The 123,567-nt window shown below is 41.9% G+C and overlaps 7 protein-coding genes across 13 annotated transcripts in view; 1 reads left to right on the forward strand and 6 right to left on the reverse strand.

Moving 5' to 3' along the window:
• The first annotated feature begins 7,103 nt into the window (after positions 1-7,103).
• On the forward strand, positions 7,104-36,818 carry map3k10 (mitogen-activated protein kinase kinase kinase 10). The gene is made up of 11 exons (XM_044031994.1): positions 7,104-9,903; positions 28,881-29,061; positions 30,025-30,173; positions 31,517-31,692; positions 31,771-32,017; positions 32,560-32,682; positions 33,007-33,145; positions 33,442-33,554; positions 33,651-33,955; positions 34,142-34,676; positions 34,860-36,818. The coding sequence occupies exons 1-11, from the start codon at positions 8,907-8,909 to the stop codon at positions 35,258-35,260; spliced, it is 3,366 nt and encodes a 1,121-aa protein (XP_043887929.1). The 5' UTR covers positions 7,104-8,906; the 3' UTR covers positions 35,261-36,818.
• Positions 36,819-39,313: 2,495 nt separating this feature from the next.
• On the reverse strand, positions 39,314-61,305 carry ttc9b (tetratricopeptide repeat domain 9B). The gene is made up of 3 exons (XM_044032814.1): positions 60,536-61,305; positions 43,523-43,705; positions 39,314-42,640 (listed from the first exon to the last, which is right to left on the reverse strand). The coding sequence occupies exons 1-3, from the start codon at positions 61,017-61,019 to the stop codon at positions 42,546-42,548; spliced, it is 762 nt and encodes a 253-aa protein (XP_043888749.1). The 5' UTR covers positions 61,020-61,305; the 3' UTR covers positions 39,314-42,545.
• A 1,801-nt stretch (positions 61,306-63,106) lies between these two features.
• On the reverse strand, positions 63,107-69,510 carry lg8h19orf47 (linkage group 8 C19orf47 homolog). 2 transcript variants are annotated; one of them, XM_044032965.1, is made up of 8 exons: positions 69,454-69,510; positions 67,685-67,772; positions 67,030-67,144; positions 66,652-66,733; positions 66,306-66,431; positions 66,113-66,187; positions 65,341-65,414; positions 63,107-65,135 (listed from the first exon to the last, which is right to left on the reverse strand). In XM_044032965.1, the coding sequence occupies exons 1-8, from the start codon at positions 69,470-69,472 to the stop codon at positions 64,572-64,574; spliced, it is 1,143 nt and encodes a 380-aa protein (XP_043888900.1). In that variant the 5' UTR covers positions 69,473-69,510; the 3' UTR covers positions 63,107-64,571. The 2 variants fall into 2 exon arrangements, with proteins under 2 accessions (XP_043888900.1, XP_043888899.1); XM_044032964.1 differs by having other exon boundaries at positions 66,038-66,187.
• Positions 69,511-74,146: 4,636 nt separating this feature from the next.
• On the reverse strand, positions 74,147-79,839 carry fosb (FBJ murine osteosarcoma viral oncogene homolog B). 3 transcript variants are annotated; one of them, XM_044031280.1, is made up of 6 exons: positions 79,377-79,839; positions 78,982-79,172; positions 77,356-77,736; positions 76,985-77,092; positions 75,250-75,621; positions 74,147-75,095 (listed from the first exon to the last, which is right to left on the reverse strand). In XM_044031280.1, the coding sequence occupies exons 1-6, from the start codon at positions 79,435-79,437 to the stop codon at positions 75,030-75,032; spliced, it is 1,179 nt and encodes a 392-aa protein (XP_043887215.1). In that variant the 5' UTR covers positions 79,438-79,839; the 3' UTR covers positions 74,147-75,029. The 3 variants fall into 3 exon arrangements, with proteins under 3 accessions (XP_043887215.1, XP_043887213.1, XP_043887212.1); XM_044031278.1 differs by having other exon boundaries at positions 74,147-75,621; positions 77,386-77,736; XM_044031277.1 differs by having other exon boundaries at positions 74,147-75,621; positions 79,377-79,838.
• Positions 79,840-89,209: 9,370 nt separating this feature from the next.
• capn12 (calpain 12) lies at positions 89,210-101,210 on the reverse strand. Its single transcript, XM_044033077.1, has 23 exons — positions 101,090-101,210; positions 100,794-101,004; positions 99,000-99,069; positions 97,985-98,103; positions 95,545-95,678; positions 95,253-95,424; positions 95,084-95,167; positions 94,696-94,781; positions 94,536-94,613; positions 94,274-94,464; positions 93,935-94,179; positions 93,825-93,836; positions 93,159-93,238; positions 92,609-92,731; positions 91,883-91,919; positions 91,719-91,790; positions 91,581-91,626; positions 91,233-91,294; positions 90,864-90,932; positions 90,701-90,779; positions 90,130-90,246; positions 89,953-90,005; positions 89,210-89,856 (listed from the first exon to the last, which is right to left on the reverse strand). The coding sequence occupies exons 1-23, from the start codon at positions 101,104-101,106 to the stop codon at positions 89,830-89,832; spliced, it is 2,184 nt and encodes a 727-aa protein (XP_043889012.1). The 5' UTR covers positions 101,107-101,210; the 3' UTR covers positions 89,210-89,829.
• An 8,535-nt stretch (positions 101,211-109,745) lies between these two features.
• znf296 (zinc finger protein 296) lies at positions 109,746-119,820 on the reverse strand. Of its 2 annotated transcripts, none has more exons than XM_044032782.1 (3): positions 119,536-119,820; positions 116,708-117,064; positions 109,746-113,471 (listed from the first exon to the last, which is right to left on the reverse strand). In XM_044032782.1, the coding sequence occupies exons 1-3, from the start codon at positions 119,585-119,587 to the stop codon at positions 111,724-111,726; spliced, it is 2,157 nt and encodes a 718-aa protein (XP_043888717.1). In that variant the 5' UTR covers positions 119,588-119,820; the 3' UTR covers positions 109,746-111,723. The 2 variants fall into 2 exon arrangements, with proteins under 2 accessions (XP_043888717.1, XP_043888718.1); XM_044032783.1 differs by lacking the exon at positions 119,536-119,820 and adding an exon at positions 118,320-118,499.
• A 1,191-nt stretch (positions 119,821-121,011) lies between these two features.
• LOC122773510 (CLK4-associating serine/arginine rich protein) overlaps positions 121,012-123,567 on the reverse strand; it is an 11,346-nt gene continuing 8,790 nt past the window's right edge. For 2 of the 3 annotated variants that reach the window (XM_044032267.1, XM_044032266.1), the window contains exons 16-21: positions 123,043-123,103; positions 122,823-122,881; positions 122,704-122,750; positions 122,537-122,622; positions 122,307-122,331; positions 121,012-121,672 (exon numbers count right to left, since the gene is read on the reverse strand). In XM_044032267.1, the coding sequence (XP_043888202.1) occupies positions 121,630-121,672; positions 122,307-122,331; positions 122,537-122,622; positions 122,704-122,750; positions 122,823-122,881; positions 123,043-123,103 (321 nt within the window). In that variant the 3' untranslated portion in view covers positions 121,012-121,629. Of the gene's footprint in view, positions 121,673-122,306; positions 122,332-122,536; positions 122,623-122,703; positions 122,751-122,822; positions 122,882-123,042; positions 123,104-123,567 lie in introns of those variants that run through there. The other variant, XM_044032268.1, reaches the window with a different exon arrangement.

Raw genomic sequence — 123,567 nt, forward strand, 5'->3', positions numbered from 1 at the left:
CGGCTCATGAGTCACCTCCAACAAGATATGACACACTGATTCAACAATGCTGTATGTTTACAGGTGAAATTACTCAGGTGGCTCATATTCAGCTCTCTTTCAAGACCGGATCTTTTGTCCCCACTGATGTCTGCACTAAACTACAAGATAAGCAGAAGAAAAAATGAGCTGTCCCTCAACATCACTAACTATACGCAATTGTTGTCTGGTACCCAGTCGAACTAAACTCCAAGCTGACTGCTGGTGGGGTTTCACATGTGACATGGCACCAAAGCTATGAAATTGGAGTGGATAAGCATGGTTAATGTGTTAATATTATTTATAAGTGTGTGAAAATACCACTAGAGACATGGTCATTACATCCAGATGACATGGACATGGTAATATTGGCCAAAACTGCATACTGTTGGCAGCAGAAAATATTCTAGACAAAATCTGTGGTGAAGCAGGGTTATACAGCCAAAATATCAGTATTCAAATAATGTAATTAGAAACATTTCTCACAAATCACAGAATATTCATCCTCCACATGAGAGTCGGGGGGGCTGCTGGTGACAATCCCAGCTGACATGGGGTGAAAGGCGAGGTACACCCTGGACAGGTCGCCAGTCAATTCCAGGACAAACAACCATCTCACATTCACACCAACGGGCAATTTAGAGTGTCCAACTTCTGCATGTTTTTGGACGTGTGGGAGGAAGCTAGATAACCTGGAAAAAACCCATATGGAAAGGCCCAGGCCTGGACATGAACCAGCAATCTTCTTGCTGTGTAAAATTGAAAATGAGTCGTGACCTAAACAGTACAACCTGAAGTACAATAGTAATATGAACCTTTAAATGTTTCATAGACAACAAAACAAGAGAGTACAACAAAATCAAACAAGAACAGAACAGTCTTATTGTCCACCCAAAAACCATGGAAACACCACCAACTAAATCCTATGGGGCCACATGGAGTGTAAAAATGCAAAGCACTGATTCATTCTTCAAGTTACTGTTGACCCTTTGCCTGGCACAACACCAAGATGAATGAAAAATTTCAGACACCTTCAATAAAACAGAGCAGGGTCACACCATAGTGAATTAAGAGTGATAGTGTTATAAATGTTTAATTGCAATCAATGCAATTTCTGATTGTATCTGATTCATGTAGAATTGAACAGACATACTACAATTCATACTCAATAACTAACATGGTTAGTTCTTTCTGCTGACAACAAAGTCTGTAAACGGCACATAAATTGCTGCAGTGGTTATTTGTGTAGTTGTTGTGTGACAAGCAAAGGATGTGAATGTCTTCATCCAATGAGACAGTTTTGTCTTACTGAGTCTCTCAGTCTGCTTCCCAGCCTTTGATTAAATGAAAGATTACAACTGGATATAATGTTGTGAATATGGCGAACCACGTCCTTACTATTCAGCATAAATGGTACTGTTTTCTATCTATTTTGCTTTCAAACAGAAGATCAAGTGCAGGATTTCCCCCACAGTAAACAGTGGACAGTGCCATCCTCAGCACATGCTGTTAGAGGCACTGACAGATTACTGATTGGTCCATCGCCATACTGGACACAGGCCCAGTGTGGTGATGGACCACAGCCCCAGTAAGGAGTCCCTTAATATTTCTTGTTTGTAGTCAATCAAGTCACGATGGGGAGATTAAGAAGGATTTTAAAGAGATGCAAATCAAGCACAAAGTAATGACACAAGACAACACAGAGATGCAAATTAAGCTAAGAAAGACTAGATGCAGCAGAAAAAAAGAGATGCAAAATGACAAAAAAAAACTAAGGAAAAATGTACACTATAAAATGACAACAAAAAGACTCAAAACAACAATAGATAGACCAGAAACAAACAAATGGAGACCACAACCATTGAGGAGATAGCAAACAGCCATATAGACAGAACACAGCCAGAAAGACACACAAAACAACCACAAGGAGACACTAAACAAAGCAAAATGACCACAAAGAGACACATCACCTCAACCGTTGGCAGTCAGACAGTTGATGAACATCCATAGCCCAGAACAAGGCAGTGTGTATGTGGCACTGCTGGCTTTTGTCAGCATCGTCAGTAGACCTGCTGATGGCTTTAACGCCAATTCAGCATGTTAAATCGAAGTTGGTGTCTGTCCAAGGACAAGGAGAGACATGGAAAGGATGAAGCAAGCAAGTGACTTTTAAGTGGGCACACAATGAGGAATATTTATCAACCTTCTTCCATTTATCTGCTTACCTACAGGTAAGGTCAGTCATTTCCTATGAAGCAGGCACAGAATGTATGAGCTGGTTGCTCAGCGACTGTAATTGATGTGGCGTTTGAGTGACACTGAATTGAATATAGCCTGGTTTACTTCTCACTTGATCTATAACATTAATAAAACTTCTTCTGAGGAGTTAATGGTCTCGATCACTAGTATCAGGTCTTCTCCAATAGAACACGACTTCTGTTCCTATTTAGAGGAAATATAACAATAAAGCATGACAAATATGGGTTGTGTGATTGACAGCAGTCTGTCTAATGGGTGCGTCAGTGAATTTCCCGTTTCAAAAACAGACATTTATTCACAATGGGACCTTGTTTTGCAACTGCAGGACTACATCCAGTTCATATACATTTCGTATTGCGAGTGTCATTGTTATTTGGTGTATGGATGCATGTCCACATGCTGGGAGTGAGGGCTCTTTTACACGTCAGTGCCCGAAGCCCAAACGTCTCCTAATCTAACCAGACTAAGAGGCTTGATCATTCTCACATTTTCCCTGTTAATAATCATCCCATTAGTTCCAGGAGGGAAACAACCAGAGTAAATGGTGTGCAGTGCTGCCATGCTCTGTTGCTCTTGCAGGAGAGAATGGCAGAGCCATCATCCTGATCCTCGACGTGTCATTTCCTGAGGGCAGGGGAATAAAGCAGCAGCAGCAGCAGTCATTATCATCACCCCCACCCAATTCAACACACCTACATTGTACTTGCAAATCCTACACACCGTCTACGCCTACGTCTTTTGACAGCTGATCATAGTCTGCATGTCCAAACAGGCAGAAGCACTGATCAATCCTCCTCCTCCGTAATCGCCACAACTAAAACATGTTGCACAATCATTCACGCCAAACAATGCAGATAACTACTGCAAACTCCTCACGAAATGAATTGGGTGCGTAAACAAATGTTACCCCCATGCAGCCCATTGTGAAACAAATCCTCAGCCAACTTCCGACTGCAGCAGCACAACTACTCGACATTCAAAGCTCGTCCACAGGCTAACTAGCTGGCTAGCTGCGCCCCCAACAAAGCTCCTATTGTCTGGAACTTGTAGTTTTACGGTTTTCTCTCGGCCCTCGCAAGTGTGATTAACTCGGGTACGAAAGACTACAAATCCGAAGTCTGCAGAACATTAAAGGCATGCGCACAGACGCCTCGACGACGAGGAAGGTTGGAGAGTAATTCGTAGCTAATAAACGTTTGCGGGCAGCAACGCTGTACCCGAGGCAGGGACTGTACTTCGCTGAATGGACGGGGGAGGAAGCGGGGCACGGAGCCGGTGTGAGAAGCTCCAGGTGGAGGAGAGACTTACCGACTGAGCCGCGGTTACGAGGCTGCTGCTCCCTGCATTTAGTTAAGTTGGAAGGCTCGGTGTCTCTCACATTCGATCGCTAACGTTTACTTCACTGTTGACTTTTCCTCAGCGCTTTTGAATCGCCCGCACTGTCTAAAGTAAAAGTGTTCACAGAAAGCATAAAAAAGAGCACTTGCCTCGTTCGACGCCGCTCCGGTGTTTCATTCGACTCCTAATCCGTTAAAACAATTAGACACTGTGGAAACACACTCGTTCTTCCACGACGGTCGACTGGTTGTTCACCGAGCGAGACGCTGCCAGGAATTCTCAACCAGTCAACCGACACCACAGCGGAGCTGCGCCCGCACTCGCTGCGCATGCGCGGCTCCGCCGCGATGCTGCAACATGCTAATAGTAACACACAGGGGGCAGCACCAGCACCAGCACTACTACTACTACTACTACTATGAACTGAACATACAGTACACGGTACAGTATGCACTCAAGTGGAAGTTACATCAAGCACTACTACAACTAATACTACCACTGAAGTTTTGCACAGTACAGTTATAGTGCTTAACAAATTTGTTATCAAAATCATTTTTTATGTTTCTGTCATGGTTAATACACCAGTATACAAAAACTCTATAACCAAAATGGCATTTTAATGCTAAAACATAATAATAATTATTGTTTTCAATGTTGAGTAAATTATTAATGTTTTATTTATTTTAACTTTGAATTTTAGATTGCCATTATATATGTATATACATATACTACTCTACATTGCTGTAATATATCTATGTTCCACATGGTACTAGTATAGTACATTGTGCTGTACATACAGCATACACTCTGGTGAAAGTTAATTTGTATAAAATATAAGGAGCCCTCATTTAAGATATTATTGATTCTTACATATAGGCCAACAGCACAACCCTGTGGTCAGTAAAGATAACCATTACTCTCCTGCCATCTGGTATCACAGAAATAAATCCATCCATTGTCTACTGTTTTATCCTCCACATTAGGGTCACAGGTCACTGGAGCCAATCCCAGCTGACACAGGCTGTAAGGCCGGGTCACACCTTGGACAAGTCCCCAGTGTAGGAGCCAGTATTGAGTTCATTTAGTTTAAATGATTAATGCATGGTTTACTGGTTACAGTGTTATTTGTGAACAGGGGACTTATAAATCAATAGAAACTACTGCAGTGACTGCATTGTTTGGTATATCTCCATCCACAGTATCAATATCCTCCTCAGATGCTTCTTTTATAGCCTTTGTTACTTTATTAACGAGACGTTTCATTTTGGAAATCCCCAACTCCTCTCTCGCACACATTGTGGATAAGAAAAGTCCTCAATTTCGTTAGACTTGAAAAGATCAGGTGTGTTCTGAAGGGCTCCCTTAGAAAATTTTATAAGTTTATGTTCGAGAGCCAGTGTTTCCTGATATCCCTGAGTGACTGACTGGTGTTTTATTGGTGTTATTGGTGTAGTGGCACAGCAGATCTCGGGCCGGCCCACAGCTGATGATTCATGCCTTAATATTTAACTTTTTGGTTTGTTTTTAGTATTATGTTGTATTGTTGTTGTTGTTTTTGTACCTCTGTAATTGTTTGTTGTTGATCTGAAATCAGAAATAAATGTGCAAACCCTTTACATGACTCTTCCTTGCCTGGTGATGGTGAATGAAAAATTGAAACAGTACTCACGCCCATAGGAACCTGCCTACAGCTAACGACTTCGGATGGCTTTGGAATACACACACACACACACGCACACACACGCACACACACACACACACACACACACACACACACACACACACACACACAAGAAAGTGAAGTGATGCCTCCAGACAGACATAAACAAAAACAAACAGAATTCACAACTAAGTAAAAAGGAGAAAAAATATTTGAAACAGATTGCTAGTGTCGGTAAAGACTTTGTATTTCTCTAAATAGACACCAGGGGTCAGCACAGCTTAAACATTGATGGTATAATGGTGGACTAATACACTACGTTATGGAGTCAATCCAAGCAATCCTACTCTTGTGGACATAAGTGAAAAGCAGAAGAATAACTACAGAATCAGGGGGGAGTTATTACTCCTGATACTCCATGTGATCTCCATATGATTTCCCCCCTATTTGGCTTTAAGTACTGGCATAATCATATAGTAAATTGTAAAGTGTTGGCAAAATTGTATGTCTGTGTCTGCAGTGTACACATAACCCTCTACCATGTCATGTAATATTCTCAGGAAGCCCACTCGTATGCAATGTGGAAATGATATGTCTCTCTACTTTTTGTTGTCTTTGCATAACAGAAACCTTGACAGCACATTTTGCAGGTTTGTGCTAATTCTAGCTCCTTTCTGAGTAAAGATATTAGGTTTACTGTTCTTCATCAAAATGAGGCTCAGTCGAATACATGTAGCCACTGACCATGTGGAGAGTATAAAAAAGCTGCAGTGCAAATATAAAAAAAAGGTAAAATATAGGTTTGAAGCCTGAAATTAACATGAAGCATAATTATAGATGATTTAATGTATTGTTGGGTTTCTCTTCTCTCTATAATAGTGTAAAGATTTCTGCCTGACTATGTGCAGTGTGTTGAAATACTGTATGTTGGGATTTGGTGCTATACAAATACAATTGTATTGAATTGAATATTGCAGCTAGTAAATGTGGAGCTAAATACTTTGAATACGATGCACATTACTTATTTGTTTCCTCCTGTGGATCAGTACAGTGTGATCCTTTATATAATAATATATTTATTTTAATGCAGAGGTTTTCAAAGTCAGGGGCTCCAAACTGTTTCAGGCATGGCTTTATTGATCAAAAAGAGATTACATAGAATAATATATTGTGTGTACATAGTGTACACCTTTCATAATTTCAATTACCTCTATTTTAAAAATTGCATATTCTATGAGCTTGTTTCCGTGGTTCTTTCTTGTACAGTCACTGTGCATAACAAATTGAAAGTAAAACCTTGAATCATTAATCTTCTCAAAATTAAACATTAAATAATTTAATTATTTAATGTTTTTATTTATTTATTGACAATTAATCAAGTGGGTCAAACACATTGCAGCACGTGTAGAACAGACAGACGATCAACAGAATAATAAAAAATAAAAAGAATAAATAAAAAAATAAAGTGAATATAAATAAATTATGAGAAAGATAATACATAAGTAAAGAAATAACTCAAATAACAGAAAATAGGGTAAACAAAAACAACATAGGAATATAATATAAATGAAAGGGTAAATTATGACATATTCATACATTGGGGGTATTTGGAGGTCAAATCAATCAAAAATAATTATGTGAGTCTTCTGTAATTGTGTAGTTACATCAGCTGCCAGAATGATGTAGGTCAGCAGAAGAAACATGGCACACTACATTACCCAGAGTGCAGCAGCGCCCTCCTGTCTCCGCCCTGCTCGCACAGCTGCGCACTGATCTGCATCCACGTGCCGGAAGTGAGTGTGCGTATGAGCCTGCGCGCAGCCAACCATCCCTCTGACTTGTGCATTAGCGAAAATGGAAGCACTTGCTCTCTCGTATGTGAACTAAACACCGGCGCATTCGGATGCAAAGTCAGCCTCAGCCCACAGACTTGACAGCCCGGTGTTGGAGGTGTCACGCCTTTTCAGGAGCTAAAGTGTGTTTGTACACTGATGGACGTCCTCACAGCTGGCTGAACGGAGACAACGCGGAGCGGGTTGTCTTTTTTTTTCTCCCTTCACGCTCGGTGCGGCTGTTTGCTGGTTCTTCACTCGGATGTAACCACACGCCCATGCGACGATGTCGGTGGATACCGCTGCCTTCAGCGTCTAGGTTCGGTTAAAGTAAACGTTACGTGTTTACGTATTAAAATAACAGTCTTGCGGTTGTTTTGGAGCGGACGACGCAAGCTTTAACCACAGACCTATAACGTTTTACCCATATATAGAACACACTAACCTTTTAATAATAGTACGTATTATTGTTCTAGTTTTATTTGGAGTAGTATGAAGGATGTAAGTCTGTTGATAAAAAGGCATCAAGGAACCGAAGTGGACCTCACAGTTGCACATGCAAACCGTCGCTGACACTGTTTTCCATCTTATTGCCACCGTGCGATTATTTGTGTCTTCCATAGAGGAGTCGCGGACAATTCACACCTCTGCTTCAAGACTATCGATCGCTGATGTGAAGCTAAGATGCGTCTGGCTGCTGTGAGAGCAACAGGACAATAATGGTCAATGCTGGCACCGCTTCACTCTCTTCTTCTGCGGGTGCGCTCGCACAGTGGACTCGTCTCCATCGCAAATGTAGCCCAGCAGATGCGACTGGTCCAGGCCGCTGCACAGACACCGATGCGGGTCTGTTGAGCCACTTCACAGGCATTGAATACCTGCAGTAATACCTAATTTCTCTGGGCGTTTTTGGCAAACGACTATTCAGGGACGCTGGAGAATTTAGCTGGGAGCGTCTTGTCGGGATGTAGGGAGAAGAGAGAGCAGCCCATATTCATGGAGATGGCAGTCTGGGGAGGTGCGTCTACACTGTGCTGGATGAGAAATAATGAGGACCTCTGCTCAGAGGACTGCACTCAGCTCACACAGAGACAGCTGCTTGTTTTGGCACCATTAACGGTTTATATCCCACACTAAAATTAATCAGACAATCAATTGTGGGTTTATTGTTAGTCTCTGTAGCTCCCAGGGTCAATGTGCTAGTTCTTAATGGGATGATCTTAACTACAGGAGAGGTTATTTAATAGACTAAGTAGGGGCCAGATTTCGTATCATTTTGTCTTATTTATAGATAAAGCAATTTTAGGGCATTCACATGAAGTATGTTTTAGTGATACTGACACCAGAGAGAGAAATAATGTCTGGATTTCATTCACACCTCTCCCTCTGAGCAGGCTGTTGTCAGACTGACGGGACTTTTTCCAGTGGATTTCATCACACCTGCTGCTTCTCGGATAAACACAGACATCTTCTGTCAGGAGTCAGTAGCAGCCTTTTTAAAACACGCCCTTGTGGATACAATCAATTTTGTTTGCAGGCGGGTTTCACTCATAGATCTGCCCTGCTGAGAGTCATTGTTTGACCTGGAGTACATTGTCCCCGAGTGAACTTGCCATTGGGTATACATGTTACTTATACACTGCATAGCAACAGCACAGAAGCAACCAGTGACAGGATTTGGCACAGTTTCAACAGCGAAATGTGGTGATGGGGAGAGCAGTTGCAGCTCTCTGATCCTCTGATCCCCACTCTCACCCACTGGTGGTCGAGGACACCTCGTCTCAGTCAATGGGCCCTGTATGGATTTTGTGCCTGAGTTGACAGAGGACACGGCGACAGTGTCAAAAAGCAGTCAGGCTGCCATGAACCCATACGGCAAAGCGAACAGAACAGCAGCCCCCCTGTCCTGCACCAGCTGTGGGGGCTGCTGCTCCCCGCCTCCCCCTTGCCTAATCCCGCCTGGGCCTCCCTCTTCTAACACCTCCTCCTCCTCCATGCCGCTGAATATGACCCCTCCACCACCAATGCTTCCGGCTCCAGTTGTGCAGGTTGAGAACGGCAGCAGCTGGAACTCCTCCACCATATCTTCTTTTGGCTCTCCAGACTCCCACCCCGGTCACCACTGTGGCACCAGCAACCCGTACTGGACAGCAGTCTTCGACTACGAGGCCACAGCAGATGAGGAATTAACCCTACGGCGTGGGGACCTTCTAGTGGTTCTCTCCAAAGACTCCAAAGTGTCTGGGGATGAGGGTTGGTGGACAGGTAAGATCCAGGACAAGGTGGGTATCTTTCCAAGCAACTACGTCACTAAGGGCGACGCTGCCAACTACCAGCAATTTACTGCAGGAGGGCTGGTGCCAGGCGGGGTGGGTGAATGCCCCTTGGAAATAGACTTCTCAGAATTGCTCCTGGAGGAGGTGATAGGAGCTGGTGGATTTGGGAAAGTATACAAAGGAGTGTGGCGGGGAGAGGAAGTAGCAGTAAAGGCCGCCAGACAAGACCCTGATGAGGACATCAGTGCCACAGCAGAGAGTGTGCGGCAGGAGGCCAGGCTGTTCTGGATGCTACGGCACCCCAACATTATTTCACTTCGGGGAGTTTGTTTGCGGGAGCCTAACTTATGTCTAGTGATGGAGTACGCCAGAGGAGGGGCTTTGAACCGGGCCCTGGCAGGAAAGAAGGTCCCCCCGAGGGTTCTGGTGAACTGGGCTGTCCAGATTGCCACAGGGATGGACTACCTGCACAACCAGGCATTTGTACCCATCATCCACAGAGACCTGAAGTCCAGCAATAGTAAGTACTGCAAATAAGTTATTAATCTCCTCTGTAAACAACAAACGTATCCAATCATTATTGTTGAAGTTTTGCAAAGTCAGTGACACATGATGGACATAGTAAACCAATGTTATAGTCTATGTATAATCTTCTAGTATATGTTTAGCAGCTGTATTATATTAGATGTCCACTACATTGCAGGTCAGTCATCTACTTATCATCACAGCAGCTGTTCAGCTGGAGAAGACAATATATCCATGGAAACAGAAATGCTTATTTACATACAGTAGATAATATGGTTAATAATACTTTCAGCTCAAGCATGAGGATTTAACCTCATGAATTTCAGTACACATAAAGCTCATGAATTAAGGTTTCATGCAGTTTGTTTGAATTACAAAACCCCCAAAAGGGTGTTGGTAGGAGTCAGTGAAGAGATAATCAAAAATGATTACTAAATGTTATTTCACAAAATGTCAGACAAATTAAAACGGCATCTAACCGAAAGCAAATAGCACAAAGTGACTTGTAGCATATAAGAACATAACATAAATCTCAGATGAGAGTAAAAGCTCACATTAGTATCAAAGGTTTTGATAAACAGTCGAAATATGGTGCTGCATTGATTAAATGTCCCACTTCTAGTGTTGACCTGTTTGTGGTCTGATGTGTGGTAGTGGCCATTACTTTCTGTCTATTGCTGTACACACAGACAAATCCACTGGGACAAATCATTGTGAAATTGTTTATGAAATTATAGAAGTGAAACGATCATCATTGAACATACAAATGTGAGTTTTTTTGGAAACCGGACACTAGATGAGAAACTTGAGGTTGATGAGGTTTACATCCTGGGGAACTGGTCTCCCTCTACCTTCTTCTCCCCCAGTCATCCCTCTCTTTGCGCCTCCTCCTGCTTCTCCTCCCTCTCCTCAAGGAGAGAGCAGTCCTGCTCTGCATCTCACTGTGCTATTTTTGGTCCTTTGTGCTACTTGCTGTTTAAAGACGCAGTTGCCGTTGTTGGTGCATCAAAGAAATAATACACAGCGAGCATCTTAAGTGCGCGTGTGTGTGTGTAGGTCAGACTAAGTGTGTGTCTGCAAATATGGGGGGAGTGTGCAGGATGCTGCCTAAAGGCATTTTAATGAAGGAGAGAGCAGAAGTGAGTGTGGCTTAAACACACTCACAGATGATCTGGTGAAATGTCCTCTTGGTCTTCTTGACTCTCCCACTTTTCTGTCATGTCCAACCCTCACACATGCGTAGCCTGTTTCCATCTCTCTACTCTCCCTCCTCTCTGTGTGTGTCAGACACTAACAATGAGGATTCAGATGAGCATTGGACGGCAGAGCCTTGGCAACAACACCACAACGCTGCCTTTCCATGGTGACATGGGCACTGCTTCTGTGTCACTGAGTCATACGTGCTCTCAGCTGCTGCGCAAAATGTCAGTTCCCCAATTTAGCGTATTGTCTGTGTGAGAACAGCAACTGAAGAAATGCAGGGACGTAGCAGGAAGGGCTTAGACCCTGTCTACCCCCCGAAGGATGAATCTTTTTGAAAATGTGTGGTTGCTAATCATTAAGTGTGTGATTATGTGACTCATAGTGAGGGACGTTTGCATGTGCTCCACAGTGCCCAGAAGGAGAACGCATCAGCAGGAAGTGAGACAAAGACCGAGTAGAGAGGTTGTGAGTCAAAAGATTGGGAGAATAACAGGGTGGAACAGATCTGGCTGTGGAGAGCAAATGAGCTTGGGGAAAAGAGAGAGAGAGGGAGAGAGAGTGGGGATGTAAGAAGCAAGAGAAGAGACTGATGGGAAAGAACAAGAGAAGGGGAGCGTGGGGGATAAACAGCAGTTCATCTCAGTTTAGGATTACACCTCGGCTCATTGTCCAGGTGCGCTGGTCTCAGGTGTCCTCTTCAAACTGCCGACCACTTGGCATCACTGCGGTTACCGAGCAGCTCAGGCCCCGGAGCTTCTGCTCTGTCTTCCGTCAGCCAGCTCCTGCACTCAGTCAACTATCTTCCTTCTCCCCATTCCCACTGGTCAAAGAAGAACAGTTTTCATGTATGATGGCTTAATGTTTTAGTTGAGATGTCTTGAGTGATGGCCTGACCGGTGGGGATGTGTTTACCAAGCATTCACTCCTGGGTCAAATGAGTGTTTTATCATCTGTGGCTCAAAACAGCATTAGTGGGAAAAGACCTGGGTGAATGCACTCATTTCTTATTTGCCTGCTTCATCTTTGGCAGCAAAGCATATTCCCGAGTCATTTCCCTTGCAACACTAAGATGTGTATTTATATTCCAGCCTAGATTCTAGATCCTTACTTTATACAAGTCGTTATCATCTTGTTCAATTTCATTAGGTTGTTAAAATCATTCATTTGCAGCTGTAAAAGAAAGCAAAATATGCAAAACTTTAACGACCGTAACATTGTCACACTGTTCCCAGAGTGCTCCTGACGTCACATTTGACACGCGGGCGACGCAGTGGTGGAAAAAAACATCACAGAGCAGAGCCACCACCGGCAGTTCAAATGTCCTGGGGATACCTGCTAATTTCAGTGTGAAATTTCATGTCTTATTTCATGGCAACACATGAAACTGATGCTCACAGAGAGGATGTGTGTGCTTGATGCCTTGTGTACATTGTAATCACGCTGTCATTTTTGTACTCGCTCAGCCGCTTTCTCCTCCAATGAGCTCATCCCTCGCCGACATTCGTCAAAGCGTTTCTGTGTTTTAACCTGCCGAGTGTTGCTGTCGGTCAGACTCAGTGGTGAGTGAGTGAGGGAGTGAGGGAGTTTGTGCCGGGGAATAATCTGATTACCATGACCTCCTTAGAGTGATGTCACGACATGTTTGTGGGTTGGCAGGTCATTGCCCCGGAGGACACGCCTTACCTCTCACTCTGAACCTGGATCACACTCTAGTTCACCAAAGCATGGGGCGTCAGTCCTCATCAGTGGCTCATTTGATATGTGGTGAGATTAAGAGTGTGTTTGATCACTGCAGGCGTAGGATATGGTGCACTGATGTGAGTATGACATTTTCACAATTGAGGGGACGGCAAGGAGGGACAACTTTTGTCCTTCTCTTGATGCATTGTTATTTGGTCTTGGTTGTAAAATGCAGCGGTACAGAGACGCTGCTAAGTCTGAAACAGTTGCCTACTTCAGTCTTAATTGTGAGTTATCATGAGTAGGTCTCAACTCAAGGTACCTACAATTCTACGTTTTGGTTCCTCTTTGTGTTTGCTCTTAACAGGAAGAGTAGACATGATCCATTAGTGACAAATGCACAAAGTAAAATAAATGAACAATCAAAACAGCCACACTGGCCAATTAGTTTTTAGTGAATATTGCTTTCCTCACTCTGATGTTTCATAGGACAGGATTTCTCAATCCGGTTTCCCTGCTTCAACACACCTGATTCAAATGAATGAGTCATTATCAGGCTTTTGAGGAGTGTTGAAGCAGAGAAACATGTAAAACATGCAGGGCACTGGGCCCTGAGGAGGATGGAGAAGCCCTGGCTTGGGGGTTTAAAGTGGATGACAAAATGAAAAGTCGACCACAATGAAACGGAAAGTGTTTGGATATTGTAGATACATGACGCAACAAATTTACATATTATTATTATTTACACATTTATATTATTAACAAGTTTTTTTACACAGAGCATTTAGGATGCTTTATATATATATTTTTTTTTACATTACTATGTTTAAACGTACAGTATATACTATATATACACACACATATATATACATAGAAAGAATGTGCAATATAGAGTCTTCTATCCTTTCTTTCAGCACAACCTGTAGGCAATCTGATGACATGATTTTTGTTTCCATTTTCACCAACTTTATAATTTTCACCAAAAAATACTCCACATTTTTAAAAATTGGATTGAATTTATGAAATTTGGAAATTTGTCACATTTAAAAGTTCGGCTGGCTCATTTTGTTGAACAAAAATAGAAATGAAAAGTGGTCTATTTTGTGACTTCTGCATAATTATCACTACTCCACTTACGTAACATTAATCATAATTTTGTCTCAAGCGTGCGTGAGCACTAAGGGTAAATGCAGAATTGTTACATATCCAGGAGCTTCATGGCAGCTGTGAAAAACACAGTCTGCTCACTGTTGCTCCGCGTGTTGCATTTGAGACGCGCTCAAGAATCAGTGAGTGGATCTTAAGTGGACATGTTTAATGTCAACATATTTGTTTAATATCCACTGCCAGGATACCAAGACTGAGTCACTGATAGTAATTGACACCTCGTGCAGAGCTGTGTGGAGGCTGTGTATCAGCTGCAGGTAAGACAATACAGCTGAGCTGATCACTCGTTGCTAACAACAGCTACACACACACACACACACACACACATCAGCCTGTTTCTGTACCTGCAGCCAGTTGTTACTGTACAAACACACTGTGTATACATTTACAATGTATACACACACCACTTTTGTCCAATATTTGTTTTTCCCACTGAACAGGCGTTACATAACACATCTCCTTATTTATTTCAGCAAATATGGAAAAACAAGGCTTTTGTGAAGTTAAATGTGAACACAGAGACTCAAAGATTCACCCAATAAAGACTGAGGGTTGACATGATCTGCTGTTTTGACCGCTGCAGCTTCAAATGGAAGTCATGTTTACACTGTCAACAATCACCTGAATAGTGGGAGCTGTGTGTGTGTTTAAGTGGGCTTGCCAAGTATCCTATATGCTCCTATATCAGTATATAACTTAGACCGGAAGAGACATTTAATTAAAACTGTTTTTTTGGGGAGGAGGTTCCTTTTTTCCTATTAGTCACCATGACATCAGTAATAATAATAATAATAATAATAACAGTGTAATAACTAATAGTCGCTGCCATCGTACATTATAAACTGCAATATTAGTATCTTCACTATAAATTTACCCAAGGTATTGAAATGTTTATGCATTAACACACTTTCAGAGACACATAATAAACATTGAAATGTTTTATTTTTATGGTAAAATAAGTATCACTATTGTTGTTTGATTTGGACGTTTTTCATCATAATAATGGCTTGTTTCTAGGTGTGAACAACCATACAGAAAAATACGATTTTTTTTGGCATTGGCTTAAGGCAGTGATAAATACAAACCATGTATGCATTTAAATTTAAAAAAAAAAAATTAAATTCTACATTTAGAATGTTATAGTCAGTAATGTTATATATATATATAATATATAGATAAAGTAACACATTGTGTCAACATGACTGATATAGGGCCATAATTTTACAATGAATCAAATATTTACTGATTCTAAAATAAATAGTATTAATACTGATAAAGTTTGTAGCACATCAGTGACATCAACATCTGGGAGGTGAATTTTGTTGCACTCACTGTGCAATGTTGATAGTGAGTTACATTATTGTTGAATTATTATTGAATATATTTTTAGGACCAGAGACAAATTTGGATCATGAGGTAAACAACTAGTATAGTGGTGATGAGCTCAGCCATCGTCTGTCACACAGATTCATGGGAGGTCCTGTTTCTAAATAGTCCTAGCTTTGTGGGACTAAATGTCACATTTTTAATCTAATTAACTGATAACAAACACTTCATTTACTGGTTAAGTTTTATTGACAGTGTTTCAAGTTCAAGTAAATGTGCAGTGAGTATGTGCAGCAGGCCTGTGTGCGAATCGAGGTTAGACAGCAGAACATGCAGGGACTCACACTATCACACTATCGCACACACATACAAACACAAAGTCATGTAAATGCTGCAGCAGAGCAACAATGACCCCATTCTCACACAGCAGCCCAAGACAGAGCAAGACCGCGACTCACAATGGCAGGAGTCACTGCAGGGGGTGGGGGTGGCGGATAAATGCAGCGAGGGACGACTGTAGGCTGTGAATGACAGAGCGATGGATAGAGGCAAGGCAGGATGGGTAATGCAGTAGCTGTAGCTGACTGTGGAGAAAGCCCCGGAGGCTTAGTTTGAAAAGTAGCAAAGAGATGGATGAAACAGCAAAGGGATAACACGGTGGAACAAATCAAACCCCATATACAAATCATGTCCTTGAACAATCGTTATTCTGAGAGCAGACAAAATATGAAAGATTAGGATTACAGATGAGAATTCAGTGCTGCCTTTAAACACATATACAGTACGACATAACATTATATGACTTGAGGTCTGATTTGGCAGTTTCTTAACTTCTCTTTTCTTTCGATATCTGCTATCACCTTTTACTTAGTAGTCATTGATTATTCATTGATTACTGTCAACTATTAAATAAATGAAGTGAATTATTCTGGTCTGGTTTCTTTGCTCCATGTAACAAAGAAGTCATTTAAACGGAATCATTTATTTACAGTATGTTGTGGACGAACCAAGACATTTTACCACGCCATAATTTTCAACAGTTTTATGAACCAAACAATTGACTGTTGAATCTGTAGATTAATCTATGATGAAAATATTTGGTTATTCATTATTCATTCATTGAGGTCTGTTTTTTGTTGTATTGGCTTTCCATCCGTACAGAACCCGCCATTTGCTGTCACTATATTTGTTGTCTTCTTGTGTTTGGAGATTGTTTAGGTCTGCTCACTTTATGAGAACTTTAATTTTCTCTCCGTATAATGGCCCTGGCTTTCTTCATTCTGTGATATGGTATAGGGTTATAGTTGTGTTTGTGTGTGGATGAGGCCTCAGCAAACGCTATACTAACAAATGTTTGAATCACCTCACTGTCAGAGGAAAACACTGCTGAGTTTCAGTGAGTGAGAGAAGGAGCGAGAGCGACAGTGACACAACAAAGCCACGCAGTGATACCAGTCGAAGGCTGCATGATTAATAATCAATACACACACACACACACACACACTCACAATTGTTGTCTCCACTGTTTAATAAATGTTGATTTAACAGAATAATGACTCCTGGCTGTTTCTCTGTGGACCTGCCAAGCACAATGACACACATTTACACGTCCTCCGGCTTTATGTTGTTGTATGCGATGAATTAAATCATATAGCATTTTTAGTTATAAACACAAAACATTGTCATGAAATGGAAAAACTATTGGCTGTTGGTCAACTTATGGCTCCAGTGTTTCTGTTTATGGCTGAATGTAATGATATTTGTACATACATTAATGGTTAGCAAACCTTAACATTTCAGTCACAAGGTGACACGACCTGGGCTTCTGTATGTTTAGTGGTTGTTAGCGGTGTCAAAGGTCATTCAGTCAGATAACTGACAGCACACTGCATGCTTACAGTGGCTGTGCACCGATGAGTTGATCCTAGAATCGAATACTTTTAACCACTGTTGTAGAAATTTGACATATAAACATGTTGTTATTAAGGACACCTCACCCTCTATGAAACCATGAATGTGAGATGAAAGACAACTGCTTCCTTTCGTGATGTTTACCAGGTTTTATCAGTCAGTTGGTTTTCTGTCTCTAAACGGTACCCCATTCCCACTGGACCAACAACAAACAAACAAACATTGGGAATGTGTTTAATCAGCATTGACTCCTGGGTCAAATGACTCCGCAATGCACATGAGATTTTATCAATTTCATCTCCAATCAGCATAAATAGGAACACATAACCCGGGTGAACCCATTCATTTACTCTTTGTTTGCTTCGTCTTTGACAGCGATGCAATCTTCTAGCCATTATCACAGCCATTAGTGATGGACCTTTTTTTTCTTTTTCTTTTTTTTTACAACTCGGGGAAAATGCTCATTATATTGTGTTTATTTAATCAGCTGAATCAACTGAAAGATTGATTGGTCATCACCGGCAATGAGAATGGTATTAATCACCTATTTATGTATAATAAAATGTGTAATAAATGTGTAATAAAACGTATTTTGAGATTCGACTTGCCTCAGAAACTACACATCGTTACAATAATTGGATTTATTATGGAAAGTTAAACAATGTTGTTTTTCATCCTATTTCAAAAGAAGTTTGTATCAAAATGTGTTTCTAATAACATACAGCAAGCAATATTATTCTGTGCACAAAAACAACTCTCGTCAAACTCCAGAAGCTGTGAAATTCCCACACTGTAATACCACACAGACACACACACTCCTGACAAATAAAAGCGGCTTCATCTAACACCAGCGTCTCCTCTGAGAGAGACGCTGCCCGGTCACACGAATCTGGCAGCTGCGTTTCTGCCGAGACAAAGTGAATGGCTGCAGGGTGAAACTGTGCCACTGTGCGGCTCAGGATTAGAGCCCCAATGGCCTGTGGTTGTACAAGCAGAGCCAAGCTGGGGTATCGATAACATGGGAGCACAGTCGCTACAACCTCTGTATCAAAATGCGGGGGAGTGGGAAGAAACCCAGTGATTGCATTGTGATTTTGTTTTGCTTTTAATTGAGTGTTGTTTATGAAGTGAGGGGCCTTAAATGCAGTGCATGAGTCACTTACGTCTTATTTGCAGTGTTATTGTCAAGCATTAAGCAAAAGCTATGATATTTTCTTAAGATTGTGTTATAGCTAAGTTATGGGTCAGTTAAGTTTTCATCCACTTGTTATTAACCTCTTTATCATGTTTCTGCCTCTTCTCCTCCATCTTGCTCTGTGTTGTTTTGCCTTTTCCTCTCTTCCTGTACCACCTCTCCCCTTTTTTACTGCCCTGTTTTTCCCAATATTTCGTTCTCCTCCTGATTTCAGCAGCTCTCATCTTTCCCTCTCTTGCCTTTTTCCCTCTTCTCTCTTCTTCTGTCTCCCCTCCCCCCTGCTGCTCATCCTCAGCCCACTACACCACCTCTCACATCACATAATCTCAGTTACTCTGTTTTTTTTTTTCTTTCTTCTTTCTGACTTCCCTCCACCCTCATGCTTTACTCTGGGTTTCTTCTTCTATTTCTTGTCCCCGGTGTGTTGTGATCACAGCCAGGCTGACGACAGCTGCAACAGCAGACAGGCAGTCAGACAGTGAGTGAGTGGTGGAGAGAGGGAGGAAAAGAGGGGATGACAATGGAGAAAACCAGGGTCTTCAAGGATGATGAGGCAGTACGGTTGTTCCCTGTTTGTTGGCACTGTCTCAACTCTTAGCAGATGAATATGTTGGGGCGTGCAGGGTGGGCACTGGCTGTGTTGATGCACCATCAGCTCGCTGTCACGCCAGTAAAGTTCACCAGCAGAGACAGACAGCAGGAAACTGCTCTGAGGTGATGGTGTTGTACCTAAACAGGCAGCAGCTCCAAGAGTGCAGACGGTATAAAGCAGGGTGATGTTGCTGGGAATTGTTGGGGGAGGTGACAGCAGCGTCTGACTAAGATTTGTTGGAACACTGGTCCTGAGTTGCTGACTTGGTGCCATGGCAACAGCTGTTCCACCCTGCTGGCTACACCTGTTTTTGGATGAAGGGCAGGAGGAGGAGCAAAAAGATTCCTATAAGAGGAGAGGAGAAGAAGAACAGGCGTATAACGTTCATTTAATCATCCTTACTTCATGATGGAAAGTGGAATCAACTAATTATTTCGTTTAATGCACAAGTCCAGTCAATCCAGACTTAAACTTCACCTAAACTGGCCCTACCAAACCCACGGGTGGAAACAGTCTTGTAAAAACTACCTTAAAGTATATGACATTTACTGTACTTAAGTATCAAAAGTCATTTTCTGGTAGCAAATATACTTAAGTTTTAGAAAGTAAAAATATTTTTTAAAAAGTGAGGAATAAGGGTTAAGCCATGGTCACTCAGTGGTCGGGGGCGTTGTCTGTCAACTGGAAGGTTGTGGGTTCAATTCCTGGTTCTGCTAGTCTATATGTGTCCTTGAGCAACACTTAACCCCATGTTGAAATGGATGAATGTCAAAACTATAGTAAAGCAGCTGATCAAGACTGGAAAAGCTCTATATAAACACAGACCATTACCGACTCTTCTTTTTCTGATTTTATTTGGTAGTAACGAGTAACAGAGATAGTTAGAGGAAATGTAGTGGAGTAAAAGTATAAGTTGCTAGAAATACAAATAAAAGAATGTACACATACTTGAATTGTGTACTTAAGTACGGGAACAAAGTATTTGTTTCATTAGAACACTGCATGGACATGAATAGAAGACATTACACACCTGGCTTCACAGTATGAGAAGCACTGTAAAATAAAGAGTGTGGAAAGCAGATCCTCATAGGGGCATGAAGGCTTGTCTTGTCAGAGTCATCGCCTCTTTTTTTCCTGCATTGTAGTCCCAGTCTACGACCTCTGCCCTTGTTATCATAACAACAAGTTAATGACACAGCAGAGCGAACTGGTCTTTGCTCAAATAACACAAACAGTGGAAGGGAACTGGTCAGGCTTCATATTCAGAACGTCCCTCTCTGTCCATGGTAAAACTGAATAGCTGATAGAGTTGTACTATAGTAGGTCAAGTTTCCCATTTCTCTATGTGCTGACCCTTTGTGTTTGTAAAAACCCTTATATTGTATGTATTGAGAAATCACAGCGTCTACGAGGTTGTGTACTGTCACAGATATAGTGTCATTAAAATGTACTTAACATTCTGTTCTGATGACTTGAGAATTAGATTGTCCTCATAGGTCACTGTAAGCCTGTTTTGTCTGCAAATAAAATCTTACTTCAGATTAGACCCTGAGCCCCAAACCTACACAAACACTTCAAATAGGCTACGTTCTGGAATTGACCCACATTATTTCACCATCCGTCTCTCAGCCACATGACAGACATCCTGAAAGGAAAAATGAAAGCCCTGACAGGTGGAACCATGGACAGACCTGTGATCAGCTGATCAAACCAGATAGACCGGCTGCAGATAGACTGCTCAGGTGATCGAGCACAAAGCTCCAGCAGCTGATTGCGTGCTCTGTCATTACACAGTGTAGTTTACTTAAGGAAATGCAGCACAGTGAGACAGCATTCAGCTAAGCTGACTGGTCACAGACACGCCTTATTGACACAATCATCTAGAGTTTGGTTTTCACATTTTGTCAACCTAATTTGACAGCTTTTATGACAACAACAGACTGGTATGACCACCTCCCACCATATTTATTGTAGTTTTCTTTAAATAGATAAAGATTAACAACTAATGGTATGAGATCATCATAAAAGATGAGCATTTGCCAACTACCCCTTTTCACCAATGTACAATTTATTGATATTAACATGTTATTTTTTTATTGTTAATTTGGGGAGACAGAAATACAGTAGTTTTCAAAATAATCCACAATGATAATCGTATTAATGCTATAGTGTATGACATTTAAATATAAACGTGTCTGTTACATTCAAGTCATTATAAAATGTGTTGATGTGATAGGTGGAACACATTTTGCTGCTGTTCGAGGCTGCATCCACTCCCCTCGTATGTCAGCAGCCTGACATGAATACATTTACCAGAACTTTGAGGTGCAGTAGAAACGGAAACCACAGATTATCGGGAATTCTTTTGCCCAGGTAAATAAGTTCCTGGAAATCTTGGCGTAAAAAGGAGCTAAAACTGATTAAAGCGTAAATTTGCAAAAATTTCACCTTTTTTCTCCACGGAGCTCACTCTACTGTCTACAACTTTATCCTGACTGTCGTATAAAACTCAACACTGATGCTTACTCCCTCACTTCCCCTCTCCTGGCCATGTGCATTTATTTTCAACGGACCTGGCTAAACATCATAAACAACAATTATTTGTGTTTCACAGTATAGCAGTTTTTTGTGTGTCTGTGGTGACATTCCTGTGCTGCACAGAATGATGCATTTTAAGACACAACTGCACAGGCGAGGCAGAAGAAGCTCACAGCGTGAATAAAGTGAGACAGCGTCATACAGTAGCACTATCGTATGAAAATATCATACGATATTGAAATTGTGTTCCACGTTTCTTTAATACTTAAAAAAAATGGTGATTCTGGTGATTGTTATCACCTAGGTCCACATCAGATTTTCTATTGTCATGTCAGATATCTAAAGGTCCAGTGTGTGAGAATCAGTGACATCTAAAGGTGAGACTGCAGATCGTAATAATCAGGATGACTCGTTTAACCCTTCAATCCCAAGCAAACCAAGGTGGCCTTTGCATACCAGCAAGGATGTTTGCATAGTAAGCTTCTGCTGCAAAAAGCAAAATGCACTGGCTGGTTTGTCCATTCAGGCTGCTGTAGAAACATACATTGGTTGCCTCATTAAAGTAAGACCCTTGCCAACACTACATATAAGATATGATTATAGACTTGTACAAACACACGTATGTGTAGTATGTTCATTTTCTGCCAACAAACCCTCTTAAATAACACACACTGTAAGTTAAGGTGTCAACTTTGTTCTTAAGACTGCAGATTATGTTTTTTTTTGTTGCACTTCTTCTTTCTGGTTTCACTTTTCTGTATGTTAGTCTGACACACAACATCTGAGTACATTCCTCTGCTGTGAAATGTCTGTGCACAGGTTAATATGTCACCTGTGATAAGCGCTCTGAGAGCCTTGCTTGCTCAATTATTTCTTTGTAAAGTGTTTAAATAGTGACTCAGCACTCACTGGGGTCAGGGTCCAGGGCTGGAGGAATGAACAGCAGGAGGTTAACAAATCAACCTCATCATAAAAAAAACTGCTTTTTGACTGAATTTCCTTTTGTGAAAAACCACACCTCAGTAGGCAGGTGTTTTTGGCAGCTGATCAGTAGGCTCTGATGATAGTTTCCAAACTTGCAACATGCTATAAACCTCCACGCTGTGCCCTGTCCTAAAAAAGATCACAAATCCACATCTCCCTCTGAGTTTATTTACACATTACAACAAACTTGAGCTTGAATTATTATTCTTAGACTTTCATGGGGCATCACAACAGAAACCATCTTATATCTGTGTAGCGCTCCCCTTAATAGTATCGCTAAAAAGGGCAGGGCTCTTGGGTTCCTTAACTGTATTATCTAATGTTTAACCCTGATTATAAGTACTTTTTAATATTATCTTGGATTTCTTTTATTATAGTGCACACACACAGGTCAGAACCCAAACTGTATGTCTCTTTAACTATGAACTAATATGAAATGATCACTCCTTAGTGAGATAAGTGCAAATGAAATCACCCAACTCCAGTCTATAGAAAAATAACTCTCAATTATTTACTTAGTAAAATAACAAATGTTGATTTTACCATAAAGACAAAAAAATTAAAGTGACTTATTTCATAGGCATATGCTTTTGTGCAATATTATACAATACAGTAAAAATATCACTCAAATGTCCGTAATAAACTCACCAAACACACCGATGGTTCGAGAGAAGTTTGAAACCATGTCAACATGTTCAAATTTAACATGTTTCTTGCTACTGCACGAGTAAGTGCAGTGCCCGTTTGACATTGTCAGGATAAGTAATGCAAAAGATATAGTTAAATATTAAGATTTAGATTGCTAAGAGAAGCACACATTGGCTTTCACTGCTCTACTGCCCCTCTCACTCACACAGCTCTGTGGGCTACCTGAGAGGATAAGCATCTGCAGGTAAAAAGTTAAGTTGCAACAACATGCCAACAAACACAGGTATGCAGTGGAACGTCTGTGTGTCTGTCTGTTATTTGCATTTCTCTCAAACACACACAAAAAAACTTAACACTCAACTTATGAAAACAAAACATAAAGTTGCAGGCCTGGTGCATGGCTCGGGTGCGTGGTGGTCCAAAACAAAATGACGATTTCGCTCCGGCTGAGCAAAATAAACGGTGGTTGGTACCTTATTATTCCTGGTGGTCAGTGTATGCAACCAACAGCTACAGGTGCGTCCCGTCTAGCAGCATCTCCCACTCACGTCCGTCAGAGTGATGACACGCACTGCTCCCGTCTCACGTCGAAACACCGCACACGCGTCGTGTCGGAACCAAGCGGGTCTTCTTAGTGTTAGCACACAGTGCAAGCCTCGTACTGAAGTGACACAGAACCGTATTGCACTGGTCACTGTCCCGACTGTTGTGATAACATCCACAGTCACAAATACACACGGTGTCACTTATTTAAACTCAATCTACTTTTCACTGTTTACACACTTTTTTTTGCCTTTGCCTGTCTTCGTTTCTCCCGTGTTATTGTCCCACACCTGTCGTCCGTGAGCAACACCTGCATGTCGGACGTTCCGGCCACCTATTCATTGTCAGTACAGACAATTATCAGGGCAACATTAGTTCCTAACCACGTAAATCCTCAACGTACAACTAAAATTATTTTAATCATTTTTAGAATATTTTTGAATATTTTTAACCTAAGTACACTACATTTTTTTCTATTTTTTCCCCTTTCTAAATAACCAATTTTTTTTAAACTAGGTTACATCTGCACCATTTGAACTGGTTTCAAGGCCTAGGTCACTTTACTCCACAGTGAACTAAGTCCTGTTCAACTTGTAATGTGATAATTTGATAGTGACCACATGAGCAGCAGAGATGGAGGGATGGAAATGTGATATACCACTTTAATTCAGACTGAAATATTTGCTACGGCGATTTGATGGATTGTGATTGTGTACAAGCATTTTCAGTCATAAATCACAAAATTTTGGCAGTCATCACCTTTTCTGTTGCGTCTGGGCTGGGTTTAGTGATTATCAGTAAGAAGATATTAATGACAAACATTACATGTTGACATTACCATGACAACTACTACCATCAATAACATATTTATCCATATCCTGGTTTAATTTAAAATGGGCATTACAGCCTTACGGAGGTTCATGTTTAGCTGGAAACATTTCATTGATGAGGTGCAGTATAATCGAAGGCCGTAGTCTGACTAAGACAGGCAATTGGACATCTTGCCGAGTCCTAGTATACATGATAAGAAAATCAATTTATTGGCCGTGTACGTGTGCCTCCCGCATCTCTTTCCTGTTGACCTTTACGTCACAGAAAAACAACCAGCGAATGGTGGAATGGAGGGCTGATGGATCGTGCTGTGGTTCCGTATGTTTCATATCTGCTGTACATTTTAATCGTGATACAGGTCGAGCATGGCTCTTGCAGTTGCTGTGTTGTCCCAAGAAATATTCCTCCACTGCTGCCACATTTTGTATGTCATCTCCTTCTACAATTGGGTCAAAGACCCAAAATTAATGTGTTTACATGACATTAAGAAAACAGAATTGTTGTCTTAATCCGGATACAATGGGACTTTTAACATGCATGTAAATGCGCTGAGTTGATCAGCTTTACACGGTAGGACCTCAAAGACTAACACAAATGCAAACTGGATCTGCAGCAGCTGTTACTGTTGATCACTGCCACTGATGAAACGCTGCCATTGTAATGAAGTCTCACGTTGTCATGTTTGTGATATCAGGCAGTGTGAGTATGTGAATGAAGGACACATCCAAGCCTCGGAGTGATGTTTATTGTGAAGCCTGTTGCTATGGGCGACTCTGTCGTAACCAAGGAGTTTTGCAGGGATGATGTCTTGCTTTCTGTTCCCGGTCACGTGTCGTCTATTTTGAGATAACATTTTGAACAGTGCTCGTGTAAAAAGTCAACACTACCCTTCAGGACTTCACATGTGACGAAATGTGCCGTGATGCTTCCCACACCCTTGTCAGGTGTTATTTAACTGCAGGTTTCTCAAACATGTCGGACTACTTTGTGTTTGACACATGAAATGAAATGGTTGGGGGAACGTGAACACATGCAGGTGGTGTTAGGAGGCAGCGTCGAGATGTTCTCAAGGTGTGGAAGTGTCACGGTGTGATTACGTCAGGAAGAGAGAGGCAGAGTGGGAGCAGCTGGAGGTGCTGCTTCGCTCACACGTTCAGTATCTGTAAATGTTTTTTCCATTCAGTTTCTGTCTCCCTCCCTGCTTTGCCATCAGCCTCTGAAACAAAAACAAATGTGGGAAGGTAGAGTGTGAGGGGGACGACACACCTATCTGTTTATGCAAACCTAGTCTGTCCGGCTCCATCAAAACACACACACACACACACTGACAGACAGAGAGAGAGAGACAGAGACACAGAGAGATAGGACCCTGAGGAGACAGTTGTCCCTCACTGAGGCAACAGTTTCAGAAGCGGAGGATTACAGTGGCTTATTTTCACTGTCAGCATCAGCCCGCACTTATGTAGTCACATAGTGGTGGAAAGTCAGAATTACTGCTTTCTGAAGGTATCATTTATCACACAATTTATCTCAATTTAAAAGCTGACTGTCCGAATGTAGTTCTGCAGTGTTGATATTTTACAGCTGTTATTGACAGAGTCTTTGGATGAAACCACAGAGTGGCTCGGGTGCTGGATTACTGACACATTTGAAAATTCATTTTTACAAAGCAGAGATCAATGAGGCTTTCAAAACTCAATAGTTTATAACAATGAACAGCGAATTGGCTTTTTTATCTAGAATGTTCAGAGCTTGATTGGATAATGAACCTGTATGTTTTATTGTAGAAGGAGAAGGAGCTGATTGTGCCCAAACTGCCACGCATCAAATTACCTGTTAATAATGAAATGGTTAATCAACAAATTAAAGTTAAACTTGACCTGATACAGTCAAATACTGCCCGCGGGTTGCTGCATCATACAAATCCATTCATTCTAATTGAATTGAACACTAAAGCACGGGTGTCAAATGTATGGCCTGCAGGCCAGAACCCGGCCCGCCAGAAGGTCCAATCTGGCCCACAAGATGAATTTGTGTCAACTACTGTTGTAAGAATGTTGCGGCTCCTTTAAGAGCAGAGCAAGTGTACGTGCAGGGAGAGAGAGAGAGAGTGAGCAGTGCTGTGAAGTGAGAGAAGCCGGCGTACGGTGTACGGGCATTAGTCACTATGAAGTGGGGTAAATACGTGTTGTGTTCCGAGCCTGTTGAGAGAAATAAACACTCCAGATCACCTGAGTGTCCACCTGTTCTACCTGGATCTGTAGACGTAAGGGTGTTAACCTGGAGTAGCCACAGCTTCAGCCCTGGAGGTTATAATGTGTCCCCTGCGCTTCCTCGACTACTGTCCAGAAGCAGAGCAGTTAAGTTAACACTACATTGAAGATAAATAACTACAATTATGTAGTTATTCAGACAGTAATTCCTAATTTGTCCCCTGGGGTCGTATTTTTATTAGCTCCCATTTTAGTTTCAGGAATACTACGTGTAGTAAAATTATTTCTAGATATTGGCATGTTCTAATCATACGTGAAATACTAGAATTTTTAGTTCCAGAGAACCTGTGACTAAATGTTTTGTACCTTTGTAGACCCACTGTGATGTGTGTGTTGCAACACACATGTGTAAATGGTCAACTTAAGCATAACATTTTCATAATATGTTTTGTGAATGTAAAACGTGTTGTTTATAGGTTATTATGCTATTATTTTACTCGTCCGGCCCACTTGAGATGACACTGCTCTGTGCGTGGGCCCTGACTTACAATGAGTTTGACACTTACTTAAAAAGTAGGACTTCTACTCAAATAAATGCACTTTCGCACTGTCACTTTATTGTTGACTCCAGAAATATCAGCAGACTGACCTGAGACCAGTTCGGTATCAGTGAAACTGTGAGAGTCTGACACAGAGTAGAGCACACAGAGGCACACCTACATCACATGTGTGTGTGTGTGTGTGTGTGTGTGTGTAAACAGAGATGCTGCTGTGTGTGCAGCCTGTCCCCACCACCTTTTGCATACGCCTGTAGATAAGAGACAGAGAGAGAGACACAGAGAGAGAGAGAGAGAGAGAGAGAGAGCTCCCAGAGCCTTTGAACTGTGTACACTATAAACATTTCCATAGCCAGCACTCACACGGAAGTGAAGGAGGAAGTTGCACTTTGTCCATGGATGAAAGAGGGAAAGGGAAAAACAGAGAAAGATTGAGGGATGAAGGTGAAAGTCTATGTGGACATTACTTTTCAGACACACTCACTGCTGGACGTGAAGGGACACTTACACTACAACACACTGTCACACTGGCCACACCTCCATTGTAAACATGTTATTGCACATCGTCACCTTTCTACACTTACTGTAAACGGCCCATATTCATATACAGTGTTTGCCTTGATGTCCACACTACACCACAAAGTCTGACATTCACACACACTCATGCACCACATCTACTGTATATATGTGTATGTACATATATATATACATATATGTATATATACATATATATGTTCTTTTCTGTTACACATAATTTACACTCTTTCACATGCTACAGGCACAGCTGCCAGGAGCAATTTGGTGTCTGTAAATTATAGGAGTCGGGGATCAAACCCCCGTGACCTTCCAGATGGAAGTTGACCCACGCTTCCTACTTAACCACAGTCTCTGTGTATTTACTTATTTTGAAATCAGGTGTAGTTGATTTGAGTATGAAACTGGACTTCATGGTCATATAAAACAGTTATGTAATGCATTTTAATGTGAGTGGTTGTTGATAAGAAAAGCACATTAAATCAGCAAGACCTTGTTGTTTGTATATTCTACACATAATTCAATAATAATATATACTGCGGTATCATTTTCTTCAATAATAGTGGTTCTACATATGTTGATATAATATTTATGCACTATTATTAACACACATTAATGTTTAGCCTCAGATTTGTGGAACAATTCTCTGTTTTTAGTGTTTTCTGTCCATGAAAAAAAGTCTAAAACCACAATTAATGATGTCTTCAGCTTTGTGATCATTATTGCTATTGACTGATGTGAGACTTTTTTGTTTTGGTATTATTTTTGTCCACATTGGCTACCCATAACCTACACATTATAAATGCTTGGTTATCTATGTTCTATTTTTCCTTTAAGGATTTTATCTGTACAGTAAATATGCAAACATATCCCAGTGTCACAAAGTTCATATAGAGGCCTCATTGTTTGCTTGTTTTGTTCTTTCCAACATTGCAAAACTTAAAAATCTTTCACTGTCTTCCATAAGTAAGAAAACCAGCATCTAGTCAGATTCATGAAACAATTGTTTGGTGTATTTATTAACTGTGTGTCATGCCTACCTTTCCTCAGTCCTCATCCTGGAGCCGGTGGAGGGCGACGACCTGAGCAGGGAAATCCTAAAGATCACAGACTTCGGTCTGGCCAGAGAGTGGCACCAGACCACCAAGATGAGCGCAGCAGGAACCTATGCATGGATGGCACCGGAGGTCATCAAGCTCTCCCTTTTCTCCAAGAGCAGCGATGTGTGGAGGTACAGCACTCACATCTGTCCGTCTGTGTGTGTGTGTGTGTCTGTCTATCTGCTTGTTCTGCTCATTTATACAGTGACAAACGTCCTGGCAGGTGATCAGGGGACACTTAGTTCAGTTAAATCCAACATGATCAGATTAAATGATTTTACATGTGGTTAATCAGGTTATGGTTTCATATGTAGTTAACACTGCAATGAAATTAGGGATGGGACGATACCACTTTTTTGTGTCCAATATCGCAAACTCAAGTGTCTAACGATACCGATATTAGTGCGATACAGTCATTTTAGACCATTTATGAAGCTGTTAACATTCCAAAGATATAATTCTCCAGCTGTGTAACAAATATTGTTCTCACAAAAAAAGAAGAAATAAACAGCCCAAACATGACTCAGCTAAAATGCTTTTACTGACTTTTATTTACATGTTTCAGTATGTGCATAGTGAAACATGCGATATATATAGGATTATATTTGATTCTACATTTTTATCTGGCCGATATTCGAGTGATCCAGATTCAGACTGATACAGATTCCCGTCCCTAAATAAAACTCTTTCCCACGTAATTGTGCTACAGAGATGATCTCTCTTTTTGTAGAAATTGATTAAAAGTTTGTAAAAAAAGTAAAAGTAAAATCATATTATAAGTGTTATTATGTTAAACGTAAAACATTTGACATTATATTATACAATATATTACAATAATCCTTTTTTCCTGACACAACAACAAAGCTTGTGTCGCCTTTCATTTTTATTTCAAGCTCATTTTACTCCGGATCCTTTTACTGTGTCTTGTCTCCTTCATCAGTGCTGAGTCTGTCTTAATGCAGTGACCTGCAGTATATTTGGAAGTGCGGTTGCTGAAAGGAGGCGGTGATTATCGTTCTGTGTGAAGGGTTTTTGTTGTCAGAGGTGGAATAAATTCTCTCTCTCTCTCTCTCTCTCTCTCTCGTCTCTTCTAGTTTTGGCGTGTTACTGTGGGAGCTGCTGACCGGCGAGGTTCCTTACCGGGAGATTGACGCCCTCGCCGTGGCGTACGGCGTCGCCATGAACAAGCTCACACTTCCCATCCCGTCAACCTGCCCCGAACCTTTTGCTCAGCTTCTGGGAGGTAAGCCGGTGACCGCTTGGACACACTCATAGATGGTTATGTCATCAGTGGGCGTGTCAGTTTCCACTGTATAGGAAGCAGAAGGAAGGACAACATACTAGTGAAAGTGCTGAAGGAGAGGAAGGAATCATCAGCAGTTAGATAGATAGATAAACACAATTTTCTGAATTCACAGAAAGAAAAACTCCCAGAGGCTTTAACCAATTTGCCGTGTTGCCACTGTTGCTCATGTTGTGCCATAGGGCGGTGGAGCGTTGGTTCTGCTTAAATGGTGTGAGCCGGTTTGCTGAGAGCACTAAGGTTCTAAACGGAACAAAAGCCAGTGTGAAAGCGCTATAAGAGATGATTACATCCAAGATAGCCATATGTATGTATGTCTTTCAATTTGGAGCGTTAGTTACTGTTTTGTCTTACTTTCATAAATAAAGTTTAAAATACTTTGTTACAGCACATACTGTACATTCAAAACTGCTTTTCACTGTACTCCTTGTGCAGTCTCGCACCTGAGGCTGCATTTTTTCACCTTGCAAATAATCCCGGCAGTGCTGTGTTGCCAGTGTTGGAGAATTAAGTGGCTCTTGTTTCTCAGTTCAGGTGTCTTAAATCCACTTTGCCTGAATGTGTTTTCCTGGCTGCTTTTCATGCGAGTGATTAAGCTGCACAGTGGGTAATTAATAAAAGAGGTGGAGTTGTTTCTCTCAAACTGTCGAGCCAACATCAGACTTCACTCACCTCCGTCCACTTCTGCTGCTGCAGCTCTTTTCCTCCTCGCTCCCCTCATCGGTTCATGTGATCCGCGTTCATCCGTTCGTCTCACCGTGGTCACGCCTCGCTGCCTTCCACACTCTTGTTTACTCTTGTCATCGTCTCTCTTTCATCTCCTCTGCCTCCGACTTTATCCGAACACTCTTTATGCTAATTCATCCTGCCTGAAAAGTGCTCCATGTGCACCATGTTTCCACAACACTGTCAGTCAGACTTTGGCTCACAACGGTCGCCATATGCTGTCCCATCTTGCACTCTGTCTCTTCTTCTGTTGTTGTTGTGTCTCCTACCAGAGAGGAAAACAGGAAACATTTACAGAGCATCGTTCAGTCCTCTTTCTGTTCATTTGATGATCTGCAAACTATTGTGAAGGTTTAAGTGTTTCTTTAGTGTATGATCCATCCAGCCAGCCATCTGTAGCTGTATGCTTTACGTGAACTGCCAAACAACTTTAAAATAGAAAACACAAACACTTTTTTCCCCCTTGAATTGACCTGTTTGTGTTTTCCTGTAACATGTGTTCTTCTTCTTCTTCTTCTTCCTGTCCTCCTTCTCCTCCTCATGTGTTTGTCCCTCAGAGTGTTGGAGCCCGAACCCCCGCAGCAGGCCCTCGTTCACCAGCATCCTGAGGCGACTGCTGGCCATCGAGCAGTCGGCCATGTTCCAGATGCCACTGGAGTCGTTCCACTCCTTACAAGAGGACTGGAGGCTGGAGATCCAGCAGATGTTTGACGAGCTCCGGGCCAAAGAGAAGGTGAGAGATCCGACCACATCCAGATCCAGCACTGACTGCTTGTTTATTTATTTTATTCCTCTCCTCTCCTCTCCTCAGGAGCTGAGGTCCTGGGAGGAGGCGTTGGCTCGAGCAGCAGAGGAGCAGCGGGAGCAGGAGGAGCAGCTCAGGAGGAGAGAGCAGGAGCTGGCCGAGAGGGAGATTGACATTGTGGAGCGAGAGCTGAACATCATCATCCACCAGATGTACCAGGAGAAACCCAGCGTGAAGAAGAGGAAAGGCCACTTCAAGAAGAGCAGGTTACTGAAGCTGGGCCGCGACAGCAACTGCATCAGTCTGCCCTCTGGTGAGTGAAGGAGGGAACTACAGCTTGATTCACTGTGCCCAATCTAGGTCGAACAACAACAACAACAACAACAACAACGAAGTAACATCTCTTTATAATATATAAATCGATAAAGAAGAGGTCAAATAAAGGGAAATTGGCTGAAATGGAAACATCAGGGTAATCATGTTATGAGAAGATATGAAAGGTTAATAATAATAACAAATTGAGAGAATTTTTCATGTGTTATTTATTTATTTACTAGTTTGATAAATGTTGGACTATTTAAAGGTAAGTAATTGGATTATATGTCAAACGTACTGTAACAGAATTTTAACACAAGATAAGAGATTTTGTATATCATATCATAATTAGTTCAGATCAGATTAGTATTTATTTATCCTTTATTTAGTCAGGAAGGTCCCATTGAGATGCAACATCTCTTCTTCCTAACACCAGAATATAAAAGTTAAAGGGAGGCAATTAAAGGAGAGACATAATGAGGTAAAGTGCAGAAGAAATGGACAATGACGTGGCACATGTTCTCTCTTTGTGTCCCGCAGGCTTTGAGCATAAGATCACAGTGCAGGCGTCTCCCAGTGTGGACAAGAGGAAGACCCAGGGGAGCGAGAGCACCACTCCACCTGCCAGCCCGGGGGTCATACCACGACTGAGAGCCATTAGATGTGAGCGCTAACACCCAGAAACAAAGCCATCACAGCACTTGTCAAAAAAGATCTTCAATAGTGACTATTTTTTAAGACGTACAATAAAAATGCTAAGTGTTACTTCATCTCCACAGCAGGTTGCAGAATCTTTTAAACTATGTCTAAATGACCTCATTTTGAACTGAATGAACCTTAGTTTTGGTTTTATTCTTGTACTGTTTTCTTAACATTAGGACGCGCTGTGTTTTGCACTCGTCTGTAGACTTTAGGTGATTGTTCTCATGATCCAAACCTGTGTGTCACAGTTAAAGTTATGTGATGTGCTTTGGCTGTTTGTCTCAGTGACGCCTAGCGACGGCAGCAAGACGTGGGGACGCAGCGCCGTGTGCAAGAAGGAAGACCTGACGACGAACAAGAAGAAAGGACGCACCTGGGGACCGAGCTCCACCCACCAGAGAGAGAGGGTCGGCGGGGAGGAGAAGTGCGTTGATGGTTTACTTGTATTATTGTTGTGAATAAAAACTTTGATTATACTGTCAAAAACACACAGACGACAAACTGCTCAGCACAGTCTGCTCTCAGATCATATTATATGTTTATGCTGCTTCCACAGACATAAAAAAACAACATTTGAATCACTTCTAAGGTCAGCTGTGCAGCCAGAATCTGACTTATTATGATATGTTGAAGTTTACTGTTGTGATTGTTGTGCTCACTGTTGTTGTCAATGCCTTGTATTTGAAGAAAAACAATCCTCATGTATGTCTCTGTTTTTAGGCTGAAATCACTTGGTGAGGGAAGCAAAGTTTGGTCCTCCAGTGCCCCAAATCTGGGCAAATCTCCCAAACATGCACCGATGACCGCTGGCTTCTCCAGCCTCAATGAAATGGGTGAGAGCTGATTATTATTATTATGGGCTCTGCATGACTAACTCTGACTTTTACCTAACCCTTGTCTTTTATTTCCGCTGGTCTTTTTTGTAACAGAGGAGTGCTGTGAGTTTGAGGACTCACCCGGGTCCTTGCAGCCCTCGGAGACCAGCAGTAACGGAGCTGCCGAGGACTCGGGGTCTCTGTGGGGCAGCCTGGGACCCAACACCGTGCCTGGCATTGGGGTTCCTAACGTCAGCTCCTGTCAGGGCCCTGGAGGCCTGGGGTCAGGGGTGAGCTACCAGGACTCGCTCCGTCGCTGCAACCAGAGGAAGAAGAGTGACATGTTGTTGCTGGGTTGTGCGTCTCTGCTCGCATCTGTCGCCCTCGGACAAGACCTGCTGCAGCTGGGGAAACTGCAGGTGACACAAACGTAGAAAAAACATGCAGGTGTGAGAGTGGGTTGTTTGTCTCTATGTCTCCCTGCGATGGACTGGCAGTCTGTCCACGGTGTACAACGTTGGTTTGCTCTTTGCTGATGTTCTCACAGTCAGTGTAACCCTTTAGTGGCACCACAGCATGTTAATGTCACATTATGTTGCCGTCAGGTGCTTCAGGATGAGCAGGACCTCAGAGAGGAACAGCGAAAGAAGAAGGAGGGTCTCTTTCAGCGGACGGGACGTTTCCGTCGCAGCACCTCTCCACCCAGCCGAAACCTCTCCCTGTCCCTGTCGAGGCATCATGACTCCGCGCTGCCCAGCATGGACCCTTCTCCCTCTGTAACACTCCTTTCTCTGTCCTCTCTGTCTGACTGCAACTCCACAAAGTCCCTCCTCCCCTCAGACCCAGACGACTACCCCCTGACTCCGATGATGGGGGTCAAAACACCGGCCGCTCTACCGACCCCTGCCCTCAACCCGCTTTTAGACCTGCGGGCAGAGAGCTTTAAGAAGGAGCCCAACCAGTCGCTCACGCCCACTCATGTGTCTGCAGCCATGGCCGTGAACAGAGGACACAGACGCACTCCTTCAGACGGGGCGATACGACCCAGAGCCCAAACCCTGGGACACCGCAGGACGCCGTCGGATGGGAGCATGCCCATGCCTCCTCCACCAGGGGCACAACAAAACAAAACAAACAAAGGTACAATATTAAAGGATTATGTCTGTTCTGAGGATTCATTTTGTCTGCTAACAATTCATCCAATATTTGTTGAATATTTCCCTCATGCGATGTTTTATTTCACCCAAACATTTTAAACATGAGAGGGTGGAACCAGGGAACATTTTCTGATGTGCATTACTCTCTCTCTCCTTCATTATTCAGGCACACAGGACATCGCCCTTGACATCCCCCGTCTCCCTGACCCCGCCACCATTTTCCCAGTCCCCCATCGCCGTAAAGCCCCCGCTCCGCCAATCCCTGACCCAGATCCTCACAGCCTTATCAGCCCCATGGAGAGACCCAAGACTCTGGAGTTTGCCCCCCGGCCGCGGCCCACGCCGGTCCGGATGCGAGCCGACCCGTGGAAGCTGGGCTCTCTCTCCCGGACCCTCAGCTCGTCTCCAGGCAGCAGCTGCGAAAGCCCGCTGGGTTCAGGAGACAGCGGCGCCAGTGCAGCGCGACCCAACCTGATGGACATGGACATGGAGGGCCAGAGTTCGGACCCTACCGTCCCTCTGTGTGGACAGAGGAAGCCTGCCACTCTGTGTGGACAGCAGTACTGATAGTGAAACATTTCAGCATCATCCCAATAGAGAATGCCTTCTGGTGTCTGAGCCGAGCAAAGTGCACTCATAGACGTGTGCAAAAAACTCACACATATATGAAGCCGTCCCCTCTTTAGTGTCCTAATAAGGTGTAAACTCTTGACAGCGACAGAACACTTTAACCTGCATGACTCTGAGGGGCCTTGAAGTGTGCTCACCTACAGTGCCCACTTTACCCGACACCTCTTTTCTTTCCCTCCTCATGGGCCATCTCTACTTTCTCCTTAGTGCCCCGTGATTAGATTGCTTTTCCTTCAAGGCTCACAAACTTCAAAAGCCATTTAAGTGCTTAAGGGGCAACTTTGCTTTTTATCGTCGCTCACTAATCGTTCTCGCTCATCTGCTCGTGCTTTTGCTCGTCTGTTTGCTCGCAGCTTCTCTGCCTTTTTACTCCAAAGACCACAAACGCCGTCTCGTTGCTCACATACACGTCTGTTGTTCCAGGTTGTCTTCTCTCGAGAACAAAATGTCTTCATATAGAGAGTGTCCTTGTTCTTATTTTGCACGTCCCGTACTTCTGCCGGGTTCAATCCTCACATGTCATCTCATCATCTGCATGGAGGAGGGAGGGTCATCGTCTTCTCAACGCACTGGTGGCCCGGCGATATCCTCAGCCTTGTACATTACTTTAAAAAAAAAGAAAAAAGAAATAGAGTTTATTTTCTCAGTGTTTGCACCATTCCTGTTGCAACCTGTTAGCAAAAGTGATTTTCTATTGGTTTGGCAGCCCAGGTGTGAATGTGTGTAAATGACTGTATGTATGGGTCCATATTTGTGTGCCGGTGCACAGTCGCACCTGTTTTTTGTTTGTTCGTTTTTAAAAAAACACCTACTCACGCCACTAAACACGGACGCCAACATTAAGGGAAACAAACTACCTGATTTTAACGTCAACCTCATATTTATGTAGGACCAAGTCGAAGCTTCACATTCTCTCCTCTCTGACCTGCTGTGTTCAACATCAGTGGCACTTTAGGAGCCGCGGCGTGCGACCAGTTCATCTCTGTGGACCGGTGTGGACTCGGCACATTCTGTCTCTCTGTCTCTGGAGTTGTGTTTTTGTATGGGGGGGGCAGTTCAGCGTGGCCGCAGGTTGGTATAGTACGTACTTGACTGTGGACATTTCTCTCGGTGAGTGTGTGAGTGTGATTACGAGTGTGTGTTTTACTATTTGTATGGGATCAGGACAATCCCGTTAGCAGAAGAGTGTGTTTGAACTCATTCTTCCTGTGTGGTTAAGAACTCTTGAGTATTTATTACCTTTATTGTTATTATTGGAAAAGGATTAATTATATTATTATTATTATTATTATTACAATGCTCTTCCTGGGATATCTGTATATATTTGTTAATACAACAGGAAAAAAAACCAAGGAAACCCTAGGAAACTGCTCACTGAAGCGTCCGTGTTGTCTCCAGTCCTAACCTGTGTCATTTCTGGGATTCAACGAGGAATTATGTGGGATCTGTGATGAATGACAAGCAGAAAATAAAAAAGAAAGATGCTTCAGTGTCAGTGCCATGTTTATTTTTGTGCTATGTATGTAATTATCAGATCATGTGACTGAGAAAAACTTTTCTTTATGTTTTCTTTATGTAAAGTCAGTGATAAAAAAAAAGGACTTTATTATAAGCCCTATATATTCAGAATAAATAAAAGTACAGAAGTATAATCAAACTAGAATTTAATGCCTACGTTGATCAACACTTCTCTGGAAGTCAATGTTCCAGAGGCCAAAGACAAATTTTATGAGGCCACCAAAATCTAGTCAGTGCATCATTGAGTCCAAGTTATTGCTTGTGTCAAAGTGGAAAGAATAGCTGAATTATTGTATTTACAAATGCAGATAAAAAAGTGTATAAAATTTATGAAAATATAGAATTATAGTAATCCTTAAAACAATCTCATTTACTCAAATATTTTCACTTTAAGACAATAATACAGCAGACAATATTTGAAGGTTATTAAAAGTAGAAGTAAGTATAAAGTATAAATATAAGAGGAGACCGTTAATATTTCACATCATAAACTTAATTATACACAAAACAGAGTCTAAAAGAGACTAAAATGAGCACAAAGACACAAAGCAACCACAGAGATAAAAATGACTACAAAGACACATACAACCATGGCAGAGGGAGACAAAACGACTACAAAGAGACACGAGACAAACACAGGTGCTTGTTTTATGTCTCTTTGAATCTGAGTGTCCGTCTCTCACTGAGGCTGTGTGAGCGTCTGCAGTATTTTCTTTCAGTGACGTGCCACAAGAGAAAAACACTAGAAAAAGTACAATTACATCAGCATTTGACCTGATTTCACCAGATGAGCATTTATGGTTTGTTTTTGCCTGATGCTTAGTGAGACAAAGACACACGCAGTAACAGTTTAACCCCCCTAGGTGTCACTACTGTGCCCTATGATGTAATTTCCAAGCCTGCTGTTTTTCTCTGTGTAATGTATTCCGACAGCCTCTCTCTCTCTCTGTCTCTCTCTCTCCCTCAGACACTGCAGGCACGATTTTTGGTTTAAATGTGAGGTGTGAGGAAAGGAATCAATTCAATAATATAAACTAAATGTGACATTTTACACAGACACACACACACACACACACACACACACTTCACTGCTCTGTTGTCAGTGTGACCGCCAATCAAACACCCATCAAGACGCCAGCCTGTTGCCCAGCAACCCATCTTCACTTCCATGGCGATGCTATTAAAAGCTACAACAAAGGAAACTGAGCAAAATGGGATGATGGAAATGAAAGTGAGGAAGAGGAGGAGGGAGAGAGAGGTGTTAAAGTGACAGCAGACTGTATTTAGAGGACTGAACATCACATGTCTGGTTTACAGTTCACACAGTTCGCTGACGCTGTATTGGCTACCATTTGTACACCTTAACTTCACCACAGTTCACTTTTTAGCCCTAAACTTAACCAGCTCCAACTGAAATGTGGGATTTTAGAATTCAAGAGGAGATGAGGTGGACAAATAAAGATTCTGTGTGTGTGTGTGAGAGAGAGATTGTGTTACAGTACACTTGTCTCCTCTGTCCTGTAATCTGCAGACAAACTCCCTGTGTCCACCTTCACGAGAGAATATGCGTTGGATAATTGCATTGCTTCATAGTTTTGATGTAAAATATAAATGTTGATGTCTACATTACCCAGAGTTCCACTTGTCTGAAGTCACCATATGTCGCCACAAGCCTCTTCCCAATCTCTCTGTGGTTTCACGACAGGCTCTTGTGCGTGAGTGTGTGTGTCTTTGTGCAGCAGCTTTCCTTAAGATGTGGTAGTGTGGTGTGTGTAAACTTGGCCGAGAGACACAAAATGGTGACCACGCAACATCAACAGTGCTGTTCATTTGAAACTTTATTCATGATCTTCATTTACCAATCAGCAGTGCATTCCCGGGTTAGCAGTTCAGTAAGACCAGCGTTGCAGGCGTGGTGGCTGTTTGGATTTGGAATGGAAAGAAAATGAGGCCCCCTGGGAGCGAAGCAAGGCAAAAGCGCGGCCACAGCCTCAGTGTCCCCAGCTTCACGTTTGTTATTTGTCTCCACCAACACACAGACAGACAGGATGGAGGTGTGTGTGGTACCAGTTCCACAGAGTTCTGGCCTGCTCCTGTGTCACCGGTCACCTTACTGTGCAGAAACAGAGGCATGGGGTCATTCCGATGAAGAAAAGTTCAAAGGGCATTGCACAGACTCTGAGTAGATTGTGGATCGTCAACAGAAATGAGCGACAGATACAGACACAGTCACAAAGCAGCTCTGTGGAGGAGCCGGAGTAAATTCTCTTCTCTATTTCTTGCTTTCTTTTCTGTGGATAAAGTCATTCAGTAAAGCTTTTCACAACCATAAAACTTTCCATTTTTATTTTTTTTGTACATTTCTATCATATATTCACAAAAAACTACTTTTGACATTTGACAAACATTTACATCAAATGACATCAAAGTAAAAAAGAGCAAAAATAAATAACAAAAAAAAAACCAGCCAGTAGTTCTACTTTTCTGTTTCAGTTTTGTTGTGCTTTTTGTTGTTTGTTTTCAAAGCTACTCCAACATAGAGATCCAGGTGTCTCTGTATGTGCGTGTTGCCAGACAACACTCCCACTAACAACAGCCTGTTGTGCACTCAGCTTTCAAAAAAGAATAAAACGCCAATGTTCAGCTAGAAATGAATCTGCGTTTTGTTCTGCTAGACGTCTGGAGATGGTCGTACTGTAGTGCACATGGAGCTAGGATGACGGAGCACAGTGAGACCAAAAACAAGATGGCGGACGGGTGCCATGGAGAGAGGACCATGGGAGGAGACCTGTCCCCGAGGGGCCAGTGTGGGTGAGCAGATTTAACCCAGGCAGCCATGGTGGCCGAGCCTGCAGGTGCCAGGCCTCACTGTTGTTTGTTGATTTTTTCTCTCCTCGGGGGAAAACAAAGCCGGAGAGAGCCGAGGCACGCCACGCTTCTGCATCAGCTGAGTTAAGCCATGTTGCTTTGAGTACAAGTGGCTTTACAGCAGGTAAACTATTACTAGTGGGAATGAACAGATTCTGCTAGTTAGCAAAACTAATGTTGAAATGTTTTTCTCTTGTGCCTCAGTTTCTTTGTACAGATCAAAGTTAGAACACGTTCATTTGCGATCTTTTGACTTCGTTGTGCTGCATCTGCTCAGTCACAGACATATTCTCTCTGCAGTAAAGTGAATTAATGTCATAATCGTCCTTTGAGAACATATACAGCTATGTAATGAGACGCATCTCGTGATAGTGATATATTCTATGGCTTAAAACTATGTGGACAGTCACTGTCACGCTGGCGCCATACAGTGAAATGTATAGCACACATGAACACGGGCGCCAGTGGTGTGTGACTTCATAAACGCACAGTTTAATTAAGGTTGGTGTTGATCAACCTCACCTGATGAACTGATGAACTGCACTGGACCTTTTCACTCAACATCAATCGTGACCCGCGACCCGACCTCGGGTAAGCAGTTCACGGTGGCTGCAGATTAATGGCTCAAGTTTTTGTGGGAATGATGTTTAGTATGTATGTGTATGTGTATGTGTCTGTGTAACACACACATCACACAGCCAGGGTGCACGGGTAAAATCAAAATAAAAGGAACTTAGTGACACTTGAATGAATGAAGTTTTTTTAGAAGTAGAGTAAACTAGTTGTTTTCATAGAGGTTACTAACTTAAGTTGAAAGTAACCCAGTTGTTTCCAATTGAAGTCATTTTTCAACCTGTTTGTGTTCCAGTGAATATAAACTTTTCAATGAGTCTCTACTGCCACAGTGGGAGCTGCGGCTGATGATGGCCTACTTCTTCCTCTGCTAGAGCAATGCCGTATCAAACAGGTCTCTTCAACTCATGGTGCCGTCTCTCCAGAGTCCCATTGACACACTTAGGTCCCTATTTACCTCTTAGCAGGTCACAGCAAAAATCTTTCTTTGATTTTCTCTCCCAGTTTCTTTTTATAGATTTCTTCTTATCGCTCTCCTTGTTCGAGGCCGAGGGCGACGACCCTAATCTATTTAAGATTCCCTCTTCGTCCACATACATTTGATACCGTATTTGTTTTTCATCGCAGCCCGTCGCCACTATCTGTGTTTACAAAAAGGACAGAGTGGAGAAAATAGAGGCATGAGCAAATAGTTTTGTGGCAGCATGCCATGTCAGAAAGCACTACAGCAAATGTGATCGCCTCTTAACGTCAGACGCACCTCTCTGGAGCCAAACGCCACATGCAGGAGGTGGGAAAGAGGTTCATGGCAGGTTCAGGCATCAGAGACAAGGGGGAAAAACCTCAGGTCATGCTTTCACAAATCATCAGTCCAACCCTCTGCAGAACCGTGCAGCTTGCAGTCAAGCCATTCCAAAAGCAATATCTTCATCATCGATGATTTTAGCTTCACAAAATCACGAGAGAAGCGGTGGCAAAAGCCGTGGATATCAAACCACATTGTCAGTGATGTCTAATGCTAACATGGTTTTTCTTTTCCTATAGTGTGGTCCTTACAGCTCAGTGTTGGGAACAATCTTTCAAACAGGTATTTAATCAACATACAGTAAACTAAGATTGGAGGAGGAAATCTCAAATGGCTCACTCTTATTGAAGTGCACTATAGCTGAGTGCTCTGTGTAGGAGGTTTGGACTGTTAGAGCAGGAGTGTGTGATTGTTTTCCCTGCACCGACGCCGGGTTTGTCGATGTCTGGGAAGCTTCAGCATTAGACTTAAGAGGTCGGAGATTGGTTTTGTTTTTTTGTTTGTGAACCTTGAGAGTGGATCTCCATCTAGCAAACTGCGGTAGACGGAACTCCAATTCCGTCGGCTACTATGTGTGACATCATTGAGGGAAAGGGAGATGAGACATAGGAGGGAGGAATGATCCAGGAGGGGCTTCTAAAAACAGATTCAACACACCAGTTCCTTCAGTAACACACCTGACCACTCACTTCTGCGTATGATGGACGACGAAAATAAATTCAACAAACCCCACTTAACAGATTATGAACATTTGAATTAGCCCTTGGATTCAAACAGTCCAGAAACTGAGAGACACATACAGTAGCATCCGGGAAAGACAACGGAGACAAAAAGAGCAATAGATGAAGCACGGAGGCAGGCTATTTCTCTATTTCATGAAAGATTTCTAGTCTGTCTGGGTCAAGGGCCAGTGTACAATCAAACTGGGCTATGGTCTACATATGTGTCCCACACACACACACCTCTCACTATCCCCCTGCTTTTCCTCATGAACTGCCCTCCTCCCAGTGTGGTCCAGCTTCCCAACCCAGCTATTCTCCAAGAGAATAACAGCAGAAACATAACACGTTTTAAAATGTTGAGTAAATCGCGCAAACGTCAAATTTTCATATGTTTTGAAGCTCCTTTTTTCAGTCCTCAGCAACAACGCTTTCCTATTAGTATAATACAGCATTTTCTTTGTTTTTTTTGTCTGCATCTAGGGAGAGGAACCACAGCACCTGAGGGAGAAAGAGGGAGAAGTGGAGGGGAAGAGAGGGATGAGGGAGAAGGGTTGCAGACAGCTCTTGATATGTCTCCCGCTTTTGTCCATCGGTGGCAGGTGATTGGGTCTGTCACTTGTGTCTGTGCTGCTGTCCGGAGTTGATGGAAGAGGTGGAGAGGAGGAGGAGGAGGGTCGATGTGGGACTGCTCGTAGGGTCAAAGGTGAAAGGGTCAGGAGGCGGAAAAGGTCAAGGGTTAGCCCAGGGTCTCCTTGCTGCTCTCTCTTTCCCTCTGTCCACTCTTGCTCATCTTCATCTCTGTCAGCTGGATGTACCGCAGCACGTTGGTGTCTGTGTGAGGAAAGGTCAACTTTAGGTTTAAATGTGAGGCATTAGAGAGAAAGAGAAAATAACACTTTATAAAAATATTAGACTAATGTTATATATTTTGTATTTACATTAGCCAACATGCTTCCAGCTCTCTTAAAATCCATAGAAATCCACATTTCTAGTCTTGGTAACTGATCGTTTAATTTCGATTAATTTTCTGCACATTCTGCCACCAAAGCTCTCCCCAGACAACAATTCCCATGATTCCACAGTGCTTCAGGGCTTCGGAACGCCATTAAACTAGGTCTTCTATTATTGTTTTAATTGAAAAGACCCCTAGCAGCACGAATTACATGCTGTGTGTTTTAATTTAAATGTCTTCCATGTGAAAAAAAGACCCCAATAAAGATAAATGAAGCACACGTGTTATTCATTTTCTCCACGTGTCAGAATACTAATCCTAATGTCATCCTGATATCAGATATTTCTGGTTACACTTACAATATGGACATTTAGCGTAATCAGTAATAAGTCATTTTCTTTTATTTTTATTCAACACTTATTAAAACCTATGACCTGGTGATCCAAGAGAATTAGATTTAGGTTTTATTATGCTGCAGGAGGAGCACTGACACTGCTGGTACCATATAATTTCTATGGTAATTAACAAGTAATAACAATGGAAAATGTGTGTTGAACATGAGGGACTCTGGAAATGACCTGGTATCACTGCAGTAAAATCTATTACCATTGGTCTTAGTGTGGTGGAAATAGCATTAGAAATAAAGACGGTATTCCCATAATATGACCTCCATAACAGAAAATCATCACCATATTATCGCTGTATTGTCACGTAAACTTACCTTTTTCTTTTTCTGTCACTGCATTTATAAATATTCTCACCTGTGGGTTCACGATTCTTGGCATCACGCAGATAACGTAGAGCACATTCGTAGTCACCCAGGTGATAGAAGGCAATGCCGGCTCGGTACATGGCCTTGAAGTGGTCTCTCTGGTGGCTCAGCACCTTCAAACAGTACTCCTTCACCCGCTCGTAGTTGACGAGCTCGGACTGCAACAAACACGCTGCGAGGGAGAGAAAAGCGAGGACGTCAGTGAGTGGAAAACGCCGGCGACAATGATTCATTTCAAACATTTTGCCTCGTTTGTGTCCATGCAAACACCACAAGTCTCATTTAGGAGTTTAAATTAGAACCCGGGAGTGAAAACCAAAGATGGGGATATTTTGCTGACGTCCCACTCTACGCCTTTTAATAGAGCCCCTGTGAAATGGAGCATCCACAGGACATCCTCATAATGGCAGCGAGTCGACTATAAATAGTGTCTCACAGAGTTGAGGACCCAAAAAAAAGAAAGTTGTGCAAAGTGGTACTTTGTCTACATGCTGCTGATGAGCTCTATGTGTAGAAGAGGAGAATAGAGACATAACGAGGTTGGAAATCATTTATTGAATACATCCCTGACTTAGCAGGTGTGTTAAGTACTGAGAGCAGCAGGAAAGAAGAGGGAAAGGAGAGGAGGATGCACGGATGAAAGGAGCATCCGATCCCACACAAGTGCTCTGTGGTGAGAGGAGAGGTGAAGTAAAGAAATGAGACAAACTTTTAACTGTTTGAAAAACTGCCATAAAGTGCAGCATAAAGTGCTTCAGAGTAAGTGTGTCACTGTGGTCATTAATCTGATCCTGGTATCTTGCAGCAGCACTTCACTGAAGCATTTCTCAGCATCTCTGACATCATCTGAAAAAGTGGACACACACACACACACACACACACAGAGCTTTTAAAATGTCCGTCTATGCCTCAGATATCTGATTACTCAGACATGATCACAACCACTCAGAGGTTGTTTTTTTTTGCTTCCACCTTACTTCACGTTGAAATTTTTCTATTTTTTTTTTCAGACGAATCTTCTGCAAACCCATCCTTACTCTGTATCTCTCTCCCTGATCCGACTCCCCCGCCCCACTGTCTGCTCTCTGAATCTGCCCTTGACACACAGACAGCATTTTGAAAAAAAAGAGTCAGGGAGTGTTAGCCACGAGGCAGAGTGAGTCACGAGTGAGAGACACAGAGCAGGAAGGAGAGAAGGGAACAGGAAGGAGGAGCATTTATGGGCAGGGGGTCTGATAAAAACATTTTCCTCACACACACACACACACACACACACAATCTCTCAGCTATTCTTTAAAGTAGTGCTTCTCAAACTTCTTATACCAAGAACCCCCTAATTCTTTGAAACTTTGAAGAGGAACTTTGCAAGTCTGGTCATTTTTTTCACCATATTCTCTACAGAGCGCCCCCTACAGTTTTGCACAACACCACCGTAAACATCCATGCATCGCCTACCACATTATCCTCACTGACATAAAAACTCAGAGCTTTCGCTGCACCCTCCCTTCCCCTCTCCTGGCCATGTGCACTTGTTTTCAACAGAGCCAGAAACACAAGCAGTGGAGCCATGTCCATGCTGGATGGCATCCATTTTGCCAGTCCGATGTTAGAGTGTGACCCCTCACTCAGTCAGACAATCGTTTCCTCCTCTCTACTCCGACAACTGCCTCAGGTATAAAAAAACAAAAACAAACCAAATGCAGTTTAGAAAAATTAAAAAAAAAATCACTCTGCAATTAAAAAAAAAACAGAAAAACCTACAAACACAGTGTGTAGAAACACTAGTGATCAGAAGAAAACACAAAAAGTACAGAAACTGACCTGACGCAAACAAAATGAACCAACAAAGACACTGCACATAATCAGATACAGGGGAGACAAATAGGACACAGGTGAATCACATTAGGCCAGCGCATACAATCAATAGGAAAGACAGGACAGGAAGTCAAACTTACACACGGTATACACACTAGGAGGAAGTACAAAATAAAACAGGAAACCAGACAAATGTGAAGAAAAGAGAAAGAGCAACAAAAAGTCCAAAGACAGCTGTCCAAATCAAGAGTGCCTGGATTAAATCCAGGGGTCGTGACATACAACGGTTTCTTCTGCTTCTTTTTAGCTGGCTCTGCCATGACGAATGTCAAAAATAACGCTATCCTTGCTTTGTTCTTATATGCGTTTAAACCTTGTATGATTTTTACTTTACTGAATATTAGTCATTTGTCAATGAGAGAAGATATTAATTAGTAAGAACAACAGTAGGGCTGTAGAACGCTCCTTGTTTAGTGAGTGAAGCTCATGACTCAGCACAGAGCCACTCTGCCTCGCGTCCTCAGAGATCACGAGTCTGTTGGAGGGAATCACCTCAGACGCCCTCTACCTGTCCTACAGACTGAACTCTATTTGTTTTTACAACCATGCAGCGACAACAACACGGCTGCTCTCCTCCCAACACAACACAACACACACCCTTCCATTATCGCCCTCTGGCAGTGGACGTCAGCCGGGCTTTCAGAGGATTCAGTTACAGTGCATAATGGCCTAATGGCTGACACACTTAGTGAGTTCACTGAAACTCACACGTGAACATGCACAGGACACACCTACAGTGCACAAAGCAGACACAGTGGCAGTCAACGACACACACACACACACACACACACACCGAGGCACAAACACACTCAAACAGGTTTAAACAAACCAGTGAGTGTAAATATGACAGACAGACAGACGCAGAACCACTTTGATGCAAACAATGTCTAAAAGACATGTGACTATTGAAACACACACACACACACACACACACAAGTATTGTGCACAAGTGAGGACCGGGCCGGCCGCACCCTGCTGGCCCATTAGGCAGATGGATAACATGCCAGTGGGAATGTAGAGTGTGGTGAGATGCATTAAGAGTGTGATAATGGTGGGATCATCGAGCAGGCGAGGACACAGACGGAGGAACACTCAAAACATCTCTGGGGCCAAGGTGTCCTCGTCACTGAGGGACAAAGACTTCAGTTTGTGGGGAAGAAAACAGATGATGTGGCTGCAGCGAGTATGGTTTGCACACACCAGTGATGGGACAATGTATGACATAATTATTTGTCGTGACACTTACAATAAGTTCATTGTGGTGTGAATTTCTATTACCGTGATAATCGTGAATTGTGTGCCACAATTAGGGCTGCAGCCTTTCATCATCGATTATTCTGTCCGTCATTTTCTCGATTAATCAATTACTTGTTTGGTCCATTTCTCCCCAAACTCTAAATTATGAAGTTCTCATAAGTCTTATGTTGTCCAAAATTGCCAAAAAACATTTCTGATCATCTTTATAAGACTTTCTAGCTTCTATCCTCCCCTGCACCATGTCTTCATATTTGTTTTCTTTTACATAATGTGCTAACAAACTAAACTAATTATTGTATTTTAATGATTGAAATGTTAAATGGATCAGAACATATTCACATTTAAGAAAGAGGAAAGCTTGTTTTAATTATTAAAACAAACAACTTTGATGATCAAAATAGTGGACGATGAATCGAGTAATCCCTGCAGCCCGAGCCACAATGGGGAGCTGCATCTTTCCTCATGATTTATTACAATTTTATTATCTTATTAATGAAATATGTGTACTCTATTCTTTTTGACCGTCGTAAGTGCAGAGAGAACGCTACGCCTGTTCAAGAAGGTTTAAAATTACAGCCATGACAATAATATTGTGAATCGCAATTATTTTGGTCAGGATCATCGTTAACCTCTCATCTGGTCAACCTCACAATCAATTAACATACGAGTAGCCCTTGCACACTGTCATATATACTATAGACAGTAGGAAACAAGCATGTAGAGACACTTAAATTATTCTGTAATACGTTATAATGTCTGTTATGCAAGTTATCCTGAATTATATGTGTATATAATCCAATAATCTAATATCTATAGACATCAAACAAATCCTTATTAATTAACAGCCTGGGTTTGGGTTATACTGAAAAATAAGAACATGTGTGATACATCCATATTTGAAGTTGAGAAAAGACTGTACGTAGGAATAGTTCAAGAAGCAAAGGCACTGGCTTCAAATCTATTTGAGAATTCATTCGAAAATTCTTTTTACTTAGAAAGCATTGAATGGTCTTGCCCCCATCTTACTTCAGTGATCTTTAACACACTTACTCACCGTCATGATCACTGAGGTTTGAAGAAAGGTCAGTTCTTGTGGTACCTACGTCGAGATTAAACGTCTGGGGAGAAAGAGCCTTTGCTGTGGTGGCTCCTAAATTGTGGAACGAACATTAAACTTGCTCCCACACTGCCTGTTTTTAAATCTCTACTTAAAAAAGCCACTTCTTCTCATTGCCGTTCCCTGACCATGTATTAGAGCTGGCAGTTTTAGTGTTTCAGATATATTCATATTGCTTATTGACTTTGTTTCTGTGTTTTATTGGTTTTACATTCTGTCTTTATGTGTTGTTTTATACTGCTTTTAGGTTACATTGTTTCATATCCTGTCTGTTTTATGGAATGGAGTGGATTGGATTGGAATATTAGTACTGTTGTCTGATGATACAGGCAGTATTTTAGAAAGAATTAAGAAAGAAAGAAATCAAGATTATTTTTGTCCCTGCATTAAAATGAATGGCTCAATAAAATAGGGTCAGTTAAGGACAAAGTCCATCACATCCATTTTGCGTGTGGATGAACAGAACCTGGCCTGCTGAGAGGCTGCCAAGCTTACCTCCAATCTTTCTACGAAAGACAATTTGCTTTGATTAAGAATGCAATATTCACACAGGTCATCCATGTACATGTGAGATGAGAGAGGAGGAATAATGAGGTGTGAAATTGCACAAAAGTAATGCCGACAAGTCATATAGGTTTGTCTTAATGAGGGACTTGAGCACAGGCACCGAAGAATAAGCCGAGGCTTTCCGTCGCCCACTCAAGTCAAGTATCTCTTTCTTCGCTTGAGCAAAATCCAGGAAACCAGAGAAATCAGAGCAGGAAGATTTGAGAATGAGAATGAGAACGAATTTGAATTTTAAAACACAATGTGTGCAAAGGCAGCTGTCAAAGTGTGTGTCCATGTGTGGGTCAGAATGATTGTGGAATGAGAGGTGCAGAGAGTGGGAGTGGTTCTCACGTGCTCAGGAACCCCACTGGTTTGTCTGAAGCATCATATGTGAAGACAGAGAGTCTGCATGGAGACTCGCTTTCACAGCAAAGAAAGCACTGACACCAGTGAGGAAGGAAAAAAGAACGGGGGGGGTGTTACAGAAGAGACACGGGGGTGAGCGAGGACAGGAACGAAACCCAGAAACAGCCGAGGGAAAAATAATGACAGGACAAAATATCTGTGCCAGAGGAAAAGAGGTGAAATTTAAACCAAGGGAAGAAACAGACAGAACAAAAAAATGGGTGTCAAAAATCAACTTTCCCTCTCCGTCTTTCACTTTCCTCCCTTTCTGTTCTTACATCTTTCATTTCAAACTTCCTCGTCACCTCCTCTCTCCTTCACACCAGCACGATGCAGCTAATTTAAAGCTGCTCGTGACCCCGCTGATCACTCTGCTGTCCGTCACCACCATGATTGGTTCTGCAGGAAGATAATGGCAGATGGGGCGACCAATCACTCTGACCGACGATCTCACACAGCGGCGCACACGCGCTCCTCGTTTCCTCACATTTCTACAACGGCATCCATCTTTGTCACTCATCATTCCTCGCTCTGTTTCTTCTCCTGCGTGTACTTGCTCCCCTCATAACAACGACCGTCTTCCCTGCCCTCCTCTCACCTTTCACTGCATCTCTTTTACAAATATCAAAACTGATTTATTTACACAGACAAAATGAGATTTTGAATCTGGTCCAGTAGGACAGTGACCTCATCGGCCCCCACTAAGAATAGCTCCACCTAAGTTGATTTTGGTAATGCCTTGTTGTCGAGAGGGTCAAAGCTTGAGTTCCTCTCTCGCTCTATAACGCAGCATTTACGCCACCTTAATCAGCCACTTTTTATCCTCGTTCTCATCCCGCTTTCAAACCTAGTTTCCTCCTTGCACGTTTTCTATCTTCTGTTGTTCAGGTAGATTTTGTTGCCTCACTTGATTACCTCACATGTGACATAGAACGTGTTTGACAGGGTCTTTTCCCTGAGAGGAAATGAAAGGAGTGGCTACTGTGATTTAACTTGACAGAGAAGTAATAAAAGCTCATCCAGTCATCAAACACCATTTTACTTAAAACTGTGGAGACAATCTTTTTCATTTTGTGTCGCAGTAACAGGAAGATTATTGCAGCTCCACATGGTGTTAAAAAAAACAAAATAATGACTCACTGTAGTGCTTGTAGTGCTCATGTTCGACAATGTGCATCTCGTAGACCTCCACTGACTCCTCTAGAGGATAGCTGGAAGTGTGTAGTACTGAGACTCTGTTGTGGATTACAGGTGAATATAGAGATGTGTGTGTATGTGAACAGGAAATCTCCGTCATGTAACGTCTCAATCTGAATACTGGATGGTGTCAATTTAAGGGGAGAGAAAGATATTTTGTCATTTTTGCTTTCTTTCCAGAAGATGAGATGGTCAATGTCACTCTCATACAATGAGCCTAAGGTTACAGCCAGTAGTTTGCTGACCTCATGCTCCATTTACATCATCTACTACTCTACTGTATAAAAGAGATGCATGATATTATCAGCAGATATTAGCTTTGAAATGTATTATCAGATATCGACAGCACACCAAGATCTGACTAATGACTATAACAGTTGGAGATTTCTATGACTTCTATGCTGGCGCCTTCCACAAATATTGTCGTTCTTTATGTTTATTTATTTCGGTCAAAGAAGAAAATGTATGTCTGCATCTGCTGCAGACAAAATATTATTTTTATTTCACCACAAGAGACGAAATGACGTGGATATATATCGGTCATCGGCTCAAGCACTCCCAATATCTCAGCATATTGGCAAAAGGTCCAAGATCTTGCATCCCTTTATAAAAACCTGATATATGTGTGACTTGGTTAAAGGGGTAAAATAGTTAATAAAATTCAATACTAACATTAATAAAACATAGTTATAATTTAGGTCATGGTATAATTTAGCACATGGCTAACGGCAAAAATAACCATTTGGGGAAAAGTAGGAATAGCAGAATTCTCGCTGATCTGTTAACATAATGAACAGAATGATCAAAAAAAAAAAACACCTCGTTCACACAGCTCATGTTGACTAATTACCATTCTATGTGCTGTTAGTTTAAGTAACAGAACAACCAAAGAAAAGCACATGTTGGTTAATGAGATGTACTGTAGAATTGCTGGTAGCCATATGTTGTTACTCGCAGACTGAGCGTTCCAAGCAAAGCAAGTTCACTGGCTGTTATAAAACTCTAATAAGAAGTTGTACTAATGCTCTCACACTTTTACTATTGCTTCAAAAGCTTTCTGGCTGTTATTCATAACCCTGCCAACAGTGACACTACCCGCAAAACTGCTGGGGCATTCATATTTACATGAATTAGCCAGTGTCCTGGACTGTCGGTCAAGTAACCAGATTATTCTCATATATACTATGTCACAGAGAGTTGAATAAAATCAAATGAATCAACTTTTCTGTCTTGTTTACTGTGAGGTCCAAGGGAAGAATCAGTAAACAAGCAAGAGTGTTTCCACCATTTACCCCAGTGCATCACAATTGTCCTGGCCGAGCCTCTGTCTTCTACCTTACTCCATCAGTTTCCACCCTCCCACTTTGTTCTGCTCTCCTAAAATAGTCGCTGATTCAGGATTAATGCTCATCTACTTAAATATTTATACAAGTGAGGAGGAAGCTATCATCTCTATGACTTCACTGAAGATGAAATCATTTAATGCCCTGCACTGCACTTCACAGTTTCCAGAACTTTGGCTGAGTAATTTCCTCTTGTCCACTGTGTAAGATAAAGTTGGGTCGTTGCGAAGTTGCTTGCGGACTCGACGAGAAATGAGGGGCAGCTTGTGACGCTGCGGACCGTACTCAGCTCATTACAAGTGGTTGATTTTATTTCACATCCCTTAGTGTCTAAAAGCTAAATGAGTGTCCATGATTACTTATGTCTTCCTGTGTAAAAACAGACACTCAAATAATAGATGAGTGCAGTTTAATAAAGCCCCAGAGACATTCTATCATGGTTATATCTGTAGTTGAACTCCATGACAGGGAGATCACTGCAGACTTTCACTACTGTCAAACAAATTGCTTTTGAAATCTGACCACGCACTCTCAAGTCAAATATTGTCGAGAAAAATTAAGGCTGCATTTAGGATTATCGATCCACCTCTCTCTGGATAATCTGCTGTACGGCGTGTAGCTACGGTTTCCTTGAGGAACATGTTCTGTGCGATAGAGCAGTAACAAAATTAATGAGAATGTTTGGAGAGGTCAACAGAGAGCGATGCCAAAAAGGTTTAGAGGAGAATTTCATGGAGTCAGCTGTTAATCTGTGAGGTCGTAGAGCTTTCCTGCTGCTAAGTGGCTGAAGTAACTGAATCGCTAAAGAATAAGATCTCATAACTTTAGAGACCATGTTTAGCATGGTTTAGCACTGGGGAACTGCAGAGGTAAGTCTTTTACACGAGGATTGATTTAATCACCTTTTAACATAGAATTGTTTAGTTCATTCATTCCTTTAAAAGTGGAGTTTGTAACTTTTACATGTAAACAAACGTCCATTAGATTCAACCCATTGTCAAAGAAGCACCCATGAAAGGTGGAGGTAAGAAGTGAATTCTGCTGTTATTTTGTGACTTTTTTAAACGCGATACTGTTAATACTGTGTAAAACTGTCGTGTAAAGCTGCTTTAAATGTTCATCAAGACTCAAAACAGCACTTTATAAATACAGACTATTTGAAAGCAAGTTGTAATCACAGCTAAAGCCAAAAATAATTGGCTTTAGACTATTTTGTCATTGTTTTTTGGTGTACAATACCAACCCAAACTTTGGGATTGACAGGAATACTTCTTGCCCTCACTGCTCCTTTGCTGCCACTGTCTACACACAGACACTCCCTCAGTCAGATCTGATAGTATTGCTTCACAGATGAAGGATACAAATATTCTTACGTCATTTTTGTTCAGGAGGCAGAAATAGCTCAGGGTGTTTTCAGGAAAAACAGGCTCAATGCAACCATTACATTTCACTGCCATTACATACAGGGCATCACAAGGTTGAGTTTTTACTGTCAAGCCCCGGCACTGCATGTAATGAAGCATTCAGTGTCAGGCCAGAGTGGGCCGAGTAGGGGCGGCTCAAGATAGCGAGCGACGTGGGTTTTATCAGCATGGAGCACAACAGATAAATAAAAATACCCAATTGGATTTCTCCGCTCCGTCCACTGGAGCACAGGGTCTTAGATATGCCTTAACATATTTAGCAAATTCTCATTACTGTGAGCTTAGAGAGGTTGAATGTTCTGTATTTTCCGCTATCATGCTTTGGCACTCGCTCTCGCTCTCTCTCTGAGGGTGTCAGGAAAGGGCATCTGTTTCACTTTTCTCTCAGCTGACGCCTTGACTCTCAACGGCAGACTAAAAAAAGCTTTGACAGCCACTTTGAGTTTATTTGTTATTCTCTGTCAGTATCACGAGGAGCTTACTTCATGATGGATTATTTTAAACATCGCACGGAACATTATCACAAATGCAAAACATACATAGAGGAGGAGGAACTAAAGTGTGATAAGTGTACATCAGTTGGGAAATGCATTTGTTTTCATTAATTGATAAACTGTGATTGTAGGTGTTTACCATAAGCACCACTGTATTCTATTTTACTGTATTGTTTGGTATCTTTAGTGTTTGTTTGTACAGTCTTATTCATGTTTTGGAGTTCATGTTTTTGGCCACGTTTGCTTGCTTGTCTTTCTGTCTGTGAGCAGAATGACTCAAATTTGGATGAAAACTTAATCTTGTGAGATAAAGTGTATGGAAACTGGCAGAAGTAAATTCTCTCCAAGTACTTTCTGTAGTATCAGCTATTTGTATTTGTGAATTCTCCATAACGGCAATGAAACATGCACTGATGCTACTTTGGAAACAAGATTGATGCAAATAAAATAATGGATTGTAGTAAAAAAATAATAATAATAATAAGAAAAAGACTGTAGCCCACATTTCCCATATTTTTGCTTTTCATCTCTGTCTTTCTCTCTCCATCTCTCCCCGTCACGTCACCTCCCCTCCTGTGCTTTCTGACAGATGACCGAACCTTATTTACTGTTTTGACAGGCGTCACCTGGGACTGTCGAGATTGTGATATCAATCAGCTTGGTCTGGATTGAATTTCTTGGCCTTGCTCTCTGTACAATGAGGGAAAAACATAATACTGCAGCCATGAGAATCTTAAACTACTGAGAGGTCATAATAGGAAGCGTTTTCTTGCTCCCACCTTGGCACACTGCTTTACTCTCTTCTGCCATGTAATTATCTCATATTTAACAGCCTTTGCATCTTTTGTACTGACTCACCCCTTCCCCCTCCTCTAAATGTCTCTCAGCTGTGAGGTAATTCGGAGTGTTGGTGTAGGAGAGACAGTGCAGTGTGAGTGGTTCAGTAAAGGGAGTGCCAGTCATTCCCATAACAGCAATGCCACACCATCTGCAGCTCTGGCACACAACAGCTCTGCTCTGGCCACTCCTCCAATGGCAGACATACATGCAGGGGAGGAAAAACACCAACCAAACCTCCACCCATTTCCCGACTCACCCTTACGTGGCATCTCCTTCTCCTCCTCACCCCTCCTACACTCGTAATAGTCATTTTCTTTCCTATCAGCACCAGGCAGCTCCTCTGTGAACTGCTTATACAACCCCGCTTTCTCGCCATCTCCTTTCCTCACCACACTCTTCTTCTGTCATTTTTCCTCGTGCCACATCCCCCTGGTGACAGAGCTGGAAGAAGATGAAATAGCTTTTGTGTGCGACTGTACACTAGCCGTGGGTTGGACTGGACTGGTGAAATCACTCCATATGTGGTGTTACACATCACTGATATCATTCTGATGGAGACCCAGGAGGCTTCATCTACAGCAGCTGAGGAAGTGGGGCAACAGCAGCGTGTCTTAAAATAGTAGCACAACAAATGATGGTCTTTTATTTTTGGTCAGGCAAAAAACAGATGCTGATTGCACCAACAGGCTCATTAAAGGCCCATTTAAAGTCTGTAATATCACGTCATGGTTCATAACTTCATTGATGGGTGCAGGTCACAAGAAATGGATTTTAATGATTGTGTTGCTGCATTCAGGCCAAATACAAAACCATGTCAGGACGAAATTTAAGCTTATCATAGTTAAAATGCATGTTTTTGTAGAGCTCTGAATACTGGAATTTGAATTGTTTGCCTCAGTAAACCATCCACTGGGGACCTGTCTGGGGTTCCTCTCTGCTTTATTAACATTTTAGTGTTTTTTAGTTTGTAGTTTTGTGTTTCCAATCCCCAGCTTGACTGCTTTTGAATAGCTGGTGAACACATAGAAACAATAAGCAGCCAAAAAGCTAATTAGGAAGAATATTTATGTGACCGTTGCACTGCAAAATCACACAGTCCAACAGGTTATTGTCTTTAAATATTCACACAGCATTAAATTGGCACACGAGCTGAAAATGAACGGTGGTTTGTGTCCACAATCAAACTTGGGCCTGCGAGTGACAATATTTTCATCATTTAGTCATCAGCTAATTTTCTGTTAAATAATGACTCATATAACAAATATCAGAAAATAATTAAAAAAAACATTACATGATGGGAAATTGTATTGAAGTATTTTTTTTATTCCACCAAATTGTTTAGATGTGAAAAAAGCTGTATGTGATTTAAATTTCAATCATCATATGATGAGTGGGTGGAAATCTCTGGATCATCATCATCGTGACAAACACAGTTGCTGTAACAGCTGCATTAAAAAAGGTGGATGGCGTTACGAAACAAACACTTTTCACTCATCCCTCCTGCTGTAACTCTCCCAAGTCTGTGACTCATGACTCATTCACAGAGTGAGCGAGTGGTGAGGAAGAAAGGCAGGCGAAGATCAAAACAAGCAGGAATTAATGAAAAGTCAGACAGATAGGTCTCACTACAGGAACACACAATCACGCTCCCCGTTTCATTCTCTGTACTGAACTTATTAAAATGTACGACAGCTTACAAACAGCTCGGTCCGTCAAATGTGTTGGGTCAGGAAAACGCTGCTCCTGTTGTCTGAAGTGCTTCCTTGTGATTGATAACGAGGGAAACAAGCTGCAGTCGCATCTTTTAACTCTGCATGTGCCTCTTAGTGTGTTGGTGATGTCAGGTGGACAGATGTGTGAGGCATGAGGCCTCTGCCTCTGGCCACTATGTCGCATCACAGTGAACTGCGGCAGACACAGACAGTGGACAGTGTAACCTATTTAATTTGCAGCCCTGCAGGTACACACAGACTCGGAGTTTCTCCTAAACAAGGCCAACAAATACACAGACATTTATCATCCATTGTCTTTGACACAATCAGGTGACGTTGCTGTTGGTGCTAATATTCTCAAAAATATTTTATTTTACTCTATACAAACACATTTAGTTTTGTGAGAGCAATATAGCATCACCGTAATATTTCTTGTGGATTCAAAGTGGATCTAAGGCCAAGCTGCTCTCGTGGACCTCATGGTACTTCAAAAGGTGTGATGTGCTTCTAGGCTGTATAGTTTGAACTCAGTTTTGAGTTTGAACTTTCCTCGCCAGGTTCAAACAGATATATGAATTTTGGATAAAATGTAAGAGCCCTATTGCCTTAGGTCCATACAAGGTTTATTCTAAAGCTGAGAAAATCTAAATATTTTTATTTGTAACCACACTGCTACAAACATATTTATGTGTAGTATATTTGATTTCTACCAATAAACCGTCCTACATGTTGATGTGACATAATATGTGATGTAATAATGGGACTATACTACTATTTACTATCCACCAATGCCAGTGTTGTGATGTAACAAAGTACAAATACTTTGTTACTGTAGTCAGGTACAAAATTCACGTATCTGTACTTTACTTTGTTATTTATATTTCAAGCAACTTCTACTCTACTACATTTCCCCTAACTACATATTTTTACTCCTTACTACCAAATAAAATCAGAAGAAGAGTTCTTCTACACAGTAATGGTCTGTATTTATGTATTGCTTTTTCTAGTCTTGAGCTGCTTTACACTACAGTTTTGCCATTCAGCCAATTACACACTTAACATGTGGTTAAGTGTCAAGGACACATACAGTATAGAATAGCAGAGCCAGGAATTGAACCCACAATCTTCCAGTTGAAAGACAACACCCTCTACCACTAAGCTACCATGGTTCAAATCTAAGTGCTCACTATTTTAATACTTTTACTTCTAAACCTCAAGTACATGTTTTATTAGAAATTGACTTTTGATACTTCTAGCTGATAGTGAAAGACACAAACACATGTAGCCTTAAAAACATGTGCTCTTGCGTGTGACTGATGCTGCTTGTTGCCGTCTCAACATACGTCAGAGCCACCGACCGCCGACCAATCAAACGGCAGCTGCTCACTAATGAGCGTGGTGCTCTGTGTGCCCATCAGTGCAGTGAGTAACCAGGTGGAACCTCACAACAAAACCTGCACCCGGATTACAACACACCCGATGAGTCACTGCATTATTTCAAACAGTGGGAGAGTCAATGAGATGTTTGTCTTAGGTCTAATGAGCGTCTTTGATCTATCTTTTGAATGTAACTGCTGCTTTGTTTTCTAAAATCAGTGACTTTAGAGAAATAAATAAAGACTGAAAGGCTTCATTTAAAGAGGTTATAGGAAGTCCACACGTTAATACAGTAAATCACATCAACTGATACTGATTTTGTTTTGTTACATCTGTTTACTTTGTGCTGTATGTTATTGAATATTTGAGATTCCTGAATTCATTTCTTTATTATTTATGTGGACACAAATGCTGTGAAAGATATGTCACACACAAAGTTCCTTTGGAGAGTCTGAGGAAACCCATTAAAAGATAAGGCTGTCCATACTTTTTATTGTCTCATGGAAAAAACTAAATGAATTGGAAACAAATTGCCTGAATCGCCAAAGCCTTAAATGTTGTTACTCGTCACCGTAAATGTCCTAAAAAGCTTTAGAAATACATCAGTGAGAGACGTGGTTTCACTGGTTAACATCTTCTTTCACTTCCTATTGGTACTGGATTATTTTGAGTCACTAACACTCGTGTGCTGCTGAAAACATCCTCCATAAATGTGAATTAATTTGCAGCTTCAATTGCTCTTCAATAACTCACGTGTTATATGATTACATCTCCATGGCTGTGTATTTCACAAATGTTGGTGTGTATTCTACTGCAGCGTGCCATCAAAAAACACCCTAAAGAACTCGTCTTCGCTTGTCATGAATCCTAATCTTACAATGAAGTAGATTAAATACATTGTAAATGACTACATGTGTATGGAGTATTGGTGTGGCAATCTGCCAAATGCTCAATTGTAAAATATTGCTCATTAATGAAAGAACATTACGTAGAATTAGCATTATAAATTACAGGGATGACATGTATAGCCACTTGTCATCACTGGCTGTCGAGGTCGAGTTAAAAAAACAATACTTTTATAGAGAACCGGCAAATGGTTTGAGGAAAACCTGGTTTGACTAGAACAGCACTGATTTTTAGAAATTTCCCACACCTCTTTTCTACCCCCATTTTCTTCTTTCACCCCAATCAGCCAAGGCAGATGGTTGAACATATTCTGCCAAAGCTCATTCTGTGAACTGCTGGGGTTCTTCCTTCTCTCTATCATATTGTAAGGTCTCAGTCTTAGCATGCTAAGTGCCTTGTGATAACGTACGTTGTTGTTGTTTGGTGCCATACAAATAAAACAGATTTGATTTAGAGCATTATAAGTGTGGCCCTATTTCCTTCTTCTGTGCTGCAGGTGTCAGTGAGCGGCCATAAGTATTTCACCTGAACCTGAATCAAATATAAAACAACACTGTGAATCACAAGCTGCGGAATAAAGGGAACACTGTTGTCCAGGTAAACGCAGATAATGCAGTTAAAATAAGGTTCAAGTGATGTTTCTTTGTGTGTGTGTGTGTGTGTGCAGGTTCACACACAGATGAAGCAGCAGTGAGGGGAGGGTATGAGCTGCACTAATATACATGGAAAAGGCCCAGTCATGGTTGCCATGGCAAATATGGCCCCCTGTCGCGTGCTAACCGGTCCCTTCCTCCCCTCACCTCCTCCCCCTCTGCTGCTCTCTACTGTTCTTTTCAATGCTTGTTTTTCCCCTCATACTACTCCGACTTCCTTCCTGTGCTTCTCTCATTTTCAACACATCTTACTGCTTCCTCTCCCTTCCCCTAATCCCTCGTTTTTCACACTCCCTTCCTCCTATTTTTTTTTTTTTTTTAGCCTTCCCTCCCCCATCTTTCCTTCATGCCACAGTGGCCTCCCTACAGGCTACAGACAGGCTCCTAAATACAGCAGAGAACAAGACGACCTTCGATGCATCATGGCAGGCTGACCGGACAGACAGCACCTGGAACATGGATGATAAACATCACTAATGAGCACGCCATGTCACGCCCGTGACCTAAAATCTCCACACTCAGTGATTTCTTACGAGTAATTGTTGAAGTGTCTGCGTGAGCCATTTCCATCCTAACCTCCTCTGCTGAATCAATTCTACTGAGTCAATTCATTTGAGGTTTTCTCCAGCCCTGACATTGTTTCCTAACAGCAACTATACAAAATTCAATGTAGAAATAAGAAAAGCAGAAGCCCTGATTTCAGTTACCAATATTATACACCCTGGGAAATGTTGCTGGGCCACTGGGAAATGTTATTTATTTATAAACAATATTGCACAGAAGAGGGAGAAGAAGATATGTGAATAAATGTGCATGTAATACATGAGTAAATGTTAATTTCAGGGGGAAATGTGAAGCGGGATCAAAAAAACAACATATTATCCTATGCTGCTGTTGATGCTTGCTATGATTAAAATGCAACAGTAAATTTAAACAAGAAAATACATAAACAAGTTAAAAAAAAAACCATGATAAAACATAACATACAAATACTAAAACTAAGTCATGACAATGAGATTGGGTATGATACTGAATGTTTAATTTGCTAAATATATTGAATTTCTTCAATGATTTTAGACAGATGGGATTTCTAAACTTAGAAACACCAGTGGAACACAAGCACCTGCAGAAATAGGTTTCATACTGGCTTGTGTGTGAACTCGCTGAACTGGAACAAACAATGTCAGCAGTTCTTGGAGGCAGCACAGAGGTGTGTGTGTGTGTATTTGTACATACATCTCTGTGAAAACCCCAAAAATGTATAACAGGATTTGAGGACATTTTGTGAAAGTGAGGACATTTTGGCTGGTTAGGCTTAGATTGTGGTAGTTGTCATGGTAAAGGTTAAGCTGTGTTATCACTGAGTTTGGTTTGGTACAGTACGTTTCCATTCAGAATAGTACCAAAATAACCATTGTCCTCACTACATGTGTGTGTGTACCTGAATTTGTTACCTCATTAGGACCTTTTCTGGCATAAACACTGACCTTTTCAGGATCAGTAGTCCTCCTAAAGACAGATACCTGTTCCTAATGAGGCAAAACCTAATTTCTGAGGAACAGGTTAAGTTTGAGGCTGGGGTACACAATGGTGTGTCCTAAGAAGAATAGCTGCACAATGGGGACCTAAATGTGTTTTAGCAGTCACATTATGGGTACTTGTCTTCCTTACAGGGACAAAAGAAAGTCCCTATAAGTGAATGATTATATGTGGAGGTGAGGACATGTTGAATGGTTAGGGTTAGACCAGTAGTATTTATGGTTTAGGTTTGAGTAAGTCTCCAGAAAATTAATGTAAGTCAGTGTGATGTCCTCTTAAGTCATGGAAAGCAGACTGTGTGTGTGTGTGTGTACCTGTCAGGCTGTCGTAGCACTCGATCTCGGTGCTCTCCACGGACCTCCGCTGCTCCTCGGTCAGCTTGGCCGCGGCTTGGTTCAGCAGGTTCACCTCGGAGCCCGTGGTTCCGTCGACAACATGAACGCCTTTCAGTTGCAGCAGCGCACGGTGGTACTTGCCTATCGCTTCCCGAAATTTCTTCTCCTTGTAGCAGCGATTTCCCTCCGCTTTGAAGTCGATGGCTTTCTGGATCTTCGCCTCCATCTCCATCTCTGCAGAGCCGGCTCGATGTCCTCCACCACCACCGCCAACTCCTCCTCCTCCGTCTCCTCCGGCGGCTGCTGCCAGACTCCTGCCGCCAGTGTCCGGGAAGCTTTTTAGGCTCTTGATCGGGTGCTGCTTTGCCTCCATGTCTCTTAGTGAAAGCGGCTGGAGTGGCCCATGGCGATCGGACACGGAGGTGTGATTCGACGGGGAGGACTGGAGCAGAGTGCTGTGCATAAAGGATGAATGGAGCGGAGCAGACGGTTTGGAGAGGCGGCGGCAACGGAGAGACGACGTCTCAGTCAGGAACGGCTCTTAAAAACTGGTGTAAAGGGAAAAATAAAGGCTACAAATGAATGAACAAAACGTGAAGAGCGGCGGGTACAAACATCCTGAATTTAACCACCAGTTTTACAACCGCGGTGACTCAATAACCCCTTATTCCTCGCGCTGGTTGTCTCGCGAAAGGAGGATGAATTTCTATGGCAGCAGCATCCGAGGCACGCGCAGCTTCAGCACCACAGACAGCGCGCGCACAGTACACGCACGCACACACGACAACCCCATAACCGCAAAGCATTGTGGGGGATACGAAGAGAAGTCGTGAGGTGTTGATGCGGTCCACATTTGAACAAAGCAAAAAGCCCAACACAAGCAGTACACGAGTACAAAAACATTTCAACATAAGAGCGCAGGTGAAATATGAAATTATAAACGTACTGTGTTTACATAAATAACAGCTTATTTTCATACGTATTGGAGCTAACAGGCGAGAGTGACGCCCTGACAGCGTGTCATCTTATAGTTACCATATTTCACATACATGTGCAGCTATGCTGTTCAGTCAGCGTCTGCTATGAAAAGTTTTTCGATGACGTCAGCCCCCCCAAACAAACAAACAAACAACAAAAGTAAACAAGTACGTTCAAACTCTGGCCATACTCTGATACGCTGATATTCCCTACCAAACATTACATTAGCACCAAAGTGATGACTTCAGCCGCTGTGGGTTTTCAGGGCGATAGAAACAAAAAGCAGGAGAATGCAGACACCAGAGAAACGACAGCGGCAGAAAGAGCAGGCGGAGAGCGACCTCAAGTGGCCGGAGAGTCAATTACAGTCTGGTCATGATGCACTGGGCCAGGGGTCGAAATGTGGTTCTACTTTTTCTTCATTCAATTTCATTAATTTTCGTCAAACAATGGAAGCACTAGGTCTGTATAATTTTGTGCTTTATTCTTTTCTCCACTCTATAAGGGTTTTGGTATAAACAGCATTGAAATGTCAACAGTTTTTTTCTGTAGTTCTTTAATATCATAAAAACTACAAACTATTATAACATTTACTTACAAAAACATTCATGCAATTTTATTTTAATGGCTTAATAGGTTTTGCAGCTCCAGATTAATTTTATCTGGGTCGAGAGGGGACAAAATTGGCTCTCTTCATCCTAAAGGTTGCAGACCCCCACACTAGGCAGAATTATTTTGTCATTATTGATGAAGAAACCCACAATTATCTTTCAACATATAATATATAGGAATGTAAACAGAACAGATACAGATAAAACACAAGAGACAGACACTAAAACCCTTAAAGTAATTTAAAAGGCAGAAATGCTACTGTTCATAAAGCCAATTTAAGTTTGTTCACAGCTACGGAGGCACGGCTGTAAAAATAATATAATTATTCTAATTATTTGAGAGTGAACAACACCCATGCACCTCCATGGTGACATGTTTATAGCCTAACAAATAAAGCTGTAGTATGACAGGAGAATTTACAGGTACATCACAGAGCAGGTGATGGGCAGGAGGAAAAGACGAAGACCCCAGAGAAGGTTCATGGATATTGTGAAGGAGGACATGAGAACAGTTGGTATTACAGAAGAGGACACGGGGTGAGGCAGATGATCCACTGTGGTGACCCCTAAAGGAAGAAGCAGAAAAAGACAGGAAAGAAGCTCACAGGGCAGCTCAGAATGAAAAGCAGGACTTACAAATAGATTTCTTCTTTTTGGAACATGAACATGTGTGCAAAGTGTGCATACATCAAGCCGAATGTTTCATCAGTATGTGTTTAAGTAGTTACTGGAACTGACCTGAGTGACGTATCGACCACGGTGATTGGCTTATCTATCCTTCCAGTCCTATGGAAAATGCAGCATTTAACAGAGTGCATGTACAGTACACAAACATTTTTTCAGAATTTAAATTTAAAATCTGGAGACAAACGTCTCCCGGGCTACAGCATCTTCTGATCAAACATAATTAACATCATACTTACCAATAATGCGTTGCAGCAACAGCCTCATTGCGAGAAGAGAGAATTTACAGAGGTTTATTGATGAATGATCAGCTTAACGTTTCCAGGGGATTACAAATATCGAATCTACTGTCATGTCGTTACTTCGGTGAGTAACAGAGTGTCAAGTGGGTCACTGACAGGACTGTCACAGAAACACAAAAGCAAAAACATTTGGGCTCTTTTCCTCTTTTAATTATTTTTCCAAGCACATTTGATCTAAATTCAGAACTGTCATGTCCTTAAAAAAAGAGTTTATAGTATTTCGTTGTTTGAATATTTTCCTGAAAACAAAGATTCTTCATGATTTAAACATTAAAAAATATGTACAAAGTTCTGGTGTGAAGGTGAAAGACCGAAGCGGTACATGCATGTTGTAGTGACCCATCCTGGGTTGGGTGTACTATCACTACTATAGGACGACAGTGCAGTGGCCCCAACACCAGGCTTCATAGCATCTCTGAGTTTCATCACATGGACACATGACACAAAAACAGAACATCTTTACGGAGTGAAATCAACATGCCCTAACAAATCTATACACTGCAATTAGGAAAAAACTATATTCTATTGATATAGCTGTCAGGTGGGTGGTTTTGAAAACACTCAAGACTACAGTAGAAAAGCTGACTTAAGTGTCTTAAGCACTAAGGTTCTAACTTCTACTCCAGAAAGTGCAGTAGAGGACGATGAGGTGTGAAGCTATGCATCTTCTCGATTCAAGTATTTGCAGAGGTCGTTCTTTGTAACCCTTTGGAATTCTTTTCTGCTCCAAGTCCAACACTTAGAGGCCTAAGTTTACTACTGTGAAAGCATGATGTTGGAGGTAATTCTGAGTTGAAGGTAATGAGAAGAGCAAGATTCCACCATCACCTTGTGGCTAATATTTCTAACTGCCATTGTGTATTTTAACCTGTGTAAAAAATAAACCTATCTGGACCTTAAAAGTAAATGTTTTTTCTCTCAAAATAGTTAACCTTCAGGCAAATGCAGGTATAAACACAGTGATCATAGCATTAATCTTGAGAAACAAGCATAATTTTCAACTTCTCAAATATATTAATTCAAGACGAATCTCCAAACAGGAAAGTTTTGGCAGCAGCATCCTTATAAATGGAGTTGCGGGGAAAATTAAAGACTTGGTTGAGGTCATGCACACGCTTTCAGTTCACACGTGGGTAAATACATTAAAAAGTGACCGATGATCTGAATGAGCAACATATTACATACAAAAAACACTTTGAGTGTTTAAAAGCCTGCACAGTAAACAAATGTGGACTTCTACTGGCAAGGACAACTAAAATGTAAAATCAAAATCCATATGTTCTTTAAGAATAACCATAAAGCCATTAAAATTGTCCACTCAGACTCAACAACTGTTAACAAAATTCCAGTCCTGTGTGTAGCCAGGATCAATGCAGACGGTGGTGATACAAATTCTATAAAGGAAGTATATAAAGAGTCTGAATACTATTTTAAGTTTTGTTAGGTTTGCTTATTGCCCAGTCTCTTAAAAACACTGATGGCCCCAATGTCCATCTGTGCCCCCAAAGACTCTCCCCCTGCCGCTACTGCTGCCCCTGCTGCTCCTGCTGCCCCTGTCGCTCCTGCTCCCCCAACCCCAGTGCTGCTGCTGACCTTAGAGCTTGCTATGGTAAGTCTCGCCAGGGTTCTGGACCTGGTGCTGGTCACTCTGTTGTCCTGTGTGTCAGCCACTGTGGGTAACACAGCCGTATTTGAGGCAGAAGGCTTTCCCAGTCTCTGCAGAACACTGATCTTGGGAGGTGGGAGGCCATTCAGGGTGGACAAGGAGGAAGTGGGGTCAACAGGGGGGGGTAGTTTGAATTTCCCTCCCAGTCGCCGTAGGGTGGTCGAGGCAGGTTTCGTGGCTGGCTCCTTTTTCTGGGAGGGAGGCAGTTTCTTGAGGACACCAGCATACTGGAGAACGGAGCCCTCTCCATCACTGTCACCCTGCTCATCGACATCCATATTTCCTGCCCTCGGCCCATCTACGTGTGCCTGGTCTAGACGACTGAACACACCAGTGGGCTGCAGAAAAATGAACATGTAGAACTTAGTTTTATAGTACACAGACTGTATATAAAATCTTCCACACCATGTTTTTTAAACCTGATATCCACTCATATGTGGCATGCTTCTACCCATCCTACATTCCAGGCTACACTCTTCAAACCGGAAGACTTTGTCTATTTTTATACCGAGCCCATGAGCAAAGTACAGTGATAGGTCTCACCTTGTTATTGCTTGTTGTTGTGTCCGCCTTTGATTCTGACCCAAGTCTGGCAAAGACAGAGGTGCGTTTCAAACCTGTGTTGAGAGTAGAACAAAATGTGTTTAGCCAATTCAAAAATGACTGCTAAATCAATGCTTTCATGGCACACAGCTATATTTTTATGCATGAGTGAGTGCTCCAGTGAGAGAGACGCACAGTCGAGAATGTGTTTTTGCTGGTATTGCTCAGGTGGACGAGCAGGAGAGAGGGAGCCATGCAGCTGAGGGTGCGTGTCTGTTAACGTAACTACATACAGCACATTCTTGGTACTCTCAGATGTGTTTTCTGCTATGGTGGTGGAGTGAAGTGCACATTGTTGCAGTTACTACCACAGTGACTTCTTAAACTACGCCCGAAGCATGTGTGGTGCAGCAGTGAAAAGAGCACCCCATCGCTGTGCCACGCTCCATTTTTCATATACCGGTCTTGCGGTGTATGAAAAATTCATATAATTAAAAAAGAAATACCAGTTTTCAATATGAACCAAGATACGGTATGATGGAAATTAATGAAGGTTATGGAGGTTCTGCAAGCCAATTCAAGTCACCTGATTTTGTTTTAGTAGGAGAAGTCCACACAGGTTTTAGCATTGATAAGCTGTAGGGAGAAACAGCCCAGTATGAGAGAGCCGTCGGCAGGGCCACTGGATCAGGCCTACCTTTCTTGGACTGCTGCGCCAGGATGCGGCGTGTACGAGGCGTGGTGCCTTTGGGCATGTTGACGATGTACTTGCCTTCCATCTCAGCTGTTACTCGCCGTCGCTTCACTGCTGGCAAACCCGTCCCCTCATCAGCTGGCTGGCTTAAAACTGAGAAACAAAGTTATGAGTACACAGGGATTAAACAGAGACAAAAAAAGAAGGAAAAAACACGTGGGTGAAGAGGGACAAAAAAACATGAGTTTGATGGGCAAGGCTTAGTATCTACCTGCTTTGTTACTCTTGTTTGCCTGCATGTTGGACACAGTGACGGAGAGGCGGTTGTCGGGTCGACGGGCTGGGGTTGCTGGAGGGGAGTCATGACTCAAAGCATTGGCAATCATACGAGTGGCAGCTGAGGAAAGGGGGCAACATTATAATCAGCCGTGAGTTAGTATCCTACTAAACTCAGCACCCAATGTGGGATTGAACACGGTGATTACAGGTAAACGTTCCCGTTGTCCCAGGCAAGATTTAAAAAAATCTCACAATAGCAAATCTTTAATTTGAACATAGATCTGTATATAAAACAGGATTATTCACAGTTCATGGGATATTGTCAAACTTGTACTTACGCGTATTGGCAGTTCTTCTGAGCTCAGCTTTAACACTCGTCTGTCCTGAGGAGATGGCTTCTGTGGCCATTTTGCACATGTCCTAAAAAACAAAGGCCACAAACACATTACATGTGAATTTAGTCTTACACCAGACAGTAGCAAACACAATCTCTGTCTGTTACTACATTCATCTGCTGAAAACACTAATGAAGAAATTCCCCATCATTGTTGGGATTGATGACAATTATTTCCCCCTGATTTTTAAATCTGCACATTCATGGGACACAAACGAAAGCATTATAATGTTTAAGTAATCTGACAGTCATTGCAGACAACATTTGACAGCAAAGCATTTTTTAACATTTCATTACATCAAAAAAGTATGTCTCATCTCACTTGTCTGTACACTTGCTTGGCATGTTTGAGGATGGCAATGATATCACCAATGACCGTAATACCGAGGTCCATCATGATATCTTTACTGAGGTCCATTAGCATGTTCTTCTGGATTCTGTAATGACACAATGGGATGACTAAGACTGAGTATGAATGCTCAGACAGAGCTCAAGTGTCAGGGTTTCTGTGCCTTCAAGTCCAATGTATTGATTTTGAAGAACCTTTAAAAATTCCATTCGTGACCAGTGAGAAAGATATGAAGAGATAGCATCAAACAGTGTTTTATATCTACCTGACATATAGCCTCTGGATGACATAGCTAAATAATATAACAATGAATACAACTATTTACAACATCCAGATTATTAAGTGTTCTGAGAAGGCTGGCAAAATGAGGGATCTAAGTAATAGTAGTCTTGTTTTGTTCTTTTGCTGTTGGTTCATGTTCACCTTTCCTCTTGTTCTCTCCCTTTGATCCTATTTAATTTTTACATACTTGTATTATTTGTGATATGTTATGTTCTGTTTCTCACCTCTCCTTGTTACTCCTTTTTTCCCCTCACCCCCCTCTCTTCTGACCCCTGTTTCCCTCTCACCTCAATTGGTCAAGGCAGACAGGAAAGTGCTACATAAAAAAGTATTATGATTTAATTACCTATTGTCCACAAAGGAGACAGCATAAGTGACAGCGAGACCAGCTGGGATCCCTGCATCCTTAAAAAACTGGATCCACTCTGAGGTGGCTTGAAAGGAGAAAAAAGGGGACAGTTTTAACACTTTTAACAAACGAACTGGAAAATACTCAACAAAAACCACTGGATTGATTAATTACAGTTAACAAAAAAAAGGCTTGCAACGATCATCATGCCACCTGTCAAATGCTGGACAATATGTATTTCTGGTGTTTATTTTGACCAATCTCTGATGAGATGAAAAACTGTACATGTTAAATTCATAATATAAAACAGCGAAGAGCAGAAAATATACATGTGAGGCTGAAGAAAGTAAACAAACAGCCCTTATAATATGACACACCTAAACAAGCAATTAAGTTGAACATTTTCTGATTGACTGATCAGATACTAGTTTCGAAGTTATAGTTTTGATGACTGTCCTTAACACCACAGAAGACAGTGCCTAACAAACAGCTAGTGGAGAATGTAAACCTGAGTAGAGAGCAGAATGATGAAGTCAAACACATGCTGACCACAGCCAGCTGGAGGTTATTTATAACACCAATTATGACACGTCTTATACAGGATGAACTGATAGAACACAACAGCTGCCACAACAATGGCCTTATGATAAACTCAGTTACAAAGAGAAACCACACAAATACTAAGTGATTAGGACTGCATGTGAGAATATTTTTCACTGCTAAAAATGCACCCTTTAATCAGTAAACAGTGAAATGTATACCCTAACAGCACTGGCTCCAGGTGTCTGGTGTTTTGTCCTGGAACATTCAGTTTCAGTACAAGTTAGATATGAAAAGGATAAAAGTGGACAATAAGTGTCTCCTGTGCACCAAAATAGCAACTGTAATGACCTGGAAAAATACTGCCAAGTCAACTGCTGCATATGCATGTGAGGCAAATGCTGATAACCTTTCCTTTATAGAGAATGAATATATTCAAAGTGGGAAGCAAGACACATTTGAAATGACATGGGTCACTTAAAAGAAATGTATAGAATTAGCAGAAGACATTTATTGATGCAAACCTTGCCTGAGCCTATCATTCAAGCACAAATTGTTGGAGACAATGTGATTGTTGGAGAGAAGTGACTCTTCGTGACTGTTCTTTGAATGTACTTTGGTTGAAGAGGCATTCATCAACGTGTTTAACATACGTGTAAGCTTATATTCAAAATGGAGGAAAACATCTATTTGACATGAATATATTTAACGGATAAATAAGTAGTGGTTAAGCTGAACCGACAAACATGCTCTTATTTCGTTTAGGATTTCGATCATTAGTATAGCTGTTAAAGGCAGCAACATTTACAAACTACAGGAGACAACATTGTGAACAATGAGTGTGAATGAATTAAGAATGTGCTGCGCACACCGCCGGTCAGCCCGAGTTAGCACGAGGTAATTCGTCTACGAATTAGCTCATTAAATGCGTACACGCACGGCTGAGCATACAATTGTTCAATTATTGCTATTTTTTACTGGAAATATCCATAGACAATGATGCCTTCTAGTGCCATTTATGTTAGCATTTAGCATTAGCATCGTCTTAGTCGGCGCTAGAGCATGTATTACGAGGCGACAACGGTAGACGGCGGTGTTTGATGTAAAATAACACGGTTTTAGATCACCCAAATAACACTGCAGATGTGTGCAAAAACAACATCCAAATAGACATCAGTGGAATTATTAAGGTGGTAAGATCGGTTAGCCGGGCCTTTCTGTCTCACCTGTTGTCTCGGACGCCATGTTGGAAACAAACAGTAACTTCCGCCTCCGTGACGAGACTTCCGCCAGAACCGGCGCAGTGACGTTTTTCCATGTATTTTTCAGTCATGGATGCTAGAGGGCGACAGTGACCATTGACGTACAGTGTGACAAGCACTTCTAAAACGTGATGTATACTAAATTATATAGTAAATATATATATATATATATATGAAGTTATATTAGCTATATTTATCTGCACCTGCTTACACAAGATATGCCGAGTATCCTAAAACAACATACGTGTGTGAGATAAAAACTATAAATAAAAATGTCTTTACAATCAGTTTGGCAAGGTTACTTAAGCTTTTATTTATTCATTGTTGTTTTTTAGGTCTTGTTGTATATACCAAGTAGAACGGAATGGTGTCCTTTCACCATGTGTGTTTGTCTCTGTCTGTCTCTTATCTAATGTTTTTGTTACCTTTTTGGGACCCTTTCAGCCATATTGACCCTAAATATGTGTGTGTGTGTGTGTGTGTGTGTGTGTGTGTGAGAGAGAGAGAGTGACCTTTTTGTCTGTCTGTGTATTTCCATGTGTTTGCATGTGTGTATGCATATGTATCCATTATAGTTAGCTGTTAATGAATTACACCTGCCAATTCACTGCCAAATATATGTCAACTACAGGAAACTCCTAACTTAGCATTAAAGAGTTTAGCATTTACACATAAATATATCCATATGAAATATTGGTACTATGAGCACCACAAGGGTTTAGATATGCCAAACATGTATTGTTTGTACTATGAAAAATGACTGTAAATACAGTTTACACTCACAAAAACACTATGACAAAGAAAGGCTGGCATCAGTGCTCTTTAGGGGAAACAAATGTTACATCTGACAACTAAAAGCACATGGGGTGAAAGAGGACAAATCTGGCTAAATAATAAGCTATAAAATTGTGTAATTGTAATGAAAGATGTGTGAGCTGGACAAGATGATGAATGAATACTCTTGCTGTTGTCTTTGAACTCTTAATTTATTTCCCATGAGAGAAAAACGAAGTGAATCCTACAATAAAAAATTTGTCAACTATGTTGTTTTCTTGTTAGGGTTATATTATTGAATCAAATTGACTCAATAACATCACATGAATTCCCAGAGAACTGTTATTATTCTCTGATATTTCTGAGTTTCTTTTATTGACCACTACTCAAAAAAATAACGTTTTAAACCACACATGCGTTAAATTATGCACAAAAGACACGTGCCTGATAATATGTTTATTGATATAATTTCTTCACAAATCGGAAATGAATAGCATTTGGTCAGACCACATTGAAGGACACAGTTCACCCAGCTTTTGCAATCTCGAAACTGAGAAATTCATTATCACTGTAAACCTCTGTAGGACATCAAATGGTGCAGAAAAATGAAATTTGGACACATCAGAGGGCAGAAAGTGCAAAAGTGATACGACAAATATGTCACATACGCGAAGGAACGTATAAAAAGAATCAGAAAGTGTTTTAAAGTAAACTGCTGAAAGATAGCAATGTTAGATTTAAGCATTAACAACAAATAAAGGAATGGATATCTGCATCTTATTGATGTCTGCCATCTGACAATGCCACATAAAGGATATGTTTTTCACATCTTTCCATTTTAAACATGTATCAAATCATGACCTCATCTCCCAACAAAGTGTAAATGTTTGCAAACACTGATAAAAAATAATGGCTTATTAAAACAATAATAATAATAATGACCTTTTGTATTGGAGAAAAGGTTAATTGAAACATTTTTAATTAAAATGTAACATCGTTTCTTAATTGATATTGTTTCAGAATTAATGTTACAATACTTTTTCAGGATTACTTTTGATATTGCAACAATGTTATTAAGCAATACGTCATCACACTTGACATGTAGTAGCAGTCAGTTTGAGCACTGTACAATTTGCTACAATATGTTAAATCCAAGAGGATAATAGGTATTGCATGTCATACCAGGGAAATATGAAATCAGACCATATATGTGACCTGTGGAAAAATAGAAATACATTGCAACGTTCACCTTATCATAGAAAAATAGGAAAGCTCTTGTTCAGTTAACACTAATTTAGCCATTATACAGTACAGGTACAGGCAGTTTCTCTCATATTGGATATCAAAACACCTCTCCCTTTTCTCTGTATCATTCTTTCCAGTTCATGAACCACGGGGTTGTAACCTTATAGAAAGAAATATTCACAACATTTTGAGACACTTTCAATGATATCCAAGGTAAAGGAATTAAATGAAATAATGATTTTCATATCTTGAGCGGTCCGGGGTGTGGTGTGGGGAGTGCAGACGCAGCATAAACACCCTATAAGATCTTAATATCACACTTAAAGATGTTGCAATCAATCAATAAGGAAACTATGATGACATCACAGAGTATTTCCTGAGCTCTCAGAGCATCAGTGGCTTCTTTTTTAGAATACGATGTCCTGCCGAGACAAGCAGCATGTCCATTTGTTCATTTGTCAAAGAGCCTTTGCAACAGGAATGTATATCCTTCCATCACACAATGAGAAACTGCCTCTTTATAGTATAGTATAAGTAGCACCACAAAAACCTATGTACATGAGAACTATTGAATATGTTTTATGCTTATTGTCACACCAGAACATATTCTCATCACATTTGCATTTGGAGAGAAGTCAACATCTACATAAACACAGTCTTTAAAAAAATAAAAATAAAGAAGTCTGCCACCAAGAGCCACCTTTCATACCATTAATCTTGTCATTGCTTTAAATAAACATGTTTATTTATTGAAAATAAAGCTTCTTATACAGTAAATACAACTACAATATGTTTTTCTTTTGTAAATCAACTTACAAAACAACACATTTAGCTGAGTACAAGAATGGGAAAACAACCTTTAACATGATAATGCTCACATCCAGACTAAAGCTGCATTTCTCCTTCAAAAGACACATTACAGTTGGGAAATAATATTATTGAGTGATATGTTGATACTGGATAGAAATGCATACTGAGTAGGAAATACTTTGTCCCCTACATGAAACAGATTAGTCATCAAATGTTAGCATAAGCACTTTTAATATGTTTATTGACCTTCAATCACACTATCTTTTTTCTCTCATTTTGTATTTGCAAAGTGGCATTTAGGTGTCAGTAGCTTTGGGACAGACCTCACAGAGAAAGAGTATAAACAAAAACAAAAAACCCAACAAAAACAAAGGTGTTACCACAACCTTCAAACATCGTTATTATAAACATACATTTACTGTAACTAGATAGTGCTTTATATTGTTTATAAAACATAAATACATATTGACAGAGGCAGTGAGATATTGGTTTTACTTAAAGGACAGGGTCAATCTTTAAATGTTATATATTTTTTCTTGTTTGTTCCCTTACAAAAATATTTTTTTTTTCAAAACTAAACCTCAATAAAGTTTTATCTCATTCTTTAATGACAAAAATATCCCATTTAAATTCTGCAGACATTCATACGTTACAATCATGGTACATACACTTATATATACATGTTACCTGTATATATGTATATGCATATAGACTTATAATTAGATTATTTTTGTAGTGCACAACATGCCTCCAAAATTGCCAAATAATAATACAATAACATAATGAAACAATAGTTACAATGCAATCATAATAGTAACAGTTATCAGGAAATCTCCTAATAAAACATAAAAACAAAACAAAAAGGTAAAAAGAACAAGGAATGGCAACAGTCGGCCTACATAAGAAAGCAGAGGCAAAACAATTACACACACAAACAAACATACATTAAAATATACAACAATTCTCACTCTAACATACAGAAAAAACAACAACAAAATTGTACAAATTCACAGGCAAAGAAAGGACGCTCATTCCACAGCATCAGCCCACGTTTTCTCCTCTTTTGTTTTCAGGTCATGCTTTGTGCTCTTTCACCACGTCAACCTCAATAAAGAAAGAAATAAACAGGCCAGGTGCCTCAGAGTGGACACACTCACAATAAATGCACCCCCAGCTCATGTCCACTGAGCGAACAGGGGAGGTACAGAGACCACTGAACCCAGTGCGTAGAGGTTGTCTCAAACACTACAAAAAAGCTCTCTCCTCTAAATAAAGGCATCGGTTCACATATGATGGGTTCTGAGCAACGCACGCAGCTGGTGCGATGCCACAAAACGCCTGTATCTTTAGTTCAGAGACTTGAAAGTGATGGCATGAATATGCACTTGTAGGCCCAGGGTGATGAGGCTTTGTGTTATGGAGGTGTTCTTACTGAGGTCACCCTCCCACACAGTTGGCAAGAGCAAGGGTTCTTTTCTTTCTTCTTTTTTTTGGCTTTTTTTTTTAAGAATCTGGCTCTTGCTTTTGGTAAAAAGTAAAAAAAAAAAAAGGATGCTTATCCATCACATCTACATTTGAGTCTGTCGAGCTTGCTTGCTTCTCCTTCCTGCTAAATTTGCTCTCACTTTCTTCCTGCCTCAGAGCAGATAAGTCTTATCTTCATCTTTTGAACAACATAAAAATGGCTCAGCAGAAGACAGTGGCATCCGTCTTGCATTTTGGGTTCATCAATTATTAGTCTATGTGCATTTTGTGTATTTAGCTGCTGCACTGTAAGGATCCTCTTTGAGCAATGCACTCCAAGATAAAGGTTCATCTGTATGGGGTTCATCCATGTCCTTGCATGAGAGGTTGCAAAAGGGCGCGTTAGTTTGGCCGGTAATCACTCAAGGTCCCAAGGGTTGGTGGGGGTCTTCGGGCTCTCAAGGGTTGAAGACTTCAGAGACAGGGAGAAACACAGAGAAAGAAGAGGAGAAACAAAGGAGATGGGTAGAGATGGTTCGCATTGCAGGTAGGCACACGTCAGAAGAATTTTAAAAAACAAAGTGAGAAAGCACAGGATTGAGTGGAGGCTGTGACAGTCAGATCCCCGACTTGTCAAGTCCAAGCAGCAAATGAAGAAGCAGAGGAGAAGTCGAGCAGATGAGGGGTTAGAGGTAAGCGGTCAGCAGTCTCCCACATGAAAAGACCCTGAACAAGGTGTCCTTCATCCCTCTTTTGGATTTGGACAAATACATTCAGCAAGAGGAAGAGGGGAGAAAGGGATGGAAAAGGATGAGAGCAAGAGCACTGGAAAACGGGGCACCCGACAGAGGGAACAAGATGGGGGCTCTGGTGCTTGTTGGAGTGTGAAGTGAGTTGACAGAATCTTACTCAACGAACTGTACACGTTGGAGATTGAGGGTATGAATTAATTTGTTAATCCAGAGCACTTCAAATTGGCAACTTGAGTTTCTACTCACTTCTTCCCAGTAATGCAAAATCAGACTGTACTGATTGTTCGAGCTAACTGGAAGAATGCATTTCAGAATGTGTGAACTTAAACCCAATCAGATACAATTTCTTAATCAATCTGTGAGGCTGATTGGCACTGCACTATACAGTATATTTTTGCCTCAGCTTCTACTTCCAGCATGTATATTCTATATGTTTGTTGATATGTGTGCGCATGTGTCTGTCGGTTAGTCAGAGCGCCAGCAGCGAAGGCGAGTTCAGGGAATCAGATGACTGCTCGCTACTGCTGTTCCTCTGGTTGGCACTGACCCCGCAGGCTCCCTCTGGGTAGGTGAACACAAATGAAGATGTGTATGAGGTGTTGTAGCTGCCAATGGCCGCACCGTCATGGTTACCACCACCACTGTCGCTGGCCATAAGGCATGGCCCACCAGGTGCTGGCTCACTTGAGCCATAGAAAGAACTAGAAAACTCTACCTCCTGCATTATGCCTGGCTGAGGCTGCTGCTGGACCTGCTGCTGGACCTGCTGCTGCTGCTGCTGCTGCTGCTGAACTGGAGGCTGGGACTGTGTAGCAGCTTGGTGTGCTGTGTAGGCAGGAGGCAGAAAGAAAGTGTCTTCCTTCACAGCCAGGCCAACAATGGAAACTGGAGGATGTAAAGTCTGGTGAGGCAGCTGGGACTGGACGGGAGGGAGCTGCGCTGAGGCCTGCGGGGGCTGGTCCTGGTATGGGATCTTACAGTTTGGCTGGTGGGCCACCAGGACAAACTCCAGGCGCTCCTTTTCCTTCTGTAGCTCAGAGATCTCAGCCTCCAGCTCTGCTTTCTCCTCCTCCAGAATGTCTGTTTCCTGTGGGCAGGTACAGAGAATGAAAGAAACCGAGATAAGGGGGACGGGGAAACAAGACAAGAGTGGGGGGAAATGGGTAGAGAGGGAAGACAGCGACAAAGAGAGAGAATAGGGATGTTAGCCACATCGAGCTTCTGCTGCTGTGTTTGTGAAGGCGGAAATGCTCATCGCAGAAAAAAAATCTTGCACAGAAAGTCGCCCAAACAAAAATATGTTAAGGTAAACACCTCGCAAAAAATTTGCAACTTATACTTCTGAAGAATTTTGCAGGAATTAAACAGTGCAGCAGGCTTCCACCCAAACACCACACCCCCTCACCTTCCTTTAATCTGTTTGTATGCTACCACAGCAACCTGAGAGTATGTTTGAACAGTGTTTCTAAATCCTGGTCCTGGGTACCTGCTCCTTCACACCTGATTCAAATGGTCAGCTCGACAATCCATCTATTTGAATCAGGTGTGCTGGAGCAGTGACACATCTAAAACACGGCAGGGCAGTGGGTCCCCAGGACCAGGATTGAGAAACCCTGTATGAGAATAAGGATGGAAATGATTATCTGTGTGTAAATGTACTTCAAACTGTGATTTCAGACTTTAAAATGTCATTGGGAACTTTGAACTGTAGAGGGCAGCATTGCCTGCAGGAACTCATTGGTAAAAAAACACTGTTTCATTTACATCAAGCTTTCCAGGTGGGGTCTACATTTGGGAAACATGTATGCATTTTTAAAGTACTGGGTAAAGTGTCACGTATGACACTAGAGTTCAACCCAAATTAATATTATTGGCAAAAACCTGTTTGTTTCTACTGTTTCACATCAATAATAAATATCTGCTGCGATAAAAGTCTGTTATGCCAGGTTTATTCAAGGCATGCCGAGTATACCTGCCGGTGCTGTAAGACTTTTGCACAGTACCCTACACCAACAACACATGGGTGAGTAGGGGCAAGAAGCCTTTTTGTGTCTATTGTTTTTTTGCAGCCATCTCACTTCACTAGTGTAATTAAGCTGTTGCCTTTGTCTGTCTCGACATAAACTCTGTGATACACAGAGAGAGGGAGAGAGAGAGAGAGAGCAGTGTCTCAGTCAAGTTAAGGACTTGATAGGCTTCGTCAGCATTTTGTGAACTCATCTACGGCAATTTGAATGCAACATTTGTGACGTTTGTTAAAAGTGATGCAGTGAAGTTTTAAATAGGCCTGAAATACTGTGGGTACCATTACCACAGGCCCCCTCGCTTGCTGTAAACACAAATATACAATCACTTTTTAGCACACTCTGCACTTTTCTAGAGGGGAACATTATGTATGTGTTTATAATTTTTTTTAGACATTCTGGTAGGTATAACAGGGCCAGGCTCACCGACTGCAATCTGTCTGTGAGTTCCCGTCTGCGATTTCTGCATTTGGCAGCAGCCAGCTTGTTTCTCTCTCGGCGAACACGCCTCTTCTCTTCCTCCTCAGGTGTGAGCTTTAATGAAGAGGAACATAAAAAAAAAGATTAGAAGAGAAGCTTTGCATTTGTTCTCGAGAATTTTTGTCACATTGTCCCAGCAGCAATATGAGTGGCACTAAATGAAAGAAACAGCTAAATCATGTCTCATTTTGGGCCTTTTTTATTAAGAAAGGTAGAAACTTTCTGGTCAGATCGTTTTAGCTGTCATGTGAATGATAAACCTTTGCTGCATGTGAAACATGTGAAGTTCGACAAACCGTTCAAGCACACACACTTACTAACACACCAACATCTCCATCGTCACTCACAGACTCGTCTCGCGTGCGACGGCTGCGGGTTCTGGACTGGCGGATCGGGCCCGGGGCTGGGCCTGGAGTGTCTGAACTTGGAGTGAATCCAGACTGTGAAGAGTAACTAGGACCTGGCATGTCATAGGGGTCAACCAGTGACGCTGGCTGGGTCATGGTTGTAGTGCCAGTGGACCCACTCTGTCCAGAGGCCTGGGAGGAGATGAGGGTCGGCTGCACCATCCACTGCAGGTCCTGGCTGGTGGTGATGGCGGTGACGGTGGGCACAAATGAACCGGGCATCTCCCCTCCAACGCTGGCACCTAGCCCGCTACCCACAATGCTCAAGCCAGCTCCCACTGACACACACTCCTGAGCAAGGAAAAAAAACACCATTCATTGTTAATTAGGTTGTTTCTAATGTCACCATTATGAAACAAGAAAGGATATATGGCATAACAAAATTAAAAGTGAACAAAATGAAAGAAATAACATCAGGTTTATTGCATTTACAGCCACATGTTTTATGATTTAATAGGGTAAATATTAAACATGGGGATATATAATAAACTGTTGGTTACTGTAAGCGGGACATGGATTCAGTGTAGATTTATGATTACATATAGCTGTTTTAATTAGTTTGTATTCTTTTTTGTTGTAACAAATAGCCTATATATATATATATATATACACACACACTCACATATATGTACATATATATACTTAATTAATAAGGCATTAACTGGTTAGGCTAAGGTTAGGGATGTTTCAGAAGAATAGCTGCACAAAAACTTAACAACTCTAAAGTCTGAAGTTTGATTTCACTAACTTTGAGATTGTAAAACTTACTTTATTTTTTACAATTATAAAAGCAGTCAGACAGTGTCAGATTCTTAAAAGATCAAGTCTGTAGATTGTCTTTAATTTAAAAAAAAAAAAAAATCAGTTTAAACCTGGGCTCCAAAAATGACCTTCATTAATATTCAAACAAAAGCGTGCGAGGAGAGCGGGGCAGGCGCTTCTGAAAGCAGCGGCCTTGACCAATCGTTTCTCTCCACTGGCGTCTTGCCCCTCCTTCTTCCTCCTCCGCCGTCACACCCCCGGTGTTCCCCCTGGCAACGCAACGTAGCGCTCCAAAATAGAACGAGCATTTACGTCACAGCGAGGCCTGTGAGAGGAGAGTGGAGGAGCGCGTGGAAGGAGGGGGCGGAGCTTCGGCGCTTACGTAGGGAGAGCTCGCTGTCATACGCTCTGCGGCGAGATGTAAAAAAAAAGAAAAGAAAAAAGCGAGCACGCTGTCAGCGTGAGAAGCCGGCGTCAAGCCGGTGTCTTTGGAAACGGACGGCGGGTAAATATGTGCTGAAGCGCCGATTTACTTTGTAACACTTTATATTTGAAGTCAACGGTCGTCACAACGCGCGCACTAATACAGTCATATGATACTACGTCTCTCTTTTATGCACATATTATAGGCCACGTGCACATTAAACATGAAGTATAACATATTATAGTTTTATGGAAAAAAAAAAGAAGCAAAAACTCCTGCCCCATTTACCTCATAGATTTGTATATAATGTTTTTTCTCAGCATATACAAAGGTAACAGTTATGAACTCGCCTGCGGAGCACTGGAGGTCGGCGGGCTCCCGAAGGAGTCCACGGAGGAAAGACACTGGGACTCGATTGACGGAGAAGAGCTTTCACGGGATCCGCTGTCGGGGTCGCCGGGGAAGCCTTGGTACATCTCCCCGCAGGGACCGAGAGAGAAGGCGACACCTGCAGTCACAGGGGAGAGCAGGGAACTGACACCTGCACACACACACACACACACACACACACGTGCACGGCACTAAGTAAGTAAGTGAGACAATCATGTCAACAAAAAACCCAACTGGTTAATTTGATAATCAGTGTAAAAGTTGGACAGTCCCACTTGAAAGCATGGTGTCAAGCTGGACAATCAAAAGTGTCCGATCAACTCTAAAGTGGTATTATTTTACCGTGATGACTTACCGTTGCTGGTCTTGTTATTTCCCGGTGAGATGTTCTTGGTTTCTTTCCAAAAAAGTTGCATGAAGAAAGATTAATCCAGTTTCCCTACATGTAGAGGGGAGGCAGCGAGGGCAGCGTGTCCCGGTTTAACCTGTTACAAAGTCCGCTTGTTGTAAGTCCTCCGAATGTGGTCCTGTTATCTGCTGCTGCTGCTCAAACAACACTCGATCATAGATCCATAAAGTCCAGACGCGGTGCGAGGACGAGAGCGACGATTACGGCGCACAGTAGCAGATCTTGTCTTTTGAATGAATCCATCCTCCTCGAGTACAAACAAGGCATTTCTAGCGGCTAAGCCACGCCTCGGAGTTCCGCTGATGACGTACATATGCCCATATTTGTGCTTTGGTGTTGTGTTTGGTATCCTTGGTGACGTTGAGGGATTCCCTCTCCCACTGAAATGGACCAGAAGCTCACCTCGCCGACGGATAATAATAGACGGGCTTTTTTTTACACTATCACAGGCACGAGATATTTCTCACCGTCTGACAATTTCTGAAAGGAAATTTTAACAAACTTCAGAGTGATGAAAATGGAAACTATGTATTTCGGGCTATATGTGTGGGCGTCTATCTGGACTGGAAACATCTTTGTTACATAGTTATTATTCCTATAACATTATACAGTCCTGTCTGTTCAGCCTAAACATTTCCAAGTTGAATTTAACTATGCGCGATGTTCACTTATAAACACATACTGTCACATAATATGGTTTCACACACCATGTTGACAGTGACAGATATCCCGTGGCCTGTAAACATCAGAGGAATGACAAAGGCTACCTACGCAACACAGAAGGCTTTACGTCTATTGTGGAATCCCTTCAGGCATGTAAGGGATATCCTGCTGAAGTTTCTCATGCAGGACACGCCCTCGGGAGTCCCCACGTGCAGCTTCAGGGCTTTCACAGTACTTTTCAGCTTTGCTATGTGTGTGAGCGCTCTCTGAACCCGGTGTTATGTGGACACAGATAGCACGTATAGAATTCATGGAATGCATCAGTAAAACCCACAATTTGGTTTATGAATGTGTGTGTGTGTGTGTGTGTGTGTGTGTGTGAGTGTGTGTGTGTGTGTGTAGGCAATGAAGCATCAGTACAGCAGAGAGAGAGAGAGAGATAATGAATGAATGAATGAAGTGGTGAACACAAGTGTGATTCTGTCATGGACAGTGGGCAGCAGTGACGGAAATCGGCGCCTGTCATCGCAAACATCACCGAGCAGAAAGTAGTGATTCATTATTATTATAGCCTACATGCGGACACCAGTGGGAATGTGGCAGGTGGGAGGTTTGGATGGGGAGGAGGGGACATTTTTGCTCCACAGGCAAAGAAAGGAAGAATGAATGAACGTCTCAGACACAAGGATTTTTTTTTTTTGGTGATGTCAAACAATGTCACGAGGCTGCTGTGTAAGAGGCTGCAGCCGATGCGAGAGAGAGAGAGAGAGAGAGAGAGAGAGCAGAGCTGTGGGGATAACAGGTTGTTAGTCAGCGCTACAACAACGTCACAGACGTGGGTCCACGGAGGACGTTGAGTCCCATCCGGGAGGGCTGCCGTTAACGGCGCTGCTGCTTAAACGGAGTGACTAATAACACCGGCGTCGTAAAAGGAACTGTCGAAATGAATGAGCTGATAACAACGCAGCAGTCAGACACTCGCGACACAATAATCGCGTGTTATGTTGACTTCCCCTTCAACAGGTCAATTAAAAACCTAAAATATCACAAACATCCACGTTGTACGTTCAAACACCATGTGCTATCTGGTGCGTGTGTGTGTGTGTAGCGTTCTGTCTCCATGGATACGCCGTTGCCTCTGACGTAAGGACGTATAAATTTGGTCTTTTTTGTTATGCCGCCTAGCAACCGGTTACTGTAGCAACCGGTTACTGAGTGCGAGACAGCAGAAGCACACAATATGGCTTCCGGATTCCGTCTGTGCGGAGAGAACAGCAGAAACTCCGGCGGAGTCTGACTGCGGCGGTTGTTGTGGGTTCTTTTTTCTAGCGCAGTTTTAACCGTCAGGTAAACTTTGTTTCGCATTTTTGTTACGCTAGGCAGCTTCAGGTGGAGTAAAATGGACACGTTGTTGACGTTCACAGAAGTATCGTCGCGTTTTGTTTCGCTCCGGTCGTAGCATGTAAAAAACGCTCGTGTGCGCGCGCGTTCACCACTGTTGTTGTTGTTGTTTAAATTGTGTTGTAAATAAGTAGTTACCAACATGTAAGAAAAGATTATGTGCTTTCATTTTAATTCTGCTGATTTTTGTGATACTCTGAAGTAGTTTTTAAATCTTTATTTAAAAAAGCTAATACACACAACAGACTTTCAGACTACATATATTGAAAAGTTTAATTTAAAAAGGCACCTTTGAAATGTATTAAATTCTAAAAGAAATTTATTTGTATGTTGTTTGTAGGCAGTGTGTTGATCTGCAGCTGTGTTGGACTATGTTTAACTGTGGGAACATTAAAAGTATATGCATAAATCATATGCTTTTGTCAAGAGCAAAACATTAAAAGTCAGGGAAAAACAAAAGTAAAAGTGAGAAAGGTCACATTTCCTACAGTTCAAGGTCACCGCTGTTAAAGACTTGTTGACCTATCTGACCGACAGTCCAAAATCAGCTCATTTATAATGTTTTATGAAGATTAAAATGCTTAAAATAAATATAGTATAGTGCAACAGCTTTTTGTTAAGTGACATATATAAATCCCAATCTGTGATTGAGAGTGGGTGAGCTATGTTAAATTAGGCTGCAGTGGTGTCTCTAAATGTTGAGTGTTCTTTGAAAGTTTGTTTTGTTTACAGCTTGAGGTGGTCTAGACACCAACCTGGCACAAAAAAAAATAGACACTGTGTTGTCTAATGCCCCTGATGTGCTTTGTTTTGCTTCGCCTTGTCTCTTAGTGTATTTTCGGGAAGCCACTAACTTGCACTCTGCTCATGAGGCCAGCCCCTGTTTCCTTTTGGAGGGCGGGCTGTGTTTGCCTGGTTCTCTTGCCCAAAATATGTGTTACCAAGCAACGGTTAGGCCTGTCCCACCAGAGTAGTTTTGTTTACACCCCTTCTGGCTCCATAGACTAACAACATTGCATAACTTACAGGCTTTCCCCACGTCACAAGAGAGAAATTTGATCTGTCTGCTCCCTCCGGCCAATCAAATGTCCATGATTCTCATACTGTAGTGTTTCCCTCAGCAACTCAACAGTTTGACTCTGCCTCTTGTCAGCTGTATTCACTCAGCACTGTTCTTATTGTCAGTTGACAGACACACAGAGCTGCAGAGCTGAGGCTGTGGCTACCAATGTTCCATGAAAGCACTTTTAGAGCAGCCTTTACATAAAACTCCCTGAAGGTAATGGCTGTGTGATCAGTTCAGCGTGGGTTCAGGTCTCCACTTGTTGAGAGTTGAAGGCCTTCTTGTATCACTGTGTAAACATACCGTGTGTACAGAGTATTAACTACAATAGGCCAACTGAAATTGAAGGAGGTGGAGCTCTTGCTGTTTTATCTGAGAATGAGCAATGAACCCCGGTTTTACAGCTCGAGCAAGTTCAGCAGTTTTTTTTAATAGTTTTTCCATGTTTTGTTGTACATTCCCCCCGCTTTTGACGAGCCAAAACAACCTAAGCTATTTATTTACTGCGGGGGTTGCAGTTAAAACAAAATTCAAGGTGATCCAGTGGCACAATCAGCATGTAAAGTAACACAGTCTGCACGGTAAGGCCAGCTCGTCAACAGTCACTGCAGCTCAAACCACATCAGTAGTGAATAATAATCATGTAGCAGTGTGGGAGATTTGAGCTTTTAGCTCGCCATGTAAACGTGATTATCCATCACTGTCTCCGCTTTGTCACACATCCCAGGATCCTGCAGTAGGCCAACGCATTTACTTGTTGACTAAATGGGAAAGTTCCCATGACCCCATTAGTAAGTGTGACTGTTAAGAGCAGGTTACACTGTTTACACTTGTGACTTTCCAGTTTTTCTTGTTCCCTGCTTCAGCACACAGCTCCGCTGCGCCTCGCCGTTGCCCTGTTTATGTTAATGCACTTGTGTTTACAAGGCATAATCCCTCTGGCTCTCTAATTAAATAGCAAGCTCGTATGTTTATAGGGACCTACACGGCACACACGCACAGGGATAATTTACCATGATCTGTTCAGAAAACATTCTATTGTGCATGCGTCAAAGCCTTGATTTAGTGTTCTTTATGAGGCCTCTTACACTCGTTTACCCCTGTGTAATAATAGCCTGAATTTAATGCATTATTCGATTTTTGTGTCACCCTAAACCCACACGTGTGCAACCACAAATAGGACAATCGTATTTTAGTGCCCGTGTTGTAATGTGAAGTGAGCGAGATTGTCATTTTAGCTGCATAACTGGCAATAGCTCCGAATAGTCATCGTAGCATCCGAACTGCAGACGTCATCACTGTGGTGCAAAAGGCAGGGTGGATAGCTCCGCCGTATCATGTACTGCATGGGAGTCAGATGCCTAAAGTTAAATGCAGTCAGTGGGTTTTAGCATTGCACAGCTCTCTCTGTGACTCAGACACAAGCAGCGCGTCAGTCCTACTTTCAACAGGCTCGCTGCCAGTCAGAGAGGGAAAGTGTCTGAAAGAGGACAAGAGCAAGAGAAACGGTAGTTAAAAGTAGTGATGAGGCACTGACCTATGAAGGTGTTAGTCCTATTTTGTCCGCTATGTTTTTGTGTGGGCTGGAAAGACTGTTATATACGCTCTGTTTAACACAGTACAGCTCAAGAGCGTCACAAACACGAATGTGCACTTTTACATTCTGTACAGAAAAGTTCTGCATTTGAGGCAAATGGTGTCATACGTGTCATACCACTGTTTAGAAATCATAAGAGCTGTCTTTGAGATGAACTTCCCACCTGGTTGTGGTGGCATGTAACAATGTGGGTGGCAGTGAGACATTCACTCAGCAGCAGATCAGGCAGAGAGCAAATGTTGCACCCTGGTGTTTTGATGCTGTAACACAATAAGTTTTAACAGCCTCACAGTGCTTTTTTGTGAATGAAGTTGTAGTATTATGAGGACATGATCCTGGTTTGTTTTAACCCTATGATGCACACTGTTTCTGTGGAGAGGATGTTGACGCCTTGAGGAGAAAATCCTAATCTTTGCCTAATTCTTTGCAGGTGCTTTTTGTGTCTAACCCTAAACACAGGTATTCCATGTGCCTTAACCTGACCACATTTATAACCAGTGAATTGTTTAACTATTCTAATTTCCTAATTTCAAGTGCCGCAAGTGGTTAGAACGCTGCACAGCTTCACTGAGGTGCAGAAACCTGAGCTCACAATAAGCTGTGGTTTGCAGTAATGTGCATTACAATGACGACATGTGACTGTCATGGCCACCATAATCTCCAAAACTGCTGTACCGTTGATTTAACACCCAAGACTATTTCAATTACACATGTAATAGTATAACCTTTTATCTGATGATTTATTACACATTGTACGCATTGTGCACTGTATTTTACTGTTAGTTTAAATGCACAACATGCATTAAACTTACAAGACCACTGCAGCTCTTCTACTACAAGTAAAAGCACACGCTTTTCACTAATCTATAACCGCCATATTTTAAAAGCTGATACATTACATATGAAAAATGTATTGTTGTTATTCTCACATAAAGGTAGAGGAGTTAAAAAAACAATATTTTCCCACAGATGTAACTGAAGTAATAAAGTACAACAGCATGAAAATACCAATGAAATAAACTACAACACTAAACCTATGGTAAAGATACATCATGCTTATAGGAGTGATTTATTGCCATGTTGTACAAGGCGTGGGAAAAGTGTTCAGCGCAGTTTCCTGCTTCGATCATAGATTCATCCTCATACCTTTTCCTTTCATTTCCCCTTGTGTCGTCTTCTCAAATATTTTTGTAAATTTCTGCCGTAGCTCTGCTGCCACGTGCGCCACCGAGTCAATCTTCATCCTTCATACGTCTCGTCAGGTCACCAACCACCTTTGCTCGGTTCAATCTGTAATAAATGCATTTTAAATCGTTACTCTCTCCTGATTGAAACATACGAGGTTAAACCTTAATTTGATGGTATTTACACTTACATTTTGTGGAGACAAGAGCAAATGTTCAGCTTCCCCTGTATTAATACAAATACCTGAACCAACTATTTAACCTGAAACATCTACATTTAAAGAAAGGCACCAGGAAGAATCCAAACAAGTGGAGTACAACTACACGGACAAACATAGAACTATTCAAGTATAAGACTGTGCTGTAGGTTTATGAAGTGTCCTGTGTAATTTTGTATAGGCTATTTCCACCTGGACGAGGCACATGGATGCCAACCTTATTATTCCCCCCACTCATATTCTTGCTTGTTTCAACCCTTTTTCCTTTGCTCACACCCCCTCTCCCCACTTCTTCTCTCCTTACATAAGGGCTGCCCTCATTTTTTCAGGACCCAGTAAGAGGGGTAGGAATAAGGGGAGTGAGTGTGTGAGGAAGAGGGACTGGTAGTGGGTGAGCTCCAGTGAAGAGAAAGACAAAAAAAGTATGGGGGTTGAATAGAGGACTGTGTGCGTATTGCAGGAAGACACAAAGCTGCGTACAGTATGTCCCCATCTGTCCCCATCACCTTCTCTGCCCACACACTACTCTTTTTATTAGCTCATATGCTCCTTATGGTGTGCATCTCCCCAACACCTGTGCTCTGTGTTTGCCCCTGAAAATGTTGTTGGCTGCCTTTTGTATTATCTTCCCCTGACAGTTTGACTATATAGAATATAGAAAAATATGAATACAGGAAAATAATTTGACATTTTACTGCAGCAATAATACATCCAATAATATAACTCCGACAGAGGGGCAAACAAGTGAAAACAACTTATACTTCTACCTCTAACTTGAGTGACAGTTGAACGAATCTTCAGTTGTTACCCCTCACCAAGGAAGTGGTATTTCTAGTGCTATCAGGCTGGGGCATGATCCATGATCCATGATCCATGATCCATGATCCATGATCCATGATCAATGATCAATAAAAAAACTGCTACATATGAGATCCACTGCCTATGCTTCTACATGACTGGCCTTTTGGATGAGATGGTGTGTATAGCAGGAAACCACTTTATGTGGTACAGACCTAAATAGAGTAGCAGGGTGGTACGTGGTGTGGTCTTTGGCTGCTGGAGGTGCAACATGCAGTCTTCTGCAAAACAATTGTAATAATGACTGGTCATTTGAATTACTGTTACAAGTGACTGCTGCCTGTCTGTCTGTCGTTTCAATCCCTGTCTAACCATTCTCTGACCTCTGGCATCAACAAAGCATTCGCGCCCACAGAACTGCGGCTTTTTAGATAATTCTCTGTAAAAGGTAGAAATGGTTGTGTGTGAAAATCCCAAAAGTTCCAAAGAGATGTTACTTAATTGAAATAGTGAAACACCCGCTCAACATTCTGCCATTTGAAAAATATACAATAATAACTGAATCACAAATAATTTTGTACCATAACGACCAATGCCACACTTTTTATGACAAATACTCTGCCATCAGTCTTCATGACTTGTAAATAAACACACCCGGCCTCATCCCACCACATGCCAACACACACTCACATCTTTAAATACCCCAGCTCTGACGACAGAGATAGTATTGCTCATGAAATTTATGCGTGAGTGAGCCCAGGCTACATTCGCAGCAACTTACGCAATCCTCCCTAGTCTCCCTCCTGTCTATGCAATAGTTTAAATCTCACAGTGCTCAAATCATCACATCCCTCCCCAGAACCCACCTCCACAGTATACACTACAATCCGGTACTATTTCTGTCCCAGCCCCCGCTGCTGTGGCACAAAAATACCAGCACCTCCAAGAACAGACGCCAAGCCTGTCAGAGCATCCTCACATCCCACAGGACGGGGCAGGTGGAAGGATGAGCACAGCTTATGGTGAGGGAAAAGAATCAACAGGGTTAGAATCAGAAAAAAATAAAGATTGAATGAAGTACAGAGGGAGACAGTTTACTGATTTTACAGTTATTTTTCAGCTTTCACGCTGGTATAGAATCACGCTGACGTCTCCCACAGATATCGCCATCCTGCAGATACATGCAAGCCAGATCAGGGTGTACCTTTCAAAACCACACTGTGGCAAATTGAACTGGACTACTTGGTCAAACCAAGTAGGCAGGAATGTCAAGAAGAGTTGGTCGACGGTATCCATGAGTGCAAAACATTTGATGAACATAAAGAGAATAAACTACCGAAGATGTCAGTATAAAGCGTGGTCATTGTTGAGTCAGTGTAACTGCAGTCATTCTCTGCAGAGCAGAAATATAAGATGTTATACAAGCAGATAAGGGGTCTTAAACAGGTGGTGTATCCTACAAAGTCAAAGGGCCCGAGCATGGTGCCTTGCGGTGCTTCTGTCACAGATAAAGGCACCACACATGCTGCATGTGCCACAGTGTGTGTCACATTGTGCGGACCCTGGTATATTCGCGTGTCTGGTTACTGTAATATCCCACTTCACCATCGGGTGGTGGTACAAGTCTGGATGCAGGGAATAGGACGCAATCCTACCAAAGAAGAAGAGAATAATGATACAGCTCCTCAAACCCGTCTGGTTCTCGGATGACTATCCTTAACTATGCTTCTTCTGTTTTCAAAATGTTTTTTCTGCTTGGTGTGCGGGGCTTATACTCCACCTAAAACGCTGTCAACGTGCAACCAACACTTCCTTCTGAATCATCTAGTTAACAGTGTCTTTTTGACATACGTATCTCAAAATTTTGTTCTAAAACAAGAGCTCTTCTAATTTGTACTCGTACAATTAGAAAAACGTTTCAAATCTTGCTCTTTGTGGATAATGGTTGACAAAAAATAAATTGAAGCAGTTTAACCTTGGATAAGATAGCACTATTAAGTGTAGGATGACCTTAAAGCTGCAGCTGCATTTTTGGTTTAAAAACAACTTCTTGCTGAATCATTTTCATTTCATCTTTAGAGTACTGGTTGGTTTCTTAGTTGCTGGGCAAATAATGAAACAGCCATGCACAGCTGGGGCCAACAGGGGCCCCATAATAAAATGTTGACCCCTCCGGAGATTGATATGACCAGGGATGGTCATATCAATCTCCGTAGAGTCTCAACTCCAGTCAAACAAAGCCTCACACTGAGTACAGCCATACACTGAGAGGAACCATAAGATCCCTCTTTGAAGGTCCTTCCTGTCTTGCTCACCTCTCTCCATCACAATGAAGATGGACGGTTGCCAGGGGCAACCTGTGAGTACTCCTCTAATGATGAACAGGATGTGGTGTGTGAGCAAAGGTGCTATTAATAGAAGAATGTGTAGAAAGGACATTTGATTGCTTTCGCTCTGTGAGTGAGTGAGTGAGTGTGTGACAGAGAGCAGGAGGCTGCAGATTGTGAGACTCAAGACAGTTACTGGAGAGAACAGTGGTGGTGGGGGGTGAAATAAGGAGAGATAGATGGAGTGAGGAAATGTCGTGGTGGAGGGGGCGAGTTGTGTGTTGACGCTGTACGTGTCGTCAGTGCGATAAGAATAGAGATGGTGCGTGTAACGCTGCTGAGACATCACCCTCACACCCTCAGTGGGGCAGGCAGTGCTCACTGTCTGTCTCTGTGTGTGTGTTTCAATGAGTGCAAGCATGTGCACACTTATAACCCAGGATAGGCTTATGTGTGTCTCGATGAGTAAACTGTTGGAGATGCAGTCCTTTTTTTTTCCACTTGTACAAGGCTGCTTACGCCTGTCACTTCATTCATGTGTCATTTTATTTTGTTTCATGTTGTACAACTTACAAGTGCAATGGTTGTGTCTTCAAAACCATTTAATGACAAAAAAAAACACAAGAGAAGAAAAGACACCGTTAAACTCCTAATACCGGTTAGTATATGTGATTGTGAATTGTGTTACTCAACAGTTTAAGATAATAGTATTACATACAATACAATAGATAACTTGTAATTAAATGATGGTGCTGCATATTCTATTCACAAAGACTATGTGTGACCAGGAAGTCATCTGTGTTAATTATGTCTTTTGTGGTCATTTTGCATAACTATTTTTTTATTCTCATGTCTCTTTGGAGCATCTCTACCTTGTGTTGTTTGACTGAAACTCCAATAGTTTGAGCCTCATTTTGAAGTGGTCCACAGACATCTGGACCTCTGCCTCGGCTTCTTTCTGGTTAGCACTTTTAGTAATTCACCAAGGACCCTCAATACATATCAAAGCCATAGCTAGAATATCTACAGTTGTGGCCACAGCTGTAGATCTCTTATGTCAGAACACTTTTAAATGACAAGCAATATATTTTGGTTCTATTTTGGAATGGATAATGTGTCAGTGAGGAGAGCCTCTTCATGAAGCATCTTCACAGTGTCAGAAACTGAAGGAGCCACTGTAGAGAGACATGAGAGAGCACAAATGAAAAGTCACACACTTCTTCAAGTCCATCTCTACATGAACACATGGTGGAGAATATGTGGATTCTTACAGCATTGATGCCTCTGCCTTTCACCGCCTCACTGGTCTCAGAATCATACAGAGCTGGGAACAGCGAAAAAAAGCTTGACTACAGTGTCCAGGGCTTCCATAAGTGTATGATGCACACATCACCATAATTATACAGTATCAACAGAAACATCAAGGGATGTGTGTGTGTGTGTGTTACCAAAAAGTTTGCGCAGCCTGGTGAAACATGACACAAAGCTGTTGAAGGGCATGTGAAGCTCTCCAGACGCAAAGCGCTCCGTCAGCAGCTGCACCACCTTTCCATCACATTGCATTCCTGAAAAACAGAAGTGAAAAAATGGTGTAAAAAGTGGAACTGTGAGTGTGTAGTTTTGTTTTTTTTTTACCTGCTCAGGTGTTTTTCTGGAATAAACTCTGACCTTGTCGGAACCAGTCGTTCTAATGGGGGACAGAGACTGGTCCTCATGAGGCAGGACCTCATTTGTGAGGCTCTGGTTAGAGTACAGATTAAGTTGTGAATTTTGGTTATGGTGAAGGCATGGGTATATGGGTTATTGGTTAGGGATTTAGTTGAATTGGTTAAGGGTCTATGAGTGTAGGGACACACACACAAGTGTGTCTTAATCGATGGGCTTTGGTGTGTCTGCAAAGGTAAACTGTACTGTACTCTACAGGTGTATGTATAAACTGTCATTACTCACCTGAATTAATTTTAATGAATCACTTAAATCACTTATCTAAACAGCATTTATATAACATGTGTACCATACCAGCAGCTTCCAGCGCGGCGCTGAGCTCATAGGGGCTCATTGTACCAGAGGAGTCCTCGTCAAACTGAAAGAAAAGTGACTGAAAGGGAAAGCAGCATTAGAATAGGTAATACAGTCACAATCACTAACACACACGCTGAGAGCTGTAAATTGTAGATTGTACCTGCAGATTGCGTACACTGGACAGCAGGGATTCTGCTTGTGTGTGGCTGAGACGAGATTGTCCTTTAGTCTGGGGCAGAGGGCAGAGTTAAGGACATCTCAATAGGACAGAGGACAGAGAGAGAAGACCTTTACGAGGGAGAAGAGCTGCTGTGATGAGCGCAACGACTCAATCTGACACCAGGGGAACGAACAAACCAGCAAAGGTGTGAAAATAGCAGCAGTCAATTTTGCTTTCCAAAGCAGCTGTCAGCTCATGACAAACATCATACCAAGACTAAGTCATAATCAGTTAATGTCAAAAAAAAATATTGCACCAAACTACAGGGAGACAAATGCATTTAAGAATATAGTGAGAATTGAAGGATACATTCTCTGCAAAGATAAGCTGTCTGCACGTCTCCAGGGGCAGATGGTAATCCTTCTCAAGAACTGTGTTCAGGGAGGAAAGACACAGATTAATGTGAAGAATAAGCACATACAGTTAAGTGTTAAACTGAGGGAAGGTGAAGCAAAGTCCCTTTCGTTTCTTAACCAAGCTCAATATACAGCATCAGACTTAGGTTGAGGTTATGTCAGCCTCTCAAGCCAACATATCAATACTTTGATCCCATCTAGTGGCCATTACAAGTACTACAGAGTCACACTTAAACATGGTGCATGAAAGGCTGGCCATTGTCACAGATGATAACAAACATGATAATGAGGTCATTCTTACCTGAGTTCAACAGCTTCATCAGCTCCTTGGCGTTCAGCTTTTCATCCTGAGGAGAAGACAGAAGAAATCACTTTGGTTTTTCATCATTTTTATTAACTATAGCAGTGTAGTAGGATGGGACGGATGAGGATTTCTTACAGGGCCAGCATCTTCTTCAAAAGTCCTCTTGACTCTCCTTTGGTCCTCTGGGGAGACAGGGGTTGCCATGACCTGTTCAGCACAAGCATGGCAACAAATATACTTAAAATGTAACATACTGTTTATTATTTGCAGGCATCAGTTTTAGGCCAAATTAAGCTCACCGGGAGGTAGCCAGAGGAGCATGTAAAGTCCTGAGTCCTGCAGGACAAAGATCACAATGTTAATGATGCTCTTACAGTTTTAAACCTGACACACTAATACTGCTGATACCGCTGCATTCAAGGTCCAGTGTGTAACAATCCAGGGGTTTTACTGGTAGAAATTGCATACTTGAATAAGTGTACATCCATCCATCTTCTACCGCTTTATCCTCCACATGAGGGTCCATCACAGGGCCACATAATAATGGAGACAAACAACCATCCACACACGTGCAAACTCTATGCAGAAAGACCCTTGTTTTCCGACCCGGGTCTTCTTGCTGCAACCGTGTGGCTGAATAAATGTACAATCACTTTAATAGCAGTTTTAGACAAAGCCTTTAGTATGTACTTGAGGCAAGGGTCTTGCTTTCGGAAGGCCACCATGTTACAGCACCATGTTTCTACAGCAGATCTGCCAGACAGTGTGTTTTGTGTTCTCTAGTCGAAGCTCACTACGCAAATGAAGACTGACATCCTTTCAGGTATGTTAAGGCCACCACGTTTCCCTGGCAAGCATGTTTTAATCTATAGTCTCACCATTTTACATCACTAAGTGATGTAAAATTTAATTTAAATGAAATTAGGAAAATAAGTTCCGATCATTTAGGTTAACATATTAGCAATTATACAATAATACAGCAATTTTGGTCCTGCTGTCAAGAGGCTAAATGTCCTGTCTCTCACCCGAGGGTGTTTCCAGTCTTGGAGAAAATGCGGATGAAGAATTCGCCTGGCTGGTTGGGTCGATAAGTCGATGCCACAATGATGTAGTTACCCGGGTCCAGATGCAGTTTTCTCCAAACACCTCTGTGAAAAAAAACAAAACATCTGAACAATGTTTAGACATAAACTCTAAACCTATTTAGGTCCATACACTATGTTTTATTCTGTATTTATATAGACACAGTATACTGTAACTACAGTGTATGGACAATGCAATTCATGTGTGAAATGCAGCTACCTTCACTCGAAGATGTGCAATCATCTCTTCTTGGAGAAACATTTTAATTCAAATATATTTGATATATTACATGAAATATATTCTCTCACCAAATAAACTAGCAACATGTCTTTAAATATGCAACATAAACAATAGGTACAATATTAATTCAAAACAGTCTCTAACACAACATGTGACAGCGCCACATTTCTTCTGCAACCACGTAATAAGATATTAAGAACTTGTGAGAATTATAACTATCATGTCACTTTTAATTATGGGAGTCATCTGCACCTCTGAGCTTTATATTTCCCAGAACGACCCACGGGGCGATTTTTCATGAAGAAGTTGCGAGTGAGACAAACATCCTGGAGCTGTACAAGGAAAACAGGTCAAAAACAAATAATAGTGCTCATGATTTATTGTATTATTTCAGTATATGAATCTTGTAACCAATAAAATACTGTTGTCAACAAGCGGAAATACAATGGAAGAAAACTCTCTGGGGCACATGGTCTAGACCAACGGGTCGTTTTACGACAATAAGACACTTTTTCTCATTGAGTAGCTAAAGAGAAGAAATTAGCACACGCACCTTATTTATGGTATTAGGGTAAAAAGATATTTTGAAAGAAAGTAAAAAAAAAAGAAGCATGAATTCTGGGATTAAAGTCAGAATTGAAATTCTTAAAAATCTGAATTCTGAGGAAATAGTCAGAATTCTGAGATTAAAGTCAGAATTAAGATTAAATTCTGAAGAAAAACCCCACACGCACATGTAAGAACATGCAAACTCCGATTTATTTCTGTTATTCATCAAAATGCCAAGTATTTAATCCATTGTTCATTATACCATATTCCATTCATACGGCAAAAAATACTAATATAATCAGGGGCCACAAAAAGATCTTTTGAGATAATTTAGTCAAATTTTCAGGATGGAAATAAAATATTACTCACTTTAGCCGGAACCTGCAAAACAGAAGAAACACAGAAACATTTGAGTTTATCCAATGCTGCAGGTGCTGCTGAGATCCAAAAAGGTGAAAGGTAAATAGTCAGTTCCTTACCTTGTAGATGTGGAATGCGATGTAGCGAAAGTTGACTTTATTACTTTGCCTGCAATCTTTCTGCAGCAGCTCCACCAGCACGGTGCACTGTTTGGCTCTCTTCTTCTGTTTCTCTGTCATCGCAGTCGTCTCCACCTCACCATCTTCATCATTCTCACCCTCATCATCGTCCTCATCGTCTTCCTCCTCTTTCAGGTCCTCCTCTTTGAGAACCAACTGGAACTGAGGATTTTTCCAAAATGTCCCTGAGGGTGGAAGCAGTCGTTTTTGATGACACGTACAGACCCAGGTGTCGCTCGATTAATAATTATAATAATAATTATAAAGCTAGAAACGTACTGTTGTATTTGCGGCTACCGCCGGCAGAGCTCCCCGTTACCCATAATCCTTCATGTTCACTGATGGTCCAGGTCGTCTGGGGTACAGGAGCAGAAGGAGAGACGGGTGTCTTTGTCTCATCCAGAGAGTCTGGTCTCACACTGCAGAGCTCCACGATGTCAAATAGCCGGCAGAAGTCCTCAGCATTGATCCTAATAAGCATAATGAAAAAGTTTATATGTGAAAGTTTGTACCTTGGTGTATTTCAGTATCTGCCACACACCAGAACTCTCCATCTTCTCTCTTTTTCAGCTCAATCCGCTCTTTCTCGGCTTTCTCGATGCTGTCCCACTCTTTACCCCTGCAATCAAAAAAACAGAGGAAACTCAACATCTGTGGAGGCTGTGAGTCAGTGTGTTCTCAACATGAAGGCAGGTCCTCACTTGTCACTCCAAGGTCCGCTGTATTCGACAAAACCCCAGGGATTCCTCAGCTTCAGCAACAAAATGTCATCTGACGCATTTGTCACCTGAAATGTCAGGAGACATTACCATTTAATAAAGTGAGCATTAGGCTCAGAGGCACTGTTCTCTTCTATTGTTACAATAGAATAAGGCTGTAATAAGGAAAACTAAATCTTTTTTCTTGTGTGACCATGTCCATTTACAAGACAGGAAGTGTACACCATAACGTATGACTGATAGATGTAATTGTAGAATACAGGCTTGTCATATGTCATCTTTTTTTTATAAAACATCATGGTGGGGGGGCTCACTGGCAGGCTTATACCCGCAGTCTACATCCGGTGAGTCAGACCAAGATGATACCAACCTTGTCTGTGTCGGTGATGGCGTAAGCGTGGCCCTTTATCAGCCCGTCTCCTGTCACTTTACCGATGTCCTGGTAGGCGTAGACCTGTGAAGACAGGAAGATGGAAAGTGTGGCCGATCGATACAATCCTCCACCTGCCCGGTGTGATCCCACAGTGGTGTTTGTGTACCTGGATGAAGCAGCTGAGCAGGCTGCCTCTGGACAGAGCCACCGTCAGACTTCTCCAGAGGACGCGGGGGGTTCGCGACGCGATGTCCACTGAGTACGCGATGCCTCCTGTGAAGTCCTCCATCCCCTCTGAGATGTTGCCCCCTTTCAGGCTTCCGTAGGATCCGATCAACCTGCACACAAGAGGTGAGAGAGTCATCTCGGCTGTGTGCACACATAAACACACGGGGAAAAAGAGTGGGTGATCTCAGACATTTACAACCCAGAAACATATGCTGAAAGTGGCAACTGACTTGGCGTAGGCCTTCTCCACTAGGGCGCTCCAAAACTCATTTCGAGTGCGAGAGTAGCTGAAGAGCAGACGGCCTTCGCGTACTGGCAGCCTGTCATCCACAACCACCTCCACCCACTCACCATACTGCCAGAACTAGAGAGAGAGAGGAGAGAGACACAGTGAGAGAGAGACGGGTGTAATTAATCTATCCATCCATCTATCTATCACAAGGTCACATCAGCAAAATAAAGTCTATAAAACATAGGTAGGTCAGCCGGAATAAGTGAGTTTTGAGTTGAGATTTAAAGGTGGGCCGGGACGTTATTGTTCAAATATGTTGTGGGAGTGCATTCCAGAGTTGGGGAGGGGCAGGACAGCTGAATGACACAAGTCCCATAGTGGACAGATGGGTAGGTGGTATGGAGAGGAGGGAGTAGGGAGGCTGAGGAGGAACGGATAACAGCTAAAAAAGCATAGAAACAAAAGCAGTGCATCTTACGCTCTTTTTGCAAGGTCTGCAAGCCACATCTTAGTGGCAACTTCTTTGCAGTGATAAGGCAATATGACAAAGCAGCACTGGGAGTTGTTTAATTTTTTCAGCTGATATTACTAATATAATAGTGAGAGGTTTCGGTTCCAACTGGGTTCCAAGTATTTCAGAAATAAGTTTGACGTTGATGTTTGGGGCACAGAGCAAAGGTGTGGATTAAAGTGTCGTCTTCCAGCAGACATCTATCACAAGAAAAGAAGGATTTTTAATACGATGCGGAAATGGACGGGGAGCCAGTAAAGTTGTTTCAGGACAGGGGTAGCGTGTTGTTGTCTTGTCTTAAGAAATGTATGACTTAAACCACTCCGACACTTGGTCATAACTAGGGGTGTGTACTGCACTGCTACCTGTTTGTATAACAAGGGCCAAGAGCAGGCCTGCACTGGTCCATAATACCTGCAGCTGTGTGTGTGTGTGTTTTCCCAGAGGAATCACTACTTGCATGTCCAGACTGCTCACCCATCACCCTGACAAGGTAAAATGAGTTTCCAGTGCTGCCGACCTGCTTGTTAAGTCATGTCACATTTCCCCTAACAGTCGTAAAAAAAAAGCCCACAGCTCTGAGGCAAAGTAATCACAGAGCAAAAAAACCCAGCAGAAATCACCTGACTTATCGGCTTGTTTTTTTTACAAAACTGATTCGTCCAATAAAATCAAATTTTATTGACCTGAGAAGGTGCATGATGAACTCTCCAGATAATAATCACCAGCTCTAATGAGGTAATAAAAATGAGGTTCGACTCCTCTGACATGTGAGACCACCATCACCACTGATGACTGCAGGGTGAGTTCATAGCTTGATCAGACTGCCTTCATCTATGTCCCAGAGCTGTGGCGCGGCAGATAAATAAGACATTTCACCTACGCTACATCTAAAAAGGAAGATATTAGTGTCTTGTTTGTTGGTGTCAAACAAGCTTATGTGAATATTTGAGAAACTGCTGATCCATTGGGATGTTCAGTCAGAAGAGAATAGCCTAATTTCAATCCAATGACTGAAACTGTAACTTCAGAAGCAAAAGACCATCGCTGCATGCACAGGCTACAGCAGCAGATCACACCATGAACTTGATTAGGCGTCATCTGTATCTAATAAAGAGGCCAGTGAGTGTTTGTTCACCCAGTGTTTGGCCTTGGTGAAGGTCGAATGATTGCCTAACCCTTCTACTATTGTACTCTTAAATATAAAAGACTCTTGTGCTGTTTTGTAACACAAGGCTCGGCTCCTTCTCCCTAAACGATAACAAGGTCAGGGGTCTGCAACCTGCGGTTCTAGAGCCACATGTGGCTCTTCAGCCCCTCTGCAGTGGCTCCTTGTAGCTTTTGCGTGTCACATCAAGTGTCTACGTTAAACGTGATATTTAAAAACCTTGACAAGCTTGTGTTGGAAATATGGGAAGCCCAACACTTCAGTGAAGTAATGTGTACATGATGAAGACCTCTCCATCTGTGAATCCACATACCTATGCCACACAGTTTGTCTCAAGCATGAACTACATAACATACAAATGTTGCTTTATTTATTTCAAATTCCACAAACAATGGAAGGACTATAGGTCAACATAATTCTACGTTTTATTTCTCTTTTTATAGTCCTGAAATCATAAATGCAACAAACTACAAAGTTCTTTCATATACTGTATATGCTTTACCATACATAGGTTTTGCGGCTCCAGATTACATTTATTTGAGAGAACAGAGGACAAAAATGTCTCTTTTCATACTACAGGTTGCAGAACCCTACCCTTTGTAAATGATGTGTTTATTAAAAATTAAAAAAGATTAATAATGACATCAGTGTGGAATAAGGCATATAAAGACTGAGATGTGAAGGGTTAAATAGCAATGTTTCTCATGACAAAAAAAAGAAGAGATTCTCTGTCATGATCTCGTCAACATATGCACTTACTCTGAAATGGTAGATCCCAGCATAAGGCTTGGACATGTTTTGCCCAGGTGGCACCACCTTTGCAAAGAGCTTGGGGTGCATGGTGAGACAGGACAAAGCCGCCAGCAGCCAACAGTTTCCTGATGAACAGAAGGAGCATAGAGTTCACACACACACACACACACACACACACACACACACACACACACACACACACACACACACAGACAGACAGACAGACAGACAGATTTGTTCAGCTATTCTTCTTAGGACTCTGCACTGATCTCCATTCAATTGCACAGCCTTATCAAAGCTTTATCCCTCACTTTAATAACCCTAATCGTAACCTAACCACAATTCAAATGTTGACCATAAACTTAACCAGTTCCTCGGAAATGAGCTTCTGCCTAATTAGGACCAGGTTTTGGTCTCCATGAGGCCTACTGGTCCTGACAAGCTCAGTGTTCATGCCATAAAATGTCCTAAAGGTCCTGTGTCTGTGTGTGTTTTTAAACATCTGGAGACATTGCTGTAACTTGTGTAAATCATCATGGAAAAAACATCCCACAGCTGGAAGGAAAACATAAAACTCTGTAATGAAAGAAAAAGAAGAAAGAAGAGGGGTGAAGACGGAGGTATTGATCATGGAACTGGTGACATGGCCCATCATTATTCCAGCAGGAGAAATGTTATGTTTTCTTTAAACCAAATAGAAAACAGACAGCACACATTGTAACACAACTGTGTTTTAAACAAAGCTGGACCTGGTAACCGCCTCCTGCAGATTTGGGGTTTGTGAAAACCCCAAATGTTTCCCAAAGACTGTGAAGTTTAGTCGCATCATATTCTGTATTTTATTACAATAAAAAAGTGGGAATGTACTGACTTACGTCAATGTTTTAGCATTTGGTTATGTGTTCTTTTTTCCCCTCAGTGTGTTGTGCAATGCCAGTTTCAGACAAAAACATTCTTTGGGCAGAGACGATGATCAGAGAAAGATTTTTCCTGTTGAAGTCAACTTTTCTGATGGACTCACCCAGTTGGCCCTGGCAGATGTCAGTGGTCCCAGTTGTGCCCTCCACAAACACGGCATTGGCGCTGATTTCCTGCAGAAATGGAGGATGATTGAGGACAAAATGAGCATGGGATGATGAAGGAGTGATATTAGATAAGGAACTGATACAGGAGTGTCCAGTAACTGTGCTGTAGGCTTCTTTTCAATAGGAGAATTAATGAAAATCAGGATTTATGTGACAAGAAGATGTTTTGGATGCATGTGTTTTAATGGGAACCCCTGCTGCACCACAAAGTTCACTAAAGTTAAACAAGTTAATTTGCAATGATTTTGATCATTCTCAATAATAATTTACATCATTTCAAAATTAAAGTAAAGTGTTCACTGTTGGTACGACTAACATAATATTTAACTTTGAAAAAAAAGCTGATAGTCTTGCAATAATGTTTACTACTTATTGTATTGACTGATTTTATTTTTAATTTTCTTTATTATATATTCCTTTAGCTTCCTCTTTCAACTCACTACAAACCTGCTGACTGAAAATGTCCTGCAGCAAAAGTGAAGGAGACAAAGGCAGCTATTCCCAAAGTGACTGAACATGTAACACAAGGGCAACTCTCTCAAACTTTAAAAAAGACTTTGTGTTCCCAAAGATGATTACACAACCCTGTCACAACATTAAAATATGTCATGTGTATATGTATGTATACATATATGTATACACACACACATATGTACATACATACATATATGTGTACACACACACACACACACACACACACACACACACGTTATTGTTAATTATTTGGCAAACAATAAACTAAATTCACCTTTTTTTACATCCAAATTTCAGAAATGAATCAAACATAACATTGATAACAGAACAAGTCTGTTCAGGAATGCAAGAAAATTACTATAATTTGACGTCTTAATCCTTAAATGATTCTACTGGTGTATTAACCATTACAGAAACATGATTGTGATAATTACCAATGTTATTAATGTAAGGCAGCTTGGCTTTGGATGGTGGTCTAATACATGTGTTAAGCTCTGTATGTGACTGTAAATAAATATACACACATGCCACAATAGTTGAAACAGCTGTACAGGCTGAATAATAAATGAAGCAAGGTCTAGCATTGTACTTAAGTGCAAACACATTATACAGAAACAAATGACAACCACATTTGACATGATCTCATTATAGTTTTTGTTTAGTTATGTTCAGACACAAGAATGAAAATGTGTTTTATTTTGTCTGTCCCCCTTAGCTCTGCTTGTAAAATAGTCTGATGGAGATACATGATATTGTCGATATATCGGTACAGTTCTCGGGCCGATAACTCATACCGATATACTGTATAAGCCTTTCCTTTTGCCCAACTGCAGAGGCCATTTATTCTCTTCCGTAGTGAAATGAACATCATATTTTTCACACATATGTCACAGCAGCTGGGGATCTAAAATATCTGTATTGTGCAAAATAAATAAGCAAAAAAAAAATTGAATAGCTGTAGGGGGCGCTAGCATAGAAGTCAAGGAGGTAGCCACCTTTCCAAACTACTATTTTTGTCACTAGTCATGATATGTGATAATAAAACTCTTTAAAGCCAATATCTGCCTATACCAATAATATCGTGCATCCCTAGATGCATTTGAAAGTGAACACATAGGCACAGTTTAACTGAAACAATAAGGGATTAAATGACAACTATATTCACGGATAAAGCAGATACTTGGTTTGAGTGTGTGTAATATTTATGTTAAAACCACTGACACTGAGCATCACCCTCATGTCACAAAAGGACGCACCTTGGGTCGCTGCCACTTCATGTCCTTGTCGGGATCTTTCGGGTCTTGTCCAGGCAAACCGATGGACTTCTGTTCAGCCGGGAAGGTTGGATCAGAAAACAGCTCCCCGGACTTCAGACACTCCTCCAGGAGAGTCCTGAAGTCCTGGTCCTTGAACTTGATCGGGTTCTCGATGGAGCCCAAAGGTGGTGGCACTTTGTCCGTCGCCATGCTGAGAGAAGGTGCAGCAAAAACCCAAATGCACAAAGTTGTGAGAAGGTCGGGCTTATGTGCAGTTATAACGCGCGCACACCCACCACTGACTGCGCCACATCCAGACACACTCTGTTATACACACACCGCAAAGGTATGCGGAGCGCCGGGGGCCGAGGGGAGCTGGAGTCCGGGTAATGACACGGTGCCAGCAGCGTCTTTGAACTCACTGTTATCCATCATCATCTCCAGTGAGCACAGAGACACAACAAGCTTGTATAAGGTTTAAAAATAAATAAATAAACATTATAGTGTGACAATAGTCATTATTAAACTGGACAACAGTGCATATGGATCAGGTCAAAGAGTCACCATGTCTCTGTGGACTACACCACTGCAAAAAAACAAGAAAGGAAACAGAAACACAAACATGCTTTTGTCTTCTTTTGTCTTTTAGTTTTCAGACTTTTCTTTTCTTCATTTAAGCCCTAAAAGCCCCGCCCAGTATGTCCTTTCTATCAAAATCCCTCACAAAAAAGGCCAACCTGTTTTGACACGAGAAAAATGTGTGCATGTCCTGTGTGAGCAGCACATACCTAAACAAAACACCTATAACTAACAACAATTCTTCATTTATACTGACTATTTAGTAAGAGAAGCATAAAAAAAGGATGTCTGAGTTTAATTTAGCTTGTTCCACCTTGAGGACGCACACTGTGTGAACAGAGCCGTCATTAATCATGTAATCAGTATCACCTGTGCAAACGTCAACGTACATGCTGTGTGTCACACTCTACAGCGGCGCTAGGTGGCAGTGTAGTCCACAGTGATCACAGCACCTGCTCAGAGAGGACTTAGACCCAGACCACAGACGAGATGTCTGAGCTCACTGTCACTGTGGAGCTCATTTACTCATATAAAGAATGATACTGCTTGAACCTGTTTTAAAGAAATGAACAAACGCTAAGTGTCGCAATAGTTGTCTCACTTTACATCATAGGATTCTGATTCTGAGTCAACGAGTCAACGAGTAAAACACAACTAAAACTGTCAGGTTTGTCTTTCTTTAAAGCACAAAAACAGTTGTTTGTGCTGATTTCTCATCTGTATTCACGATGATGTCAGTCTACATCTGACCTGTCTGTACACACTCTCTCGTGGGAACCCTGAAAACCAGTCAGACATTGTCTTTTATTTGTTAAAGTGATATCAAATAAATGAATAAATAAATGAATGAATAAATACAGGGAATAACATTATTATTGGCACCGATCCTGCTTTTATCTGAGTTGCCATGTCAATTTTTGTGACTTTTTTCCTACAAATGAGGCGACGTGTGTTATTAACCAAAATTATACGACTGTAATAAATACGATCATGTAAGTATAGGACTGAACAGAGTGAGAGTTAAAAAAAATGTCTATCTGTTGTTTAAATCTTTTTTTATAGACCGAGAACAACAAACACTTGTTTCACAAATTTGAGGCAAAACATCATGTTGAAAAAATGTCTTCCAACAGTACTTTGATGCAGACAGAAGGGGACAACTGTACATTGCTGCAGAACAGCTTTAAGTTGTTTTTGTATTATTCTGAAATGTACAATATTTTTTCAGTTTTGGGTAACCTTACTTTTTTTTTTTTTCTTTTTACCCCTGGCAATTCACCACTTACCTTTGTACCATTTCCTGCTATGCAATGGACTTGAACTGCTTGACTGGAGAAAACTAAAATATTTGACCAGTAGAATACATATATATATATATATGTATAAATATACATATATTAAACCTTTGTTACGTAGATACTGGAGACACAACGCTGTGAGTAAACCTTTGTCCACCGATACAAGTGAGTAATGGAGGAATCTCTTATTTTCCTGAAACAACAGAAACTTCATTACATTTTTGCACTTAAGTGACATTGAGTGGCATTTCCAGAAACCACTTAAATTGCGTTGATGTGGATGTTTATTCTCCGTTATAGTGGCATCACAGAGTGCTGCTTACACACCGCACTGACCAGTGTAAGACGTTTTTTTTTTTCCACAAAGTGCTTGTGCTTGGACTGGGCCTCCTCCTGTGTAAACCACTTGTGAACTGTGGGCAGGACTCCAGCACTCTCAAGCGGACATCCAATTACCGTCCCCTCTTGCCCCCTTTCTGTCGTCTTACGCTGCGTCATTCATTATGTTTAGGTGGATATCCATCTCCAATAAACTGTTGTCCCGTGGTGCTCACTCCAGACCTCTCCAGGCATCTCCAGCCATCCCTCTATCACACGCCTGATTACACTGAAGACGTGAGAGTGACCAGGACTAAACAAACAAGAAGAATAGCGACACAGATCTGCCTAATGGTCACCATTTAACTCTATTCATACGCTCTCCATTATGTCCGTATGGTCTTTGAGGACTGGATTATAGGAAGCCTCAGTGACAAAGGTCAGAGGGCTGAGCAGACACTCCCACACCTCCATGACCTGCTCTGATCCCACGACCCCGGCACCAGCAGCCCCCCGGCCCTTCTCCCTCTCCCTGCAGGTTAACCAGCTTTGTCCAAGCCCATTTTCTGCTGCATCGCTCACACTCACCAGCAAACTGAAAGGCTCAGTAGTTGACGAAAGGGAAATGAACTAGTCTTCAGTAACACTGAGGACAAATGACAACCTTAACTATGAAAGAAGACTTTCTTTTAGACTTGTCTTTATGCATGTTTTAATTCCCTTTGTCAAATGTTTATCTATTTTACGACCTAGATATATCATCACCACGACTGAGACTAAAATAGTTTTTTTAATCCATGTTCAGCTACTTCACACGCACTCTAAACATGATAACAGCAAACAAAGAAGCAAGGCTTCTCTTTATGTGTTAGGCCAGGGGTCTGCAAGATGCGGCTCTACAGCCACATGTGGCCCTTTAGCCCCTCCGCAGTAGCTCCCTTTCACAAAATCAAGGCAAAAAAAATAAAATTGTTTTAATATTATGTGCGTCACATCCAATGTCATCAAATGCGATATTACTAAACCTCGACAAACTAAGTCATTCCTTCATGTGTACATGAAGAAGTATTTTTAATTAAAATTTACTTTGTCACAAACAACAGAAGGACGTTACGTTGAGACGTTGACGTGATTCTGTGTTTTATTTTGTCTTTACTTTATAAGAGGTTGGCTATAAGCAGCAATGAATTTTTTAAATGCAACTAACTGTCATTTTCTTTCTTAATTTTATGGCTCCAGATTCATTTCATTTGATTGGAGAGGTGACAAAAAATGTCTCTTTTTATACTAAAGGTTGCAGACCCTGCTGATAACGTGTGCACTTGTCAAGCCTGTTATGTGTCCACTTGTTCATCTTAAGCTACGCCACTGTTCGAGAACAAACAAACTAAGTGAAAAATAAATTAAGAGTTGGGAAAATTAGACGGATAATGAGTTTAAACAGCGATGACAGTTTGATGGGTGTGGAGGCTCAGGGCAGCCTCCAACCGTCTCTGTGAGGCTGAAGTTCACTTTCCCTCAGGCCTGAAGGAAACAAACACATGAAAGCATTTTCACCTGTCACTGGACTGGACTCCACCTTCTAACCTTACTCTGCATACTATTCAAGCAGCACCTCTGACCTCAGCACCGCGTGTGTGTGTGTGTGTTTGTGTGTGTGTGTGTGTTCTTGTATGGGTATCTTTGTGAGGACCAAAAAAATGTACATTTTGTGTAAGTGAGGACATTTTGGCTGGTCCTCATGTTCTCTAACCCCTTAAAAGGACATTGAGGGGTTTAGGTTAGGGTGAGGGTAAGGGTTAGGCATTTAGTTGTGATGGTTAAAGTGAGGGCATTATATCTATGAGTAACCCTCCACACTATACATGGTGTGCAAACGTGTGTGTGTGTGTGTGTGTAATTAGCTGAGCAACTGAATAACTGGGTGTGTTTGTGTCAAATTCTCAAGGAGGGTGACCAGGTGCAGCAAGAATGGAGTGTGTGCGTGTGTGTGTGTGTGTGTAAGAGACATTTGACAGTTTGACGGGATGATTAAATGGACAGGTGCATGTTTGCCTCATCTGTTTTACTTTTCATTCTGATGGATTTAGTTGCATTTATCGATATTGCACCACGTTGAAATGAATCATCTCACGTCATAACATTGTTTCATGATATATCTGATTAATAGCACCATTAACATATATTATACTGTTTTGTGCTCTATTGTAAATATTGGATTGTGTCAAATGTGTATGTGCATGTACAGTGTGTGTGTATATATATACATATATATGTATGTGTATATATCACACTATTGTATTGTTTTTTGTGTACTTTTTTATTTACGTTTTAATGAATTAACATAAATAAATAAATAAATAAATAAAAATTCATGCACCACAAACTGGAAGTGAATGATGAGGACAGACGAATGAATAATGAGGACAGGTGAATGAATAATGAGGACAGGTGAATGATGAGGACAGTTGAACAATGAGGACAGGTGAATGAATCATGAGGACAAGTGAACGATGAGGACAGGTGAATGAATGATGAGGACAGGGAGGGCAGGTGAATGAATGATGAGGACAGGTGAATGAATGCTGAGGACAGGTGAACGATGAGGACAGCTGAATTGGTGTTAATTAAAGTAACATTTGTGACCTTTGAGCCATTTTGACTGATACATTATGTGTTTACATATTTTATTTTGTCAGCACTATTTTGTAAAGCTTTGCCTTTAATTAAAAGCAATTCATGTGAGATTTGTGTTCCCTTGTCCTTTTTGCACAACAAGAAAGAACCCCAATTTCTTTATTTTACTTTAACTTGAGTACATTTATAGACCAGTACCTTTACTTGTACTTAAGTTAAACAAATATCAAAATAGTGATACTTTTCCATGAGTACATTGTACTCTTTCCACCTCTGGTATGTAGGAAGCAGGTAGTAGAGGTGTAGCAGATTTGCGTGTCATTGTTTTCACTTGATTGTGAAAAAGTTGCTTTTGAAAACAGTCACTATAGGCAAAGACAACAGTGGACCTACATAGGTCAAGTTAAAACAACAGTGCTTATATATAGTTATTAGATATATATATTCTACAATTTTCACATCTGAACCACTTCTTTATATGTAGGTGTTCTAGTTCTAGTTTTTGATTTGGTTCAATTCTGCCAGATTTCTTATAACTGCAGTGAAGAAATGTTTTGTTTTTTTTCATCCCTGGGTATAAATACATGTTTATCTTTTTAATCTTTAAAACGACTCCCTCAGCTGATCTCTGGGATGAGAGTGAGCTCATGACCTTCAGTCAAGAAAGATCCTTATTTAGATTTTATTCTCACCAACACTCTCCGGCATCAAGACGATGATACACTCTGTGTCCTGCTGTGAATCTTTTTTGTGTGTTTTCAATCAACCAGCTTCCATTCTCACCTGAGCTCGATGCCTTGTTCCGACACAAGAGAGGCACTTGATTGACGGATGGCTGCCTGGGACCATGTAGCCTCTCACCCGTCCTCCCACACTCTCACTGTTAGGGGCTGGGAGGGGGAGTGTGTATAATTCCAGGGTTCAGGTTTCACTGTGCGGTTGTTGCGGGAGGAGGGATGGGTGAGAGAAGGTGGGGATTGTGGGAACTGTGCGAGGATAAAGAGCAGAGAGGGAGTCCTGCGGTTTGTCTGATTGCTCCCGAAAGCATCTTTCCTTTTCTTGTTATCCCTGCCTCAGTCGGCCCTGCTCGTGATTTACTCCTCCACCTCAACGATTTTGATTAGGACCAGGACAGCAGAACAGGGACTGTGAAAGCTGCAGAGATGATTGGAGGCTTCTGCCTGTAGAACATGAAAAATGTAATTAATAACAAGCGGTTAATTGGCTTTCTACACGATCAAACACAACCTTTTCATACGTCGGTGAGACGCTCATTGCTACAGGCCTGTCTTACAGGAAAGCAAACACACAGTAACTAAATTCCCTTTGTTGTGAGCATTTTAAGAGCTAATTATCATAAACTTTGATCTGGATTTATGAGTCCACTGCTGCTACTGCTGCTACTACTAGACAACTACGCTCAGTGTTCAGAATTACCCATGGGTGGACACCGTTGTCAGTTGAAACATCCAAGTGAATGGTCATTTATAGCTGAGGGAAAATCTCTGGGTCATTTAACAATCCATGTGCATGTATCTTGTATTCACTATGCGATACGCAACACTGACCTCGTACTTTTACACAACAAAGCTCAAAGATTGTCAGAAAATAATGAATTGCATCATCACTGTAAACTATCCACCATGGTGTACCCTGTGTTACTGTCCTAGGTCCCACTTGGTTTGCTTTGCAAACACTTTCCCTTCAACATATTAAGTGATTGTGAAGGTTTATTCGTGCAAAATGATGCTAAAAGGCTTTAAATTGCATTAGGAGTTGAAGTAGGGCTACTTTAGAGTGCCCTAACTAATATAGACAAAACTGCAATAATCATATTGGAGTCAAATCATGTATCCGTTCTTGATTTGATGTCCTTGCTTTCATCTTTTATCTCGCAGTCTTATTGAACTTAAGAAATGTAAGAAATGTCTGGATTTTCCCCCAAATTAAATTATACTTCAAGTGTTCTTTTTGTATAAATCACGATTGAAGGCTTTTTATTAGCGCTCACACAAAAAAGTAGAGATGACATATTTACAGTATTTCAGAAATGTAATATTCTAATGAGAAAATTATGTTTGTGGAATGATCTACGAAATCAAGGGTCATTTCCTCCTTATTTTTCATTTTTCATTTAGATTTGGGGGTTTAGTTACCGTTAGGGAGTTCAAATTGCATACATTGCAAGACACGTGTAAGTTTGAAACTGATATACGGAGTTAGGGGGATATTGAATTTAAGATTCAGTACAGGTGTGTGCTACCCCTGCTGTGCGACGTCTTCTATTCCTCTCCCTTCTGTGTAGGCTTTCTAGCTTTACATGACACTCAAACCTGTCTGTAGGTGTTGTTTGTCTCTGTATGTTGGCCCTGTGGCGACAGAGCTGTTTACAGTGTAACCTGGGATGAGCTTCAGCTTCCTCTGTGACCCTGTTAGGATAAGCAGTATAGACAATGGATGCATGTTAGTGTTTCGTTATTGTTTTTGTTTTTTAGACCATAATCGGTCTTGTGAATATAACTAGGTCAAATGAATATAAATCAAATAGAAAAAAAGAAAAATGTACATCAGTATGTCTAACAATTCCCGAGTGAATACGTACATTCAGCCGTCTTTCTTTCAACTCACATTCAGTCCAGAGAGAAACACAAATGGTGTAACAGGACAGTAATATTTAGATACAGGAAGCATTCAGCATTTCATGCCTTCAGCACACTAATATATATATTTTTTTATTGCTTTAAAGAGTGTTTAGCAAACGTAAAATCTCCTGCGACAGCATTAATTGTGTGCGCTTTAGTCCTGCAGTGACTTCTCTCAACTTTCACACCCACAAAAGCTTTCTTTGTGAAGCTGAGACACAACTATTAGATCTCAAAGTCCATATTACTACCGCCCAGGGGCATGCACTGGTCAGGCAACACACACACACAATGCTGGCCTCTCCCTCCCATTGGCAGACACGATTAACTCTTCATAGTGTGATTGGCTGGTTTGGGTGTGATACCGGCCTGTGCAGTGTTTGTGAGCTGCTCAGAGAGGTGTGGACTGCAGGAAGACAAAGGGCACTTGGGGACAAGAAAAAAGATATCCACTTGCTGTAGGGACTTCTGTACTGTGTTCTGCCGTGTATCACCTTACCTTACATAATTGGGTCCATATGAGCGCCAAATGGCGCTGGCTGTGGCGCCCAACAGACAAGCAGCCGAGCAGAGTTTACCAGGGGGAGAGATGTAGGATGGTACCTGTCCTCCCTCGCCGTTTTTATCTGTCTCTGTGGACAGAAACGGACAAACTGACTCATCTGGGTCCAAGGAGCTTCTGTCTTCACTTGGTCCTCATTCTCTATAACACAATGGTAATTGGTAGGAGTGGGTGGGTGTGCATCTGGTGCAATAACCCCCCCACCCTCCACCATGCAAACCCACACTCTTCCTGTTCATCTACCCAGCCCCCTCCCTGTTGAAAGCTCATTAAAAGACCTGCTGTTAATGAGCTAGAGGGATCATAGAACTTCATTTTCATTCGGGGGGAGGAGTTAAGGCCAGAGATGCTGGTGCAGAGGTTTTTATGTCCTTAAAATGGAGTCAGCAATTATCCCAACCCCTTGACACTCCCCATGCACCTCTCTGTGCCTCCTAACGTGCCCACAAACAATAACCAAACTGCCCCCGTTTTGTATCCTGAGAAATCCTTGACGCCTGTGTCCCATCACAGCTCGCTGCATCCATCCAGCAACCAGCTGGATGACTGACACCGACGCAAATACATTTGGCATGCACACAGACCGAACAATCCACACACTCACACACTCACACATATGCAACTTTATTAAGCTGGTAACAACCCAGAGATGTAAATAAGGAGCGAGCGTCCCTAAACCAAACATTCAAATTAAAAATTAATAACCCAGCGCTGACTGTGGTCCTCAGAGAAAGGAACCACACACTGACTGAGACAACAAACTGGTGAGAGAAGATACTTAAAATAGTTTCAAAAGGCTTTGTTCTGGGCTCCAAGAATCAGAAAGATACATAAATTAAACATGCATGGAAAAAACAACCACAGGCAGTGAAAAACATGGACTTGAGGGGAGGGAAAAAAACACTGCACAACATAATCTACTGCACCTCAATTCTTTATTGAGGCTCCTCGTGACACAGTACAAAATGGTGTCAACTTTACAAAAACAGCAGAGTGGTACAGTGTCACAACAGCCAGTGTTCAGTGTAAAGACAGCACAAGGGGGGGAAAACGTAACAGTGACAGGCAGATAATATTAATAATAACAACAATAATAATAAGTATAGCAACAGCAAGTATGTGAATCTATATACAAAATATTATCCCTGAATGGTAACGTCACACTCACATTCACTCCAAGCATCACAGAAGCATTTGTTTTCCCTGACAAGTAGAAATTAGCTATGGTAAAAAATATGGTCATCACAGTCGTCGAAACATGTCAGTTGCACTGAACTTTCTTTACTGTATATTCTGTCCTGTTGCTTATGTTAAAAGGACAGATTTACACACATTTAAAGGTCCAGTGTGTAACATCTTTATTGGCAGAAACTGGCAGATGTTTGTATAAGTGTATAATTGCTTCTAAAATAAAATGGGTTTGGTTCTTGTAGCCTTAGAGTAGACCTTTTACATGTACTTAAGACGAGGGTCTTACTTAATGGAGGCCACCATCTGGCTCCGCCGTGTTTCTACAGCAGCCTGAATAGACAAACCGGCCAGGTTACTTGTTTAGTTTGTTTTACACTTATAATGCAATCCACACACACTAGGCAACAGAAGTGGGAGTGAAGGAGAACAGTAATTCTTACACACTGGACCTTTAAGTTGCCGGTAAATCCACTGATCTGTATGAAGCATGACACAGCGATCAGCCGAATCCAATAAAAGACCCTTTTTTTTTGTCTTTCGCGCACACACAAACACACTCACACAACTCGCTCACCCAAGTGCTTGCACAAAACTAACCCCGCAATGGACTCTATCCCCGCTGCTCATCTCGACCCTGTAGTTCAGCAGTGAAAAAAGACTTTGTCAGTAACACAGTCACCGACATGCAGCATTCATAAATAAGGAATAACTCAAACACAGGCAACAAAAATGGACACTCTTAAATGCCTGCAAGACATGCACAAGCTTCAAGCAAACCAGCATAAATGTAAACAATGAAAGAGCGAAATTACCAGCTACTAAGTACAAATATTGAATAATTATTCACACCCGTTTCTCATATAGATAAAATTGCAGGTTTTTGTATGCATAGAAACTATTCATGAAAAAAACAACCCAGCACATTAGTAGGTGAGACTTTAAGGTCTCCTCATTCACATTAATAAAAATGAATAAAAAAAAGAAAACAGAAAATCATCCATACAACATCGTACAACATCAGAACACAACCTTGCTTGGCCCTGTGAGCCCTGTAAACATTATGTTAAGTGACATGTGTTGTGACAGCCAAGCGCCTTTAACAGGAGGAGTCTGAGAAACTGCAGGCGGACATTGTTTGGATTCATTTCACCCCTGTGTCTGTTTAACACATCTTTAGCCTTTAAAAGGTCGTCTGTGAAGAAAATGGCAAGGTAGCACAATATCGTCCCTCTCTTGGACTGTTGACACTGAAAATATATTAACATCGTTCTACTGCTAAGGTTTTTATTTATTTGATAGAATCTGTTCTTTGCATTATCTGGCAGTTATTATTCGCCTCCACCTGTCCAGTGGGTCACCAGAGAGATAAATCACTCATCTTTTGCATCCTGCACTGCAACATGGTGATCAGTTTCCTGTGTCGGTGTGGACTGTGGCAGTTCACTTCCTGTTCAACAGCTCGGGTAATCTCCCTGCTGAATGTCATGGCCTTGTTTTTCTCTGTGGTCTGAATCAACTGTAGACACCTACATTGAGCTGACAGCTCCGCCTCCAGTTGTGAACAGAGTTGCTGCTGTGTGCCTGAGCAGACGAGGACGAGCCTCCCCGCTGCTTTGTCATAACTCCATATGACGTGACAATCAGTTCCGGGCTGGAATGAGTTATTTTGATTTGAAGGGTGAGTTAAGTCTGCGATGTGGCTCTCATGGAGCACAAGTCAAAGCTGAGCTCACTTCCGCACTGCTCTCAGGTGGGAAGAGACTGTCCACGATGACTGGACTCCCTCTGCTCTCTATATATTCTGTTGGGCCCTGGCTCGCTTCATGCTCCGTGCTTTTCTCCACGTTAATCTCCATTTCTGTCGGATCCAAACTGGCTTCATCCTCCATCTTCACGCCCACTGCTTCTTCGGTTTTGATAGCAGCAAAATTGTCTACCGCACTGGATTGTGTGTACGCTCCTACACTGGCGTGGCTCAGGCCGTGAACTTTCTTCAGGTGTTTCTCTAGAGTGGCATAGACGGTGAAAGGTACCCCGCACAGCTGGCAAAAGAAGGGAGCCTTAACTCCCTGAGCACCGTGTGTCTTCATGTGACGTGTTAACTTTGAGCTCTGAGCGCAGGCGTAGTTACACAGGCCACAGCGGTAGGGTCGTTCACCTGTGTGGCTGCGGCGGTGCACAGTCAGGTTGCTGCTATTTCTGAACTGTTTACCACAGAACTCACAGGCCTCATCTTTCTTTTTCTTCCCTGCAGAGCCAGCAGTAGTATTACTATTGTTTCCAGCGCCGCTAACACCACCTCCTACTACACTCCTCCGCTCATTATCCCTTTGCCACTCCTGCACGACCTCACTGACTTTGGCCGAGCTCCAGTCTTTCTCCCTCTCAATGACATCGCTCTCATTCTCCCACTCTCCGACTCCTCGCACTCGGTCACCCATCTCTGGGCGTTTGGGTGTGCAATTGCCACTAGCGATACCGCTCTCACCACTGCCGCCCGTCTCTCCGCTCTCCAGTGAGCCTTCGGACGGGCTGGCGCAGGGTGGGGTGAGCTGAGGCTCTGTCTGCCCCTCTGCCTCATCCTCCTTTTCCACACCCACCTCTCTCTGGCGTTGGTACAGCCTCAGCAACTCTCTGTCTGTTGGTCTAACCTGTGAGGTCAGCAGCATCAGGCTTGAAGCTACAGAGGGGTGCGTGAAGTCCAGCTCTAAGGGGCCCTGGGCCCTCATGTCTGCACTAACCTTTCCTTTTACCATATTTGCAGCTGGCTGTATTTGAATCCCTCTCATCCCCTGCTTTCCTACATCCTCCTCCATCACAGCCATCTCCACCGACTCATATCCACTTCCTCCACCTCCAACCTGCCGGTGATGGCTCCTTATGTGACGGGCAAGCTGGCCACTCTGGGCGAAAGCCTGCCCACATACTCCGCAGTGATAGGGCCTCTCACAGGCATGTGTCCGGCGGTGGGCTGACAGAGCATGCAGGGACTTAAAGTCCTGGTCACACGGCTCACAGTGGATGTCGGAGCCAGTCTGAGGAAAGGGAGAAGCTGCTGGCGGAGAAGAGGATGGAGATGGCATGACGCCTACAGGTGAGCTGCCATTGGTGTTATTATTCCCCTCTGCGAGCTCCCTGAGTCGCACTGAAAAGTTCATTGCCTGTGTGTTCCTGGAGGAGGAGGTGATGGTGTGTGTCCGACGGGAGCGACTCAGTCGAGAGGGCTGAAAGGCTGTGGCAAGTGCTTGGCTCAGGTGGCGTGGGTCCAGAGTGGCTGCAGCCACTTTGTGCTCTTTAACACCTTCTTCGTCTCTTATATCTGCAGGAACCTCCATGTCCTCTTGGTAGATGCTGAAGGAATGTGCGTGCTGAGCGTGCTGTAAGAGCATCCATGCGGAAGGAAACATGCGTTCACACTGCTGGCAGGTGAAATAGGTCGGTTCTTCTGGCACTGGAAGAAACAAAAATGGACACAAGGAGCAAGTTAGCAATTTGTATATACACTGTAATCATGACATCCATCAGGGGGTAAATTAATTGAAATAAAATAAATGACACACTAGCAGCTAGATGCTAATTTTTGCAGGTGTGTTGTCTACTCTAATGCTGACGTTACAGTGCACCGTGTGTGTGTGTGTGTGTGTGTTAATGCTTAAAATTGTGTTGCAAATGGCCACAAGGGACAGGGAGATGCCAATGATGTTCAGGTATGGGGTCAGCTGAGACACAGGACAACAGAACAGAAAGAAGTTAGAAGTGAGAGACGAGGAGTTACGATAGTTGGACCCAAAGAGCAGTCGCTGGGAGGCCAAAAGAGAAGAAGGAGGCCATGCTGCAAAGTACATCTGGAGATATTTTTACATGTGGATAGCATTGTCTCGTTACCGAGAGTCACTCTCCAATTAAGCTGCAAATTGCTAATTAGCAGAACGTAGAAAATGAACACTTTATGCAAATCAGGCACTGACTCAGCCTGCTTGACAAATGAGGCCGTTCTGCATAAATCAAAATTGGAGAGAAGATCCTCAAATTGAGGGGGAAAACAGTTCTTTCTTTTTTTTTTGGAGAGGTTCAAAGCAGAGTCTGGTATAAGCCTCTTTCATGTTTCCTCAAGTCAAATCCTTCTGTATTTTACTGGAGGGGGGAGGAGAGTGAAGATGAAAAAGACGGCAACTGTTTCGTTCTCTTTCTCCCCAACGCCCAGCCCCCTCTTTCTGTCTGGAGACGAGAGGAGCTGTAGTGTTCATATCCTTTAACCTAGCCGGAGGAGAAACCCAAGAAAAGTCGAGGTACTTTGTTTAAGAAAAAAAAAAAAAACAGGGTAAAGAGCAGCAGAAGAAAAGAATGTGGGGTAGGTAGGTCAGGGCTCAGGAGATGAAGAGAAAATTAGATAAAAAAGATTATAAAATAGTACATGGGGCCAAGAGACACCGTGAAAATATGTCACCCCTTTGGATTGTACTTGAGACCCATCCTCCAACCCCTCATCTCTCACCCCCCCAAACCTTCCAAATCTTTCCCTGAGGGGGGGTGGGGGGGTGCTTTTGTCTTGGGGTCCTGGAGTGAAACACAATACCCAACCAGTTTCTCTCTCCACTCTTACTCTTCGCTTTTTTTTTTTTTTGTAAGGATTCCCATTTGGCCCGGGGTAGCACTTGAATATTAAGCAGAAGCAATAACTACTAATTAAAAATGCAGATTGGCTGGAAGCACTAACGAGCAGCAGGCAGAATCTCTTTTCCCTTGGGAGGCAGGGGAGAGGGGTGGAGGGTGGGGGGGTGCGAGAGGGCAAAGTGAAAGTGTGTTGAAGATGGGAGAAGAAATGAGGAGGGTGGAGGGGTGTAACAGATGAGTGGAAAAAACAAACAAGGGGAATAAATAAAAAGGAACGAGACAGATGCACGCAGCTCTTCAGTAATCCGTCCCATTCTACCCCCGTCTCTCGCGGATGGAGGAACAGTGCATTGTGGGACAACTGCTCTTTCACTTCCAGTCATCTCGGTAGATTCAGATGCTCGCTTTCCCTTCCGCAGTACAACAAAACAACATGTTCTCCCACTCTGGAGGCCAAAGCTTGTCCAAATTAAAACTGATCTGTGGCACTTTAACATGCAACAGCATAGCCTTCAAGTCACAGCTGATACAACGGGAGGAGATAAGAGCACTACAAAGAAATTCAACCTAAACGAAACTTTAATCTGAACATATAGACTTTTCTATTATTCAAAATCTGTCACGCCATTTGCCTCTCGCCTCGTGTGCAACACGAAATGACCAAACTTGTGTCCTCTTGGACTGTGAATGAGAGACTTGAGCGAAAGAATGAAAGACCGACTGAAACAGAAAAACAAGAGAGAGGTTATGGACAAAAGGAAATAGTGTGTGCACTCGTCCCCTGAGCGTTACACAAAGGAAGGAACTGCTAACGTGTGTGTACATGGCAGAGTGTTTCAAAATGTGCAACGGGACACGAATACCCACTGTGAGTGTCTCAAGATGCACTGTCCATTTGCAAACAGCTGCAACATCCCATATTCACTTAGCAGATATACAGAGACCTTTGAATATACCCGACCTGACCTTGGCAGGGAAACAACAATATCTTTCAACACGTTGTTAACCAATGAACATGACAATTCCAAATTATCTTTCACAGAATGCATGAATTGCTGATGAAGATGACTAATATTTGGCACTGTCAACAATCATATGTTTACACTCTTTCGTGTTATAAATGAATAAAAGGCCTAATGTATGGATTAATGTACAGACCAACCATACTGTTAGAGACATAAAATATGGAAACAGGAGAGAAGACAGGGGAGATGATGCATAAGATGAAGAAGAGTATCGCAAGAGGAAGGAGGAGATTCCCAGGAGCTCAGGTGGCTTGGCCTGGGGCAGCAGGAGCTGGCAGAGGAGCGACACATGATGCAACGTCCTCCATTACAGTGCCATGACAGCGAGTAGAGCTGCATGAACACATGCGCTCTCTGACCATTTCATACCGCAGAAGAAGACTTCGAAAACACAGCAACATGCTCCTGTGCTCGTTCAGAGATGTGAACCAAGCAGGAAAAAAGAAAAACCACCCACATCAGACTGCCACTCCCCCAGGCTTAATATTTTATTCCCACTGCCATAAACATCTTAAAGAAACAATAAGCAATTAAGAGCACTCCGTTTGTTTATTTGTTTTCATGCTGTGTATTTAACTTGTTTCATTGAGCGTTGAGCCCACATTAAAGACAATTTTCTGTCAGGGCAGAAAATAAAGTTTTTCCAGATTCTGATTCCGACGCTTCACACCCTGTTGTCCAGGGCACAGTGGATGACAGAGAGGGAGAAACATGTTTACCTGGCCACTCCACCTCAGAGACTGACAGTAAGGGAGATGGGAAAGCGCTCTGGAGCTCAGGTGCTCAGTGTAGGGCCCTCGGGGACCCTCAGTGTGCTCCGAACGATCCTGACGCCTATCCTTTCCACACAATTAGCCTGTGCGTCACTAACTCATGCAGCTCTGCTAATGGCAACGGCTAGCTAATGAGCTGGACTTGGGGTTGGGGGGGGTTGTTAAACGAAGAAGGGGGCGGTTGACAGAAAAAAAATAAAACCAAACAAAAATACAGAGTCACTAATTAGCAACCTGCCTTCTTTTACTGCTTTTTTTCCCTACCAAGCACTCACCTGCTTTTCTGGGCTCCTCCTTCACCTTCACAGTGGACTCCTCCCCCCACGCTCTGTCCCTGGTTGCCCCTCTCCTCAGCTCAATGAAGCCTGGCCCCAGCTTGGCATTTGAGACATGCTGCTGTGCTCGGTTGGCAGGTGAGGGGGGTGTGGTGCCGGTGTTTGCTGCTTGGCTTTGGGAGCGGCACCCACCCTGCTTGTGCTGGATAAATGCCAGGATGTGGGAGAGAGGGAAGGCCTGGCTGCACTGGCCACAGGTCAGGAGGTCACGACCCTCATTAGGAGCTTGGTCCTGTGGAGCAAGAGGAGCGTGGCTGTCGTAGGAGCCAGTGCCGTCCATGTTCATTTCAGTGGCATCTAAGAAACAGGCATAGAGGGGGAGAAAGTACAGTTGTTACAGGAGGATGAGGCCAACCAGGGTCATCAACACATTACAGGTGTATAATATATACAAGTACAGCTAATTATGCAGGAATTCGGGCAAAACTGCCAGTGGATAAAAGAAAAAAATAAATAAAAGAATAATATTTTTAACTAAGCTGCAACCATCAGCTTTCAGAGACCTTTCATTCCCTAAACTGTGGATCTTCTCGTCTTTTGGACACTACCATGTTTCTTTTTCTTTGCTTACATCTCTGTAGACCAAGTAGTTAATATAAATGATCATTAGCCACAGCTCCAGTTTGCTCATTTAGCTTTGTATTTGTGTGTAAGTTCTCTGTCTACGCCATGCAGTCAGCATTTGCCAAACTTTTAGTATAATGAAAAACTATTGTGACCCAATTCGGAAAATCAATCAAAAACATCTCCCGCAACCCAACTGTGGGTCCCGACCCAGTCTCTGGCAAACTGGTGTCGATGAGAGCAGCACAACCTATGGGTGAAAATGGGTGTCCTCTCGTTTCAGCATCCTATCTCCATGAAAAGGCCTGACTGAATCTTCTTTTCTAGGATGTCAAATTAACAACCTAAGTTTCAAAAGAAAGTGCAGCTTGACCTAAGTGGGACAACAAGCAGGCGTGGTGATTGAAAGTGGTAGTTTCAGTTGTAAGCAAACGAGGCCGGTCTGCTGAGCCAATACTGACCACTTCCTTTAACCTACCCCGAAGAGATCCGCTCGCAACGACTGAGGCTGCTGGGTGCACAGAAACCCACAGTCCATCCACTTTTAAAATGCCAGTGCTGACAAGTGACTAAATCAAAAGCACAAGATTATGAGGCTTTCACCTTTCACTCATAATGCTGCCCTATAACACCAGCCGCTGGCAGCTGGAGCGGGTTTCTCAACGGGAAGTTGATTGCAATAAAAGAGGAAAAAAAATGACTGAAGGTGTTTGAGATAAGAGCAGGCGCTGTGGTGTGTGTGTGTGTGTGCTCACAAACATAAAGGCCGGCTCATCTGATTCAACCACCTGATAAGTCTTATGCGGTGTACAGATTGGCAGAGAAGTGTTTGTCACAGCAGTGGAAGAAACTATTTTAACGGGTCTGAGAAACTTTAAAAGTTTCCCCAGCTCAGGTTCTCTGTGGGGAGGAAGAGAAAGAATGAAAGAAAGAGAAGGAGGGAGGGTCAGTCAGTCAGTAGACTTGCTCAACATGGTCATGGGCACACCTTGTTGATGCCTGCACTGGATCCACCTGCCAGGGCCAAGCTGGCGAGCACATATACAGAGGACAGGTACAGACAGTACAGTCTGTAGTAGGATCTCGCCAGTTGTTACTCAAAAATGTCACCTTTCCTGTTTCAGTGGTGCGCTGTTTGTGCAGACTTGCAAGGCGCGGTCAGAAGCACGCACACACACACACACAGACAGATTATTGAGTCAGGGCCTGTGGTCACACTAGACATGCACCACCGGTCTCCTATAGAGAACTGTAAAAAACAAATTGTGTGTGTGTGTTTTAAGTGTCTGTCTTGTTTCCTCTCTAAGCATCTGAGCATCAACCCCACCCACACTCATCTATTTCAGTGGTTTGCTCATTAAACTGGCCCCAAAAATAAAAAACAACAACAAGAGAGGCCACTCAAGAGACAGAAAACCTCTGCTAGTGCTAATACACAAAAGTGTATGACTATCAGAATTATTAAAACTATATGTGGAGAGACTGTTCAGCCAAATAATAATAATAATGATAATAACAATCTAAATCAGGAACATGTATCAAAAGTCCAGATCATGTTATAGATTTGGACCCGTTGCACGGGCCTACAGTAAGACAGTTACCATTATATGACTTTTTTCAATTTCCAATGCAAAACTGACAATTGTTTTATGTTGGAGAGTTTTACAAAGAAATTGAAAAATATAAGTCTGTCATCGTGTGATTCTGGATCTTTCAAAAACAACAACAAACACCAGCAAAGAAAAGTTTCCTGTAGAAGACAGAGAGAAACAAACTTGATCATCGTCTAACCTGGGAACATTAATCATCGTGTTCGGACCTGTAGCCTCCGAAAACAGCGTGCCAGTAAACCGGTCTGTCCTCTTTGAACGCCACTGCAGCCAAAGGGCACATCAGGATAAACGCGACAGAATATTTATGATCCCTTATCTAAATATTTACCACTAAAGTGCGCGTGATGGATTAAAATCCATCCAGCCTGTAATTCGGTTCGATTAAACACAAAGCGGCAGCGGCAGCAGCAGTTTACTCACAAATGAGCAAATCTTATAAAATGTAGTTATTAGTTTAATTATATGTGATGGGTGATTCATCACAACCACGTTGTGGTTTAATTTCACTTTCAAGAAAATTAAAAATGGGAAAAGAAAACATGATATTTAATGTGTCGACACACACACACACACACAGTGCTGCTCTCTTACCTTGAAACACACTCAGGTGCTGCGGTCTGCTCCCAAGTTTGCGCCTGGACATCGTGTCGTGCGCTGCGCTCCGCGTCTGGCAGCTTTCCGGGTCTAAATGTGAGAGATTACAAACGCTCCCGGAGCGGAACACCGTCCGGCCGCTGTGCTCCTCCGATAAACTACCCGAAACCAGAGCGAAGAAGACGGACACGGACGACGGGAGTTAAGTGACCCCACTTCTCCTCCCTCTGCCTGCTGGACTCAAAGTGAGCGGTGAAGGCGGCGTTCAAGTTCACACTTCTTTCCCCCCGCAGCGAGCGGGGCATGGGCGAATGTAAGCACCGCCCGCCCCCGCCGACACTGACCCCGCCCTCCTCAACTAACACGCTCGTTATCGCTTTGCTTTTTTTTTAACTCTCTCTATTTTAACTGTCCGTTTCGATGACGTTTACATCCCCAGAGTTGGAAATCAACCATATTTAGTTCCTCCTCAGCGGCTCCGAGGAACTAAGCCGCTGACTCTGTCACAGGTGTACACAAAACAAACCGGAAACAGAGATAACTCATTTCTCTTTTTTCCACGGCGACCCAGCTGTGACTGACTGCGACACAACCGTTTAAATACACACAAAACGCCACAAAACTCCCTCGAGTCCAACTGACTTAGAGCCACAGTGAAACACGTCCAGGTGCAAAGCTTGGATCTGTCGCCAGCTAGCGACACAAATTATCAATTGCAGCACAGTGCCATCTCACATGAATATATAATAAGGTTTTGACTTCAATTAGTTTGAGCAGGGTTGCTAGTTTCTATTTTTTGCAAATGCTTAGTTTTTATTAGTTTCAGTGTTAGTTTTTTTGTAATATGGATATTTGCCATGTGTAAGATTCAAAAAGGTGATAAGATTCACATAGATGAACCAACTCAACCCAATTAACTACATAATAAACGTTAAGTCTAACTTGCATAGCCTATTGTCCCACATTGTAAACTAGAACAAATTAAAAACATTACACATTATGAATGAATGAATGAATGAAAAGGCAGTCTCAAATACAACCTTTCAAAATTGCCAACAAATAAATACATTTCCTATGAATCCAAAAGGATTATGTAAGTTAATTTACAAAGATGAAATCTAAGCACATTTTTGCTACAAAATTTTGTTTTAAAAACACACAAGTCAGTTTTAGTTAGTCATCGTTATCTAGTTTTATTTTTTGTTTCCCTTAATGAAAATGTTTTTTTCAATTTTAGTTTTTGTTATTTAATTCGTTTTGGTTAACTATAATAACCTTGGTTCTAGAGTAGCATTGTTAGCTTTGCACGATAGGGGTTTTCTACAGTTTTCTACATTTCCATTAATAACTCTCCTAGAAACATTTTAATATCATCAGAAACCCAAGTAGAAGAGGATGATGCTTTTGAACGTGTTTTTGTATAACCTGTAAACATAAGACTTTCAGACAAAAACAAAAACAAATACTAGCAAATAAATTCAAAAATTGTTTTATTTGCTGTATTTAACATTCCACATGTCCGAGGACAAAAAAATGTTATTTGCGGTTAACCTGTGAGCAAGGGGCAGAGTATAAAAGGAGCAATTGTTTCAATAAATGCATGAACTTTGACTTTTCATTAACACATTTCTAATGGACGTGTATAAATATCCTGTACACCAGTTCATGAGGATGTTTAAAACAATCCTTATTGTGTGTTCCTTCTTCAGCGGAAAACTAACATATGGGAAAACAATGAACGCGGTTAAAGTTAAGGTATTGCTTATTATTGTATACTTTGAAGAATAGCAAGTGTGTGTGTAGATAAGTCTGCAGCGAAGAGAAGAGTTCAGGTAGAAAAGAAAAAAAGATAATGAGATGACCTTTACATGATGAAGTGAAACTGAAGATCAAAGGTCTTAACCAATCAGCTGCTTGTAATTAGTGAAACTAAGAGATAAAAACAAAGTTTTGATACTTTGTTAAAACAAACTATCAGAGAACATCTTCTGTTCTCATCTTCTCCCAATTGCTTTTTTCCCCCCTAATTAGACGGTATGTGTGTCTATCACATGGTGATGCACTGTAGAATGATATTTTCCACCTGTTTGCTCAGTATCTGTAGTGAGGACTCCGTGATCTGGACCGTGACCTCCTAGACAAATGACAGAGGAGAAGATGCTGAAGGATAGACTTTAGTGTAAAATGCAAATAAACTGACAAGATTACTGACGTACAGCATAAACTACAGTAAAGGAAAAGGTGTTTGGTAATCCTTGATGTCACTCTGCTCGTCATTTGACAGCCAAATATTAATAAATGTTAAGTCTGGGATATAGTTGTGATAAAATTCAGTATTTGTCAAAAACCATATGTACATGTGAAGTCAGTTTAGATTAGTACAATGCTGTATAAACCTGCTGCTAAGTTTAACAAGCGACCTCAGGTAACGCAATACCAAGGTAGCTTAACACTAACATGACAACAATATGCACGGTGTGTCATTACCAAGATATTAATAGTTTTGTTATACACAGATTACTTATGCTGTTCAGAAAATCCCAGTCAATTATCCCATCGCAGCATAACTGGTTTTTAAGATTAAGCAGTACGTAATGGAATCTTACTGTTTAAACTGGTATATTTTACAATAGTATTCTCTTGTTTTGCCTCATATTCATATTTATTTTGTTTCTATGTTTATATTTGCTTCCTATGCTTCGAGATAACGTTTGTGCATGAATGTGGAAAGAGACAAAGCCCTGTGCAGATTCCGTTAACTCACGTACCTTCTATAGGAGCTGTGTTCTCGGCCTGAGGGACAGACGACAAAAGAGATCGTGATCAAAAGAGCGGCAGAGCATTTTAAAGCCTATTAAACTGTCAGAGCAGAAACAGATGCCAGCTTATGAGACAAGAAGTTGAGCTGATAAAATATTTTAGTGACTTTAGCGCGAGAGCATGAAATAGTACACACGATAAACACACAAACGTTGTGATTAGAAAACAAAGCATTCACCATATTTGGAAGGAGATGGCGAGTGGCTCTGTCTCCCGTACTGTCTTTCCCATTCATCTCTCTCTTTCTCACGGCGCTCGCGCTCCCTGAATACAACCACTGGTTAAGACTTTTGCAAATGACACACCAACACCTAACAATGTACTAAACACAAGGGGGGGCCTTACTTCATGCGTATCTTGCGTGCCATGGCTCGTAATTCTCCTTCTCGCTCCTGTCAAACATAAACAGCAATGAAGAACTGAAGCGAATAAAAGTAGTCAATACCTAAGAGACAAACACTTACCTGTCTTTTGTTTTCCTGCTGCTGGCTCTTCACCTGAGCTGCTTTTTTATCTGCCTTGGCTGCAGCAAAGAAAAAAAAAACGCTGTTATTTTTAATAACATCCACCATTTGCATGCAACAGACTGTGCAACATCTTATTGAGTTCAAAATTCAGACGTCTGTACTGACCCATTTTTTAATTTGTGCACAAAGCACACTCATTCAATCCTGTTGCACTTACACTGCTTGTTGAGCGCCTTCTGCATTCGTAGCTTCAGTCGCTCCTGTGGGGTCATCTTGGGCTGCAGGTGATAAGAGTTGTTTTAATGCACCTTTTCACAGCCTGATTAAAAGAGTGTGTGCGTGTTGAGTGTGTATACAAGGGGTAAGATCAAAAGGTGCCATATTGTTATACAACTTTAATAACATCACCTTGAGGTACAGTTGCTGGTGGAGGAAAAAAAGTCAAAGTTAAACTCATTACATGTGATGTTTGCTAGGTAAACTGGGTGCGAGTGCGTGCAGAGGCACAATGCTGCTATAGGACAGTTAGGAACATGTACGGACACTGCTGAAGACATAAAAAAGGACAAGGATGCCTGATGAGGGAGAGAGTGTTGGGAAATTAAAACAGAAATTTAAGCTACAGTGAATTCAACAGAATTCGGGAGGAGCTGGTGACATTTTGAATCAGACACACCCATGACTGTGCTGTTAGAACCCGGACTGGTAAGACAAACTGCAGGTCAAAACACTGCAGGCAAAT

Source organism: Solea senegalensis, linkage group LG8, assembly GCF_019176455.1.
Source record: "Solea senegalensis isolate Sse05_10M linkage group LG8, IFAPA_SoseM_1, whole genome shotgun sequence".
Taxonomy (NCBI): domain Eukaryota; kingdom Metazoa; phylum Chordata; class Actinopteri; order Pleuronectiformes; family Soleidae; genus Solea; species Solea senegalensis.

Excerpts from the sequence above, each read along its gene's own strand:
- map3k10 (XM_044031994.1), top strand. The coding sequence starts at position 8,907 with ATGGATTTTGTGCCTGAGTTGACAGAGGACACGGCGACAGTGTCAAAA. Across the intron at positions 9,904-28,880 it reads AGACCTGAAGTCCAGCAATA|TCCTCATCCTGGAGCCGGTG; the intron begins GTAAGTACTGCA and ends ACCTTTCCTCAG. Across the intron at positions 33,555-33,650 it reads CTCCAGCCTCAATGAAATGG|AGGAGTGCTGTGAGTTTGAG; the intron begins GTGAGAGCTGAT and ends TTTTTGTAACAG.
- ttc9b (XM_044032814.1), bottom strand. The coding sequence starts at position 61,019 with ATGCACAGCACTCTGCTCCAGTCCTCCCCGTCGAATCACACCTCCGTG. Across the intron at positions 43,706-60,535 it reads GTGCTACGACAGCCTGACAG|CGTGTTTGTTGCAGTCCGAG; the intron begins GTACACACACAC and ends TCTCCCTCGCAG. Across the intron at positions 42,641-43,522 it reads CAAGAATCGTGAACCCACAG|ACACCAACGTGCTGCGGTAC; the intron begins GTGAGAATATTT and ends TTCCTCACACAG.
- lg8h19orf47 (XM_044032964.1), bottom strand. Across the intron at positions 66,188-66,305 it reads AAACAAGAGTAACAAAGCAG|TTTTAAGCCAGCCAGCTGAT; the intron begins GTAGATACTAAG and ends TTTGTTTCTCAG. Across the intron at positions 65,415-66,037 it reads GGCGCAGCAGTCCAAGAAAG|GTTTGAAACGCACCTCTGTC; the intron begins GTAGGCCTGATC and ends CTCTCAACACAG.
- fosb (XM_044031277.1), bottom strand. The coding sequence starts at position 79,437 with ATGCAACTTTTTTGGAAAGAAACCAAGAACATCTCACCGGGAAATAAC. Across the intron at positions 79,173-79,376 it reads AAATAACAAGACCAGCAACG|GTGTCAGTTCCCTGCTCTCC; the intron begins GTAAGTCATCAC and ends GTGTGTGTGCAG. Across the intron at positions 75,622-76,984 it reads TCACAGACAGATTGCAGTCG|GAAACAGACATTCTGGAGGA; the intron begins GTGAGCCTGGCC and ends ACCTGCCCACAG.
- capn12 (XM_044033077.1), bottom strand. Across the intron at positions 94,465-94,535 it reads AGAGAAGATGGAGAGTTCTG|GATCAATGCTGAGGACTTCT; the intron begins GTGTGTGGCAGA and ends TATGCTTATTAG. Across the intron at positions 89,857-89,952 it reads AAGGCAGAGGCATCAATGCT|TGGCTCCTTCAGTTTCTGAC; the intron begins GTAAGAATCCAC and ends GTCTCTCTACAG.
- znf296 (XM_044032782.1), bottom strand. The coding sequence starts at position 119,587 with ATGTCCAGGCGCAAACTTGGGAGCAGACCGCAGCACCTGAGTGTGTTT. Across the intron at positions 117,065-119,535 it reads GCACCTGAGTGTGTTTCAAG|ATGCCACTGAAATGAACATG; the intron begins GTAAGAGAGCAG and ends CCTGTTTCTTAG. Across the intron at positions 113,472-116,707 it reads GGAGGAGCCCAGAAAAGCAG|TGCCAGAAGAACCGACCTAT; the intron begins GTGAGTGCTTGG and ends TGTTTCTTCCAG.